At 39.3% G+C, this 121,896-nt stretch overlaps 2 protein-coding genes across 11 annotated transcripts; both read right to left on the bottom strand.

The window, feature by feature from the left end:
• Nucleotides 1-10,362: 10,362 nt before the first annotated feature.
• POC1B (POC1 centriolar protein B) lies at nt 10,363-112,473 on the bottom strand. 10 transcript variants are annotated; one of them, XM_045830418.1, is made up of 13 exons: nt 112,136-112,473; nt 111,414-111,498; nt 106,798-106,860; nt 87,298-87,469; nt 82,713-82,892; nt 62,887-62,994; nt 62,661-62,776; nt 61,489-61,622; nt 59,135-59,203; nt 58,304-58,456; nt 50,303-50,383; nt 14,378-14,599; nt 10,363-10,714 (listed from the first exon to the last, which is right to left on the bottom strand). In XM_045830418.1, the coding sequence occupies exons 1-13, from the start codon at nt 112,148-112,150 to the stop codon at nt 10,610-10,612; spliced, it is 1,503 nt and encodes a 500-aa protein (XP_045686374.1). In that variant the 5' UTR covers nt 112,151-112,473; the 3' UTR covers nt 10,363-10,609. The 10 variants fall into 10 exon arrangements, with proteins under 10 accessions (XP_045686374.1, XP_045686378.1, XP_045686379.1 ...); XM_045830422.1 differs by lacking the exon at nt 106,798-106,860 and having other exon boundaries at nt 112,136-112,469; XM_045830423.1 differs by lacking the exon at nt 106,798-106,860 and having other exon boundaries at nt 14,378-14,596; nt 112,136-112,465.
• LOC123813419 (polypeptide N-acetylgalactosaminyltransferase 4) lies at nt 105,972-111,116 on the bottom strand. The gene has a single exon (XM_045830415.1). It carries the CDS (start codon nt 110,805-110,807, stop codon nt 109,071-109,073), a length of 1,737 nt encoding a protein of 578 aa, XP_045686371.1. The 5' UTR covers nt 110,808-111,116; the 3' UTR covers nt 105,972-109,070.
• Nucleotides 112,474-121,896: the final 9,423 nt, after the last annotated feature.

Genomic DNA, 121,896 nt, shown 5'->3' on the forward strand with positions numbered 1-121,896 from the left:
ATTACTGAAAATTAATGTAACAAGTTGCCCCCTATAGCCACTCTCCTGTTGCCCTGCTGAAATCAGCAGCCATGAGGTTACTGCCTAATTTATTTGATAAATCACTGTGTGATAAGGCATCTCTCTCTCTTTCTCTCTCTCTCTCTCACACACACACACACACACACCCTCAAATAGCCATAAGAACTGAGAATCTCAGGCTTTCTCCTTATCATCAAGCGCTACTCTCTTACATCACCCAAGAGGAAAGATGAGTTGGACAGTGTTTAGGGTCGCTCTGGTGCACGAGAGACCCCTTAAAGACTGCTACTGACTGTCACATATATGCCTCATAGGAGAGTCAGAGCCTGATGATTCTGGGAGTTTCTTCAGGTTCAAAATTCCTCCCAAGGCCATCTTAGTCCGTGAGTCTGCTCAGGTCCCAGAACACCTTCTACCCTTACCCATTCAGCAGATATAAACCACAGGATCACAGAATCTTAGAGTAGAGGATGGTCTTAAATGTTCTATTCTGTATTTTAAGCTACAAATTCCTGCCAAGTAGTAAGCTAGCCTCCCCAAAACATCTGTAGGAATGAGCTACCCTCTACTTCTAAAAGAAGACCATTTTACTTTCAGATAGTACTAATTGTTTGAAAGTTTTCATTAGGTCTGGTTAAAGTCTACCTTTCTACAGTTTCTACCTCCTTCTACTTTTAGAATAACATAAAGAATGTCCAGAGCTCCTATGCAGTAGACTTTTAAATAGCCAGAGTCAGCTAGTTCCTACAGAGAAAACTTATGGTTGAGCAGGTGGACATGCCATGTCCACCATTCCCAGCTGAGAGGAGCAACATACTTCCTTGAGCCTGAGTGGCCTTGTGACAGCACCATCCTGGTCAACCTGTGGGCTGCTCTGTGACCTGTGAGTGGGCCTCACACAAACATTTGTCTGCTAGGGATGATGGTAATTAAATTCATCAATGAGATCCTTTCAATCAATACTTGCACTAGGAAAATGGGGCAAAGTCAGTAACATTTACAGAGCAGATACGGCAGGGAGGTTGTGTCACGGATGAAACACCAGGATCAGAGGCATGCTGCTGGGGGCACGGGACAGCAACCAGGTCGCCGGTAATGTTCATGGACTCTCTCAATAATTCTAATGATTTCCTGCTCTCGACCTAAATTATAGACTCAGCTAGGTCCAGCCAGATCACGATTCCTCCCTTCCCCAGAGGTTTAACTGTGAGCTCTTCCTGAGCTGTCATAATATCTGACATGTAATTGAGATTCTTGCCTTTTTTTATTTTCACATATATTCTTCCAAAAATTCCTGCATTGCTTGAAATAAACCAAATGAATCTCTAATTGTTGAAACGACAAACATTTATTTAACTGAGAGTTCTCACATATTACAAATGTGTTTTCCAGGCTACAGATCTCCAAACATTGAAATCATCATTATGAAATGGCTCCAGTCTCTTCAGCTTCTCTGTCTCCCTCTCTCCCCCACCTCCTATCTCTAAATCCCTCAGCCTCACCTTTTAACCCCCAATAACCAGCATCCACGTGATGCAATGGCAACCCATGCTAAGCACATGTTCTGTGTATTCAGCATAAGCAGAACACTTTTATGAAATCAAACATGTACTTCTTTCCATTTTTTGAATGCTCGGACCAAAGATTTCCCTGCCTGATCAGCCCCAGGGAACCCAAGAATTATGAGAATAAATGTGTGAAAATGAACTAAAGTGGATGATTATCTGGATGCTCTGGAAGCTAATATAGTGTGAAGTCTTCTATTGATCTCCTGACTACCTCCTTGTTCAATGAAATAATTAAAAGTATTGGTTCTCATTTCAATTTACTAGGTAGTATTAGGAAAATAAATATAAATAAAACTAAACTCCAAATGTGTTTAAGTTGATTATCAGAAAGAACACGTAAATGTTCTCACATGTAGCCATTTTTCTGGAGGCAAGTAAGAGAAAACCTAATTGTGTATAAAACCAGAAGATTATTTAATGAGGTTTTGAAAACTGGGTGCAAGGTCTATGTTTCTTGTGGAGTTTTTTTCCACTCAAAGTTAGAATCTGTGATTCTGCCTCCAGAATTTTGCTTGGCATTTTCAGATAAGTATGTTCAAGATGGAAAGTCCTAAAATCTTGAGCCACCAGACTTCCTCTTCCGTCTCCTTAGTCAGGATGGAGGAACATGGCCCAGCTGAGCCACAGAGGAAGGGAGGAAGGGAGTTTCTGGCAAAGGGAAGTGGGATTGTCATGATCAAGCAAAGTGTCTGCTGCAATGTGTTTAGAGTGTTTAAAAATAGGGTTTTATTTTATTACAAAAGTTAATAAATTATTATTAAAGAAGTTTGGAACATAGAAGAAAATCATTCCTTAGTGCCACTCCCAAAGTCTTTTCTCAATGCACTATTTTAACACTGTTTTAACCATATTATATGTAGTGTGATTTCCTTTTTTTCCATTTAACCTGTGATTAAGGCTCCAAGGTTTTTGAAATAGACTTACCACGTTGAGGTACGGGGTAAACTAAAGGATGCAGCATGGAAGGGTAGGAAGAGGGTGGGCTCACAGTGAAGAGGCTGTGCTTGTGGCGCAGGTTCTGGCACTAATCAATCGCTACATTTCTATTTCCTCAAAATAATGAGGTGTGTTTACCTTAGTTTTGCCATTTCCAAGGCTACAAAGTTATGGGAGCAGTGCCTTTGAGACACACCAGCCACACTGTTCAGACAACGATTCAACACAGCAGGTCCCAGCCACCAAGACAAGCAGACAGGTGAGCCGCCAGCTGCTGCCATGTGAAATGGACACCCATTATACAACAAAATAACGTACAATATGTAACAAGTAATAGACGGCAATAACGCATACTGGCTCTTCCAATTTTTCAACAGCAGTCAAAAAAATCTGGGGTTTTGTGTGAAACTGTTTGATTTTTATATACAGACACCTAATCTGAAAAGCAAAGTACTGTTGAGGCCAAACAGAACACGGGTGCTGAGTGCCAGTGTGCCTCTCCAGCTAAACCGGCAGCTCCCCGCTCACACCGGGAGCGGATGCAACGGAAGGGCCGGAAGAGCCGTCAGAAAGAGCTGCTGCCCTGGTGGGAGCGCAATGGGTTACACCGTCGTCAGAGATACACCAAGGCTGCAGGTTCCTTCCCGGGCAGGGCACATACAAGAATGGAGAAATTTATGCAGAAATATGCGAACCAACAAATTGGTGTTTTTTTTTCTCTTTTCCCTTCCTCTCTTTCTCAGATCAATAAAATAAAAAAATAAAAAAGCTGCTTATAAGACATTTTGGCTATAAAGCAACTGGGTTATTACAGTCTAAAACATCAAATGCTTATATTAATGGCGAGTAAATACAGTATAGAATTTTATCATCTCTGGTGGTTTACATTGACAGTATAATTACTTCCCATCAACGGTTCCAAACTGTGCTCCGTCTGAGCTGAGCTTTGATGTGCTCTCTTGAGTAAGCGCGTGCTGTATGGGAAACAGCAAAGTCCGGACCCTCCCAGGCCACAACTCCTTTTATATGTATTTTTTCATGAACCATCTGGTTCAAAGTGAAGTCCTGCATCTTTTGCCTTCATCATGCAATTTAAGGAAATAATGAAAATGAAAATGATGAAAGTGTTACACAGGTGTTCCGTTGAGTAAGAACTGCTACCTGGACCAGTTTATTTCCCTTCTGGCCCTGAATGTTGCGTCCTTACTCTCTCCTTCTCAGGGAAAGAGCAATCGAATCACTGGTCACCATGGTCTTTGCTCTTGGCAATTCTGACTCTCTAGAGCTGAAAGTGGTGCAAAATGAGAATTTAACAACTTGGGACTTTTAATGTGATTTTTGCCTTTGACACAGTCATTAAGAGTTCTAAAAAGCAACAGCCCCTACAAGAACATCAGGTTTCTAAATGATTCATCTCCTTGCAGACCTTGATATTCAATCCAGGTGTAGGAATAAACAGTATAGCCCTAGGGTTCCATCCTGCGGCCTTGGACGGGCTTCAGTGAAATTCTATAGCAAAAGGCCCGGGGCTTCCCGACTTTCTCTTTGTTCTGCTAACTTTTTATCTCGGAAAAGCAAAGGGATTTCCTTAGGGGATTACGCGGGGGAAACAACCTGAGGTAGTGATAGTGCTTCATTAGAACTATTAAGGAGCTCAAGGAGAAGCTCCTTTTCTGGATGTTCCAGGCGCCTGTCCAGCAGGGAGCCCCCAGTTCTCGCCCCTCCAAGGCCTCCTTCTTTCCTCTCCTGGCCCCGGGGATACCTGGGCAAATGGGAGTCAGAAGGAGAGGTGATGCAAAAGTGATCCGAAAGGGAAACAGCCCCCCTCCTTCTTTTTTTTTGTATTTTTCATAAATTTTTACAAGTATTATTTTGTCAACACTAAGTCATTTTGAAATAAACATTTCAAAATCAATAGGAGCCAGTCTCATCCTGCCAGGTCATGGTTTGGAGTCGCTGAGAGGAACAGGGGCAAAGAACAATACAGATGATAAATTTTCTTAGTGACAGGTCTGTACAAAAAAAACGAGATGAAAGTGAAGCTTCCTGTTCATGGAAGGCTAGTGTGCTACTTAGTCTACAAATCTGTCCTAGTCAGACTTTTTATTCCACACCGGAGTCTACAGAAGGACTAGGGTACGAGAAGGATTTGTGTCAAACAGCTGCAGCAATGCTCACCTGTCCACACAGGGCTGGATAAAAAAGTACTGCTTAGGAGCTAGTCAAGAGCCACTAAAAAAATCTTGAAATGAACAAGGACATAAATCACATTTCTATTACATTTGTTTCTCAAATGTTTACGTTCTGATTTGTGGCTGGGATTTACTTTAAGGATATTCAGTGGTAACCCAAATGACTGAATTCTATGTTAAGCAGGTTTTTTATTAATTACTCCTGAAGTAAAACAAGGTTTTTTGTTTTTTTTTTTAATTTGGTTAAATGTTAGCTTTAAAATTTTTGCCCTGGCCAGCAAGCTCAGTTGGTTGGAGCATCATCCTGAACGCCAAGATTGTGAGTTTGATCTCCAGTCAGGGCACATACAAGAAGCAACCAAACAATGCAACAAATCTGATTTCTCTCTCTCTCTTCCTTTATAAAATTAATATTGTAAAATTAAAAAAATAATTTTCGAAGAGGAATTATTTTTCATGTTTTTAAAAAATATTTTATTTATTTATTTTTAGAGAGGGAAGGGGGAGAGAGAGAAAGAGAGAGAGAGAGACAGACAGACAGACAGACAGACACATCAATGTGCGGTTGCTGAGGGTCATGGCCTGCAACCCAGGTATGTACCCTGACTGGGAATCGAACCTGCGACACTTTGGTTCGCAGCCTGCGCTCAGTCCACTGAGCTATGCCAGCCAGGGCTTTCATGTTTCTTATTTTAACTTTGCTGTCATTTTCTTTCCTTTACTGTTACCACACTTAATATTTTAAGGAAGATACTTGGTTTGTACTGTCATTGTTTTGGCTGTATCCCATTTAATTTGATACAGTCCATTTCTCTTTGTATTCAAAAATGCTCTTCCCTACATTTTGAGTGCTTGTCTCTGGCCCAAATATCATTTAGTAGATTTTAAGTTTTCTTTTCCATGTTTTCTATGTGATTGAGCATTTAATTTTGTTATTTTTAATTTTATTATTTACTCTCTGTACATAGGGAGTATAAACTTACGACATATTGTGTGGTCCAGAACATGGTAAATTTTTGTTTAAAATACACTCGGGCAAAAAAAGCATATTTGCTCACACATACGTTAAATCTGTTTTACTAATTTTGTGTACTTTTACATCATATGGATTAACTGGATTCTACTTCTAAACTTCTGATATTCTCAATTGTGTGTTGCATTTGTCAATTTTTTCTATTCAGGTACTTTGCTTTATAAATTTCAAAGTTTTAGATAATCAAGTTATTTCTCCTACTGCTTTTGTTGTGAAATCTACTTTAATATGAGAAAAATCTCAAATCATAGTCTTTATTTTTAACAGAATTAAGTTTGAGATTGGACCCAAAAGAAAATGCAACTGATGTACCATGCAGGGAAAACAATAGTTGTGCGCACCTTCCCTCCCCCATTAACCTTTGCTCTTGGCAAGCCACTGACCTATTTTACTAGTGAGTCCAGGCTGCCGTTGTGTGACCTGGCTGAGTCACAGTTGGGGCTTATAGAGGACATCCTGGCAATTACACTGTGTTCCTAGATTCAATGTACATTCATAAATCCTCTGGTGAATAACATTAAAACCTCGTGACTTGCTAAGGCAAAACATTGTAGAAACCATCAGGAGAAATGAAGCATGTAATGTATTGATGGTATAATTCCACTTGAATATTATGGATAGGCCCATCTGTTTTTATAATTAAATTTGTTATTGAGTTAGGCATGATTATTTGTCAATACTTCCAAATATTATAATATTTTTTTGCTCTAAGCCAACCTGGACAGATTTTCTCAGTCCTTTCAGATGCATAGAATTCACCTTGGGAATAATAAACTTCCAAGTTTGTTCTAAACATGAATGAAGAGTTAAGTGAGGATCTGGACTGCCTTGTTAGACCACACAGGAAACAAGTAAGACCCGTTCTCTGTGTGGTCAAAGAAGGATAGTATGAGTTCTAGGTTGGCTCACATTCCAGGCCTTTCTCCCACTTCCTGTTTTTGTCTCATATGTATTTGGATAATGATGGCACCTTCATTCTCAGGCTGAGTTCCCCTGGAGTCGCTCAATGGCTGGCATTTGGCCTGAACCTTGAGGTTTTCTGTGTATGAAAATCTAATCTCCTAAATATATTTCTTAGTATTGTTGAACTTTTAAAATATATGTTAACTTTGGATTAAATGTCACACTTTCATCTGTTACTACTGGTGGAGGTAAGAACTTTCCAAACTGGTAGAGAATTTTTATGAGTTTGAGTCAAAAGTGATGACGTGCCACGGAGGAAGGTCTCAAATGCTCTGCAGAATAAGTTTTTGCTGTTTCTTTGATGTATCTGAAATTAAGGAGGGAATGTAAGGAAGATTACATGAAGGTGGGAGAAAGCAAGACCAGCACTGGATTACAAGTGTTAAGTTCTTGAGGATGGGCACCTATTGGAAGGTGAGGTCTGAAAGGGAGCACTTCAATGCTGTGTTAACCTAGATGCACAGAAGCTAGGGACAGGGCTTAAGGCAAAAATAAACTTTGTTTCTTCAATTTTTATTTATTTTGAGAGCATGAGACAGACAGACATCAATTTGTTGTTCCATTTATTTCTGCATTCCAAGTGCCCTGACTGACCCACAACCTTGGCGAAATGGGATGACACTCTAACCAACTGAGCTGCTCGGCCAGGGCCAAGCAAAGAAGTTATGTGACTGTGGTGTGGCTACCCACCAAGACCTCCCAGTCCAGAACTTATGACTGGATCACCCTGCGAAGTTACTTTCCATAGGAACCCCCCTCTTTTTTTTGTCCATCCCATGTAGGATTAGTTTAGTTCCTCTTCCATAATAGTTATAGTGAAGTCATACTACTCAGAAATGCAGTTTACATAAAATCATTAAGAGTAATAGCTACATTTATTGAGTATTTAACTGTTCTAGATATTGTATTAATCATTTCACGAACATAATTCACATTACTATTTTCACCTTTTATAGTTAAGGAAACTTCAGCTTTGTGAGTACCTTTCCTAAGTCACACCACTAGAGAAAAGCAAAGCCAGAATTTGTACCCAAGTCTTTCTGGCTTTAAAGACTGTGCATATAACTACTGATCTGCACAACAAATAGCAGATCAGAGCAATGCATATTCAGTCCCAGATATCAAGCATTTAAAATTTATGTCTAAATTTAGATCTAAAGCATCTAAAATAGAAATGTTATTTCTTCTAGTCCATTCAATCTAGTTTTTCCTCCTTTTGTGTCTAAGTGAAGTGAATGGCAATGCTTTAAAGCCCCTTGAGTAGATGAAGATTTTCATTTACTGAACATCTGTTTAGCTCCTATGAATGAGGCAGTGCTAGGTGGGGAATCCACTGATGACAGTTCTTGCTTTTTTGAGAAGCCAGATCACAGTGGAAGAGGCAGAAATGCAACTGTACTGCACTCTGTGTTATATCAGACATGTAGGGAGTGGAAGGAGAGTTACTATTTCATACAGAGCCATTAAGGTGAGCCCCCCTGAAAAGGCAGCAGCATGTGAGCAGGGCTAGAATGTTATGAGGGATAGCTGGGGATAGAGCGTTCCAGGCAAAGGACATGGCAAGTACGAATGTCCTCAGGTGGAAGCCTATTCCCTTTGCTCCTTCAAAGGGAAGCAAAGAGGCTGCTGAGGCCAGAGGTCAGTGAGTGAGGGTGACTCAAGGGGAAGGGGTGCCAGGTCCAAGAGGAGTGGGAAGGTGAGCACCCACAGTGGGTGATGTAGGTGGTCAGAAGTAATGGGGGTACTTCATATGTTCAGACAAGATTTGCTGAAGGAATGGAATGTGGGGTGTGGGAGGAGAGAGTCAAGGATGACACTGAGGTCTTCAGCCTGAGCACTTGGAAGGGGAGTGGCTGTTTATTGAGATGGGAAGACTAGGGGAGGAACTGGTAGTGGCAGCGCTGCCAAGTTTAATTTTGGACGTACTCAGAGTTGTCCCCTAGTTTCCCAGTTGGAGATGTTGATTGGGCAGTTGCATATACAAGTTAGGAAAGATGAGAAACTGGAATCTGGTAAACACCAAGGAGAAGCTGCAAAAGCTTAAGAAAAAGTTGGGGCGGGGGGAGTGGGGGAAATTAAATGACTCTCTTAAAAAAGTTTAAAGGCATTTTAATTTATATCATCACTTATAAAGGTTTGTGATGCGTAAAAATATGCAGCAACATGAACTGTAAGCAGTGGGTAAAGCCAGACCAATGGTTTCTAAAGTGTGGGCCTCAGGCAACAAACATCAACCCCATCAGTGAGCTTCTTAGAGATGCAAGCTATTGGGCCCCATCAACCTAGTGAATCATAAACTCTGGGAATGGGTCCCAGGAAACCGTTTTGACAAGTTTTCCAGGAGGTTGTTATGCACATAAAAATTGAGTCAGCTAGATAATAACAAGTTTAGTATTTCCAGGTCTCTATCATTAAAAAAGAAAGAAAGAAAAGAAACAACCTTTTTAAATAGGTAAAATGTCTTTATTGTTTGAAGCATAAAAAGAAGTAAACAAAATAGTATGACATTTAATTTCTTATTTAGTCTTCTCAGTGAGGTTATAAAAATACAATGCCACTTAGTCTGTATAAAATCTTGAAAATGTCTAGAAGTTCATATTAATATAAGAAGGCACTTGAAACACAAAGAGATATAAAAAACAACCTCACGTATACAAAGCAATTTTTGAAACTGCTTTGAGAAAAATTTCTAGACTCCTACAGAAACAGGACTTCATCTTTCCTTTGCCCGTGTCACCTACAGATGTCACAGGTGTCCTCGTCTTCTCACACCCACACCTGCCTCGTCCTTGATGTAGGTTGGCAGAAAAGAAAGCTAAAATTAATGTTTCTCTTTAACTTAATCTCTTATTTTTCTTAAGATAAAACAAAATTCTTAACTCATAACTAAGATTTTTAGTATTCCTGGATCATTTTCATTTAGTTTCAAATCAAAACTCTATTAAAAAAATAGGAAGACAGTGATGTCAATGTTTTTCTTTAAGTGCCTATTATTCAGCTGCCAAAATCACCCTAAGCAGCATTTCTGAAGCATGCGAACACACAAGTGTGTATATTTAGAAATACTGTTGCTGCATTGTTCTGGCTTTGAGCATAATGAACTCAGAGTTAACATCATCTTTGTGAACTGGGACCACAGGTTAGAATACAACTCAAATCATTCAGCAGATTCATCGATGAAACAAAAGATGCATGTTTCGTGTATTCTTCATTTTCTTTCAGGTTGGTCACAGGGTAAACAGCATGCACCGTATGTTAAATGAAAACCCACTGGCCTCCGTCATACCTGTAATGTTGCTAATTAAAATAAGTATTCTGGCTGTGGAAGTTGTGTTTTGGGAATTTTTGTTAGGTCATCTTTTCAAGGCATTGGTAAGAAAGGATAAATGTTTTCTTTGAACTGAAAGAAATACAAGACAGATCAGTAACTCATTCTCTGCATATATGATGCTATTTTAGAGGTAAGTAAATTATTTCACCCCAAGGGTGTTCACTAAAAAAATTCATTAATTGCTTTAAGAAATTGCATGAACATGGTTAATTTGAAATGATTTAATAATGAAATTCAGAGATTCGGTCACTTTCCTGGTAGAATTTAGACTATAAATGAAAACTGACATTAAAATAATATGGGGAAATTATAGAGCCATTTGAATGTTTATCACTTTATTACTGCAATCATAAATGATAATGATTTGAATTAGTTCTTGACATCGATTTGTGTGTTTAAATTCATCAGTAATTATGCTTTTTTTCTGCCTTTTATTCTGTTGGTCATCCTTTTAAGAAATGCTATGATAACTGACATGTGGTTGGTTACACAGAGCCTCATGCCCTACCTTCCTCTGTATATGCGTATGTGCTCATTCATCACGCCTCTGCTCACACTCTTCTATTTAACTTTTCTGTTGGATGGCATTGCAAAGCTTTTGCTGATTTTCAAGGCAGTCTTTCAGTTTATCCTCTGTCAAAGTCAGTCGCTGCTCCAAGATTGAAACAGTCTGCAAAAAGGAGGACAAAATAATCAGTGGTTGGTGACCTGGTGGTGAGGATGATGATAATCTCTGCAGAGGAGATCCTTTTTACATTTGGAATGTCTTCCCTTTTGCCAGGAAGCTGGCTCAAAAGTGAGCCCCAGAACTTGCTCTACTTCTGGGCCCTACCACAGGGCAAAACACTGTAAATCAGTTTGACAAAAAGGAAAAAAAGAAAAACCCAAACTGATGCATTTGAGGAGAAACAGAATAAAATAACAGACCTCTGCAGATAATTCTTATGTCTCACCTTCGAAAACATCAACGCCAGGAAAGAGGCCATGAGCAGCAATGTTAAGTGGTGGTGCCACAAGCCACGTGGGCGTGTGGGGAGAGGGGAGAATGTCATATGCCCAGCCCTGGCACTACTTTAATGTCATCACTAGTCATTCTATCACAATCAGCCTACGACAGATCATACCTATAGTACCCCAGACAGCTGAATATTAGCTTACTTGTAAAATGTAAAAACTGCTTCCAGTTCTCACACCCGAAAGAGGATAATAGCACTTCTAAGGGTTGTTGGGAAGACTGGATGAAACGATGCATGGACAATGCTCCAGTTAGCTGGCACACAGGATACGATGAGTCTTAGCTAGTTCAACTCCTTCAGCTAATAAATGAGTACATGGCTACACAGATACATACATGGCTACCCTTAAATTTGGGAAATCTAATTTTATTTCTGACATTGGCTTCATCTTACATCTTTTATATCTTAATAAAACTTTTATTATAAAATAAAACAAATTCAAGAAGTTGCATAAAACATGTGCCACAATGAATTCTCATGAAAGACACACTCTTACGATCAGTACCCAGGTCGAGAACTAGCACTCTGCCAGCCACTGCACAGTGCCTGTCCTGACCATTTCTTGCGTTTATTATTTTACCTTTCAGGTGACATCCCTAGACACTATAATTTTGTCCTATCCATTTTCAAGATTTGATATACCATTTAAAGTCATTTTTTAATTGGCTCCTATCCCTTCCCTTTCTTTTCTTTACAAATTGTCTGCTGTCAGGCCCTGGCTATCTGAGTGCAGAGTCTGCACTGGTGTGGACCTGAGGAACGGCACGCGCAGGGTGCGGCGCAGTCTGTTCTTCTGCCCTCCTTGTTCTCTGCCAGGGGGCAGCTGGATTCAGGCTAATGAGATTTAGGTTAGAGCCCTTGGTAAGACTGTAAGTGGTGGTCTATTCTTCCATTAGAAGACACATTAATAAGGTTTGGTTGTTCTCTTTTCATGATGTTAGAAACTACTCAATGCCAAGATCTATTGATTCTTGGGGGCTGTAAACAATGATATTCTAGTTCCATCATTAAAAATATGTTAATTAGAATAATTTATAAATAAGAATCATTTCTCTCTGGGGATGAGAATGGGGCATCTGCATGCTTTGAACTGTTCAGGTGATAATGTACAGCCAGGGTTGAGAACAGAATTAGATGATTTTTATGCAAGAGCTATTTCAAATTGAAATGATATAAGAAATCATTTATTTCTTATAAATAAGAATCATAAGAATGATTCTTATTTATAAATAAGAATCATTCCACCCAGTGGAAGAGTTCATAGGGGAAAGGCTAAATAAATGTCTGGCTATTTTAGTCAGCAAGTTTCAAGATAATGCCCTATCAGCCTTGGAAGGAAACCAATTTTTTAAAACTGTCATTATTTAATAGCTTTTGCTTTCATATTTGATACTATAGATCATGACCATTTAAAAGTAAAGGTAATACTGGCAATATATTCTGCCATTTCTTTCTCTTTTTTGTTAATAACACATATTTTATTTATTTAATTTTAGAGGGGAAGAGAGAGAGAGAGAAACATCAATGTGTGGTTGCTTCTTGTGCACCCCCTACTTGGGACCTGGTCTGCAACCTAGGCATGTGCCCTGACTGGGAATTGAACTGGTGACCCTTTGGTTCATAGACCGGTGCTCAATCTACTGAGCCACGCCAGCCAGGGTTATTCTACCATTTCTGGAGCACCTGCTATGCACCAAGCACTTTGCCAAATACTTCACATACATTATCACAATTCTACATGCTAAAGCTGTTAAGAATATTATCAATACCTTTAACACTGGTAGACTCTGTTTATCTACCATCTAAAACATAATTTCACTTTAATTTATTTCTAATTATAGTTCAGTAAAGAGTTATAAACACCACCACTGAATTAGAGGTTCAGCCATTTGTAGTTAAAGTGAATCAGAGCATGTTCATCGTACTTAGTACTTGCCCACAGATTCGCTGTTCCCATTTTGCAAGTGTGCTGTGCGTGCTTTTAACCACTTTCATACGTAAAAGCCAGTTGGCTACTCAAAATTAACGAGAAAAGATCAGACACTCAGTAAAGCTTGCAGTGATTTATTTATCCACAACTTAGGTAAAAATAAGAGGAAATGGGTCATGAAGCTGAAAGTGTGAAGAATGGAAAGATTCACATGGGAGAGGTCCTCATAAGGACCCACCATCGCAGGCAATAGGTGAGCTGAGGAACTGATGGCAAGATAGGAAACAAGCCAACCCAAATTGAATGTGGCATGAAGCTGGACATTTCACCCTGTATTTAGTGGCTGCAAACCCTGGCTATCACACCGAATCATGTGGGGTGACTGGAAGACTGATGCCAGACTGATGTAAATGAATTCTCTGGGGATGAGAATGGGGCATCTGCATGCTTTGAACTGTTCAGGTGATAATGTACAGCCAGGGGTGAGAAGAGAATTAGATGATTTTTATGCAAGAGCTATTTCAAATTGAAATATTTAACTTGTTAAAGTAATCAATGCCTCTCTATATCACACTATAGCCTCTCTTTCTGTGTAACTGTGACATGTCTGCTCTGATGAATACTGGTGTTCTCAGTCTATATATCAAAGAGGAACAACAGAAAACTTCAAAAGAAACACAGAATCAGCAAAGCTGGAAGAGAAACCTTTGGTGTATCAATTTCAACCCACCACTTCCCCTAAATGCCATCTATCTCTCCTGACCAAGAGTTGGAAGACATCCATGGTATTCCCTCTTTGCAAAGGTAAACTGGCATGAAAAGTCGAAGTAAGACTCTAAAGTGCAAATGCAAAATCCATCCCTTTCAGAAGAACCCAGCATGAATGTAAGCAGCTTTGGCATGAGGGAAGTTACGTATCAGATAGTGAGAATATCTCCAGAATGAAGAACTGCAAACACTGCCATTCTAACCGGAAACAGTTAATCCCAGTACATTTGCTTTATGGCGCTAAATGTGCTGTTGATAACATCCCAATCTGGACACATTAAAAATTCTTAGGGCAAAACTTGACTGCCCAGAATCACACACATTCACTGCATGGAGAGCCGCGACCACTACTCTTCACAGTCTCTACTGCTCCCTCTGGTCCCTGGATGCACGACAGAGCACTGTGCCTGTGGGGGGGTGGGGCATGGAGGGGCTGTGACCCTATTTCCACAAGATCTTCCTAGACCAGCTCAGCAGAGCAGGCCTTGCTACACTGATTGCCTACCTTGAGCTTGCCTTTCTAAGAAAAACAATTCCCCTGCTCTGCTAGTTTTGCAGCCTGCTGTAACCAGGACTGCTCTGTGCGACCTCCCTCTCAGGGCACAGTGAGCCAGCTCACCTGTGTCAGAACGTTGAGCTGTTCCATGATATGCTCCAAGGCATCAGTCACGGCGAGTGGTATGCTTCTCTGACTCTCAGAAGGGAGATCGCTCATGTCTTCTGCTTTCTTTTTCAAGGTTGTTGGTGAACATTCTGATGGCATTAGAGAAGGATTCAAGAAATACCTGTCCATCTCTTCACCCTTGTGTGGGAGGGTTCTAACAATAGTTTCTGTTGTCTTCAACATCATAGAAAAGATAGAAAGCATTATATTTTCCAAACTTTAAAATAATACATATAAAAGTTTTCAATATTCTCCTTCTAAAAGCCCAGCTTTCCTTTGTTTATCCTCAACTATGACCAAGTATGGGAATTACAAGTATAACAAGAAAATAAAGCTAACAAAAAATACAGAAAATCCACAGTTTTCTTGACTTATTTTTTTTTCTATGAACTATACTTTGCATGTATCTGTCTGAGGGAGTAGCTGTTTGACCATGAAAAGATTGTTAGATACACTTTTCCTTCTTGATCTAAAAACAGCATCACACCCATTAAGGTGATTATTAATTTTAAAAAGTGGAAAATACCAAGTATTGGTGAGGATGTGGAGAAACTGAAACCCACATACATTGCTGGTAGGAGTATAAAATGCTGCAGCTTCTATAGAAGGTTTCACTGCTCCTCAAGCTAAACATAGAATGGCCATGTGATCATGCAATCCCATTCCTCAGTGTACAGCTAAAACAACTGAAAGCAGGGACGTGAAGAGATACTTGTACAGCAATGTTAATTGCTATTATTTCAAAACAGCCAAAAACTGGGAACAAACCAGGATCCACTGGCAGATAAATATATAAACCAAATGTATAAACAATGGACTATTACTTAGCCATAAAAATAAGTAGAGTTCTGATACATGCTACACATGGATGAACCTTGAAAACATTACACTAAGTGAAATAAGCCAAAAGAAAATACTGTATAATTTTCCATATACATGGTACCTAAAATGGGCAAATTCAGAGGCAGAAAGTGGAGCAGAGGTTACTGTGACCTGGGAGGAGGGGAACACAGAGTGTACCTATTGCTTAATGGGTACAGAGTTTCTATTTGGAATGATGAAAAAGTTCTTAAAATAGATACTGGGAATGGTTACACAGCATTGTGTATAGTTACATAATGCCAGTGAACTGTACACTTAATAATAATTAAAATGCTAAGTTTTATATTATATATATTTTACCATAATAAAATAAAAATCAAACAAAAACCTCCAAATATATGTCAGTGAGCACTCTGAAAATAAAATTAAGAGATAATTCTACTTACAACAGCATCAAAAAGAATAAAATACTTAGAAATAAATTTAACAAAAGAAGTGCAAGACTTGTACCCTGAAAACTACAAACCACCATTGAAAGAAACTGAAGAAGATCTACATAAATGGAAAGACTTCCTATATCCCATACTCATGAACCACAAGACTGCATACTGTTAAGATAGCGATACTCCACAAATTAATAGGTATGGTTCAATCCCCTCCCTATCAAAATCCCAGCTGTCTTTTTCAAAGAAATTGACAAGCCAATCTAAAAATTCACATGAAAATTCCAGGAACCCAGACAAGCCAAAATAGTCCTGAAGAACAAAGCTGGAGAGCTCATACTTCCTAATTTCAAAACTTACCAAACTCAAGTAGTTAAGACAGAGTGGCCCTGGCATAAAGAAAGACATACAGGCCAGTGAACACAATTCAGAGTCTAGAAATAAACCCTTCCACTTACAGTAGTTTGATTTTGACAAAGCTGCCAAGACAATTGAATAGGAAAAGCACTGTCTTTTCAACAAATGGTGCTGGGAAAACTGGATACCTTAAATCAAAACAATGGATTTGGGCCCCTACCTCACATCACATACAAAATTAACTCAAAAGGGATCACAGACTTTTATGTAAGAAAACTGTAACAATCTGCACTGGCTTGTATGGCTCAGTGGATTGAGTGCTGGCCTGCGAACCAAAGGGTTGCCAGTTCGATTGCCAATCAGGGCACATGCCTGGATTGTGGGCCAGGTCTCCAATAGGGGATAAATGAGAAGCAACCATACATTGATGTTTCTCCCCATTTCTTTCTCCCTCCCTTCCTGTTTCTCTAAAAATAAAAATAATGATAAATAAATAATCTTAAAAAAAAGAAAACTGTAAAAGTCTTAAAAGAAAACACAAAAGTAAATTTTCCAGATCCTGGATTAGACAGAGGCTTCTTCTATCTAACACCAAAGCACACACAGCAAAAATAAATAAATAAATAAATAAATAAATAAATAAATAAATAAATAAATAAATAAATAATTTGGACTTTATCAAAATTAAAAACTTTCGTGCTTCAAAATATACCAACAAGAAAATTGGGAAAATATCTACAGAATGGGAGAAAATATTTGGAAAATCATATACTTGATTAGAGACTTGCATGAAGAACATATAAAGAACACAATTCAAAGATAAAAAGATAAATAACCCAATTAAAAAATGGTCAAATGATTTGAATAGACACTTTCCCCAAAAAGTTACACAAATGGCCAACAGCACATAAAAAGATGCTCATCATCATTAGGATAATGCAAACCAAACTTAGGATGACTAAAATAAAAAGAACAGAATGGTAAAGATGTAGAGAAATTGCAACACTAATACACTGCTGGTGGGTCTATAATGGTGCAGTTTGGTAGTTCCTCAGAATGTTAAAAATAGAATTACCAGATGATCTTGCAATTCCAAGCCTTCGTGTATGCCCAAGAGAAATGAAAACATACACCCATGCAGAACTTGTACATAAATGTCACAGCAGCATTATTCCTAATAGCCCAGAAAATAGAAACAACCATGTGCATCCCAATGCTGTGATAATTAATGGATAAGCAAAATGTGGTGTTTGTACAATGGACGTTAGTGACTCACAAAGAGGACTGAAGTACGGATACACGCTACCATGTGGATGAATCTTGAAAACAGGCTGAGTTACAGAAGCCATACACAAAGGCCACATGTGGTGTGAGTCTATGCACATGAAATGGTCAGAACAGACATGTATAGGAAGACAGATTGAGATGAGCAATTATAGGGGCTGGGGAGAGGGAAGAATGGAGAGAGACTGGTAATAGGTATGGGGGTGATGAAAGTGCTCTAAAATTCTTTTTGGAGTGATGAAATACTCGAAAGTTAGACAGTGGTGATGGTTACACAGTTTTGTGAATGTACTAAAAACTATTGAATTGTATACTTTAAAAGGGTCAATTTTATATTGTGAGATATTATATCACATAATGTAAAAAATTTATATTATATCTCACTAAAGCTATTAAGAAAATCAACAAAAATCCAACTATATGCATTACAGAAGTTTGTGTTTTTTTAAATTTGTAATCAACTTGTCACTTCTGGAAAGGCCAGAACCTAATTAACAAATCAGTCATTGAACTTGGGGGGCCTGAAGACCGGGTGGTTAGTGAAGAAAGGGCCATCGGGCAGAGAAAAGATTTAAGACCATAGTCTAAGTTTCAATACACCATAGTGAGGGTTTTCTTGTTGTGACCAGCAACAGGTACAATGCCATGTGGAGATGTAAAAAGGGGAAAGGTGGAGGCAGAGAGAGGAAAAAGCACTAGATCTCCATCCCATAACATTAGCCGACTGACACATCTGTCCTTCTGTCTCTCAAAGGTTTTGGAATCTAGATAAAGGAGATTCCTTCTCACCAACCAGCCCTGCCTTTGCATCCTGTTTGTACAGGGAAAGAGTGAGATGCAGAACTTGGGGAAGTTTCAATGCACTCATTTATAAAAAACAACAACACAAAATGACTGAGAAGGGAAAAATATATTTAAGATTCTGGGCTATTATTAGGAATCTAGCAAATGAGGCTTCAGTACCTCCTGTTCCCAGTTCAGTGAGGTCTTCTCCTATTTCAAAGTTGCTAATATTCATTTTGGGGTGAATGCTTACTGAATACCAACATCATATGAAGCATTTACCAGCATTAAATGTGAACAAGACATGATGCCTGCTCTGGAGGATTCCCTGACCAAGGCTGAGATCCCTGGCAGTGCCTGGCATGCTGAATGAGCTGCTGAATGAACAAGAAACACAAGCAGACAAATGACTGAGAGACTGTGGAAAAAAACAAATGCCTCAGGAGTCCATAAAAGGAGGAAATCACACCATGCTCCCTTATCCATTACTTTTATTGCTCACACGTGAAGAGCAGTGGGGTAACAGTAATTCATTCACTGATTTATTCATCAAAGGCAGGCATTAAAGCTACAGCAAAGAACAAGTCAAATGTGGTAGCTTCCTTCATGAAACTTAAGAGTTCTCCAGGGACCTACTTCTTCCAAAAGGGTGGCAAGGCAGTCAGCACCCCTCAGTTCTTCTTAAGTAAGCCCATGGTTGACATCTCAAAGATGGAAAGTGGAGCTTCCCCAAATGCAGGAATGAATCTAAGGTTAAAAAGCTTCATTTTCCAACTGAACATATAAAATAGTATAAAAATACAGAGCTGACTGATGCAAACAACTCTGATGATCCTAAGAGCTAGGTATAAAACCTGTCATATTCTGTGGACAAATGACTCTTGACAAGTTTTTTAAATGCCAGGGTTAATTTTAATGTATAATTTTTCATATGTCACTTACATTAGAGAATAAATTCTTTTAAAGTACCATGAGAAAGTGAAAATTGCCCTGGCTAGTGTAGCTCAGTGGATTGAGCACTGACCTGTTAACCAAAGGGTCACCGGTTCAATTCCCAGTTGGGCACATGCCTGGGTTGCGAGCCAAGTTCTCTGGTGTGGTGTGTGCAATGTGCGAGAGTCAACCAAACATTGATGTTTCTCTCCCTCTCTTCTCCTTCCTTTCCCCTCTGTCTAAAAATAATTAATTTTTTAAAAAAGATAATTCCTTTAAAAACAAAAAGGAAGCGAAAATGTGGCATTTGAAAGCACATTTTTATTAGGACATTAACCATCCAACAATGTAACCAAGGTCCACACACGTAAACTATTACTATTTATATAATTAACAATGGACCATTCAAAATACTGTGGTGCTCAATTACATGTGAGTTCATAAATTACATTTATTTTCTTTCTTCCTGTCCTCTCCTCCTACTCCCCTTCCCACCCTCCCACTGTCTGGGCCTGCGTGTCAGAACTAATCACTGTTACCACTTCCCTCTCTGAAGTCTTTGTTTGTGCCACCAGTACAGCATTTGTAACTCCTTGTTATATTTGTGCTTACATGTCTATATTCCCTATTAGATTATAAGGTCCACTCTCTTATCTTACAGGGCATGAGCCAAAGCACTCAACGTTTGTTGAACTGGATTCAACTCACTGTTCTACATCAGCTGAACCATTCACAAAAATATAAATATTAGTAATTTGGCAGTATTTGGAGAGAAGTATAAACCCATGGTGAAACCAGTATCATTTTCTATTAAAAATTACTATCTTAAATGCCTCCACAGAGGTGCAATGGGGAAGCAATGAAAGGTTTATCATTGCAAGTCACTTCTTGGTTTTCACCCCCTAAAAGCATACTTGATGGTTTCTGACGAAAGAATGTAAGGATTTTCTGACACATGTAAATGCAAAAGTAGGCATTTCACATGTAAAGATAATCAGTGACTTAAGTTTCTGACATATCTTTAATAAATGGGTTTAAATAAGTCAGTGTTGGCTTATAACTAATATTTCTAGTTTTGGTTTATTTCTGTAAGTGGGGAACAAAACAGACAAAAGTCAGAAAAGTCTATCCAGAAGTGGTCTTGACCCCTCCAGCTAGAGTGACTTTCCCAGCATCAAATGCTCTAAAATAGACTTGGGATAGTCACTTGTCAGGGATATTGTGAGAAATACACAAACATTAGATCAAGAAATTCAACAGAATGCCCTTTAAAGTCCTTTCCATTCCTGACATTCTGAGATTTCTAAGTCACTACACACACAGACTTATAAATTGCCTGTCTGAAGTAGACTAGCATAACAAAAAATATTTTTTGCTTAGACAAAAATAAAAGCAAACATCATTTTTCAAAGGAAAAATGGATCATTTATTTTTAATGATAACATTTAAAAGGGATTAGAAACTTCAATAATCTCTACATGGAATTTAAAATAATGAAGACATAGCACTCTTCAAACAATAAGCATCCACATGCCAGAAAAATTCTAGGTGCCCAAGACACTGTAGTGTATGAGTTTCCTACTTCTGCTATAACAAAATACAAATCTAATGGCTCCAAACACCACAAATGTATTATCTTGAAGTTCTGAAGGTCAGAAATCCAAAATAGGTTTTATGGCTAAAATTAAGCTGCTGACAGAGCTGTACTCCTTCTGGAGGTTCTAGGAGAAATTTTTTTTCTTCACTTTTTCAGCTTTTAGAGGCTACCCACACTCTTTGGCTCATGGCTGTTATCACTTCAATCTCGGCTTCCTTGTCCTAGCTCCTCTACTTCCTACACCTCTCTATTTCCCCTATGAGGACACTTGTGATTGCACTGGGTCTACCTGGATAATCCAGGATAATCTCCCCAGCTCAAGGCCCTTGACTTTATTACATGTGCAAAGTCTCTTTTGCCATATAAGGAAGCATGCAGAGATTCTGGGGGATGATGACATGGACATCTTTACGGGACCGTTATTCTGCCTACTACAAGGAATGAATAAACAAAGAGATCCTGCTGACATAAGGTTATACTCCAGTGAATGAGTAGAAAAATAAATATATAAATATGTGATATAATGTTGTGTAGTGACAAAGGTTATAAAGAAAACTAAATCTGGATAAGGTATTACATTAAGATATAGGTCCACTGAAGATGGTTTTTTTAATGGGAGACAGAGAATAAGTTTTGGGCACGTTAAATCTGAGATGCCTATTTAGGCTTTAAGGGGCAAAGTCATGAGTGCATTTGTAAATACATGATTTGAGATTTCAGTGGTGAGGTTGTAGAGTTATTAGAATATATGCATTAGGTTTTACAAAAGATACACATGGATAATGAGATGAAGAGGTACACAGGGCAAGGTCTGGAAAGGTCCCAAGTACAAGAGTTGCTGTTCTGTTGGAGTTGGGGTGCTCAGCATATAAACATTTACAGCCATGGGTCTACGTCAGACAAGAGAAGAGCTGTGAACACTTTAGGAGGCAGGAAGAGAAGGAGCAGGAAAAGTGGCTAGTGCTTGTAAGATAGGAGGGGAAGTAGCCCAAGAACCACGTGAGAAAAGAGTTTCAAGAAGAAGGAGTAATTACCAGGCCCAAGTACTACAGAAAGGCTGATTTAGATGAATCACTGGAACCTTAGCATGAGTAGAATGGTGGGGACAAGAGCTTAATTGAAGTTAATTAGAAAAGTGGAAACAATAAATGAGGACTGAATATAGGCATCTCTGTGGGGGTTTTGGCTATAAAGGGGAGCAGAGCATCAGAGGAGCTAGAAAGGGATGAGGGCTCAAATGAAGCTTCCCTTTTTAAGGATGGGAAATACATTACAGATGTGTGCTGATGGGAAAGAGAGAGCAGAAGAAGAGCACTGATGTCACAAGACACGGAGGCGATGACTGCTACTGCAATAGGTAAATGGGCTGGCTAGGCAGTGCTGAGTGCCCTGAAGCATTGTGTAAATAAATGTAAGATGACATCAGTCAGTGTGGCTGTGTAGTCAAATTCAGTCATTTGGGCGTAGGCATAGACTAGGCAGAGAAACAGATTTACCAGACTGAAGTTTTACAATAGCAGAAGAAAGGGCAAAAGAATGGCTATACTAATGAACTAGAGAATCTAAGCCACAGAAAGGAGAGAGACACAAAGGAGGTGGGCAGTGAAATGGCAGGAAGCTCAATGAATTGCAAGCCTTTCTGGGTTGATGAATTACAAAAATTGGAGGACTAGAGGAAGTGGTGGCCAAAGAGTGGGAGGCTTTACACTGAGTTTACCATCACCACGAAGGATTCAGACAGTCACCGAGTTCATATGAAAATTTTGACAGAGGAAGGATGTCTGTCTTTCAGAAGTGACTCAGAGCCTTGCTCTATCTTTGGGTCTTTCCTTGAGATCAAAAGCCAGTGTTAACCAGGACGTGGATGGACCAATCAGGGAAGCAGAAAAAAGAGCTATAGAGTCACCCATATCAGGCTGTCACAGGCCCACAACACAGGATTAATCTCCAGTTCTAAAATGACCGTAGATCCTGAAGGAGAGAATCATATCTCTCCTATCTTGTATATCTCAGCATTGTAAGAACATACTCATCTGATGTGATTGATTTAAAAGTTTTCTAGGATAAAATCTGAGAATGTCATGTGAAATTTGCGTCTCTCAAACTAAGTCTGCTGAACCAAGAAACCCTTCTGTTTGTCCCTTGGGAGAAAACATGCATCTTTTTTTTTCACAGAGAGAGCCTTCGGGCTTCAGGAGTAAGGCTTTACAGAAAGCTTTGATTATTCTTCTTCAAACCAACTGGAAATTTCATTTTTGTCAGAGACTGAAAAACACACTCCTATGCAGCTATCAACAAGAATACCTAAATGATTAATTTGGTCCCCTTGGAAAAAGATGGGAGGTCACAAATCTACTGTCTATCTTTGTCTTTAATCTTTATTCTTATCTTTCAGAAGCTTATTAATTTCAAAGCCATGAATGGGTAGGATACAATAAGGACAAATAAAAACTGTAAAAAAATGCCTTTCTGTGTTTCACTTATTATTCAATTAAGCAAACATCAACTATAAATTCCTTAAAAGGAGATCTGTCTCCTAATGCCCTATGCTGAGTCTACAACAGCGTACTGCATCGGACAAATCTTAATTAGTGATAAAGTTCTGACCAGAATCACTGGGGGCTGAGTGGTAGACAGAGTAGGCAATCAGTGAGATAGAATTAGTGTTCTCTCTTTTGCGTTAATATTAAATTAAAGATGTTACAGATATATGTTATTTCCCATAGACTAGACAAATGTAACAAAATGTTCTGTAAATTCAAAAGGAAAAAACGAGCAGCCATTACTTCTTTTGTGAATCTGTTGTTACACTTCAACGAGCTATAGAATAAAGGATTCATTCTTATTATCTCTCATGTAGAATGCATCAAGGATAATTTATGCAACATGCTGAAATGACTAGGGTGGAAATAAACCACTATTTATAGTTATACTTCACTCTTTGTTCAAAAAAGGTGTGTGTGTGTGTCTAAATTCTGAGGCAGGTAATAATTTATATTATATACTGATCTATTTTTTAAATAATATTTGTATTCAAATAAGTATTATATCATGGGGAAAAATGAAAGTTTGGCTAGGAAAGCCACATTTGGTTTGCTTTCAGCCACACATGTCTCCACAGGGCTGTCCACGTCCCTCTCAGAAAGCTGCCCCTTCTTTGCACCCACAACAGCAACCAAGTGAGATTAGTAACACGAGTGAATGAGAAAAGCAACCTCACTCCAACACTTACCATTTTGAATGGATCAGTAACCCCTTTTTAAAAATCTAATAACAACTGATTTAAGTTTCAACTATACTTTTAAAAATTCAGTGAAAAAGTATAAAGCATAATAAAACAACCTGCTCTCCCGCCCTGAGATATAAAGTGTACCCTTTTCTGATCGATCTCCTATTCTTTCCCTTGTACAGGATACCACCATCTTAAACACAGTGCCTACCACCATGATCTGTGTCCCTTTACTTTCATCACACAAGTAGCTACCCCTAAACAGAAGTATTGTTTTTACATGCTTTACAACTTCACATAGAACAGTATTATATTAGATCCTTTGGGTTTTTTTTTTTTGGTTAATCAACACTTTTATACTTGTCTATAGTGATGCAGGTAATTCTAGTTCGTTTATTTTCACTGCCAAATAGTATTCCATTGACTGACTATTCCACAACTTATGTGTCCTTTCTGTTAAGTACTACTGAACGCTACTGTAAGCATTCTTGTATATCCCATCTACAGGTATGCGAGTTTCCCTAGAGTGGAACAGTTGTTAAGTTACAGTTATAGTAGATAGTGTACAATATGATAGAATCAACTTGTTCTTCTATAAGTAGAAGAAAACCTCCCTTTTTTAAAAAGTCAGCATTTGATTGTTAGACATTTTACATTTTAACAAAATTATGGACAGGAAATGACATCTCACAGTTTTAATTTCATTGTACATTTCCTTGATTTCTGGTAGCTTGAGCATATTTTATGTAAATATTGATAATTCTGTAAATCACCTGTTTAAATCTTTTGTCCACTTTTTAATTGGTCTACTTCCCTTTTTTTCTAATGTATATTAAGAATTGTTTACATATTCTGGATACCATTACTTCGTAATAACATCTCGTATTCTACGGTTTGTCTCCATTTCTATTTTATTTTTCATTACCGTAAGTTTTTGTTTTAAAGGTAGTCAAATTTGTAAACTTTTTCTTTATTATTTATACATTTCACATTTTGTTTAAGCAATCTGCTTATCAGAAAACATAAATATGTTCTTTCAGAACTTTAAAAGTATTGCTTTTCTTATTTAAGTTTTTAACCCATCTGGTATTGATTTTACTTGTGAGTAAAAGCAAGAACATAATTTTGTTTTTTTCCACAGAGCTGGCATGTTGTCCCAGCAACAGTTTCTGAACAGTTCATTCAGCGGCTCACACCCGCGGGTCTGCGAAGCCAGGCCTCTCCCACCCTGCCCATCTGCATCCGCGTGGGCCTGCTCGCGTGCGCTTCGTCCCGTCGTGGGCTCTTCGTGCATTGCTATACGGCTCTCACATTCAGAGTTTAGCAAGTCCTCAACCTTCAAATTTCTTAAAAATTGTCCTGGCTATTTTTGGCCCTTTGCTCTTCCATATAAGCTTTAGAATTAACTTTTTCATTTTGATTAAAACTCATTTTGGGATGTTAGTGGAAATGTCTTGAATCTGTAGATTTATTTGGGGAAAACAAATATCTTTACAACACTGAACTTCCCTATATACAAACAGGGAACCAAAAACCATGAAATATTTTATAAATTTCATGTTTTCCTCACATGGAGGCCCCTCTAGTATTCTCTGTGCCATTCAAATTTTAGTATATTTTAGTATAGTAAATTTTAGTTTGCTTCCAAAACAAACACACCACCGCTACTTTAGTATCATAGCCATGTATATAAACAGAGAATCAATCAAATCAACTAGTCAAATTATGTCTTCAAATAACTGTCCTTGCTCTTTTTATGAAACAAAAAATTATCACAGAATCAGAAGTACTATAGTTAACATTTCTGAAAAAGTATTTCCTGGGCTTGCTTATTCTCTGAGATAAATAATACCATTCTTTGGCCTTTCTTACAGACCCTATTTCTGTTGCTCAAAACTCTTCAAATGCCAAATTCAAATGAAGTAAGCTGAATGTTAAAAGTCAGGACATAATTCTTTTAAATTACACACACAAGTAAATCATGCTTTGCTTACATGAATAAGATTTTAGCTTCCTTACTGTATTTGCTTTAATGATATGAAGAAGCTATTTTAAGGCAAAAATTCAATCAATCATTTAACAAAGCTACATTCAGAAAACTAGCATACTTTATGAAACACCTTTTAGAGGGCATATATATTTATTGTTCTAGTCACCATCTGGAATAATGTGAATATTCTAGTAAGATTAATGATAACTGATTATAACAGTAATGTCTATTCATAGCTGCATAGTGAGAACCACCCTTCTATTTATTATTCATTAAATCATTCATAAAACAGAAAGTTTTTTATTTGAACTTGGTATACACAGTGTGCATTATATTGACTTTAATTTGCATTTTCAAAATAATGAAGTCTTTTTTCATCTTCCCCAAGTACATGTAATTTGCCACATTTAAATCTGTATAAAAATTCAATGTTGTTTCTTAAGGCAATTATCAATTTTTCATTGCATTTCTGCTATTTGTGATATCATTCAATTATTTATGCCACCATATAATATGGTGGTAATATGAAAGGCACACCAAGTCACACAACATGAGTTTAATTCTATCTCTTGCTTGTATTAACTGTGTGCCTTGGACAAATTACTTGCCTCTCTAAGTTTAATTTCCTCATCTATAAAATGAAGAAAATAATTCTAAGATACATTATAAGGTTGTTATAAGAATGTAGGTAAAGTGTTCAATCTACAGTTGCATTCAATTACCTGTCATCATCAGTATCATCATATTGTGTCCTACTCCGAGGCCACCAAAATATAAATTGCATCTTTCTAGAATGCAGAAGCCAAAGCTCACTTTCTTTCGGACAGTTGACAACATGCTGAGCAACTCCTATGTGTTAAGGCACTCAAAGTAATTAATAAAATATATTGAGTTAGATATTTCTCTATTCATAATATTCTAAGAATTTATTTATTTTTTAAAGATTTTATTTATTTATTTTTAGAGAGGGAAGGGAGGGAGAAAGAGAGAGAGAGAGAGAGAGAAACATCAATGTGAGGTTGCTGGGGGCCATGGCCTGCAACCCAGGCATGTACCCTGACTGGGAATCGAACCTGCGATGCTTTGGTTCACAGCCCACGCTCAATCCACTGAGCTACGCCAGCCAGGGTGATATTCTAAGAATTTTAAAAAATTTCCCCCACCTATATCTGATTTCTCAAATTAAATAATAAGCTATTTAAGGGCAAGTGGCAGCTCAATAAATAAATAAATCAGCCATATTAAACAAATGTTAACTAGTACACGAATATATATATGCTGACTATACATTTAAAATAAAAATAACTGTTGAACACATCCAAAACAGGTTCCTGTTTTCAGGCAACTGACTGAGAAATGTATATAATACTTTTTTAAAGTACTTAATAGACAAAAGCCCAATATCTATGTAAAAATTCTGGTTCTATCATTTTAATGGATGAAAAGTGGTATTCTAATAATCATATAGGTGCCAATCTAATATCAAGCACTTAAATCTATGAATCTCATCTAAATTATTCAACCCCTTGATAAAGATTATATAACTGGACATTTGAAAAATTATAGCATAGAATCTCCAGAAAGAATAGCTTATAAGTAGAAAATCAGTAACAGAGATTTAATTATAAGTAACTGAAAATAAGATACTAAGACAATAGTATACTATTTGATAGTGACTCTATATTTTCCTTTCCTACATTTTTGTGTGCAAAAAATGTAGATTTTTCCTTATTATTTTGCTGATTAAAGAAACTCAGAAACCAAAGACAATAAAAATAATGACTGTGTTTATAAAGATTGTTTTTTTAAACCAATTACCAGGTGGAAAAATGGTCCAGGAGAATTAAATTCAAATGCTATCATAAAATTCAACAGATACTGTGAGTCAAAGGGAATGAGAACTAGATTAATAGTTTTAAAAAGAGTGATTAAGAATCATGATAATTTATCTACATGGAAGTAAGCAGGAAGTTCTTAAAGAAGCATAACACGATGTCTGCTACGTACAGACATTAATGTAACCACTTAAAAATGTTTTTTAATCCTCACAGGACATTTTTTCATTGCTATTAGAGAGAGAGGGAGGCAAAGACCAGAGAAACATCCATTGGTTGTTTCCACAGATGCCCCAAATGGGGACTGAACACACAACCTTTCTGTTTATGGGGCAATGCTCCAACCTACTGAGTCACACCATCTAGGGCTAACTGTAACCATTTTTATTTGCTTCATATTTCAATCACAGTATTTACCAAGTACCCAGCATTATTCAAATAAACAATCTTCTAAACCTGATGAAAGAGATGAGATTAATGTTTATCTGTTTATCATAATCATTACTACATTTACAATGAGCTGCAGTTTAGAGGTTATCTCATGAAAACCCATGGCTTGATTGATCAATTAAAGATTCTCAAATCTTCATTTCTGGACTGGATGTTCCATACCTGAAGCCCTACGTCTTTCATATATAGGTAAACAGTGCCATTATCTACTCAGAAGCCCTAAATTTGAGAGATATTTTGGACTTCTCTCTCTCCTCCCATGTCCAATCAGTAAACAGAACTTTTTACACTTTCTCTTCAGCATCTCATGGACTGGCCTCCTCTGCATTTCCTATGCTACTGCTACTCTAGGCCAGGCACTCCTCACTTCCATCTGGATTACTACTGCAGCTGCCTCCTGATTTTCCATGCCTCCAGTCTCACCTCCTTCTAGCCCTGCCCCCCTCATCACATTTCCAGAGTAACTGCTCTGAAACTCAAACTTGCTCTTGTCACTCTCATCTCTAAAATCATTCACTGTTTCTCCTAAAATTCTCAAGGTGAATCCAAACACCTTCAAACAGCATTCAAAGTCATTTTTGATCCATCGTCATCTCTTCCCTCCTGCCTCATCTCTTGTGATCCCTCAATCCCACCTAATGCTGCAGCCAACCAGAAATGTCCGGGGCCCCCTGAACTCCCATCCCCTCTCAAGCTTTCTTGCCTTTGCCCATGCTAAGCTCTGTCATTGTTCTGTACATTATCAGGCATATTCTTAAAGAAGTAGTTTAAAGCTGCCCCTACTAGGCAGCTACTTCTGATCAAATTTCCTATATTCTGCCCTAGTTTTCTCACATACACATACATGCACACACACGTACATTCCTTATTTAACTACTCCACTGATGTACTCCCATAGCAACTTATGCACATATCACTATTATTGGGTTTCATCTTCATCTGTATACATTGTAATTGCTTGGCATATAAAGATACTCAGCAAATGTACTGAATAAAAGAAATAATAACCTATTTTAGCACCTCTCCCCCTCTACTCACGGTTCAACCCATTTCATATTGGCTTACATCTGCATTAGTCCATCAAAAAAACTTTTAACAGGTAACCAAAAATCTTTGCTAAATTCATCATTTTTCCACCTTTCTCTTGGCTCTCAGTAATGTTGACTATTCCCATCCTCCCATCCTCTTGAAACACTCCTTTCTTGGTTGCTATAATGCCATATTCTCTCCTCACCCAAATCCCTGGGCTCTAGACCTTTTCTGGGTCCCTAGCGCAAACCCTGGAAGACACAGTCTTTGCACACCCGCTCGCTCTGCCTAGGACCCTGCAGCACTCCTCATTCTCTCCCCTCAACTCCTACTGAGACTTTAGGTCAGCACTTCCCAAACTTCAGTGTGCACTCAAGTTCCCTGGTGAACTCATTAAAATGCAGAGTCTGACTCAATAGGTCTGGGGTAGCACGGGAGACTCTGCATCTCTAATAAGCTCTCAGGTGATGCCCAAATAAACCATTCACGGACCACATTTTGAAGAACAAGGTTTTAGATCTCAGCTCAAATGTTTTCTTTTTCAGAAAAACATTTTCTCTAATTGGACTTCACCCACACTCCCAATTTAGTCAAATGCCCCCAATTCACTCTTACTGTACCATGTAAATCTCCATGACGGCTTTGGTTTACCATTATAACCTATACACATATTTCCCCTCAACCTCCTGCTTCTACCTAGGGCTTGGCACGTTTGCATTTGAGAAATAAATGAACCATGTCTGTTGAGCCAGCCCCTGACTTAGGCTGAATCACTTCCTTCCATGCTATAGCACAAGGTTCACCACCCTGTCCTCAGCTTCTACAGAAATCGAGTTCATCTGTGGTTAGCAAGCCCTCTGAGATATTTTCTATTCCTGCCAAGATTCACTCATTTGGGGTCTGTAGAATCATGGTCAGAGAAAAACTGATTCCATATGCACTGGCCTTTCTGCTCTTAACAAGCTAGCTGCCCAGTCTCCATGTCCCACCCACCAGCACTGCAACTCCTCCTGTGCCAGGTAGATAAGAAGGAGAGGGGAAAGGACAAATCCTAGCAATCAGATCCAAGTCTCCCACCCTGTTGTGAGAAATGGCACCAGAAGGGGTAGAGGCAGGAGGAAAAGACTAGGACTTTCAGTATATTCTGATATTTTTCCATTCCAAATTCATTGCCAGAATTCTCGTAAAGTACATACTTCTATGTTTAGGAGAAGAATTTTGACTAACATACTGTAGGAAAAATTATATAAGTTAAGGACTGGATACCACAGCTAAAACATTTGCAAGAAATAAGCTGTGCTGCGGAATATAATGGAAGAAATTATTTGCTAAAACACCCCACGTCGCAGGCAGAATCAGTACTACTGCTGCCAAGAGCACTGTCTGAAACGAGAGCCAAAGCAAAAACTAAAACTAAACAAACACAAATCCATGAATGTCATTTTCCTCAACTAATAAATACATAAAAATAGTCATAGCACATAGTAGCAGAACTAAAACTTAACACTTGACTAAAATACTAGTAACATAATATCTTGGAGAAAACTGTAACAAGGAAAATGGGGACAGACTCATAGATGGAGAGCAGGATGGCAGCTACGGGGCTGCTAAGGGGTGGCGGGATCGAGCAAAGAGGAAAAAGGACTCCGGGACATAGACCACAGTGTGGTGACTGCAGCGGGAGGGGGTATAAGGAGGATACGTGGTAATGGAAAAAAACACAATAAGATTTAAAAAAAGAACACAGAATCTTCTAAAAGTACAAATCTGGAAGAGAACATTTTTAGTTAAACTGAACTTTTCAACAGATTTTCCAAGGCACACAACTGTCTTCACTTTATTGTAATAATATATCTCCAGTTCTATTTAAAATAATTATTTTAATTTTTACATCCTGAAATGTCATTAAATCATTATTATCCCCAACATGCATATTTCTGAATTTCGGATAACATATACTCAGCATGGTACTTTGCCTAATGCTATAGTCATTTAAAATGAATTTATTTTACACATAATGTCAGCCTTAGAGAATGAGGGCACAGACTCATTTTACTAAGCATGAAGCTTCAAAGAGAATAAACTGTCCAAGCGTACCATGAAGATTCTCTGGCAGTCCCACCAAGGGGCCAAAGTGTAACACTGGAACAGCGCTGTTGACATAATCACTCCTGAAGAGCCGGGACCTGAGTCTGGGGGCTGTGAACACGGAAGGACTGGATCCTCTGGGACTGTGGGTAGTTGTGATTTGAGGAATAATAATATCAAGAAACAAAGAAAGGTTGGAGGAGATAACTTTGGTTTCTGCAAATAGGCACATAGCCATAAAATTACCTCAAATCACCAGAAAAAAACCCCCCACCTAAATATTATGGGTTTGTTTTTGAACCTTTCCTACAAGATTTATAGCCCATTAAATTGAGGATATCTACCAATAAATTTATCCTCAATAAATTGAGGATATCTACCCCAAAAAGAAAGAAAAAAAAAAAACCCCCAGATAGCTCAGTTTAAAAATGAAAGCCAATGGAAAATAGAACTTACTTTATAAAAATCACGTGGTAACCAAATCTGATGGAAACTGATGTTATCATCTATTCCACAAAGAAAATAATGCCTGCACACACCAGAACTCATAGCTATAACACCACCAAAGAAAACCTATGAACACACATTTCTCACCACAAAGCATATCCTTTCTTAAAAACAAAAAACAAACAATGAAACTTAGTGACAGGGTGAGGCTGCAGGTCTGGGGCAGGGGGAGTAAGAGAAAAGTAATAACAAAGCCCTGCCAAGGTGGTAGATCCACTACATCATTATGAAACAGATGTACAGATATGACAGATCACATAACTATTTGTACCAGGAAGCCACAATTAGGCTTGAACAACCTATGACAAATGTACCATATGGCACACCTTCTGGACAACCAGTAAGAGACAAGTGTGTCTTAAACACAATTCTTTTGTGATGAGGATCCTAATACCATGTGCCTAATACTGGAGTGGTGAACACACAATATAACATACAGTTGATGTATGAAATTGTGCACCTGAAACCTATACAATTTTATTAACCAATGCTACCCCAATAAATTCAATTAAAAAAGTGAATTAAAAAAAAAGAGAATTTGTGCTTGCAGAAATCTGGTCCACGCCAAAGATCTGAGTACTTGGCAAGTGGAAACAGGCAATATATAAAATGTTAAAGCAGCTTCTACAATTGATTGCAAGCACTGACTCTAGGGTCTATGTCCCCACAGGCTCCCAAACTGGAACTGGCTAGAGCTGGAGGTCCTCAAAACATTCCTTTTTCTCTTTAAAGCAGAGATACTGATTGAGCCTTTTTGGTTACTATATTATACTATGGTGAAGAAATATTCACTTAGGCTAAGCCATTCTGGTAACAAGGAGGCTAAAAAATAGCATTCAAAGTGACAAGGCATGTGATGTGGGTATCCTAAGTATTTGGGGAGCAGTATGGTGCAGCGGTATACTAAATTCGGGCTCCGAACTTAGTCCAATCTGGGCCCTAACTTGCTTCTATCACTTCCTACCTGGTGTGACTCTGGACAAGTTACCTTACCTCTTTAAGGCTACTTTGTGGAGAGAATGTAAGTGCATCCATAGTAAGGGGATAAAACTCTTAGTAGCATATAAAAGATGGTGGCTATTTTATAGGCATGCTCCTAAATTTGATTCAGTGAAGCTTTAAAAGCAAATGCAAGATAGTAAAGTGGAAATTCTCTTCAGATGATTTTATAAATCTAATGCAATGCCAATTAACATTCCAATGTTTTTATAAAAGTGAAAAAATAATTCTGAAGTTCATGTGGTTAAATAATAGGCCAAGATAACCAAGAAACTTTTGAAGGAAAAATTATGTACTATATTTAAAAAATATTTTAGAGCTATAATAATTAACAAGGTATGATAATGGATCAAGAACAAACACATCAATAAGATAGAAGAGAAAGTCTCTGACACATATATAAAGACATAGAATTTAATGTTTTCTGAAGGTAAATAAGACAAAAAAACAACACAAATTGAGACACTTTGTTAACCATAAATCTGTAACTTATAACTAAAATTAGTTAATATAAAATTTAAGATTTAACTGTCAAAAATAAAACCTTAGGAAGAGTATCTGGAGATACATTTGGAAAGTAAAGAGAGACTTTTTTTGCATAGACTCCAATGAAGTCATCAAATTAATTATATTTTTTCAAGAAAGGAATGCAGCTAAACTGATCAACAATCAGAAATAATTCAAGGGGAAATGATAAATAAGAAAAATATATTTGTAGCACATGGCAAAGTGTGTCAACTGTCTAAATTATAATTACAATTTAAAATAAAAAAAATAGAAAAATGAGCAGGGTATACAAATAGGCAATTCATAGAAATATAAATAAACAGTAATCATAAGATAAAGTCAATGCTCCCAAGTCACTGTAACAATAGGTAATAAATATGTTAATTAGTTGGATTGTGGTATATATACACACATTACTTTGTACAACTTAAATAGATTCAATTTTTATTTGTCAAAAAGTTTAAAGCTCACAAGTCCTAAAAAATAGAATTTAACTTAACATTTCTTGCTTATTACATTTTTGAAGGCTATTTAAAAATTAAATAACTTAATAAATCTAACAGTATATATGTTGTAATGTAGAAAATAGGCATGCTCATATATTACCAGTAGGAATCCAAACTTGTATATATATTCTAGAGTGAATTTGCCTTAGAAAGCCTTTTTTTTTTTACATTCCTATCCTTTAATTCAATAATTCCTCTTACAGAATGTCTCTTGATTCTATCTCCACCTTCAAAGGCCTGCTCTGTGAAAATGAGACCAGGGCTCTGCACACTGCAGTTTTCTCGTGTCAGCTGGTTCTGTCCGTAGATGGCACAGAGAGGAGACCGGAGACCAGAGGCACAGAAGAGGCTTGCTCCAAATTCGCTTGCTGTTCCTGTCAGCTGCTGCCCAGAGACGGCTTTGAACCTCCTTAGATGCACTGGAACCAGCGGCTGGTGCCGTGCCTGGTTAGGGTGCAGCTCCATGAGGTCTGTTCTCTGAGGTCCAGTGGATAGAGGGCAGGGCCTCTTCTCTTAGGTTACAGGTTCTAATATCCGCAACCTCGTCCTGGGAGACTATACTTTAGCATGTTAACAATGGTTTTCTCCTCATTAATTTTTCTACTGACCCAGTGTTGTTAGTGGAAGTTAGGTTCTTCCACAGAATCACAAGGAAAGCATCCACGCACAGGAGACTGTGGTATGGCATGGTTTACTTGTGTGAAAACAGAAACTACGATCTGAGTTTCCACTGTCCCATTTTGTACAAATTGGGATCTGACCACATGGCACTCTTATACATGATGCAGTAATTTATGTTGAGGGAAACAGGTGTTTGTTTATTAATGGGGTTCTAACCTTGGGGGTGCCGAGAGCACTCCTGAGTACTTCTCTCCCATGAGACCCAGAACTTCCCTTACTCTCCAAAAGACTACAAGCCAAAACCATGCCCAGAAGTTCCCCATATCCTTATCTGTCCATCAGCTGGCCATGCGAAAAGATCTCTACCCTCTCTGGCATGTGCACTCCTGGGTTTCAGAGTTGCCCTCCTCTCACAGCAGCTCTCTGTTTCAGCATCTGCAGTGCGCTCTTCTCAGTCTCCAAGTAGTGATCCAGGAACTGTGTGCTGTACATAGTGTCTCAGAGACTGGAGCCCAGGGAGGCACATGTCCCAGCATCGAACCCTGCCTCCAGGAGTAGGCTCCCATCACCTGTGGGGTCTAAGCCCCTAGTGGGCTGGGCATCTGCCTGGTCCCATGAGTGCTTCTGCCCATGTGTAGAGTGGGGCCAGAGGCCCAAAACATATAAATGCCAAAAGCTCAGAGACAGAGAGAAAGCTTGCACCAAGCCCCAAAGCAAAAGAGTGACTTCTTCATACCTAGTGTGTGAGCAAGCAAGAGAGAGAGCGAGAGCAAGCCTTTCTGCCATTAAGTCCTGTCCCCTTTACAAACACCCAAACAGGAATGGACTTGCCTCCCTCTGACCAAGCCAGACCAGTTTCAGAATATGCCACTCAAAGTATTGTCCTGTAGAAACACAAGTCTGTAGCTCAGCATTCCCAGTCACAGTTCAGCTCCAAGCATCTTCAACAAGTCCGTGAGCAACCTGCCTGAGTCTTCACAGTACCCATTTCTCCCCTCCAGAGCTGCTTTTACTCCAGCCATCAGCTCATCAGTGTGTGCTTGGCCAAGCAGGTCTCCCTAGTGCCACCAGCCATCTTCTGTGTGGGAGGGACACTGAGGACATGTCCAAACCACGAGGTCTGTGGGAACATACCTAGTCTCTGGACCTAAGGTTCCCTGTGACTGACTGGGCTAGCTAGGGCGGGGGCAAAAAGCCCACATACCCACAGACCTCATGTTTCTCCACACTCTGAAATTTAAAGGTTTGGCTCAGAAATTTCTGTCTGACATTTTTGTCAGCTCCCCAGTGTTTTTGACCCTGTTTTGGCTGCCATTTTTTAGTAAGGGCAAAAGTTTCCCAGCCAGCTCAGTTGCACAAGCATTTGTTAGTCCAGGGTAGGGCATTTGGCCCCTGCAGCTCATGCAGGTGCTGTATTTGCTCCCCCCACCAACCCCAGCTGTGCCATGAGTGACTCTGCCAGCCCAGGTTCTCACAGTCAGGTTGTCTTTGTTTATAGTTTGCCCCTGGCAGCAGCCTCCTTCCCAGTCCCTCCTTTCCTGAAGGGCTGTTTCAATCTGCCTTTGTTATGCAAATATGCCCTAAGCACTGTGTCTTCTGCTCCATGGGCACTCTTTTCCACCCCCTGCCTTTTTGCTTTTCTGGGGGGAGGGGGGTCCCATGTTTTCCAGGGACTTCTGCTCGGACCTACCCCATTACAATTTCTGTTCATTCTGCTACAGGAAGAGTCAATCATGTCTTCAGCAAGGCCAAAACAAAAACCAATGTCCAGCGTTTCTGCTTCATATTAAAGCTTAGTCCTTTTGGAACCCACAAGCATCTGCTAAGCAATCTCAGGCTCAATCCAGGCAGCTTTGAGGCAGGAGATAATGAGGAAGAAGGATACTCAGGAGGTGCCCCAGGGCTAAGATAGAGGATACAATATAGGACAGAGACCCTGTTCTAAGACAGGTTGTCCCCGCTTCTGGAAAAGCATTGAATCATGGTGAATCACGAATGCACCTGCACAGAAGATGTTACATGACTCCTGCTTCATTATAATAACATTATAATAAATTAACATTGTGGGACCTGTTCCCCAGTGGCCAATCAAGAAAAATCATGACCGCATGCACAGTAGATTTAAAGTAACATAACTACTTGTACAGGTGCAATAAAAGCCCGCCAAAACTAGCCAGGAAATATCCATCCTGTAAGAACAGAATCCCTCAGGCCCTGAGGTCAATCTCTGCTCAGAGTTGGCCTGCTCCCATTTTCTGTGGAGTGTACTATTGCTTAATAAATCTGCTCTCTCTCTTTCTGCTATAAACCCTCTGTGTGTCTGGTTCAATTCTTTGTCTGTGATCACCAAGAACCTGGTTAGCTGTGACCACCTGTGACAGTTTAGCTTGTTTTTGGCTGCTCCAGTGGCACAGTCCACGTGGCTGCCAGCAATGCAGCTGCTTTGGCCACATGGCTATGGAGAAAGAATGTGCACCACACGGGGTGAGTACATTACCAGGTGGGCAAGAGAGTTTAGTCATTTTGGAGCCCATACCACCTGCTGCCAGCCCTGCAGCTGCTAGATGCACCTGGTTGTGTGTTCCTGGGTGAGAAGAGTGACAGAGAGTGAGAGGGAGTGAGGGAGCTTCTTTGTTCCCCAGATTATATTAGCCTGGGCTTGGGATGGACAAGGTGCTTTTTCAAAAGAACCAATCAACTTTCCAAACTTTTGCGGGCTTTGCATGGCCCCACCCTCTAGTTAGACAGGTCCCTGTAGTCCAGTGCTTCCTCCTGCACCCTCCAACCCCAACAATCTGGTACTAGAGGGGTGAAGGGAGGAGTATTAACCCCCTTGGCAGAGCAATACTGTAATGGAATATTCATAATATTTCATGTACTCATATACTATACTTTTGATTAAATTCTCTGTTTTAAAGGACATTTGATTCGTGTCCATTTTTTTGTTATTGTAAATGACGCTAGAATAAATATCCTTGAATAGAAGTCTTTGTCCATACGTCTTATTTCTTTAGAATAATTTAGAATCTTTAGGATGATCATTCAGTATCCAGCAGGAAAACTGAAACCATTTAACAGTTATTTTAACAATGAGAATTTATGTAGGAAACTGGTTAAATGGGGTAGAAAGTTTGTAAAGAAAGCTTGTAAAGCTAAAAGGGAGGTTGGAAGTGCAAACTGTAAATTCACGAAGCAACTACCTCTTTAGGTCTAGGGAAACAAAGAGATTGGATTATTAAAAACTAGACAGAGGCTCCTCACGGAGTTAAGATGGTTTGTTCATAGGAGGGGAAAGGAATGTTCATTAAAAAGACATTCTGAAAAGGAAGAGGAAATGCCTGGCATTCTTTCTTCAAGTCCCCTTCAGCTAAAAACAAACAACAAGTAATTCTTATGTGTTTTGGTAAAATAACCCAAACAAAAAGAATTTTGCCACCATAAACATTGAAACCTACCAAAATTCTGTAGAGATTTGGAAAGCAATTTAAAACGCACATGTGATATAGAAACTGGGCTTTGTAATGGCCATGATTATCTCAAGCAAAGGAAAAAGAAAATATTGTAGGAATTAGGAAAAAATAAGAGGTCAAATTATACCGGAACATTCATTAATTGTAAAAGTCAATTCAAGTTCATCTGAATTTTTAAATGATGGGGTTGGTGGAATTTAAGCAACAGAGCTTCATGTATTCTTGAGCACGTATGACTGTGTATACAGTATGCTAGTTTCTACTGATGCCCGACTATCTTAGAAAGTAAAAGCAAAGAAGTTGAAAACTACATAAAGAACTAGGCAAAGACCAACAGTAAGCCTTAATAGCCAGTTCACTCAGATGGTAAGGTTTTTAATCTCTCTGAAGTTTTAATATATTTTACATAACCTGAATTCATGAAGCACAAAGAACTGACTGAAAAATTCACTTTGGCAGACTTGCTGCCTACTTCCACCAAATCATTAGCTGACAAGTAGTGAAATAAAGCATAGGCAACTTAGCTCCACTGTATAAGCAGCGCCAAATAACTCCAAATCATATGGGCAGAGATGTATAGAACAACTGAAAGCTAAGTTCACTATTTTCCACAAAAATCCAAAAAAAAAAAAAAAAAAAAAGACCCACAAATGGCATTTAGCTCCACAGTTAACTGGCCTGTAGGTCAGCAGGAAGCTCGGTATAAGCTGACTGTTCAGGAGACAGCAGTTTTCAGAGTGCTCCCAAAGTAATTTCCTGTGTGAAAAGCTCACTGCTGTTCTTGCATTCCTCAGGGTGCATTTCTTATCATCCCAGAGGATGTTGCTCTTCCCCAGGAAGAGGAAGGAACCAGTTGTTACTGGATGTGTGGGCTGAGGGCTGTCAGGCATTTTCGGCATGCCTCTGTCTCAGCTGTGGGATCTCGGGATACAGCTTAGATTCCCCGTCCTGGGACCGTCAACAGATATTACTGCAACAGTTGGGGGTCACTGTTTAGAAATACAGTATCTCACGAAGTTGGAAGGCAGAAATAATACCTGGAGCTTCAACACCTCCAGTATCCAGAAATGTGCTAATTTTCTAAAGGAAATTCTAAAAAGTATTTACTCCGTTGGGCTCGCAGATAGCATGTTTTATAAAATCCTTTTGTAGAGTCCTAGTCTTTCTCTCTCTACCCCCTGCACATAAATACACGTACCCCTACAACTACCTACCTACCTACCTACTCATTTATATACACACACATACATTTCACACAGAAAAGTTTAAGTGGAGGGTGAGCAAAGTTTTGCAGGTTATTAAGAAACAAAAGACTAAGAAAGAACTTTTGACCTTCCCCCTTACCTGCATAAAGGAATTCAGAAAGAAAAACCTGCTTAAAGGAAGGGAACATTACACATGTTGGCATCGTAATATAAACTGAATGTGCCAGGCAGGGAGAAACTCAGCAGAGCTTGTTTGCTGAACTTCCCACTCTGCTCCACTGTCTCTTGCCCAACAAGAGTTTGCCGACCACATGTTTGCTCTTTCTCCTCTACCTGTGAGTTACCTGTTTTCTCTTTAAAACCCCAGGCCCTGCTTCCTTCTCCTTTTCCTAGAATGGCATATAAACCCCAACCGCCCAATGCATCCTTGGGTCTCAGGGTCTTATAGCACCCCTACATGTACATCTACAATAAACTTTGGACATTTTCTCCTGTTACTCTGTCTCATGTTAATTTGATTATTAACCCAGCTAGAGGCACTTAGAAGGTGGGAGGAAAATTATTTTTTGTGCCCCCACAAATCCTAAATCACTTTTGTCAACAGCAATAAGGACCAGTTTTACTACATAAAGTATTATTTAACTAGGGTTATCTTAAAAGCTTTAATTAGCTTAAATTTTTTAGTAAAAGAAATTAATGTAAGCTTTCTTTCCCTGTGATCTTGAAATTAGAAGGAATGAAGCTCAAATTAGTAAAATTTTCAGTTTGGCTAAACCAAACATGGAACTTCGTGACTATTATCATTTTTATTAAAAAGTGCATTTTATTTGGAGGAAGTAGGAAAGCCTCTAACCCACACTATTAATCTCTTTTTACTATCTCAGTACATTTTATAGATTTCCAGATCTTTATTTCTAAACAAAACAAAAAAACCCAGAACCAAAACAAACCAAAAATATCCTATATTCTTTTAACAGACTAAGAAGTTTTAGTTTTTTAAAACTAAAAAAACAAAAACAAAAACAAAAACCAACACAAAAAAAAAACTTACAACCCTAAAGCATTTTTTTTTTAAGTCAGCTATCACATTCACAACTGTTCGGACTTTTTATAATGTATAGTTCCTGATGTACTTCAAAAGCTAGGATACAACTCATTTGGAAATAGTCCCTTCCCATCTCTAGCATTAATACTTTCTCTCTTATCTCTAAAGTAACTTATATCTAAATACATATGTGTTGTATTTTCTATTTTTTAAGTGGTAAGAAATCTGTGAAAAATGTGTTTTTCATCCTTTACTTCTGTTAATTATCAGGTATGTCTTATTTTTAAAATATCTGACAATTTAATTCCCTTGTTTCTTACAATTTTAAAGGGCAATGGTGTGTTAAACTCAGATACTTAGTCATAGTCACCATGGCCGAAGGCCTTTTTAAAAGAAAGGGTTTATTAAGCCACGAAGGAACAGGTCCTGGGACCTGAGATCTACGCCAGCAGCAGCAGCTCTGGGTGGAAAGGCTGCCGCTGGGTGGCCACCCCCCTGGAGTTGAGGAGCGCTTTTCGACAACATCACATTTTGGGGATGGAAGATATGAGTTGTTTCGAAAGAATTTATATTGGCTACAGATAAAGGGATGATATAAAGTGAGGCGGGTGGTTCAGGGATAGGTGCAGAGTCCATGAGGAAGAAGTGTTTGCTTCTTTGGACTGGTTATTTGTAGGCAAGAGTCTGGGAAGTTCATGTGGAAGGAAGAAGCTGAGGCTTCTGGAGTTTGGCTGTGCCTGTCTATGTTTTTTTTTTGATAATTGTAGAAACAGCCACCTGGAAGTTAATGAAGAATTCCAACATAAACTCAGGGATGTGAGCAGTACCTGTCAGCTGGCCCCAGGTATAAAAGGCACGCTGCCTAACTGCTCTGTCTCTTTCTCTTCATGCTCTGGTCGCCATAATTTAGAACATCTTGGAATTTTTTTCTTGTCAGTTTTAAAATTATTTCCCAACTCTGATAAGAATTCTTTTTACTGCTACTAAGCATTTTAGAGGGACACTTAACTTTTGGGGTCACTGGATAAAAAAATTACTGTATCTGATCACTTGACAAAAAAGTCTTTAAATAAAGGAGGATAAATCGTGGAATGCACTAGCCAGTGAGTTCAGAGACAGATTTTGCAAATGCCTATGTTTACTTCCTTTCACATGCTTAGAGCAAGGGCAGGAGGCAGCTCTGAACCAATGCTTACAGATGAAATGTTTCCCAAAGCTTAGTAAACAAAGCTACACACAAACATACCTTGCTTCCGAAATCATGTGCACTAAACTTACAAATCAAGTGCCACCTTAAACTGTTGCAAAGTTTAGAAATTTAAAAGAGAACCTCACCTATCTCCAAATTTAGAGGCTGTTATATGCAAACCAAGGAATATTAGCATATAATAAGTAATAAAGGCAGAAGTTTTGTACAACATGATTTTTATTAATTTTCCTAGAAAAGGAAATGGAAATCTGGGGACAATAAATTGCATATTGCCATCTTATATTCTCAAAGTTATAAATTTTAGTTTTAAGACATTTAGGTTAGCATACACTATGTTCTTTCAAGTAACTCTTTCCAAATCTTTGCTTACATAAGCAGTTAGGAACTGGACTAACTGAACTAGTTACGCAATGTTGTTTAGCAACCAGGACAAACAGTTGCCACAACAGCCATGGAGATATTCTCTCTTTATGTGCAAGTTTACTCTTTATATGTCCATATATTTTGTCAATATATTAATATTTTTCACATAGCATATTCCATATGACACCTCCATGAAAGTACATAACCATTTTCTTCCTAAAAATAGTCTCATGCAAAAACCTTTCCAGAAGCAAAACGAATACACTTTGCTGAAAAATACCAATCTAAATGACATCTAAGGAGTGTGCTTTATCACTGCACTTCCCAAAGTCACAGCAACAGCAGAGGATCTCTTGCATTGGTTCAGCTGATCACTTTACTGATCCTAGAGAAGGTGACAGAAAACACCACAATTCTTTTTCTTTCAGCAACCCCACTGGCAAAACAATTTGAAGCCAGGAGATTAGGCCATCCTGAGATTACCCAGGGCTACACTTTACTGCCCGTCCCTGGGGAAAGGACAGAGGGAATACCACAGCTGACAGCCTGTCTATCAGGAAATCCTCTTGGCTCTGCCTTCAAAATACATCCAGAATCCCACTGCTTATCATCACCTCCTCTGCTGGCAATGCAGGTCAAGCAACCATCCTCTCCTGTTGGATTATTTCACTAGCTTTCTAATTCATCTCCTGGTTCCCCCTTCCAACGCCCTCCCCCACCCACCCAATTCTCAACACAGTAAGCACCCGAAGCCAACCTGTTAGAACAGGTCAGATCATGTCCCTCCTCTGAAGGAAACCCTCCGTGACTCCTGTCTCACTCTCCATCTGGCCTTATAGCATTGCTCCCATTGCCCGCTCTTTCCAGATACTCACATGACTTGTTCCCTTCATTCCTTCAGTTCTTTACTCAAATGTCACCAGTAATGTGATTCTGGTCAGGGCCATCCTATCTAAATTACACCCTCTTCCTATCTGCCTGCAGTGCTTTTTCACCTTTGCATTTTTTTTTGTCTACTATACTATATAGACTATTTTTTGAATTTGTGAATGGCTTGCCTCCCCTACTACAATGTAGAATGTAGACTTCTCTGGAACAGGTGTTTTTGTTTTGTTTACTTTTTCTAATGTCAAGAACAGTAAGTGGCACAGAACAGTTATTTAAAAATACTGAGAGCAAAAAATGTGAGTGGCTGTGTTCCCTGCCTTCTACATCTGCTATCTATTGAGTTAATCAACTTAAAGACCTCAAACTTGACTGATGGGCTTTTATTGCCGTGGTATGTATTGTATTTTAATTACTTCTGAGGGATCTACTTATACCTTGCTGTCCCCACTTGGAATGTCCCTATCAAAATTCTACCCATCTGTGGTCAGGCCAAGAACTGGCCAAAGGTTTTCTTCTAGAGGAGTCCTCTAGCCCATTAGTGATCCTTTCTGAATGCTCCCATTAACTACCTTCCATTTAACATCATGCACACTGGCATCAGGTGTACCGAAACTGCCATCTGTTTCTTACACTGTTATTTCTGCCTAGCTAGGCTGTAAGTCTCTTGAGGTAAGGTAGCCAGCTTGACACCTCCCCTCAGCTTCTAATGTAACATTTTCATGTAGTGTTGCTTAACTATTTTTGATTGATGAGCAGCAAAAGACTGTAGACACTGATATTTTTCTGTGATGTGATTGCAACTTCTCAGCTTATTGTAAAGAATTAAGTTGACCTGAAATACTGTCCCGTACTCTAAAGAAACGTACACATTACTTTCATGTTCTCTGCACAGCCGACAGAGTGAAGATGAGATACTGCTTCAGTTCCCTGAGAAGAGTGCAGTTTTCTGACACTCAGGGAAACACTGGCTACATTATCAACTTCATTTTCTTCATTTGTAGGACAAATAACAAAATTAATACTTCAAAACAGAAATACGGTTTATATATAAATAAAAAATTGTAATAATCCCCAAGTATTATAAATATATTTTGTTTAGTCAGTAGTTTTTATTTATTTATGAGTTTAAACATTTTTAGATTTTATTTATTTATTTTTACAGAGGAGAAGGGAGGGAGAAAGAGAGGGAGAGAAAGATCAATGTGTAGTTGTCTTTTGCATGCCCCCTACTGGGGACCTGGCCTGAAACCCAGGCATGTGCCCTGACTGGGAATTGAACTGGCAACCCTTTGGTTCGCAGGCTGGTGCTCAATCTTCTGAGCTACACCAACCAGGGATATAATCAGTATTAAAAAACAAAAAACCAAAAAGACATTTTATAGTAGGATACAGAAGAGAAATTCCTGTCTTGCTGCTAGCCTTTTGAGTGGGGTAGGGGAACTGGAACATCTTATGTGGCTATATCACATCAATGAAAATGTTAAATGCCTTTATACAAATTTGATGACAAAACCCTGGTCTCATTGTAACTGAATAAATGAAAACATTACAAGATTCAATGGAATCTTGACTTGAATGATTTTTTATGAAATCAGTATATAATAAGTGACAACATAATGAGAATAAAGATTCAAAAATTTGAGATCAATATTATTAAATATGTCTATAAGACAGACAGTATATGCCTTTACAAAAACACTATTTTACAACAACCCTTTAAAAATGTATATTGGTGACAGCTTATTTTAATCCCAAAGTATTGTATCAGATTTCTTGCCTGGTGTTAGAGACAAGTGCAAGCCACAAAGACACTGACTGTTACACTGAATGAGATCATTTCTGCTGTGTAGTAAGAAGGCATCGGAGCAGGGATATTAGAAACCCTCCTGCACATAAAGTAACTCAAGCCAAAGTTGAAATAGAAGCCAGCTACTTCCTACACCATAACAAACCTGCTTTTATCCTACAGAATTTGACAAATTAAGGTTTAAAGAGTAATCTTTTTATGCCTCATCTTGATGAAATAAATTTCTAAGGAAATTTTCTTCCCGTTTACAAAAACCAAACAAATAAATCCCCAAATAATCAGTAACCACAATAACAAAAACCAAACTCACCTTTAAATACTGCTTTTACTGAATTCCAGTATTTCTCTGGATTTTTAAATTATAATCACAGGCAAAGTTCACAGTACATATTTAAAGCAATGGTGCTTCATGTTAGACTAGAAACAAATCTCCTTCACAACTATGTCTCATTCGTTGTGCAGAAGCAAAAGGAAAACAGCCAAGGTATAGAGGAGACCACAGATTTAGAATTACCAGCTGGTTAATGGGAAGACAAATCGATAAAAGTGATTTCACTTTTGTTTTCTAATGAATTATCTATCAATGAACTAAAGAGATTATGTATACACACTAAAGATACAACCTACCGAATGAGAGAAGGTATTTGCAAACAGCCCTGGCTGGTGTAGCTTAATGGATTGAGTGCCTGCCTGTGAATCAAAGGGTTGCTGGTTCGAGTCCGAGTCCGAGTCAGGGCACATGCCTGGGTTGCGGGCCAGGTCCCCAGTAGGGGACACAGGAGAGGTAACCACACATTGATGTTTCTCTCCCTTTTCCAACCTTTCCCCTCTGTCTAAAAATAAATAAAATATTTTCAAAAATATTTGCAAATGATATATTCAGTAAGGGATTAATATAAAAAATATATAAAGAACTCATACAACTTAACACCAATAGATAATAAGTAAGTAAATAAATAAATCCAATTTTAAAATGGACAGAGGACCTGAAAAACATTTCTCCCAAGAGGAGATACAGATGAACAATTGACAAAGAAGAGATGCTCAACATTACTAATCATTAGGGAAATGCAAATTAAAGACACAATGAAATATCACCCCATACATGTCAGAATGGCTAATATCACTAAATCAACAAATAGCAAGTGCTGGTAAGGATGTGGAGAAAAGGGAAACCTGTGGGATTGGAAATTAGTGTGGTCACTGTAGAAAACAGTATGGAGGTTCCCCAAAATTCTAAAAGTAGAGCTGCCATATGATTCAGCAGTTTTACGTCTGGGTATTTATCCAAAGGAAACAAAAACTCTAATGTACCTTTATGTTTACTCTAGCATTACTGGTAACAGCCAAAACATAAAAGCAACGCAGATGTCTATGAATAAATGAATTAATAAGTAAGATTTGGTATACACACACACACACACACACACGAATATTATTCAGCAATGAAAAAGAATAAAATCTTGCCATTGTGACAACATGGATGGACTGAGAGGGTATTATGCTAAGTGAAATAAGTCAGATGAAGAAAGAAAGATACTCTTCATAGTATCACCTGTATGTGAAATCTAAAGGACACAAAATAAATGAATAAACAAAACAAAACAGAAACCTACCCACAGATATAGAGAACAACCTAATGGTTGCCAAAGGGGAGAAGGTGGGAGGGATGGAAAAGAAAAAAAAGTTTCAAGAAATAAAAAATAAAAGAAAAAACTCTTAAAAGCACTCAAAATCTATTCTTTTCTATTTAAGATTTTATTTATTTTTAGAGAGAGAGGAAGTTAGGGAGAAAGAGACAGTGACATTGATGTGACAGAGAAACATCAATAAGTTGCCTCTTACATGCACCCTGACCAGGGACACAACCCAAAACCTGGGGACAGGACCCACAACTCAGGCATGTGTCCTGACTGGGAACAGAACTGGCAACCTTTTGTTTCGCGAGAGATTCCAACTAACTGAGCCATACTGGTCAGAGCTAAAGACATTTCTTTTCTTTTCTTTTAAAGATTTTATTTATTTATTTTTAGAGAGGGAAGGGAGGGAGAGAGAGAGAGAGAGAAAATCATCAATGTGAGACTGCTGGAGGTCATGGCCTGCAACCCATGCATGTACCCTGACTGGGAATCGAACCTGCGACACTTTGGTTCGCAGCCCGCGCTCAATCCACTGAGCTACGCCAGCCAGGCCTGACATTTCTTTTGTAAAGAAATTATATTTTATTATAGTTGTCCCGATTTCCCCCCTTTGCCCCCTGACTCAGCGCCCCACTCTCCCTCAGGCAATTCCCACAATATTGTTCATGTCCATGGGTCATGAGTACAAGTTCTTTGGCTACTCCATTTCCTATACTGTACTTTACATCCCCATGGCTATTCTGTAACAACCTATCTGTACTTCTTACAAATCCCCTCACCTCTTCACCCACTCTCCCCCTCTCCCCTCCCATCTGGCAACCTTTCAGTAACTAACTTCTTTTCTCTTGCTTTTAAGAATGTCTCTTTATCTTTAATCTTTGGCCTTTTAATAATGACATGTTTTGGAGTGGGTCTCTTTGCACCCATCATAATTGGGACTCTCTGTGCTTCCTGGACTTGTATGTCTATTTTCTTCACCAAATTAGGCAAGTTTTCTCTCACTGTTTTTCCAGATAGATTTCAAATCTCTTGCTCTTTCTCTTCTCCTTCTGGCACCCCTATGATGTAAATGTTGGACCTCTTAAAGTTGTCCCAGAGGCTGTTTATACTATCTTCATTTTTTTCGATTCTTTTTTCTTCTTGTTCAGCATGATTGTTTTTTGTTTCCTTATGTTCCATGTCATTGATTTGATTCTCAGCTTCATCCACTCTACTGTTGTTTCCATGTAAATTGTTCTTTATTTTAATTAGTGTATCCTTCATTTCTGACTAGGTCTTTTTTATGCTGCTGAGATCCTCCCTAAGTTCCTTGAGCATCCTTATAAATAGTGTTTTGAACTCTGAATCTGATAGATTGCTTATCCCCATTTCATTTAGCTCTTTACCTGGAGTTTTGATGTGTTCTTTCATTTGGGCCATGTTTCTTTGTCTCTTCATTTTGGCATCCTCCCTGTGTTTGTTTGTATGTATTAGGAGAGCTGCTATGACTTCCTATATGGGTAACGTGGCCTAATGTAGTAGGTGTCCTGTAGTATATATAGTATATCACCCAAGCTGGACACTTGAAACATGCCCTTTGTGTAGGCTGAATACACCTTCCTCTTGTAGTTGGGCCTTGGTTGCTGTTGGCAGGTCAATGGGAGGGATTTACCCAGGCCAGTAAGTTGCAAAGATTGGCTGTGACCACTTACCACCAGCTTCCACCTTCTGTGGAGAATCAGCTGTGCAGGGGAAGGGTGGTGGTGCTCTGACGTGGTCTGTGGCTGTGCACTGGGTATGCACCACTGAAGTTTCCTGGGTGTTGCAGGCCAAGGTCAGCCCCCACCAGTGTTCTATCTAGGGCCACACTGCATGAACTATAAAGCAATCTGAGACGGCTGCTACTTGTACTGGGCTTGGAGGTTCCCAGGTGAAAACAAGCTGTGAACTTAAGCTGGCTGCTTTTAGTGCCAGGCTTTGGGCCACTTAGCAAGAGGTACAAGGGTTGGGGGTTCACCGAGGCAGCTGTTGCTTATTTGAGAGAATTGAGGAAGATGTGAAGCATGAGCCAGGACCAGCCATTCATATAAAAAAGCCATTGTTAACAACTTGGGTTGATCTGTAAGTTGGGTGGGATGGGGCCTTAGGTGATCTCCAAGGCTGGGCAAACATTTTTAGCCAGGTTGATGGAGTCTCAGATATGGCACCTGCCTGCCAATTCTGTGGCTCTGTGGGAGGAGGGTTCAGAAAAGGGACAAAGGCCTCTGCCTGCTTTTCTGTCTGGGAGAGAGCTGCCCCCCATTTCTCTCCTTGATGCCAGACACTTCAGTTCTTCCTGTATGCCACTGGTGACTTTCAAGCTGCTACCCTGGTGCTGGAGCTCAGAGGCAGTGAGTCTGAGTAAATCTGTGTGTGGGTTTTTTAAAAGAAACTGCTTGGGACTACAGAAGTTTCTTCTACTGACTCAATCCCAGCTGGTTTTTGCAGCAAAAAGTTATGGGAACTTTTCATCCTGACACTGGAACCCTGGGCTGTGGGGCCTGGTGTTGGGCTGACTCCTCATTCCCAAGATATCCCTCCCAAATTTTTATCATAAATGTCGGACCAGCCAGTTCTGCATCTCTGTCCCTCTTACCAGTCTGGATGGATGTGGTCTCTCTAATTCTGTCAGACTTCCATTCAACTCGATTTCTGACTGTTCTAAGTGATGGTTGTCTTATAGTTTAGTTGTAGTTTCAATGTGGTTGTGCGAGGAGGTGAGCTGTGTTTACCTATGCCTCCATCTTGACTGGAATTCTAAAAAGAATCTTTATAAAAGTCTAAATGCTTTATGAGAATCTACTCCTTCAGAAAATGCCCTAGTAAAATATCTAAAACCAAGAGTCTTCATACCTTGTCTGGAGGCAGTGATCTTCCAGGTTATAAAAGAATCTACTTAGATAGGACTTCATAAGCCTAGTCCCAAACTAGTTTATAGCAAACAAGTTTTTGTCTTCCTGTGCTTTCTTGTTTTGTTTTGTTTTTTTTATGTAGATCAAGCACACAATTCTATGTAACAGTGAAGTCTTCCTTTTAATGCTTATGTACTGGGTTGAACCATGGGAAATCCTGATATTAGACCATTTTACCTACAAAATGGCAATTTTATAAAATTTAACTTAATATTATCCTTATATGGATAATAATTATGCTCTTCAGTCTTATTATTCTGTTTCATATCATAACTGCAAACCTGTCATAAGTTTATTATACAGAATTGTCCTCTAGAAGTCGCACATACACTATATTCCTGAGTTAGCTTGCTATAACATAGACTAGCTGACTCTGGCACCTCTGGATTACCATCTAAGGCTGGACACCCTGCTATCAATGGCTAGGTGACAGTTAGCAACCTCCACAGCATACACTCTGTGGAGAGAACATCTGGACTCCTCGGGTCATGAAGCTTTGCAAAGCTTGAAGGTGTTGGGCAGGAAGAGTGAGTCTCAAAGTGTGGACCCAAGGTGTCTGAAGATGTGTGGTATCTCCAAGGTCAGGAACACCCAATTTTAACCTACCTCCTAAGAAGGCAGCACAACTAGTTTTTGCTCCTCTCACTAGAAGGGCCAAACCTGACTCTCCACAATTTGTGAACTTAAGCAGCATGCCTTTCTGTAGTGACAACGTCACAGCAGTGTCACCGCAGACCACGTATTCCTCTCATTTGTCCTAGGACTGACTAGCAGGACAGAGGGCAACAATGACCTGTCTTGCAAAGGTTAATGAATTCAAATCGAAAGGCTGAGTGCTCTCAATTTTTGAAGAATACTGGATATGCTGAGTAAATAAATTACCTGTATGGAATTTGTACAAACAAAATTGCAAATATTAGAAATATTTCTGAATGCCTGCATAATCCACCAGGAGGGATTAACAAAGGGAAACAACTGCTTTTAAGGAGAAGACCACAAGTACGTTTAACACCTCTAACAGGCAATCAACAGGCAATGAAGAAGAAAATCTGTTCTGTGACAACAAGTGAGATGTCACCTGGGTGGCACTGAGAGGAGAAGAAACAGTGAGTGTGGATTAGACTGAGCTCCAGGTCCTCAAAGTGAAGGCTTGTCTGGAAATTGTGCTGCTTCCCCTTGCGACTATTTAGCCACATTGTAAATACGACCTTGTATAAGGTTTTTTCTACACAAAAATGTTAGGCTATTTAGCTCACTTTTGACTTCGTGTCCCACACACTTTTTAAGGAAAACGGATTGTGAATGAAAATTAAATGGCGCTTAAATGTCAAAGAAAACTTACTGTGGTAGAATCAAAAGAAAGGACGTCCACAACAGGGGGCGTAGAGGTCTGCAGGTCCATTACCTCCAGTTTTGGATTAATCTGTATATATACATGAGGAAAATTAGTATTAGATCTTCATACCATAAGAAGCTGGATGCCATTTGTAAAACTTAGAGGATATTTTCTAATATATTCTAAAGTTAAAATATATTGGTATATAACATGAATGTTAAAGTTTTAAACAAAATTAGCCTACCAAATCTATCAAAGTATAAGACCAAGTTAAATTTATTTTGGAAATAAAAAGTTTTACATTAGCAAATCAATATAATTCACCTATAAGGGGATTTTAAAAACAAAATAAAATGACCCACCTCAAAAGATGCAGGAAAAAGTCCTAGCCAGTTATTAACACAGGAAAAAAAAAGGTATTAAGATATAAGGATTGGAACAAAAGAAATGAAATTGTCATTACATATAAGATAACTTTCTACAGAAAAACCCTCAAAGTGTCCAGTGCTACATCATTGGAGCTAGCTAATAAGAGTTTACTAAGTTGAAACTCAAAATACAAAATCAGTTGAATATGTCTGTACTTCAAGACAGTTAGAAATGTAAATTTAAAAAACCTATCATTTACAATACCATAAAAAACTTAAATGCCTCAGAATACAAGAATGGGTAGGACCTGTACAGGACAAAATAGCAAAACTCATGTAAAGACACTAAATAAAAACCTGTAACATAAGGAGCTTAGATGCAGAGCCCTGTATATATGTGGGAAATAAATATAAAGGGAAAATAGTACCTCAAATGAAGGAAAAGTAAAGATGGTTTATTCATAGTTGAGAAAACTGAACCACTCTATGGATCCCTGACTAATATTCTGCATTCAAAGGTGGAGAGCAGACAAACTAAAAACCTAAATATTAAGTAAAAATTATAAAGTTAATAAAGATAAATGTATAAAAACATCTTTGTGACCAAGGTTTGAGGACATCTTAAACAAAAGCTTCAAAAGCAAAACCATAAGGAAACATGCATTTGATTGTATCAAAATAAGAATTTCTACTTAACAATGAACACCACAAAGTTAATGATCAGATAATGGAATAGAAGGAGGAAGTGTGATATCTAAAACTAAAAAAGGAGGACAGATATCTAAATGCACAAGAAAACCCTACAAATCAATGTGAAAAAGAAATTCCAAGAAAAAAGTTGTAGAGAACCTGACAGTTAATCAGCATATAAAGAGATTTTCAAAACATTAGTAATTAGAAAAGATTAGAGCAAAATACCACTTCGTACATATTAAATTGCAAAAACTAGAAAGCTCAATGATGCCAACATTGTTTATATCAGCATTGTTTGTAATGGCTAAATAAATAAATAAAACTCACAACCAGAACTCCTCAAATATTTATCAACAGTAGGGTGGATACATACAGCATAGGAGTTACTGCTGTGGTAAATTCACTGGAATCCCATTCGACAGTGAAAAGAATGAAATACAACTTTGTGCAACAACATATGAATGCATGATTTCAGAGTGCATATATATGAATCTCAGAACTTTAATGTTAAATGAAAAGGCCAGTTACAGAAAGATATATTCAGTATGGTTTCATTTATATACAATTTAAAGCCATCAAAAACTAAATAATACCTAATTATAGATTCAAACATATATAGTAAAATTTTTAAAAGATTTTATTTATTTATTTTTAGAGAGAGAGGAAGGGAGGGAGAAAGGGGGAATGAAACATCAATGTGTGGTTGCTTCCTGCACACCCCCTACTGGGGGTCTGGCCAGCAACCCAAGCATGTGCCCTACCTGGGAATCAAACCAACAACACTTTAGTTCGCAGGCCAGTGGTCAACCCACTGAGCCACACCAGCCAGGGCCATATATAGTAAATTTTTTTTTAAAGGCAAAGGAATAATTAACTAGAATGGCAACTACTTCTGGGAGGCTATTTCTGAATTCAAGAAGACAAATAAAAAGAATAAACCACATCATCACCAAATATTTACTAAACACTGTGAATACAAAGAAGTGAGCAAAGGGCAAAAAGACAGCAGAACTTGTATGAAATGAATGACACCAACAGTAAGTGCACTGAAGAACCGCAAGGAAGAAAATGTTGACCAAGTATCTAGGGAGAAAGGCTTCCTGTGGAGGAAACAGAACTTAAGATGGCTTTTAAAGAAGGTTTCAAAAACAAACAAAAGCAAGACTTGGAGATGAGGTAAAAAGCATTCTGAGCAGAGAGGTGAATGCTGACACAACTTGCATGGGGTAGCAAAAGGGAGGTTGGCAAGGGTCAAACTGTGAAGTGTAAAGGGATTTGGGAAGGCACAGAAAAACTGGGGGCTAACACATGTTTTTGACAGATGATCAGAGAGGACAGAGACACGTAGAGTATCAAGAATAAGGCAGGGATACCACTGAGAGCAGGACTGTATCAGCCCTGGGCTGTAGGGATAAAGGCTGAGCCTGACGTTAGGGGAGTGGAACGATTTTAAAAGCACCTATCATGCTTGATGGGCATAGCTGTAGTTGTGGAAATAAGAAGAAGCTTTTATAATTATCCAGCCAAACTGTGTTAGGGGCAGAAGTATACGTGCCCAGTAAACCCCAGGCTACAGTAAAGAAGAGATTAGAACCTGCAGGGTGAAAAGGGGAGGGGGGCGCTATCCTCTCAGCCTGTCAACACCTGTGTTCCTTTCTGGCTGTTCCACCGAGTGGAACACACAGCCCCATCCTATGAGCTGTGAGGCCAGAGACAAAGCAAAGAATCCTGAGGATTACAACTTTCCTTTCAATCTCAGACTAGCTGCCCAAAGAGGTCGCTTGCAAACATTTTATTCTCTTTTATCTACTGCCACCTAGTGTAGATATGAAATTGTTAACCTGTGAAAAATACCATCTGGTTTTACCACCTGAAATTGGAACTGCTCAAAAATCTAAGTAACATGGAAATATATGCTCAGCATCTCTCACTGAAAAATTCTTGAGCTTCTATAACTTGGGAAACTGTTGCTATAACAGTACTTTTTAAAATATATATATTTTGTTGATTATGCTATTACAGTTGTCCCATTTTTTTTCTTCCTTTTATTCCCCTCTGCTCTGTACCCCCTCCCACCTACATTCTCCTACCTTAGTTCATATCCATGCATTGTACATATAATTTCTTTGGCTTCTCCATTTCCCATACTATTCTTAACCTCCCCCACCCCGAGTCTATTTTCTACCTACCAATTATGCTTCTTATTCTCTGTACCTTTCCCCCCTCTCTCCCCCTTCCCCCTTCCCACTGATGACCTTCCATGTGATCTCTATTTCTATGAATCTGTTCCTGTTCTACTTGTTTGCTTAGATTTTTTTTAAGTTTGGTTGTTGATAGTTGTGAGTTTGTTGTCATTTTACTGTTCATTTTTTTAATCTTTTTAAAGATTTTATTTATTTAGTTTTAGAGAGAAGGAAAGGGTGGGAGAAAGCAAGGGTGAGAAACATTTGTCAGTTGCCTCTTGTATGTGCCCCAACCTGGGACAGAACCCACAACACTAGTATGTGTTTTGAAACAAGCTGCTCTTACATACATTAAAGAGAGCAGGACATTCTTACCGAGTAAAAGTTTACAGCTTCTCCATAAAGAAAATATGCTGGGGATGGGGGCAGGAGTGACATAGTTAAGTTCTTTGCTGGCTAACTTCCAGAAATACTAATAGTACCTGCTAGCTTCCCGTTCTTATTAAAGGGAAGAAATCTTTAATAATTAGTTGCCTCAAAGTGAAGTGGGCTGCCTTATGAGAGGCTGAGTTCTCCGTCCCTGAAGAGGGCGTATAATCGAGGGATTCACGCATGAGGGAGAGGTTAGTCTGTATGACCTCACAGGAACCACCCTGCTCTGAGGTTCTCTGTATCCAACACATTTAGGAGTCCATGAACACAAACATTGTTACTAACAAATTCTGAAGAGCAAGGAATGTGCCCATTTTGTTCTGTTACATACCCTAAAGCTAGTGCAATGTCTAGCACTTAGGTACTTAATATGGTAACAGGATGAAATTTAATTTTGATTACACTGAGGCATTACATCAAAATGGTTAAAAGTACAGAATAGAACCAGAGTGCCTGGGATGAAATTCTGCTGTTCCCACTTATTAGCTTTATGATTTAACAGCAGGTGACTCAGTTTCTCATGGGATAAAAGTGGTACTACCTCACAGAGTTTTTAGAAAGATCAAATGACGTTATGTAAAGTAATTAAAATAATGTTGTATGTGTTAGACAGTATTATTAGTACTATTATCACCATGTAAACTCTGAAGAACAAATACTGAGGCCCAAAATAGTATAGTCATATACCACAGCCAGAACTAAAATACAAAACTGGTAGATAAGTGGTCATTTTTTATCATAAACTATAATGTTTTCAATCTTTATAGAAGATTGAGATAAAACCCAATCTCAGACTTGAAGACTTATATTGGTCACTTATAGTTTTCAATGAGTCATGGCCAGATTATTATACAAATATTTGGTTAAGTTAAAAGAAATTTTCCTTCTTAGTAAATATCATACAGAATTTCCTATCCAATTTATAGGTTAAGATGATCTTAAATAGCCATTTTAAAATTAAAAGCCATTAGAGCAATTATTTTATTATTGAATTCTTTTAAACTAATTAACCATGATCCCTTCCTACAATGTTCTTCTATTCCCCTGAAATAACTACTTTGATGCCTTGCTGTCACCAAGATCTAGCACCATCCCCCAGAATGACTCTATTGTCCTCCTATCAAAACACACACGAGTTGGGGGCTGCTCAGGATAAAGTGCCCCATACTCACAATCAAGCCTCTTCTCCAAGATGGAGGTTTGCTTTTGTTTGGGGCAGGGCAGTGCAGTTCAGCTCACAAAAGTCTGAAGGTAAAGTCAGCGTGACCTAGTGATGTGCCACAGCACATTGTGGGGAGGGCCAAGACAATTATTTAGAAATTATGCTTCTTTCCCACCAAAAAAAAAAAAAAAGAGAGAAAGAAGTTGTTCTGATGTTTTTAGTGAAGATGGCATGCGGAGGCCAGGAGTGCCACAGGGATCTGCAGTTACATCGATCAAAAGGACACAGGAGGGGTCTCTTTCACACAGCTGGGGAAGGATTTTCTGCTTCGTACCTTTTTCCTTCTGTCATCTGTTGTGAAAGCAACCTGCTGTCACCCTGTCTGCCCATGTGGGAAGGAGTCATTTACACATTTAGTCAGCTGGTGCCCCAGGTCTAAGGCTCTGCAGGATCTCCCACCTTCAAACAAGTGAAGCACTTAAGGCTTTTGCAAAAGGCCAATCTCACCCAGAAGACTGAAATTACACAATTTGAATGAGCTTCACAGAAAACACAATAAAATGCAAGTCACGGAAATGCTATGTTGCTTCAAACTCAGAAATGAAACACTCATGGTTACTACAAAAAGAGAAAGTTAGTAAAATTAACTAGGTCACAGATACCATTTATTCCACATCCTCTCATAATACATTTCTGTTCTTTTAATCATGAATTCCAACTTCAAAATAATTTTTTGGTAATTTTCAAACATTTCCAAAGTAACATATGTAAGGTGATTTTGCCTAAAGCTTTGAAAAATAATTCAATTTACAAAATTTAGTATTTCAAAGTAAAATTTACTTAATCTAAATGAATACACAGTACAAGAATTAATCTGACTTATAATATTATATTCTGGGTGATATTTGAAGTTTTAAAAAATAATTTGATAGTTAATAATTATTTATAATAATATCAAATATGTTCTTTGTCCAGAAAACTTACTTTATTATGAGAAATTGTTAAGAAAAAAAAATTAAAAATTGATTGTTCATATGCAGAATCCTACTTCTCTGGAATTTTATATTAAAGGATATGAAGGTATTTTACAAATGTGCCACACTGTGTACTTATTTTAAGCAACCAGCAGTGCTTACAGGTAATTTAAACTAGGTACACTCAGGATGACTTTCTTAAGGCCACAAACTTAATGCAGTCACAATGCTCAACATTCTGAGCAGTGTAATTGAACTCTAATTCCAAGACGCAAAGTCCGTTTTTAACAGGTTTTTTTAAGGATATGTGGGAAAATACAGTTGTGAATGCACTTCACATGGCCTGGGTCACCCTGACACCGCCACACAAAGTAGCTCCAGCTCACTGCTTTCTGGCTGCGGTCAGAACAGAGCTACTTGGACAACTTGTTGATGTTTTAAAGAAAGTTCAGCACTCTTAAATGGGCTGGGGCTGACAGAAAGCCACAGAGAAAACGGCCTGAACTGCAGCTCAGCCTCCTGTCCCTGTGGGAAGGTGGCTGAGCAGACAGCGGGGCAGCAACAGCACTGATGGTTAAGCTTGGCCGCCCCACAGTAACGCTAGAATGAAAAACACCGAGAGAGTTGGTAAAACCAGCTTGGGGCTCAACAAGGAAAGGAAACTCAAAATGTAGTTCACATATATGTGATCAAAAAGTACACCTATCATTGTATAAAATGAAACATATATCATGAACCACAAACAAATTACTTTACATTCTTTATTTTTTCAAAGAAATAAGCAGGGGGTGGAAATGATATAAGGAGAATGAAGGAAGTAGTAAAGCATAATGGTAAATGCTTTATTGAGAAGAACTGGAAAGATGGTCAAAGTTCTAAAGAACCAAATTTATGGCAAAGAACTGAAAATAAACATTACCAAAGAAAAACTAGACTAGAAATCCCAAAATGTGGCTAGATTAAACAAAATATATGAAATAGTCCAACAAAACTTAAAAGTTTTAAAAACTTAAACTTACACACTTACACACTTACACACACACACACACACACACACACAACCTGAGACTAACAGAAACAGCTGAGATCACAGAAAGACCGAGTCTGAGGAAACCGACATTACAGAAACTACCACGCTGGGGTCGGTGTGGGGCCCACACAGAGATGGCGGAAGGGGCATGGGAGCATAGCTGTGCACTGCCCCTCAGGAGTAAGTCTTAAGGACTCAAAATACCTTCTCTACAAGGAAAGAAAGGCTCTGTCCATGGTTAAAAATACTCAGATGAGCCTGGAGGAAATAATTTCACATTAACTCTTGAAAGAGGAGAGGGATTAAGGAGAGTCATGTAAAATGCAAAGTATGCGGCAAAGTTGTTTTTTTTTTTTTGAAGAGAGTAGAACATTTAAATCTATAGGACCTAAAGAAATTATCAACAAAAGCCTACCATTAAACAGATAATTATATACTTCAAAATATATGTAAGCAAAAAGTAAAATGATCTCTTACTAGGTTTAATGCTCAAATCTCTTCTTTTTGTTGTCCGTAAGATTTTCTTCTTTGCTATTAAAGGATTCCAAAACCCTCATTTCAGGAACTTATAAAAGTGCTTTCCCTTCAGCCCTGGTTCCATGACAGCCATCACATGAACTCACAGCATTTTTCGAACTATAAGACGCACCCCACCAAATTTGGGAGGAAAAGGGGGGCGCATCTTATAGTCCAAATGTAGCTTACTTGGCTCCCTGTGAAGGGGGGAGGACGCAGCAGCCTATGTTATTTATGTTATTAAATATTTTACCACACTTTTTGCTTCAAAATTTTTTTTTCCTATTTTCCTCCTCTAAAACCTCGATGCGTCTTACAGTCTGAAAAATTCAGTACTTCCTAAACACATCAGAGTCTGAGGCTTGCTCAGACTTCACAGTCACCAAAGACCTTAAATCTCTCCTCAATTCCATTACTATTAACACAATTTTTTTCTAAGCCTCAAGAAGCAAATATGACAGGCTTTATAACTATAACACACTACCATAGTTAAAGTTTCATTAGTGAAAATAATTATTTCTCAAAGTGCTACTGTTTTAAGGCACAACTAGGTTTTATATAATTAAGTATAATTTCAATCATCTAGTTGACCAGTAGCCCCAAAATGTACACTTACAAATAGTAGGACAGCTGTGTACAAAGTACTCACTTCAACAGTCTCAATTTTTTCCTCATGGGAATGTGGTATTCTTGGATGGATGTCTAAAAGATGTGGTGGTGAATCAAGATGTAATCTTTTGAGATTTCTTTTAATAACATCTTTGCAATTCAGTTCATCAAAGTTGGTCCTCCATAATAAAACCTGTTAAAAATTAATCACATTGACAATCACTGACTTGCATATACAAACAATAGAACTTTTTAAAAGACGAATATATAGAATTATCCTTCAAAATAGGAAGATTAGATATATATTTCAACATTACTATGCCTCAATACTTTTTTAAGGGTTGAAAGGAGAGATTTAGTCTTTTGAATTGCCTTCATGTCCAGTTTAAAAGTCATATTAAGAAAATAACTTATTACCTTAAAATCCCCTTTTCCCCCCAAAGCCCAAAACCATGTTTTCTACCTGGAATAAATCTGGTTATGAATGACTTTTGGCTATTTCAAGTAAATGAAAAATTGCTGCATAAACAGTTCACATTTACCATCCTTGGGAACCTTAACATTTGAAGCATAAGACATAAAAAATACTAGGCAACAATTCAAGTGAAAGTGCCACACCAATACTGGACATACAGTGTCAGTTACATGTATATTTAAGTGTAAAGACGAACAAAGGAAGTAACTGCTGTTTGAGTTCCAAAAATTATCAGAACTGGCACAATTCCGGTAGGAAATAACAGACTTCCTGGCATTAAGTTAAAATATAAACTCATTAAGACTCATCTTAACAGATACAAACTACCTGGTTGTAAAAATCTCTGCTGAGGTCTTGGATTCCTTCCCCTAAATGAATCAGAGGGAACTTACAAACCTGTGCATCTGCACCTCCTGATGAAAACAGCTCTCCACCTTTTGAAAATGAAACAGTAAAAACAGGACCCTAAGAAATAAATGAAGACAAAAGAAAAAGTACTTGGTGATGTTTTCTCATGGCCAAGAGTACTGGGAATATAATTTTTCTCTTCCTAATTTATGTAGACTGTACAGCATGTCTGAGAGAACATATCCAATTGCTAGCAGCTAATGTAGGCAGAGTACATATAAAGCTAATCAAAGAACCAACCCAATTATATTAAACACATATAAATGATATTAAAAGAAAAAGAAATTTGAATAAAAATTTTAAAATACACTTTTTTTTCCTTTAAAGAAAAGTTTGTACATGTGTGAATCAATAAGAATTTCTGTTAAGATTTTCTGGCTTTAGACTTTTCATTCAACAATCACAAGCAGAAACTGAATGGTAACTCAGAATGATGAGAATAAAGCTACATAAACAAAGGCCATTTTCTTACTACAATGCCCTTCATGTGGCAACAGTGAGCCACTAATAATTTTAAAAGCAGGAGATAGGAAGAGAGCTGTGGTGAAAATTGGTGTCACAAACACTTTGTAAAGTATATGACTATCTAAACTCTATGCTGTACACCCGAAACTAATACAAAATAATACTGAATAAAAATTGATGTCACAATTGTGAGAATGATGACTTGAAGTAAGAATGAATAGTTGGAGGCCAGTTAGGAGGTTACTGTAATCATCTGGGTGAGAGGTAATGAGAACTTGAAATTGAGCAACGACTGCGAAGTTGAACAAGACTACATTACACTTGGCACAGTTACAACCGGCATAGCCTCTAGGTCAATTTTTCAATCTAGATAAGAGTAATTACTTCTTATTTCAAAAATATCATTATATTCTGTTTTGTTAATATGTCCTTAATCTATACAAGAAAACTTCTGGGGGGAAATACCTTATATTTTTTAAATAGACTATCCACAGATTCAGGTTACTGTAACCTCATAAACATCTCCTCCACACTGTGAAAAATTCCATCTCTGTGTATAAATTTTTCTCCTAAATTTACCTTTCTTTTCTATTAGTCTATTTCCATGGATATGTTAATCCTTGGCTACTTTTATTGGCTGTTTATTCAGCTTCACTCTAACACAGCTGCAGAACAAATGACAAAGCAAAGCAGGAAGCCAGGCAGGATACATGAAGGTAGAAAAAGCACCTTCTCCCCAGACCACAAAGCCCATTCTATTTCTGGGCATAAACTGCTTATGCTTGGTAAAAAGGAAGTACCTAGTAGTTAAAAAAAGAGGATACATTCTAAAAAATTTAGAGAAGTTTGAATATTTACCTTGAAAGGAAGAATAGTCTACATACTTAATAAAGTTTTCCTTTAGCGTGTTATATGCCAGGATGTGTGTGTGTGTGTATGATTGTGTAGGCTTAATAGATAGGACCTCTCTTCCCCACTGAGTTCTAAACCAACTGAGAAATAAGACAAAGAAATAAGGCATAAGAGAGCCAATATATCATCTTTCTTACTGATAGAGGCTTGTAAAGAAAGAATGTGGCTTTATCTGTGGGCAAACGGGCTTTTTAGAACTGAATCCCAGAATGAGTCAGATTCAAGGGCCTAGTCACAGGCAAGACTGGAGAGGGCAGGCCTCCCCACCAGCAGTTTCAAAGGAAAAGTGAAGGCAGGTTCACTTCCAAGAGTAGAAGGCATTGAATTCTACTTGTTAAATTTCTCCTTTGAATTGCACCGGACTAGTGAAAGAAGTACCTGAGGGGTGTGAGAGGCTGAGTGTCAGAATTAGTGGGTCAGCCTCCACATGAGAAGAAAGATGAGAAGTAAAGAAAAAAATTTATCTACCACCACTTAAGCAATTAAACCTAAACTATATCCTGAAGGATATATCCTATATCCTTCATTACTAGACAGTAGTAATATTTGAATATTTACCTTGAAAGGAAGAATAGTCTACATACTTAATAAAGTTTTCCTTTAGCGTGTTATATGCCAGGATGTGTGTGTGTGTGTGTATGATTGTGTAGGCTTAATAGATAGGACCTAATAAAAGATACACATTGATATTGATAAAACTATAATAAATAATACTTCTAAGAGTTGCTTGCAGGGGACAAAAACATTGCTAATAAAAGATACACATTGATATTGATAAAACTATAATAAATAATACTTCTAAGAGTTGCTTGCAGGGGACAAAAACATTGCCTTGGAAGCAAAAATATTTCTTATGATAGCAGTAATGTGTCCTACACTTGGAAACATAATAAAGGCATATAACAAAATGGATCACAACCTTAAATATATATAATTATAAAAAACAAAAATCTTAGTGCTGGTACCGTATGTCCTTGGAGTGTATATATGAGCCTTCCTTCTAGTAGGTCCAGAATCTTAAGTGTAGCATCTGAAGAAGCAGTGATGAGATAGTTACCCGAAGGATGGAATGATACACAATTAACTCCACAGCTGTGAACTGATTTGTAGAAAATAAAGCAAAAATTTTAGAGAACAATTCTTAATTCTAAAGATACCACTCTGCCCTATTATCATACTAAGTTGAAAATAACAATCAGTTAGAGGTAATGTTTCCACAACACCAAAACAAATAAATAGTTGGGTACCACACAGTTAATGAAAGAGAATAGCTTTCAAAGTGAGAATGTGTCACGGAAATATGATCTTGTTCACCATACAACTAAAAAGTCTTCGGATACATTACCAATATAGCCAATAGTTGATTACCACCGACTCATGTAAAGTATACAACCTAGCTTAAGCTAAATTTAATAATCAATTAGTGGCTTGATGCTAAGGGGTGAAGAGTGTGAATATGTATTTGGAGGACACAGTCTTGCCAGTTTGAGAATTCATTTCTGGACACCATCCTACCAATAGGAGGCAGTATAACACAGTGATGAAAAGTTTGTAAACAGACCCAAGACAGTTCTGTCAATTCTTTTTAGCAAGTCACTTATCTTCTTTAAGCCTCAAATTCCTTATCTTTAAAATGGGGGTAATAATAATGCCACCTCTTAGGGCTTTTGTGAGGATTCAGCAGTGTCAGCTACATGGTTAATATTACAGTTATTAAGAGACAGGTGGATTTAACATAAATCTGATATAAACCAAGAAATTGATTCATTTCTCTTAACTTCAAAGTATAGGCACAGTAGGGTGTTGTTTTCTATCAGTTATAACAAGTATTTGTGCCAATTTCTATCCCAAATAACCAGAGTTTAAAAATCTCACAGTAATTACTTTTCTTTTTTTTCTTTCACTTTTTACAGTCCTGGCATCATTTTTAAGGTCTTTCTACCTTCCTCTCCATTCTGGCTTCTACCCCAGCTTCTCAGACCATGTTGTTGATGGAAGCTAACTGTTCTTTAGTCAGTTCAAAGGTAGCCCATGACTCTTATTAAGAGGGCCGAACCACACTGAGGACAGTCTATCAGTTTAAGAGTTTCCCGGAGGAGTCCACTCTACAACTGAATCCTTCTGTTATAAATTGTACCTTGATAATGCTGGAGTAATTTGTTCACTCTTATATCCCAGATTTTCACAGTATGATCGGATCCTGCTGAAGCTATGCAAGTACCATTAGGGTTAAAATCCACAAAATTTGCAAACCTAGGAGGAAAGATTAAGATGGTCTCATATTTTGATTTATTTAAACTGTAATAATTAAATGTATCCTTAGCAAACTACCTCATACAAATGCACAGATAGAATGGACTTACCCTACAGAATCTGTGAAGTTACTCACACACTGCTTACTTGTGGTATCCCAAATTTTAATAGTTTTATCCTCACTACATGATACAATCAGTCTTCCATCAGGTGAAAATCTGGAAATCACAAGAAAGACTGTTTTTGTGAAAGGTTCCTGATAATCATAATAATAGTCCCCCAACACAAGTCAGGACATGCATTTGAGTACCAGAGACCACTGCTACCACACCATGCAGCGAAGTCACAGACTGCAACCAACATCTTTTCAACTAAAAATAAGCACAACAAATGACATTGACAGGCCATCAAAAGATCAAAATATACTATGTACATTAACTGTCTTCTTCCTTTTATTCTTTTATTTAAATAACTTAGTTTTTTTAAGGTATCTGTTTTAGGTCTTTGATGCATCTCTGCACTTCTTCCAAGCCAAGTACCTTGCTTTTTTTTTTCAGTATATTTTATTGATTATGCTATTACAGTTGTCCCATTTCTTCCTTCCCCTTATCCCCCTCCACCTAGTACCCCCATTCCCTCCAGCATTCCTCCCTTTAGTTCATGTCCATGGGTCGTACATATAAGCTCTTTGGCTTCTACATTTCCTGTGCAACTCCCTCTGTCTATTTTGTACCAACTATTTATGCTTCTTATTCCTTGTACCTTTCCCCCAATTCTCCTCCCTCCCCCTCTCCGCTAATTACCCTCCATATGATCTCCATTTCTGTGATTCTGTTCCTGTTCTGGTTGTTTGCTTAGTTTGCTTTTGTTTTTTAGGTTCAGTTGTTGATAGTTGTGAGTTTGTTGTTCATTTTACTGTTCATAGTTGTGCTCTTCTTTTTCTTAGATAAGTCCCTTTAATATTTCATATAATAAGGGCTGGGTGATGCTGAACTCCTTCAACTTGACCTTATCTGGGAAGCACTTCAGCTGCCTTTCCATTCTAAATGATAGCTTTGCCAGATAGAATAATCTTGGCTGTAGGTCCTTGCTTTTCATGACTTTGAATACTTCTTTCTAGCCCCTTCTTGCCTGCAAGGCTTCTTTTGAGAAATCAGCTGATAGTCTTATGAGAACTCCTTTGTAGGTAACTTTCTTATTTTCTCTTGCTGCTTTTAAGATTCTCTCCTTATCTTTAATCTTTGGCAATTTAATTATGATGTCTTGGTGTGTTCCTCTTTGGGTCCAACTTATTTGGGATTCTCTGAGCTTCCTGGACTTGTGTGTCTATTTCCTTCACCAGCTTTTTAAAAAGTACTCTTTATTATCTTAATTTAAATAAGCCAGTCAGAGAAAGACAAATGTCATATGATCTTACTCTCACTCATCTAACGGAATCTAATAAACAACTAACAAAATAGAAACAGAGGCATGGATACAGGGAACAGGCGGACAGATCTCAGAGGGGAGGGGGATGGGGGAGTGACTGATGAAAGAAGGTGAAGGGAACCAAGGAACATTATGTATGGCCCATGGACACAGACAGTAGTGTGGTAAAGGGCAGGGTAGAAGTGGGCAAAGAAGGGTAAATGGGGGACATCTGTAATAGTGTCAACAATAAATTAAAAAAAAATAAACAAGATAAGAAAGAAAAAATGTACTCTTTATTTCTTTCTTCTACACCTGTCATTTTCCAGTGTTATTACCCATATGATCCAAAGCCTTTGTTATTCATACCAATCATATATTTAGCTTTTTGTAAAAAAAAAATGACTTGTGTATTTAGAATTAAAATGCAATGACATCACCAACATAAGAACCAACTCCCAAACCTGGAAGTTCCTGGACATGGGGAGGCCAGAGAGCTCCAATGGACTGAAAGTAAGCCAAGTCATTCCCACAGAACAGAAGTTCCTCCGTGGACACACCCATCATCCACATGCCCCATTAAAAAACAAATGACAAAATTCTCAGACAACTTGTCTACTGTTTTTATGATCTCTTTTCATTTTAAGATCCTGTCTAAGGTTCTTTTCCCCCCTAAGTGCCTTTTTAGGACAGAAAAGCAGAAGGAAAAAAGAGAAAAAGAAAAATTTTACACTACTAGGAAACTATGAATAGTATTTCTGTTATTAATATTTTAGTGATAACAAAAACCAAAAAAAGACAAAATTAGGTGATAGACTGATTATGCTTAAATTTTATTTGTATTTCCCTCTACACACAGATTACTATAAAAGTCATCAATTATGTGTGTATAGTATAATTAAAGACTTTTATTTTTATTCTCTTATTTTCTCCTCTCCTCCCTCTCTGTTCTTAACACTGACCTAAAAATAATTCTTCCTGACAAAAACTTTGAATCTGGCATTTATGGATTCACCATATTAAAAAAAAGAAAGGACAGAGAAGCACAATTAAGTTATACATAAACTAATCTAAAAATTCAAGAAAATAACCTTGCAAGAAAATCTCTTTCATGATGATAGTTCAGTGTGATTTTGTAATAACATATCTCTTTCACCAGAAAATGTGATGAAGATTCAAATATGAAGAACAGTATTATAGAAATGCTCCAAATACAAGAAATTTATTTTACACAGACCCTGGGGATTAAAAACCTACTCAGTGTCCCCATGAAAATAAACTTTACACAATAATGGAAACAACTACTACAATGAATCAAATTGTATCTCTTACTAAGCTACTATATTTTGCCATGTATAATGAGCACTTTTTTGCCTAAATTTTTGAGGGCGAACTAAGAATGCACATTATACATGGGTATAATGACTATATACCATGGGTAGAATAATCCCATGTATAATGCACACAAAAGCATGGGCACACAACAAAATACAGTACCTTTTTAAAAATTTATTAAATGTGAATATCTCAAATGGTAAGTATATTTCTAAGAGATGACTAGATTCTTATATTTTAGGAAAGCAATAATGAAAAAATAATAAAATAGAATGATCAGATTAAAAACAAAATAAAAAAAGACTCACCCTACAACATTATCGATGAAATCCTACCCACCACCATCATCACCACTATCCAGCTAACTCTAGAGAAACTCATTTAATCCTTAAGCAACCCTATAATACAGGTGCGACTGCTAGTCTCCATGAACAGATGCATAAACTGGGGCACATAAAAGATCGTTAACTGCCTGAGCCATACAACCAGGGAGATTTGAACCAGACACTTGGCTCTATAATAGCTAAATCTCTCAGTTACTCAGCTAAGTCTCTTCCTCTACTGGACAAAGTACTTAGAGCACAGAAGGTTCTGTGTGGCTTCTGAGTAACCACAGCAAATTCTAAAGCAGAGAACCACAGGCAGTACTCTTCAGATGCTAGGAGATGGGGCTCTGACTGACAGGCTAACCAGCAGACTATCATTTAACAAAAATCTGCAGGCACTACCATACACTGTCAGTGTTCTAGAAGAGTTCATAAGAAGGATATTCACTTATTTATTCGTTCGTTCGTTCATTCATTCATTCATTCATATATTCATTGAGCACCTGCCATAACCAGGCACTGGGCACTGTCCTGGGTAACAGGAATATAGTGGCAAATGAGACTAAGATCCCTGTCCTCATGAGGCTTTCGGTTTACAGAGGAGGAAGGAGGTGAGGGCACACAAATAATAGTTTTAGGCAATGATAAGACAAAAGGTATCAATTTATCATTAGACACTCCATAGAAGAAACATGATTTTAAAGAAACTTCTGAATAAGGAAAAGGAGGCATATTGGCCAGATCAAATTCAGACTGAGCAGGAGGGGCTATAGAATAAGAGAAATCTTTCATGCTAGAAATTTATCTTGAACAGGAAGGGTTTAGTCTGAGAGAAGCTTCCCCATGGTAAAGAAAGGAAGGGAATGGAAACAAAAGATAAATAGAGAATGGAGGACATGGCCAGGAAGAAGCTGGCACCAGAGAAGAGGTGGTTTCTATTCCACGTGACCAAAGAGGAATTCAGGGTAAGGCCCTACCCCTCCTCTGGACTCTGCATTATAGTCCCAGCATATGCGCGTGCTCTCTCGCTCTTGCTCTCTCTCTCTCTCTCTCTCCACACACACATACACAAACACATATTTTTGTCTTTGGAAGGGTTGAAAATGAAGACAGTGGTTTGTATCTTCTTGTCTCCCTTTTATTTTTAACTACATAGAGCAAAAATAATTAGCACCAATAAAACAGGCTTTTCTTTGTCCTGACTTTGATCAGGAGAGAAAAGTTCTTTTTTTGTCAGGGCTCACATAACATTTAACTGTGTTATTAATTTTAAGAATGTTGAGAAATACAATTTCTACAGATACAATAATAAATTCCTAATTCTCTAATTCAGTACCACCAACCAGCTTTTTAAATCTCTAGAGACTGTGTCACCAAGATGGACACTACATTAGTCCTCAGTGACTAATGGATCAGCAGATGTGAACTGTCTATGAGGCATATGGGAAGTTAACTGAACTACCACTCAATCCTTCAAAATGTATTGGTATTCATTTGAGAGAATGAGGAAATATTTGAACACTTTCCAGAAAACCTGGTTCACATATCTTTGAAAGTGGCCCAAGAGTTATATATAATAGGAGATCTTTAACTTGGAACCTATGGAGTTCTTAAAATTGTATGTACAATTTTATGTCTATATGCATAGAAATAGTTATTTATTTATTAGAGAGCCAAATGAGTCCATGAACCATGAGAAGTTTTAAAGTGCTTTCATAAGAAATACAAATTTTCATTGGGATATTTCTTATCATTAGAATAAATATTCTACAAAAACAATCTGCTAGACCTCAGGGCTCTGAGACCAGAGTGGGCACTGTCCATGGCCTTTGAGAAACAAATCATTACTAAGGGGTACTCTGAAGCCTGCAGTATTCAATGTGGGGAGAAGGGGAGCAGAGAAAGCAGTGAAAATAAGACTACGTAGTCTGTACAGAGACCTAAATTGTAACAGTCAATTTTGCAATTGCCCAGCTCTGTAACCTTGTGAAAATCATAAACCCCCTGGCCACCATTTTGTTTCGATAATGTGAGAGCTTAGACTGCATTCACCTAAAACTTTCACAGACTCATTTAAAAGAAGAAGAAAAAAGCAGTCTCAGTATTTACTTTGATGGGATTGTGTTTACATACTGAAGGTGAAATTCAAAACAATAAGCAAAACATTTATGTTATTTTAAGTGTTGGTCAGCATTGGAAGAGAAACCATCTGTTGACTGCAGTAACAGGATTCATTCCTGCAACTGCTGAGACAAAAAGCAGATGAAAGAGGTATAAAAGATTTAAGTATGATAATTATTTGTTGGGTCATCTACCATTTTTGTGCCCAGAGTTCTCTCCTGGGATCTCCACCCTTTAGGACAATTGTCTACGGGGTGTCTCCTCTTGGACAGCCTGTAGGCACCTCTCACTCTGAACTTGTCCAAATTGGAATTCACCTTCTTCCTCAAACAGCTCTTTCTCTACGGTTCCTTTTCTCGGTACGTGGTTTCTAAAGTCAGAAACCTAGTGGCCATGTCCAGTTCCTTTCTCCTCCACTCCTGACATTCCAATCCCCCACCCACAGCCCCATAACGGGACCTGCCATCTTCCATTCTCCACACGCAACACAAGTGCTCTTTAAATTGTACCTCAAACTTTTCAGATTAAAACCCTTTGGTGTTTTCATATTTCCCTTGGGAAAAAGTCAGACAATCTTACCACTGCCTACCAGGTCCTCCAGAATCCACCCTCCTGTGTCTTCATCTTCATCAGTCTCCTCTTTCTGACACCATACCCCTCTTCTCTCAGGTCCTTGCTCCTGCCTCAGGTGTTTCCTCACAAGTTTCTTCCCTGTGCCTCAAACACTGTCCCCTCCTCTTTACCTAGTTTAAGTTACCAAAAGAATATTACTCACCCTTCAGATTTCTGCTCTCCTACTTCAGGAAAAGCCTTTCTGAACTTCCCTGTCCTGTAGGTTAGCTCCCCAGGAGGAGTCTTAACATAGCTCATATTCACACACGGCCCTGACAATCATGTGTTCTGTTTGCTTCCCTAATGGAAAGCAAGCTCTGAGAAGAGAGAAACCACATCTGCCTTAGTCACACTTCTGTCCACACAGTGCCTGGTACTGAGCAGGTCCTTAGGAAACATTCAGGTCATAAGGAAAAAAACTTTTTAGGGGGACTGGGACTAACTTAATATTATAGACAATAAGAGCTATACTTAAAATCTTTGTAATTTGTCACTCAACATGAACACATTTAATGACAATGAGCTATATAGTTAAAGTAGTAAATTTTATATTATATATATTTTACCACAATAACAAAAATCTTTACAATTTAAATGGTCAAAGATCTCATGTAACACTACCAACAACTATAAATTAAAGGCAGCCCTAGCTGGTGTGGCTCAGTGGATTGAGCACTGGCCTGAGAACCAAAGGGTCACCCAATCAATTCCCAGTCAGGGCACATGCCTGGGTTGCAAGCCAGGTCTGCCATAAGGAGCACGTAAAAAGCAACCACATATTGATGTTTGTCTCCCTCTTGTTCTCCTTCCCTTCTCCTCTAAAAATAAATAAATAAAATCTTAAAAAAAAATTAAAGGCAGATATTCCCCCTAAAAATTGATGCTATAAAAACAATAATATTGGCAAAGTTGTCGCATTAGCCTCTCGTTATTTTTGACTAAGGATGCCATAAAGGAACAGAAGTTATCTCAAAGTATACATTATTTTTAAAAACACAGGGCTACAATAATTCTAACTTTTAGAAGAATTCTTTTGCCACTAAAATAGATATTTCTCACCTACAAATATGTATTTCAAATGATAAATGTTTTCTTCATTACTCATTAAAGAAAAATTACTTGTATAAAAAAACTAGGAAATACAGCAAGTTAAAAAATTCATAGACCCATCACCCAAACAAAATCACACCTAATATTTTTGGTGTAATGGGTACTTTATATTTTGTTCTCATATAGACATTTTTGTTATAATCATGAGTTCTGAATTTCGTCCTCCCTCTCCTCAACATAAACATGTTTTCACATAATTACTTGCATATATTCCCCTTTTAATGGCTACATAATCATCTAACTTTCCTTAACTGGTTTTCTTTATTTAGAAAAACTGCTTGTTTCCAAAGTTTCACCATTATAAATTATACTGAAAACACTATCTTGGAGTATAAAGCTTTTTTCCTTTGAACACAAACGGATATTTATTAAGAATAAATTTTCAGTTATGCACATTGATTTCTAATAGACTACACTAGTTCATATTTTAAAAGCATTAATATATTTCCCAGTGGCTGGCATATCTTAAAAATATTTCTATAAATCAAGATGCATAGTCATAAACAATGGTTAGTCCAGAGAACATAACAATTCATCTTTTTTTATACTAATGGGGACAATCTTTGTGCCCCATGGAGGAAATCTGGGCTTCAGGAATAAGCTCATAAGTACTGGGCACAGAGAAAGATACAGAATATTAACTTAAGTCCATGGCATATATTTAAACTTCAAGGACTAAAGGAAGAAACAATTATTCACTGGGCCTCTATATTCATTTAAATATACTATCCATGCATTTGGAGAAAGAACTTGGACTATTTTTAATATTAAGTTGTTGAATTCATCTACAGTGTTTATAAATGTATGCTGTACAATAAATATCCAACTTTATATTTTTCCAAGTAGGAATTCAATAGCCTTAACTAGATTATTAAATAGTCTATCCACTTCCCCACCAACTGGAAATGCCATTTTTATCACAAAATATACATGGGTCTGCTTCTGACCTTTCTATAACCTATTTTCCTAATCCTGTACCATTTATCACTATATTTTACTTTCGATCGTCTTATACTGTGTTCTGAGAGCTAGCTGGACAAGTTCTTTTTAATTTTTTTCTTGTCATTTTTTCCCTTGGCTATTCTTGTACATTTAACTCATCCATATGAATTTTGAATTAGCTTTCCACTAAATTCTTCTGGCAAAACTTCCAGTTCTGGACAGGGGGAGTAATGGTGTCCCACATATCCCTACCACAAACAATCATACAATGGGGAAAAATATATAAATCTACTGTTTTTAGACACTGTACAAAAACAGCACAGGATTATGAATCCTTACAGATGGAAACAAACAAGATGAGCACCAAATCCAAACCAATTTCTACCTGGGAGCAGTTTTCAGACCATGGTGCAAGGACATAATGCCCAAGGAGACAGCAGCTATAGTTCTGGGCAATGGAATCAGAAATTAGAATTCAAAACTGGTAAGAGGCTAGAATTTTGAGGGCATGGAGTAAGAGAGAAAGTATGAAAAGCAGAATCCCCCTAGAAAATCTACCTGTGAGTCCCATTGAGTCTTTGGTCAAATACAAAAATAACCACCTGCTTATATACAGGAAACAAGGTTTGACAGAAAACACTTACAGGAGACTGTGAGCTGAACTAAGATTACAGAGGTTACACAGTACTGAGAGATGTTCACATTCTGAGCAGACTTTGCTAAACACCCCAGGCATCTGGCTGAGAGCCTAGAAAGGCCACTGTTACCAAAGGCTAAGAGTAAAGGCTGCTCTAGATCCACCCTGTAAAGACTAATCTAAGCCCCAACAGACTCTAGCTGGGACAGCAGTAAGTTAACTGCTTACCAGAACAAAATTCAACTCATTTTAGAAGATGACGGAGTAATTAATAATCTCACTTAGCAATGATTGGGCATACAATAAAAAAATGAGACATATAAAGAAGCAAAAATAAATTGATCCAGATATGACACAGATGTTGGAATTAGCAGATAAAGCCTTTAAAGCAGTTACAGTAAATATGCCCAAGGAAATGATGGGCATAATGAGCAAACAAATGGGCAACCTCATCAGAGAAATGGATAAGCTTACAGTAGACTGGACGCTGCAGGAAATGGACAACACTGGTGAACTGGAGAACAGGTCAACGGAAACTAGGCACGTTGAAGCACACAGAGAAAAAAAGATTTGAGAAAATAAACAAAGCCTTAATAAACTGTAAAACAATATCGAGTGGTCAAACCTATGTAAATTTGGAGTCCCAGAAAGAGATGGGAGAAAAATTAGGGTACAAAAATACATGAAGAAATGACAGAATTTTCCCAAAAATCATGAAAATATGAACCTATCTATAGATCATACTGTTCAGTGAACCTCAAGAAAAATATATGAAACTATACCCAGGCTCATCATAATCAAATCCCTAAAAACAAAAGATTAAGAAAACAAACTTTAGAGCAGCAGGGGGAAAAAAGGAACATTATATATAGGGAAATAAAAATGAAAATGATCACTGCCTTCACATTAAAAATGCAAACCAGAAGACAGTGTAATGACATCTTTAAAGTGCTAAAAGGAAAATTATCCACTGAACTAGAATTCAACATCTCAACAAAAATATTCTTGTAAAAGGCTAAATAAAAAGGTGAGAGACTTTATCACCAGACCTGCACTATAAGAAATAGTAAGTGAAGTTTTTTAGGCTGAAGGGAAATGATACCAGATGGAAACGTGGATCTACACAAAAGAATAAAGAGTGCTAGAAGAGGAAAATAGAAGGTAAATACTGTGACAGACTTTGTTTCTTATTTCCTTTAAAAGAAAATGGTTGCTTAATGTTTTGTAGGCTTATATAATGTGTATATAAAAGAGGTGGATAAATGGAGATATATTTTTGTAAATTCCAACATTATAACTTTTAGAAGTTCTGACATTATATATAAAATGACAAATTTAAGAGTAGACTGTGATATGTTCAAGATGCATATTGCAGTCTCTAGAGATTGCCAACAAACAAAAACACAAAGAGTAAAGCCAAAGCCCCTACAGAGGAAATATAATGGGATACTAAGAAATACCTGATTACTTTAAAAGTATTAAAAAAATAAACAAATGGGACAATAGAAAACAAAGAGCAAAATGGTAGACCTAACCCTAATCATAGGACTAGTTACATAAATTTAAACAGACTAAACACTCCAATTAAAAAACAGAGATTTTCAGACCCAAGTACTTGAAGGTAAAGTTATCCTCTGATAGTTAAATATATGAAAAGCATTCAAAGGAGGACAGAGCTACCTGTATATAGTAGCAACTTCAAATACTATGTGCAAATATGTGAAATGACTTTGGGACACAACCTAAAGGTGACTCCAATATAATCCCAAGGAGAAAAAACTGGAATGTGAGGGTAATTAATAGCTAACATTACTTACATTCATTAACCTGTTTAATTTTCATGATGATTCTATGAAGAAGGTCCCTCTTTGTACACATTTTACAAAGGTGCAAAGGCCCAGAGAGGTTATGTCATGTTCCCAGGATCACATGCTAGTGAGCCCAGGCTCTCACCCTGTGCTGTCTCTCTGCTGAAACTAATCAACAACACGGTATTACCTAAAAGAAACTGTGTCAACAGATAGGACGTGCCCAGCAACCACAGCCGGCAAGAGCAGAAGTGGTCCTGGTGTCTCCTGCCTGGCCCAGGTAGACAGTCCCTGACCAGCAGGACTGACCATGCAGATTCCTTGGCAGGTGTGTGAATATGGCAAAGACAGGGCCATCTCACTATCCTAACCTGAGAAAACTACCCATCAAAATTCTTTTCAACCAACTCTTTTGCTTTAGTTCTAGGGCCCACTGACGTCTTACCGTGACTTCCTTGCCAAAGGAAGAAGACCCTGACTAAGGCACACGAATCTTCCAGGCCAAATGAAAGCTAGTGTCATCACTGTAAATAAGTACCTTGGTATTTGGTTTATGTTTCAAACTCTTCTAAATTTCCTAAGTGTGATTCAGTTCCCTCTGAGCACTCTCACCTCCGCGTAAAGAGTGGAAACAGGACACTGGTCCTTCAGACCTAGTCCAGGAAGAAAGTCTTGGACTAGGATGACCCCATCAAGGATGCGTTTTTACAGGGAGTTGTACAAACAGACTGAGAGGCTAAGCCTGAGTGGTTAATTGGGCCCTCTCAATTCTCTTGGTCTCTAGCTATAGCAAGTTGAGCCAAGAACAATGATTATAGTAAATGCATGAGAAGAAGCTCTAAACATATTGTAGAGCACAGTTATGCAAAGTTACCAAGAAGAATGAAATCTTTATTCATTAAATTTAACCCAATTATTTATCTAAGAACATTCTTCCAGAGACCTCTGCAGGATTTCATATGAATCCCTCCTTCCAAACGATTTAAAAAAAAATCCCCTGAGAACAACAAGGTACCAGCCAGATAAAGGCATTCCATTAAGACCAGTTGTGCTGAGCATAAAAATTATCAATCTGAACAGAGGTAGACCAAAACAAAAAAAGAAAGTACCGAAGCCACGTAAACATTCTCCATGCAAGATGCTCCTGCATTTGACAAAAAGAATCCACAAAAATGACTCCTGCCTGAAGGGAGGAAAACTTTCAGCAAATCTACTTGCATATTAGGGGTCATCTGTAGGAGACCACTCTGGGTGGCATGGGCCTAGCTTCCACTTGGAGACGCACAGGACCCATGCCCACGGACAGGTTCTCCCGTCGGGAATCAGGCCTGCACTATACCTAGACTGCTATGTGACTTGCTTTTGCTAAAACTCCCTCACCCTGAATTGAGACAGCAAGTGCTTACTGTAACTTCCTAAAATCCATGATAAAATTCCTCAGTATGGAGTGTAACCAGTTCAACCACTTTTCCCTTTGCATTTGCAAACATCCTTCTTCTGTGATGTGATTAGCAGCATCATCTCCTTTGTTTTCTGTAAAAGGTAACCACTTAAAGCAAACCTGTGAATAAGGACCATCATGTAATGTGCTCAAAAAAAGAAATAAAGGCCTGTCACAGAGAGGACTTCGGCTTTTGCTCCCCTTGAGAGGAAAGCCATGCTCGCCCTTTTCCTCCACAGGACTCGGTAGTCTGTGTGAATGTCTCATATCTCATCCACAATGTGGCGGACCCCACGACCCGGGGTCTGCATCAGTCATCCTTTCATTGTTCATTCAACCCACATTTCTGTACAACTCTGAGACTTCCTCAGTCTATAACTAACATTCTACAGTGCTTCTCACACTGTATCTGACTATCTCGAACACTCTTCCCAATACCTGGCTTACTAGCTACCTCACTTCAGTCAATGTCCCTATCACTCTCTACCTTATCACCCTACAGTATTTTTCTGCAGGGCACATATCACCAATAATTTGTTTACTGTCTGTCTCCCTTTGGTAGAAGGAGCTCCATGAGCATAGGAATTTTGTCTGTTTGGTATCCTGTGATATCTATAAAATTTAGAACAGTGACTGACAAGAGAATGCAACATAAATAAAATACCTGCAATTCAGTCTAAAAGAGGAGAGAGGCCTAAACTGACAGACCTCATAAATGAAGCAATGTGGCAGCAAAGTGGAATCGACAAGTTCAGACTGGGAAAGTCCAAAAACAATTCTTGGAGGAAGAGATGCAGAGCAGGATGGTGAAGGGAGGGTGGCCAGCAGCATTTGGAAAGGCACAGATCATAACAGAGCTCACGTGTGTGTGGCTGTAAGAAGGTGAATGGTGAGAGGGACAAAAGATTAGGTTGTACTAGAGCAACTTGTAGAGCAACTTGCCGGGGCCAGGAGTCACTGAGTGCTTTAACCCGAGGAGCAGCAGGATCAGAACTGCATTTCAGGGAGGTCTCTTTGGAGGCAGAAGACCAGTGGGGAGAAAGGATGAATGAAAGCATATCCATAGAGAGAACATTTAGGAGGTTATTGCAGAATTCTCTACAAGGGCCAGTGTTGCTAAAAATTAAGGCAGTGATGTTGGGAGGGAGATAAAGCAGGTGTCTTGAGTGCTTATGACTGCATGTGAGGATAACTCCCACTTCTACAAAACTCAGCTCCTCTATCACTTCTTATGGAAAGTGCCTTAAGAAAAAGCAAAAAGAAATTTTTTAAAGCTCATGTCTCTCCCCCACTCCTCACTCCCATACCTCCACATACGCATGTGCTAATAATTTCAGGTATAGCTGTATCCAGAAACTACGCCATGTAATTAGACAGCAGTTCATTCTGTGGTTACCTCACAGCTCTGTTCTCCTTCGAGTCAGCATCATTCTCGGGTCAGTTCTTTGCCCTCCATGGTGTCCCTCAGCAGCTAATAGGCTTAAATAAGCCTAAGGGGAGCACTTTCCACAGAGGAAAGTGCTGCAGTTCCAACAAGACTCACTAATTCCTGGAAAAGGAGATGTTCTGTTCCTGGTGGCAAGCCTGAGCTGAACACCTGCTGCTGGGACTGGAGACAGGGCCACCCCAGCACATGTACGGCACATGAAAAGGCTATGGGGGAGGGCTGGTTCCTCAGGGAAAGCTCGGGCAACACTGCCATAGAATGGAGAATGGGCACTAGGCAGATGGCAGACGGATGTGCAGAGTTCCACCGTTGCTTTCTTCTTGTGAAATGATAGGGAGACCAACATTCGCAGTGGGCTCCTGCCCTTTCCCGAGCTTCGCCCTAATAGTGCCCAGCTGAAAGAGTGGCAGGCAGACTTCCCGCATCACTCAGTCCCAAACACAGTCAACCTGTATTTCTCATCCTCACAACAGTCCACTTGGAGAAGCCTCACTTTCCACAAAGGCAGACAGCCATCAACTCTCTTGCCCAATGGTAATGAGGTAGTGCAGGTAGGCATGCAAACCCTGGCAAGGACTGTCTCATGCAAACCCTCTACCTGCAGAGTCATGCAGTTAAAAAGAAGAGCTCAGAAATTATCATGTTTCTTTCCAATTCCAAGCCTTCCAGTGTTTTCATATTACCTGCAGGATGAAGTCTAAAATCTTTTCACATCACCTAGTGACCCTGAGCATTCCCTGCCTTCTCCCCGACCTTGTCCCACTTTACCTCCTGTGTCTGGCTACAGCTAAATAATAAATGTTTCTAGAGCACAGGCTACTGTGCCTACTCCTGCTGATTCACTCCATGGAATGGTTTCCCAACTCTTCCCATCTGATAATACACTGCTGCTACCTCTTCCCCATCACGTTCTCCAGTTCTGGGCCTGCAGTGTCTTCCTTGACATTTCCTCACACAGGTAGTTCACTGTCCTACTCAGACACTCCCTTATTGTTTTGTGTATCATTTTCTCATAGGACACATCAATTTATAATTATTTGATTTTTTTCCCTTTGAACTATAAAAGCTCTTTGAGGCTAATACTTTTAGCTCTTCACCTATTGGGAACCACCCTGCCTAGTTTCAGAAGCTGTAACCCCCCCCATGGCTAAGGCTGAGTGAGAGAACTTGGGACCATAAGCCACTAAGGAGACAAAGCTTATCTCCCTGACAGGGGTGCCACCTCTGCCCCCTTTACTTTACCCTGCTTGGCCCTGGGTGGATGACCAGTTAGCTAATGATGAGTAAGATTCCTCAAGGGAGGAACAACCTAAGACAGGCATGGTCATAAAGGGGCCCTCAGGGAAGGACTTGGGGGGCTATAAAAAAGGGGGTGATGGACCCTCGCTCTTTGGCTTTGACATAGCCTGAGTCCTCATTCTGTCTGTGAGAAGTCTCCTAATCTCTTGGCTGCCTTACTTCCCCTGCTGGAGTTAAGCCTGAACAATGTGGGAAGTGGGTGTGGCCCTGTGCTAGAAAGGGCAGGTTCCCTGGGGCAATCAGGCTTAAGAAAGAATACAAAAAATCCTGTGAAACCTGCTTTGCTAAGAATGCCCTCAATTTTCTGATAAGGGTCCAAGCACAAACAAGTTTTTTTCCCTAAGTTTTATAGCCCTTTAGCTAACTGACCCTGACTCAGAATAAGCCCTCATAGTTCTTTGTATGTTATCTATTGTTTAATCCTTGCTGCCTGACAATGATTGAGCTTTACCTATATTCCTGTACAAACTGAACCCAATAAAAGCCCATTGAGGAAAAGGCTCCTGGCTTTTCTCCTTTGAGAGATTGGCCACCTTTCCTCCCCAAGTAGATCACATCTTGGTAGACTTATTCTCATCCGTGGCACCCGGTTGGGGGAGGCCCTGCAGGCAGAGCCCCCACCCCTACACTCACCTAACACAGGTAGATGGCAAAGAGGAACTATGCTTACTGAAGGAATACTTAGAAGACTAAAATTTTACTTCATTGGTGACCTTTCAACCTTTCCAAAATTCTTCTGTTTTTATTGTTATCTTTTCTTTACATTTATATTATATACAGATGATTCAATATAAGAGCAAGAAATAAAGTGCCTTCTAAAATTTATACCAGGAAAAATTTTCTCTTATCTGAACAACTTGATAGGATTCCTTTTTGCTAAAAAATGAAAACACGTCAGTCACTATCATTCCATTAACACCACAGCTGCAGGAAACAGGTTAAACATATGCCCAGTTTGTGCTAACCAAGGTGACATGTCTCCAGGTGAGACTGATATATATACAGGGATGACAATTATAAACCACCTTAAATTCTTCCTGGAAAGATATAGAGGCAGGTAAGACAAACTGGATAAATAGCAGCTATTTACATATTATTAGTCAGAGTGTTCAGGAAACATTCTGTCTTGATTAGTTAAACCAACATGCAATGTTTTTGTTTATGTTGAACTCTCTGATGAAGACAATAAAAATCAGTCTCTTTTCCAAACATACTCATAACTGACATACAGTGGGAGTTAAATAACTCTTCCCAGTACATGGCCCAGCCACCCATCTGTTCTCAGGGCTTGACCTAGTAGATGATAGAGCTCTGCCTCCTCTTCTTACTATTGATACATAAATAACAATGTATTTATTATTATAAAACAAATAACTGATTTGACCAGCCTCTTGGGACCTCCTTAGGTGGAAAACAAACTAGCAACTCTAATAACAAAGTGTCTTAAAAAATAAATACAAATATGTTCAATGATGACGAGGAAGAGGATAGTTAGGATTGAACATAGTGATTACTATGTACATGCTCTTTATATATTATTCATTTAATTAACTACCATGAAAACCTATGTGGCAGGTAACTATTATCATCATTCTTTTTTTTTTAGTAAGTTTTATTTTTTCTTTTTTTAATATATTTTATTGATTATGCTATTACATTTGTCCCATTTCCCCCCTTCCCTCCCCTCCACCCTGTACCCCCTTCTCCCACCCACGTTCCCCCCCTTTAGTTCATGTCCATGTGTCATTCTTATGAGTTCTTTAGCTTCTACCTTTCCTGTACTATTCTTGCCCTCCCCCTATCTATTTTCAACCTACATTCTATGCTACTTATTCTCTATACCTTTTTCCCCCCTCCCCTCCTCCCAGCCCCCTACTGCTAGCCCTCCATGTGCCCTCCATTTCTGTGGTTCTGTTTCTGTTCTAGTTGTTTACTTAGTTTCTTTTGGTTTTGCTTTAGGTGTGGTTGTTAATAATTGTGAGTTTGCTGTCCTTTTACTATACATGTCTTTTTCTTTATCTTCTTTTCTTAGATAAGTCCCTTTAGCATTTCATAAAATAAGGGCTTGGTGATGATGAACTCCTTTAATTTGACCTTATCTGAAAAGCACTTTATCTTCCCTTCCATTCTAAATGAGAGCTTTGCTGGATAGAGCAATCTGGGATGTAGGTCCTTGTCTTTCATGACTGGGAATATTTCTTTCCAGCCCCTTCTTGCCTGTAAGGTCTCTTTGGAGAAAGCAGCTGACAGTCTGATGGGAACTCCTTTGTAGGTTACTATCCCCTTATCTCTTGCTGCTTCTAGGATTCTCTCCTTCGTTTTTACCTTGGCTAATGTAATTATGATGTACCTTGGTGTGTTTCTTCTTGGGTCCAACTTCTTTGGGGCTCTCTGAGCTTCTTGGATTTCTTGGAAGACTGTTCCCTTTGCCAGATTGGGGAAGTTCTCCTTTATTATTTGTTCAAATAACTTTTCCACTTGTTGCTCCTCCCCTTCTGGTACCCCTATAATTCGAATGTTGGAATGTTTAAAGGTGTCCTGGATGCTCCCAAGGCTCTCCTCAATTTTTTGAATTCTTATTTCATCATGCTTTCCTGCTTGATTGATTCTATCTTCCTTCTGGTCCACTGTATTGTTTTGAGACTCAGATTCCTCCCTGTCTCTATTGGCTCTCCTCCGCGTATCTTCCTGCATCTCTTTTATGGTAACCTGCATCCTTTCATCTAAATTGCACCCAAAATCAACCAATTCCGTGAGCTTTCTGATCACCAGCGTTTTGAACTGTGCATCTGATAGATTGGCTATTTCTTGGTCGCTCAAAAGGATGAGTCCTGGGGGACTGATCTGCTCTGTTGTACACATGTCTTATGTCTTTCCCTGTCTCTCCTACTTTTTTTTTTTTCCGGTCTGGTCGCTCTTGTTACGGTGGGGGGCGGAGCCTTAGGTGTTCACCGGGGCTGGGCGCCCCAGTCGCTAGATTGTGATGTTATATGTGGGGGCGGGGGCGGGGGGGGAACAATGGCGGCAGTTCAGTTCTCCTGGGCCCAGACCCTTCCCCAGGCTCCTGGGCTGCGAGCTCTGCCCTGGTCCACAATCGCTGCCCCACTGGGTCCGGCAGCCGCAGCTTGCGTACTCAGGGATCACTGCTGCATTCTTGCGCCCCAGATGGCTGTCATGCCGGTTCCGCGCCAAACTTTCCCTAACCTCCGTGCGCCGCCGACCCGCGCCAGCCCTGCGTCCGCTCGGCTCGTCGTCTCCTACCCGTCTGGATGTACGGGTCTACTTCAACTTCTTGGCTGTCCGACTTCCATTCAGATAAATCCTCTATCAGTTCTGTGTTATACTGACTGTAATTTATTGTTCTAATCTTGGTTGTGCGAGGAGGTATGGTGCGTCCACCTATTCCTCCATCTTGCCAGAAGTCCTATTATCATCATTCTAACTTTACAGGTAAGAAAACTGAAACACTGAAAATTTAGGTAACTCTTCCAAAGGTCACACAGACGGTTAAGCAGTGCGACTAGGATTTTTACCTACATATTTAGGTTCCAGGTCCATGTTCTTCACCCCACTGCTATGTGGCATATATAGAAAAAGTAATGAGATGACCAAAGCCAAAATAGGCTGAAATCTTTAGAAGGAAAAAACTTCTGTCTAAAAGTACGGCCTTCTGTTCATCTTTTTTATTTTTCTCAGACCCATTACCGTAGATTATAATCAACAACCCCTAAGCCATAATGCCCCACTAAGGGAGCATAACAAGGGTTAAGAGTGTGGGTTATAAGGCAAGACAGGCAGAGCTGGGCTCACACTCCCCTTCTATCACTTCTCAGCTGCAGCCACCTCACATGTAGTTTCATACAGGGGGCACAAAACCAAGAGACTACAGGGCTCAGGTTTGTTTTTGCCCAGTGACCATGTCTGTACCAGCCCACTTCTAGTGAGAACTGTCCTCTCCCTCCACCACCAGAACCTGTGACTGGTATGACCCCGCCTCCTTGGTCAGGTTAACTGGTCTTGGTCAGGTGTCTGAACTGAAACAACCACAGTGTCTCACTGCCTGGCAAAGAGAGGGGCATAGGGTCTGAGCTGAGAGTCATCCCCTCGTACATTGTGTTCTAACTGGAGCTAGGAAAAGCTAAGAGAAGTCTGGTCACAAAGCTGTGAGGACTTCGGCATAGAGCTGATAGTGACCTCAGTACCAGAGTGTTTGAAAGAATGGAGCCAGCATGTAGAGAGGCCTAGTGAGGGACCTGAGAGTGCTGGAGTCCCTGGTGCTAGTTCTTTCCCTTCCCACTCCAAACTTATTAAACAGTCAGCCAAGTGACCACCTTGAGAGGAGAACAAGTGTTTCTTTCTGATTCTGTTACTTCATCTGCACAAGTTTAACTTGAACTCTGAATCTCAGTCTCCTCATCTGCACAGTGGAGACAATAAAACAACAGCCCTACCAGGGCAGTGCCGAGGAGGAATGAGATACGCACTGGCAGCATGTTGGTAGCGTGTCTTGGGAATAAAAAGGGCGCCATGGCTGTTAGCTGACAGTTGTTAACACCTATGAAGCAGGTGTTCATAGTGCTATGAAGCACTTTTCCCAGCAGAATGTTACCAGCGTTGTGGAGTCATTCTTGGTTCCTCTCTGTCACACCCAATGTGATATCAAGTACTGTCAGGTGTAACTTTAAACTACTACATCTAGAATCCAGCCACTTCTCAAAATCTCCAGTGCCCCCACCCCGGGCAGTCCAAGCCAGGATGGGAACTCCTGCAGCAGACTCCCAACACCTCCCTGCTTCATCCCTGACTTCTGACAGTTTTGTCTTCATGCAGCACTCCAAGTGATCCCATCAGAGTGTAAGTTAGAAAAGGCACGTGGTCCAGTGTACATCAGAGCTGCTCCTGACCTGGCCCGACCTCCCTGTGGGTGTCCCCCCTTCCCTCCCTGAGCTCTGTCTCCCACCAGCCTCCTCACTTTCCTTGATCAGCCACCAGGCGCTAGCCTCGGGGCTTTCACACTTGCTTCCCGTACGAAACTCCCTTCCCAAGTATCTTCAAGCCTCACTACTTCCCTTTAGGCCTCTGCTCAAAGGCCACCCTCTTTGTAAAGCTTGCTTAACAAACTATTTAAAATTGCAGCTCCCCTTCTAATCCAGCTGTTTTTTTCCTGAAAACTTACAACCCTCTGACCTACCATATCCATTTTCCTATTTGTTTATTGCCTTACTCCCTTCTCTAGAATGTAAGCTTCACGAGAGCAGGGATTTTGACTATTTTGTTTACCATTGTTCTCATCAAAGTTGTGTCGCCAGGCACACAGTAAATGTTTGCTGAATGAATGAATGAATGAATGAATGGAAAGATGAACAAAGTCCTTTTCTGAGAGTCGGAGGACAAATAGACTACAGCAGGGGAAAAATGTAAAACTCTCATTATGAAACTCTTTGTACTTACTTGGCACAGCGTACCCAGTGTGTATGTCGGTACAAGGAATATAAGAAGCGCTGACGATACATGTTCCATATTTTGATGGATTTGTCTTCAGAAGCTGTAGCTAGAAACTGGCCATCAGCTGAAAAGTCCACACTTCGAACTGGAGCTGTATGAGCTTTAAATTCAGAGGATTTTCCTCTCCTGGAAATAAACATTTATTATTTATAACATTTGTTATTTATAACATTGTAATATTTGTAACATTTGATTTAACAGCTAATCAGCATACAGACTCTGAAACATATAAAACAGCTTAACTTGTCCTGGCTGTTGTGGCTCAGTGGATTGAGTGCTGGCCTGAGAACCTAAGGGTCATTGGTTTGATTCCTAGTCAGGGCACATGCCTGGGTTGTGGGCCAGGTTACCATTAGGGGGTGTGTGAGAGGCAACCACACATTGATCTTTCTCTTCCTTTCTCTCTCACTTTCCCTGTCTAAAAATAATAAATAAAATATTTTTTAAAAAGAATAAAAAACAGCTTAACTCTTGTAAAACTAACAAAAGTGTGAAAACATTGTGTTGTATTGTACTCTTCATCAATACTGCTTCAAGCTGGTTTCATCAAAGTCACAACTGATACTTAATAAGATCCTGGTAGTCCTCACTGTGAAATGCATTTGCTGTTTATGTTCTAATTGGAAGCTAGGGAAATAATACTTCAAACACATCTCTACCGTGCATTTTAAGTTCCTGTTGCTCTGCTAGAAATAGCAATGTATAGTTTAAAGAACCTGCAACCTAGAAAAGCTAAGATTGATTAAATGAATAGTTCCAAGGCAATGTTTTTGAACTGGATTCACCTGCAAGTTGTATGGACTGGAAGTCTGGGTTGGGACGGAGGAAATGTCCCCTGAGCCATTTGCCTCTATACAGAATGTCTCTAGGTGATCTTGACTTTCCTATTTCCACCTGTAAGTAATGAGAACTGAGACCCCCAGGGTACAGTAAGGCTCTGCTCACTAGGCCCAATCTTACACTCACAAGCAAAACAAAGGATAAATGGTAACAACATAGTACTTTAGTTCTCAACACCTTGAAATTTCAGATGAAATGCTTTCGTGGCTAGAATGGGAGAAAGAGAATAGAAAAAACAGATGGGGAAAATAATATGTGGCATCTAAAGAAGCTGTCGAAAAAAGTGTTAAATAATTAGGGGCAGGCAAGTAGATACAGCTGGAGTTAAAAGGTGACACTTGGGAAACACTACTTTGGGTTGGCGTTCCCAAGTTCCCAAAGCACTCTCTCTATACTATGGCCACACTTAGCAATTTTTCTGCTCAGAAAGTCATATCTATACAGGTGATATCTTACAAGGAAAATCAATATAACTGTTTGAAAAAAGATCAGGCAACAGAATTTGCAGAAGTCTGGAAGTCACACTCAGCCACTCCTCCTGCCTCTCTTCCCACTCAATAGGTCAACACACCTACTGAGTGACGATGATATTGCTATCACTTCTTTCTAACCCAGCTACACTTGCATTAAGGTAGATATCCTCAATACCTTTCACCTAGATTATTGCAAAAGCCTCTTAGCTGGTCTCCCTGCTCTAATCTTTTATCCCCTTCTAGTCACCTACATACTGTGCTTAATGCCTTGTTAGATGTGTGACCAAAGCATGTAGAGTCCAGTGTAAACGTGTCACTGGATGTCCTCCAACAGACGGCACCACAAACATGCTCTGCCGCAGGGCGTCCTGCCACTTATGCTGAACTATGTACTCTGAGAACACTCAGGGTGCTTCAGATACATCTCTGGCTTTATACTGACTTTCTCAGTCTGAACTACTTCCCCCAGGCCCAGACCTCCTTCACCAGCCTAGACAGGCTGAACTGCTCCCTGTCTACTACATCTGTTTTGCTTATTTTTATTACACAGTACTTAAAAAAATTGACCTGTTTCTCTCCTATTAAAGAGTAACTTTTTTGAGGACAGTAATGATGATTTATTTATTGCTATAAGACCAAAATCTAGCATAATGTCAGCCATATAAAATGAACTCAATGCATTTGGTTGAATGCTACTGGGAAGAGGTAATACTTAAAGGTTCTTAGGTCTATCCTAGCTTACCCTTTCAGTGGCCTAGAGAAGGCTAAGGTGACTGTCATAAATCTTCATCACCCATCATTACCTGATGTGGTATTACACCAAGAATAACTAAAATCAATATTTAAAAACATAGGAGGAAGCATTTGGGGACTAGTTCTGTGAGGTTTCAAGGGAAAGTCCTGAGTAGATGTCAGAGTAGAGTTTGTCCTGAATTCTGGTATACAGCTTAGAGAAAGCAAAGAAAAGCATTGGTGTCTGCTATCACCAGGAAGCCAAGAGACAGTCAGTATCGTCAAAATCTGCCCTGCTCTTCAGTTCTACACTGCGCACTCCAGCAGGCTGTCCAGCTGGCCTTCCTGCTAAAAGGCCCTCCTCTGAGCTAGTGGCTGGCCTACCCACTGGATCCGGTCTCAACAGGAAGCATGTGTAAAAAAACCACACACACAGAGGGGAAAAAACAGGATAGGAGTTCCTAGTGTTTGCTGTGTCAGTGTTTAACTGGCGCCTAGTTCCTTACCCCACCCTAATGTAGACTCCGCCCCCGATGTGTTTACCTGTCCTTTCTGCTCGAATCCTCTTGACTAACCCCCATGACACAATCCCTGCCAGACCTGCTTCCACTATTCTTTCTTAGCCTTCCAGTCACCTGCTGAGGTGTCTGTCAGAAAATCTAACTGCCCACAGTTCCTCTCATCCCTGTACACACAATGCCACTCCTTCCCCCAGGAGGTGCAATCTGCCAATTTTTCCTCCCTTGAATCTGGGCTGCTGGTGTGAATTACTTTGACCCACAGAATGGGAGCAGAAGTGACACTGTGCAAGTTTCAGGCCTAGCCCTTAAAATATCCAGCAGCTTCTGCTTTTACTATCCCAGAACCCGCTGCTATGCTGTACAGAAGTCCCTGTCCTGCTGGAGGGATGGCACATAGAGTACCAAGCTGCCCCAGCTGACAGCCAGCACCAAAGCCTTAAGCATATGAAATAGGTTTTAGACCCATCAGCCTTGCTGTCAGCTTAAGGAAGTTGCATCAGTGATAGCCAACACCAAATGGGGCAGAAGAATCAGCCAAACAATGCACAAAATTGTGAGAAATGGTAGTTACCGTATCGGTACTCTGTTTCAAAGATTGTTACACAGCAACAGAGAACCTGATACATGAGTTTCCTTCCCATTGCCATGATCCACTATTGCCCTGGCCCTACTATATGATTTAAAAAGAGGAACAAGAGACATCTACACAAGCTTAATTGCTGTATTTAGATTAGCTGGTGCAGGTTAATGATGCAGTGTGCTTTTAGTGCAGGTATCCCTGTACAGTTTGTTCACTGAGGTTTTCTTGAATTAGAGATGGGTGACTAAGGCTGTGTGGTGCTGGTCCTAAAGTCCCAAAATTAAGGATTTTAGAAAATGCTTTCCCTTTTAAACTTGACACTAGTCTCTCTCCCTTACAATTCTCCTCTATATTATCATCCACAGGGTCATTATGACACGTCACTTCAATACTCTGTGCTACCATCAGGGTCATATCCAGATTTCTCAGCATAGAGTTTCTCTTGGGTGGTGGCGGGGCAATGCCCGGTGAACTTCCCTTCACTGGGAGCGCCTGTTCAGTCACACGAGACCAATCAAATCCTGACACAACAGAGTCATAGAAAACACTCAAATTCTTATTACCTGAAGTATTTACAGGGGGAAATGATATAATGTGTGGGACTTGTTCTAAAAATACTACAGCGAAAAAGGAGGGGGAATAGATGAAACAAGACTGATAAGAGTGATGATAACTACGGAGTCTGTTCAGTGCACGTGGGATGGGGGAATCTTTGTGCCATTCATTCTCTTTTCAAGTATGTTTTAAAAACTACACCATTAAGAGTTTAAAAACTTCAAATAAATTCACAGCTCAATAATTGCTTAAGATAGATGGACTATCAACTAGGGTTTGAAAAGCGTCTTAAAGAAAGATCTGTTATAATGGAATAGGACCTTTCAACAAATACAACAATTCACACTTTTGTCAGAAATTTTCTTTAACAAGAATGTTCTGGGGCCTAATAATGAATGATATGCCTCAAAGAATAGTTCTGGCACGGGGGTTTTTAATGGGGACCCAAAGGTCCCTGAAGATCCGTGAATGGGCTTTAAGAGATTAATGAACTGTACAACTTTTGGTTACACATGTCAATGTATATCTCACTGGGTAGACAGTCTAAAGCTTACATTGGATTTACTACGGGATTGATAACTATCACTCCTGCGCAATAACTTAAAACACGTTAAGCATATTTCCATGGTTAGAAATAAAAGACATAATTATGAGTTACAGATGAGAAAAAAGTGCTTTAAAATAGTTGACACCTGGTGAGTGACTCAGACTAAATGTAGTTCAGGTAACTGGGGTGTCTGGGTCTTCCTGAGAAGTACATCAGGAGCAGCCAGACTCCCATTTTTCTCCCCATTTCAAAATCCAGAGCATACCAGGAATTTGTTTCTTACTTATCAGGAGTCCAGAGTCTAACAGTTCTGTCTCGTGAAGCAGATGCCAGTAAGTTTCCAAGTGGAGAAAACTGCACGCTGGTTACAACATCCTTGTGACCCACGTATCTGAAAGCTCTAGTTTGTGGCCTGAAATTCCATAGCATAAGAAATGTATCCCAAGAAGCAGTAGCTATCAAGAAATGGAAAAAAAAACCACAGTTTGTTAAAACATGTAGAGATGTCTTGTTTTAATTAATAGGGTATGTGATAACAAGATGTCCATGTAATAGCGGCACTGAAGGTTGTACAACTGACCAGTAATGGCAAAAATATTTTTAAAAGAAACACAAAGCTACATCATGAATATGAAAGCTTGGCTGTGTCCTATGTAAGCAAGCAGTGGGATTACGGCCCCTGTGTTGGGCTAGAACTCAACGATCATTAGCTAGAAGGAGGCAGCGCAGTGCCACAGAGCACACAGGAGCAGGAGTCAGTTCTGTCTCTAACTCTCAGGGTGACTAGGGAAAGTTACTCTGTCATGAGGACTGAAGGGTTTTCCTGAGAGGGCTGGCTGAGACAATTTAAAAACAATGTTTTTGTGTAAATAATTTCACATTTATAAAAAAGCTACAGGAATAATATGAAGGACATTAAAACACACATTACCAGATCCACCTGTTGTTAAAACTTTGCCCCATGTGCCCTGGCTGGTGTGGCTCAGTGGATTGAGCACCAGCCTGCAAACCCATGTATAAGTTTGAAACTTTTAAAAGCGTTTTAACTGTTTTACATGGAAACAATGCATAGGCTAAGTTAGCCCAAATGAATTTTATCTAGGGCTAAAGAATTTACACATTTTTCAGTGACATTATATATCTCATCTATCTAGCAGTAATATTGATTGCATTTAAATTTTTAAAGTTACATTTTTTTCTAAGCATTCTACAGTTAACAATTCTCATTGACCTGGTTCCTATTATTTGGAGCTTTTTCGGGGGCTACATTAGATCGGGGGCTATGTTAAAACATGTTAAGTGTTAACATGGGGGCTGGGTTGTGGTTTGATTCCCAGTCAGGGCACATGCCTGGGTTGCAGGCCCCTACACATGCTTGCTCTTTCTTTCTGTGCGTGTGTATGCACACACACAGGATTTTTCCCGAACCATTTGGGAGTAAGTAAAATCATCACTATGGCACTTTGATTCCTAAATACTTCAGTGTGTTTTTCTAAGAAGAAGGATATTCTCTTACATAGCACGGTTATCAACTTCAGGAAATGTGTCATTGACAATGCTTTAGCCTATCAACTGTATTCCAATATTGTCAATTGACCCACTAAATCTATTTTATTGCTAGGCAAGGTACTCTTTAAAAAAAAAATTATTTATTTATTTTTAGAGAGGGAAGGGAGGGAGAAAGAGAGAGAAACATCAATGTGCGGTTGCTGGGGGCCATGGCCTGCAACCCAGGCATGTGCCCTGACTGGGAATTGAACCTGCAATACTTTGTTCGCAACCCGTGCTCAATCCACTGAGCTATGCCAGCCAGGGCACAAGGTAATCTTAAAAAGTCTCTTTCTGCCCTGTTTATGACACTCTACAATTAATAAAAGAATTATGTATGTCAGGCATTAGCTTAAGGCTTTAGGAAAAGGAAAACAAATGTAATCAATAAGGGAATTAAATGCCTTGGATGAAAAATGAACAAATAAATGAAAGTTTGGTCTAGCTCTTGCCTCCAAATCCAAATTTACATATGCACGTAGTCCCCCAAATAGCTCCAAATAATAGGAACCAGGTCAATGAGAATCATTGACTGTAGAATGCTTAGAAAAAAAATGTAACTTTAAAAATGTAAATGGAATCAGTGTTACTGCTAGATGAGATATGTATTATCACTGAAAAATGTGCAAACTCTTTAGCCCTAGATAAAATTCATTTGGGCTTACTTAGCCTATGCATTGTTTCCATGTAAAACAGTTAAAGCACGTTTGTAACTTTCAAACTATAATGCTGTATACTACTCTCTTTTTTAAAAGTACAAAGAGTTGATGTTCCACCACAGCTTATCAAATCATTAAATATTTATATCAGGATCTGAATTATCTGTGGCAAATATAGACAAAATAGGGAAAATAATGAATTATCATATGCTTTATACTTAGGGCTTGATTTGTGTTCTAATGTATTATGTTGTAAATAAGATCTACGAAAGGAAAATAGGACACAATCCTTTACCTGAGGGAATCACAATACCACAGGGGAGAAAGATCATTAGTAATGTCATACATGTTCAAAGGACTTTTACATATTATTAATTCTTAATGTTATATGGAGTGTGTAGTGGTACTTCCAAAGGACATTTCAGTAGACATTTGAGTAACATGAAGAGTGATGCAGGCTGAGATATGCAGAACGAGCACTCTGGGCAGAAGAAACCCCACAAGCAGGGGCCTGACACAATAAAGTATTTGATGACCAAGGAACAGTAAGGAGGCCAGGGTGTCCACAGTGGAAAGGAGAAAAGGGGACAGTGAGATGGAAGCAGAGAAACAAGCAGATGCCAGCCAAGAAGCCATGGTAATAGGTGTGTATTTATTCTAAAAGCAATGGGAAACCACTGAAGGATTTTAAGCAGGTGAATCTCAGGCTGATTTAAGAAAATTGCCTCTTTGACAACGAGAAAAAGATGGTCTTTTCAAAAATTGATGTCAGGTCAGCTGGATATTCATTTAAAACCTATTTGAAGAAATAATGGCTGAAAAATTCCCTAATCTGGTGAAGGAAAAAGACACACAAGTCCAGGAAGCTCAGAGTCTCCAACAAGTTTGACCCAAAGAGGCCTATACAGAGACACATCATAATTAAAATGACAAGGCTTAAAGACAAGGAGAGAATCCTAAAAGCTGCAAAAGAAAAGCAGATAGTCACATACAAGAGAGCATCAATTAGACTGTCATCAGGTTACTCCACAGAAACATTTCAGGCCAGAAGGGAGTGGTGTGAAATATTCAAGGTGATGAAAATCAAGGACCTACAACCAATGCTACTTTACCAAGCAAAACTGGGTAAAATCATTTCAAGTCAAAGGAGAAATAACATGCTTCTAAGACAAGAAATAGCTAAAGGAGTTTATTAAAACCAAACAAGTGCTGCAACAAATGTAAAAAGGCTTGCTTTAAAGAGAAGAAGAAAAATAGAAAGAAAAAAAGAGAAAATAGTCTAACAATTAAATGACATTAAATATGTGTCTATCAATAATCACCTTAAGTGTAAATGGCATAAATGCTACAACCAAAAGATATAGGGTAGCTGAATGGATAAGAAAATAAGACATATATATATACTGCCTCCAAGAGACCCATCTCAGACTGAAAGTTACATACAGACTAAAAGTAAAAAGATAGAAAAGGGCATTTCACGCAAATGGAAAGGGGAAAAAAAGCTGGGGTAGCAGTACTTACATCCAACAAAATAGACTTCAAAACCAAGGCTGTAGTAAGAGATGAAGAAGGACACTACACAATGTTAAAGGGAACAATCTAATAAGAGGATACAACCCTAGTAAACATTTACGCACCCAATATAGGAGCACCTAAATATGTGAAGCAAATCTTGATGAACATAAAGGGAGAGACTGACAGAAATACAGTCATAGTTGGGGATTTTAATATCCCATTGACTTCAATGGGTAGATCTTCCAGACAGAAAGTCAACAAGAAGACAGCAGCATTAAACAACACACAAGATCAAACAGATTTAATTGATATATTCAGAGCATTTCACCCCAAAACAGCAGAATATACTTTGCAAGTGGACATCAAACATATTCTAAGATAGACCACATGTTAGGACACAAAACACGTCTCAAGAAATTTAAGAAGACTGAAATCATATCAAGCATCTTCTCTGACCACAATGTAATGAACTAGAAATTAATCACAAGAAGAACACTGACAAACACATAATGACATGAAGGGTAAATAATATATTATTCAGCAATGATTGGATCAACAACAAGATCAAGGAAGAAATCAAAAGATACCTTGAAACAAATGAAAATGAGGACCTAACTGTCCCAAATCTGTGGGACAATGGGAAAGCAATCTTAAGAGGTAAATTCATGGCCTTACAGGCCTATCTCAAAAAAACAAGAGAAGGCTCAAAAACAATCTAACTTTACATGTAAAGGAACCTGAAAAAGAACAACAAAGTCCAAAGTAAGTAGTAGGAAGGAAATAATAAAGATCAGAGAAAAAACAAACAAAATAGAGTCTAAAAAATGATACAAAAGAGCAATGACACCATCCACAAGCTCGTTCTTGGAAAAGATATACAAGACTGACAAACCTTTAACCAGACTCATCAAGAAAAAGAAGAGAAAGGACCCAATTAAATAAAATCAGAAATGAAATAGAAGAAATAACAGCTGACACCAAAGAAATACAAAGGATTGTAAGAAAATATTACAGTTATATGCCAACAAACTGTACAACCTGGACGAAATGAATAAACTCCTAGAAACATACAATCTTTCAAAACTAAATCAGGAAGAATCGGAGAGTCTGAATAGACAGATTACATCCAGTGAAACTGAAGCTGTGATTAAAAAAAACTCCCAACAAACAAAAGCCCTGGACTGAATGGCTTCATAGGTGAATTTTACCAAACATTCCAAGAACTAACACCTCTCCTTCACAAACTATTTCATAAAATTCAAGAGGAGGAAAGGCTCCCAAACTCATTTTACAAGGCCAGCATAATCCTAATTACGAAACCAGATATAGACACTGCAAAGAGAAATTTATAGGCCAGTACCCCTGTTGAACATTGACACTAAAATCTTGAACAAAATATTGGCAAACTAAATACAGTAATGCATTAAAAAGATCATGCAGCATGATCAAGTGGAATTTATTCCAGGAATGCAATGTTGGTACAATATTCATACATCTATAAATATGATTCACCACATAAACAAAATAAAGGATAAAAACCCATGATCATATCAATATATGCAAAAAAGCATATGATAAAATCCAGCACCCCATTATGATAAAAACTCTCAGCAAAGTGTGATGAGAACATACCTAAACATAATAAAGGCTACACACAACAAACTCACTGCCAGCATCATACTCAATGGGCAAAAATTACAAGTGTTCTCCTTATGATCAGGAACAAGATAGGGATGTCCACTTTCACTTCCCTTATACTGAAAGTCCTAGCCACAGCATTCACACAAGAGGAAGAAATAAAGGGCATCCAAACTGGAAAGGAAGAAGTAAAATTGGCATTATTTGCAGATGACATTATATTGTACATAGGAAACCCCAAGATTCCACTAAGAAACTATTAGAAATGATAAATACATTCAGCAAAGTAGCAGGATACAAAATTAATATCAGGAAATCTGTTGAATTTTTATATGTCAATAATGAACTATCAGAAAGGGAAATTAAGAAAATAATACCATTCGTACCTGCTAAAGAAATAAAACACCTAGGAATAAACCTAACCAAGGATGTAAAGGACCTGTACTTACAAAATTATAAGACACTGAAGAAAGAAACTGAAGAAAGTACAACTAAGTGGAAGCACATACCGTGTTCATAGATAGGAAGAATTAACATCATTAAAATGTCCATATACCCAATGCAATCTATAAATTCAATACAATTCCAATCAAGATTCCAATGATGTACTTCAAAGAACTAGAACAAATATTTCAAAAGTTTATGTGGAACCACAAAAGGCGCCACATAACAACAGTGATTCTGAGAAAGAACAAAAAGTTGGAGGAATCATGCTGCTAATATGAAACTATACTATAAGGCCATAGTAATCAAAAGAGCATGGTACTGGCATAAAAACAGACACACAGATAAATGGAACAGAATAGAGAGACCAGAAATAAATACACACCACAATAGTCAATTAATATTCAACAGAGGAAGCAAGCATATGCAATGGGCTAAAGACATTTTATTTAATAAGTGGTACTGGAAAAATTGGACAGATATGTGCAGAAAAATGAAACTACTAGATCACCTTCTTATACACAGCAGAAAAAAGAAATTCCTACCTTTTGCAACAGCATGGACAGAACTGGAGACTATTATGCTAAGTGAAATAAGCTAGCTGGTGAAAAACAAGCACCCTGTGATCTCACTTATACATGGAATCTAATGAACAAAATTAACTAATGAGCAAAATGGAACCAGGGACATGGAAACATAGAAGAGACTGACGGCTCTAAGAAAGGAGGAGGGTGGGGGGAAATGGTGGAAGGAAGGGAAAAAAGGATTATCCAAAGGACAAACAGGAATGACACCTGGCCGTGGACAATGGAGTGGGGACTGACTGAGGGACTAAGGGGTGGGCTGAGTGTAGGAGGGCAAAGGTGCAAAAAATTGGGACAACTGTAAAAAACAAATAAAAGAAAAAAAGAAAGGAAAAACTTTAAAAAAGTAACTCGACTCTTACATTTTATGCTGTACACACATACAAAGTTCCATATGGATTGTAGGTCTAAATATGACAGGTAAAACAATAAGCTTTTAGATGAGAACATAGAAGAATATCTTCATGCCATAGGGATAGGCAAAGATTCCTTAAATGACATGAACATTACTAAATTACTAAAGGAAACAAGTAATAATTCTTACTACACTAAACTAACAAATTTTGCTCATAGAAGAAAACTACTAAGTAACTGAAAAGGCAAGCCAAAGCATGGAAAAAGATACTTAAAATACATATATCCAACGTATAACAAAGAATCTATAAAGATTCCTACAAATCAATTAGGAAGGGCAGGAAAGTAGGCAAAGTGCTTAAATAGGCACTTCATTAAACAGGATATCCAAATGACCCATAAACATGAAAAGGAACTCAATTCCATTAGTAACCAGAAAAATGCAAATTAAAATCATAGTGAGATATTACGAAACACTCATCAGAAAGGCTATAATTTAAAAGAGAAACCATATCAAATCTTGGTGAGGATGTGAACAACTGGAACTCTCAAATAATGCTGGTGGTTATAGCCACTTAGAAAAATTGTTTTTGAAATATCTACTAAAGCTGAATATACACTTGCCATCTGATTCAGCAATTCTACTCCTAGATACATATCTGACAGAAATTCTTATGTATGTTTAGCAAAATGTGTACAATAATGTTTGTGGCGGTACTATTAAAATAGACCGAAACTAGAAACCCAAATATCCATCAAAGTAAAATGGGTATTTAAATTGTGGTATACTGATACTATATACTACTGTGTAATTGAAGTTCATTTATATGAAGTGCAAGTAGTAAGCTTATCTATGGAGTCAGAAGTCGGCACAGAGAGGATCTGAGTGGCAGGGAGGGAGGACAGCAGCTGGAAGGGAGCACCAAGGGGGTACTGGTAACATTGTGTCTCTTGCTCTGGGCGTTGGTTATGCTGGACATATCGCACTGTTCCGATTCACCAAGTTGTCCAATTTTGGTATATATCTTATACTTCAATAAAGCATTTAGAAAAAAATATAATTCTGGCTGTTGTGTGGAGAAAGGTGTTGGGGAGGGGGGAAAAATTGAAAAAGGAAATCCATGAGGAGGCTATTGCCACAACGTAGTCAGGGGAAAGTGGTGGTCTGGACTAGCCTAGAGGCTGAGGAAGGGCAAGGTGTGTGGTAAAGGTGAAGCCTCAGGGGTGTGCTGATGGATTACACATGAGGGAGAGAAGAGACGAGGCAAAGCTGCTGGCTTTTGGCCTGGGCACCCAGGTGAATTTCAGCACCATTCAATGAAATTGGAAAGACCATAAGGGAAGAAGGGTACGAGTGAGGCAGAATGGGGTGGGAATTCAAGAGTCTTTTTAGAATATACAGTTTAAGATGCCCATTTGATGTACAAGTTAAAATGCCAAGCAGGGTGCTGGACATACTCACCTGGAGCTCAGGAAGCGGTTTTAACTGTATGGTGTAGTGGTTTACAAAGCAAAGTATAGAATTCAACTTCCTGATTGAAATCCTGGCTTGCCAGTTGTGTGCTCCTGGGTAAGTTACCCACCCTATGACTGGGGCTCCATCTGCATAATGAGGTATTTAAAGTAATAAGTGAAATTATACTTGTAATTCATGTCTGGCACATAGAAAACACTCCCATGTCACCATTATTGCTAGAGTTTCTGTTACTGTTAGCAGTAGCAGCAGTCTAGAGAATATTTTAAAGGCTGGGAGCAAATGTGAACACTCAGGAAGTAAGCACTCACCCTGGAGAGAAGAGCAAAGGAAAGGAGCCATAAATGAAGTAGGAGAGGGTGAGGACACTGTGGTGTCCAGAAGTTCAGGAAGTACTCCAACAGGGTGATGAGCTGTGTCAAATGTTTCGACTAGATTTAGTAAGATCAGGCCTGACCAGGACCCTCTATATAATGTGTGGGGCCTTAGGTAAAATGTAAATGTGGGGGTCCTTTGTCAGAAGAGGAAAAGGGCACTGGACCTAGAGTGGATATTCAGAACATAACTTTAGAATTGATCCATACTCACATTAAAGCAATACTTGCTATTACCAGCATCAGGCCTGCTGAGAAGTGAGAGAAAGCAGGATGAAGGACCAAGACAGCCTCACCTGAGGGTCAGGTGGCATTTCAGAGGCCTGCTAGTGATGAAACACCAGAAGCAGAGATGTCCCAATCAGAACTGTGCGGCCCAGGGTACACTCTACATTTTCTTGCAAATTTCAGGAAAAAAGACCAACAATCTAGAAAAACTCCATGAATGTATTTTTATTAAAACTGTTAAAACCAACAGTGAATTTTCCTCCTTACTTTCTTAGCTTCTGCCCATCAAACTCCAATGCCACAATGATGAAAGGTATTCAACTATCGCTGTCAGTGCTGTACAGTGTCAACTTGGAATTTGCTTTCATACATGCCCATTGAACCACACCTTCTATAAACACTGCTTCATAACTTAAAATGTCAAAGCCATACCATTGGTCATCTGACTGGTCTATTTTGAGATAAAATGTCATGGGGGAGGAGGGAAGTTAAGAGAAAAGATTAAGTGGTGTATTTACCCATTGGTATATTTACCCATTTCAAAAAACCATTTATTTTCTATAACAAATAATTCATTGTTTCGAGAAATCCACATTAGGACAAAAGAAAAGAACAGAGCCCATGCTCAACTAGAACAGTGCTTTGTCTCTGAAGGTAACACAGGGACATACTAATGGAAAACATGTTTACTCTCCACAACGGCCAAAAGGCCAGCAGTTACAATGTTGTCCTAAGTAGCAATAATGTTCTTTAGTCAACCTGAGCTCTCTCGTTAATTTAACCAAGATCAACTAACTACCTAGAGGTCTGCTCTGCCAGGAATACCTTTAATCTGGAAAAAAAAATGGTACTGCCTCCAGTTTTTGCATTTGTTGTTAAATTAACTTTTCAAATGTTAATGTACAGGATAGAATTCTGATATTACTAAAGAGTATTTACCAAAATCTCATTCCAGCCCTGGCCCCTGATTCCTTCCCTAGAGGCAACCAGTGTTAACCATTTTCTTGCAAATCCTCCTGTGTCCTTAAACAAGTGTGTCAATTGACTTGTATATTTTATACAGTGACATGCTACTCCCACCATTCTGGGTTTTGCAGCTCCATCCTCCTCTTGCCCAGTCCACTTAGCATATAATAGATTGAAAATCATGCTTTATTAGTGCATAGAGCTGCCTTATTTCCCCCCTAATTTTGATAAATTTTTATTCTGACAATACAATTGTCAGAATACAGTACAATTTACAATGTAGTACAAGAAATTTATATAATTTATTGACCAATGTATCCCAATAATAAAAAATGCCCTTATATTCTCTACTTTAGTTTGCTCTTGTTGACATTTTGTCCATTTGTTTTATCACTCTCTCTATATAATATGCATATGCATATTATATGCATATCTTTTCATATGCATATGCATATGCATATTCATATGCATATGTTTACATATGCATATCTTTTCTTATCTAATTGAAACATTAGAAACATGTCTTTTAACTACCAAATACTTCAGTATGTATTTAACCAAGGATATTCACTGACATAAACCACAGTAAAGTTAACAAAGTCAGGAAATTAAGTACTATTTAATGTATTCTTATTATCTACAGTTCATACATGGATTTTGTCAATTACAGCTATTTTCCCCAGTCCATGAGAAGAGCCAGAATATGCATTGCACTAATTGCTATGTATGTGTAGTCTCCTGTGAACTAGAAAGATCTCCTAGGTTATTCTTTCTCTTTACTGACCTTGATATTTTTGAAGATTGCTGGCCTGTTATTTCTGCAGTATGTGTAACAATCCCCCTCCCCCCATATTACCTTGGGTGTTAGATTCAGGGTATAATTTTATAAGAAATCCATCAAATTTATGTTGTGTTCCTATCAGTGCATCATATTAGGATGCATGTAAAGCCTGTCTGTCCCAGTATTGGTGAGGTTCACTTTGACCACTTGGTTTAGGTGGGTTTTGCCTTGTAAAGTTTGTCTATTTCCCCTTTGTAATTATAGTAAGTAGTTTGTGGGGAGATGCTTTATACTATATCAATATCCTTTTCCTTAAGAAACTATCACACACTAGTTTTTAGAATCCTCTAATGATTTTCCAACTCATCCTTATTTCTATAATTTACTAATTAGAAATTACATTAATTAGTAATTAAATTATTTAATGAACTAACATTAAATTTTTTAAAAAAATATTTTATTTATTTATTTTTAGACAGAGGGGAATGGAAGGAGAAAGAGGGAGAGAAACATCAATGTGTGGTTGCCTCCTGTACACCCCCTACTGGGGACCTGGCCCACAACCCAGGCATGTGTACTGATTGGGAATCGAACTGGTGACCCTTTGGTTTACAACCCGAGCTCAATCCGTTGAGCTACACCAGCCAGGGCAAATTTCTTAATTTATTATTATAAAAATAAAACTTTCCCTTTTCCTCCATTTATCTTTTATTCATTTACTTATTTATATCAGTGTGGACTTATAAATTATTTTACTCGGGTTGTAATCCAGTTACCATTATTTATTTTGACTCAAATAGTTCCATATTTGCCTAGGAAGAGCTCTTAAAGCTGACCTTCTGATATGTGTCCATCGCTCTTTGAGTACTTTCTTACTTCTGGAATTAAAAAATGTTCCAAGATGTATTTTCCCTGCCTCAGCCCTGGAACTGGCCTCTCCCCGAAAGAATCTCTGATTTCTGTTAGTGGGGAATGGCATTCAAAAACCAAGATCTGGGGACTATGCTCATTACTACTGGTGCATCAGAGAACAGAACTAATAAATAAGATATAAACAGAAATTTCAGTGCACAGAACTAAGAAATTAGATATAAATAGAAGGCTGTTATAGATATAGATATATAGACAAAGATATAAAGATATGAAAAACCATAAGTTCATTCTGATAACTCAAAGTCCACTCTAACACTATAGAATACATATAAGGTCTTCCTCTTTTCATGTTTATACCTCTCCCTCCATGCAAAAACTTGGCTCCCATTATGCTCGATATATTCTTGTTCAAACCTAGAATATATACAAATAGTAGAACTGTAGGGTCATAATCATTAACCCACACCCCTGCAAACAGCAATCCTACTAACCAGAGTTCAGGATTCAGTTTTGCTCCCTTGTCAGACTTGGTTTTATTCTTAACTTATTTTTGAAATTAGGTTAGGGCATGCCCTTTATACCAGGTGTGGCCCTGACTCCTAAAGCCTGGCCGTCCTGGTGTCTCGACGGCATGCCTGTGGTGCTCGGCCAGATTTCCCCACTCTGTCTCAGAGAGACACAGGAACATCTGGCCCTGTACAGTCGCTGGGATCACCATTCTGCTTCCAGCCCAGGATTAAGCTATCTCTGCTAGACTTCACAGATTCTCAAAGTGCCTATGTGTCACTGGTCTCTTTTCCAAAATTACAACCCCCTACAGACTTCTGTGGCTGCTTACTCCACTCAGCAAAAGCGTCTCAGGAATCCTGCTATGGCAATTTGCCACCCCATCACTGCCAGAACTAGGACCTCGGAGGCCTCAGTGCAGCCAGGCTGTCACTCTGTTAGGCTCCACCTTTCTGCTGTGGAGCAGGTCCAGTGCCCCTAGGAAGAAAGCCCAGGTGAGGAGGGCTCGCCTTGTGTTTCCCTTCTTGAAATGATCACAGCTTTGCACTCTCTGTTGATCGGTACCTGAAAACTACTATCTCATATATTCTGTTTTGTTTTCCAGTTGATTCAGCTGGAAGGCAAGTTAGGTTATCAATTACTGTCATGACTGGAGGCAAGTCTGCCTTATTCTTTTTAGTAGCTACATGTACTCTATTGTGTACCTTAATTTACTGAACCAGTCTACCCTACTTAGATTGTATACAGAGCTTTTACAAAGGGTGCTATAATGTACATGTCATTTCTGACATGTACAAATATATCACTATGATACATTCCCAAAAGAATTACTGATGAATCAGAGAGTAAACATTTTTGAATTTACTAAAAAGGTCTGTGTTCACAATATGGTATTTTTCACAACTTTATAAATTTGGATTATATCTCTCTCAAGCTTTTTTATTCCATATTCGAGAGAGTCCTAATAATTCAATCAACTTCATATAGAAATTCTTGAATTTTTCAATCATTTCAGAAGTCCCTCATGATGCCCTACTTTAGAAGCCACCAACCAGAAGTAATCTCAGCTGTCTAGTTTGACGGCACCCTGATTCTGTACTGTCTGTTCCATTTCCAGGCTCAGGCTAGTCTTTGGGTCACGAAAGAAAACACTGCCTGCCTTCTTCAGGGAAAAATAAACAAGGCAATCTGCTAAGGAAATCTATGAGAAGGAGTTCTTTATAAATATTTTTTAAATGAAAAAATAAAATGTAATCTCCAGGCATACACATCTATAAGCCAAGACAGAAGAGGGTTACACAATAAAAAATATTCTAATCATAACTAGATAAACTTTAATACCCTACCTAATATTTTGACAATTAGTTTATACTGTCCTAGCATGGTATAACAGTATAATTAAGTGACAGCACAAACTTAAAATTTCTTTGCCCTGAATGAGGGAATAATTAAGCATGTTTTCCTACTAGCTGGACACTAATCAGCTTGCTAGCCTAAGTGTGGTCTAAAACAAGCTGTAGGAGCTTAAAAAATAATCTTTGGTAATGACAATCTGGAAAAATTTAATTTAACTCATTCAAATTCCACATCTCTGTGAAGACTGATAATGGTAACATCACAAACCTTTACTGAGTTGTTGACCAAGTACCTTTCAGCATTCTTTTATTTAATCCTCACAAGGCAGGTGGATGTCATTATCCCTTTTACAAATGAGAAAACCAGTCTTAGTGAGGTTAAGTAACTTGTCCAAGGTCACACAGATAGAAAGTAGTAGATCTCTATTTTAAACCAAGTTCTATCAGACTCCAAAGGTTGGTCACTTATCTATAACCCAGTGCTTCTCAGAAAGGATTTATGGATTTATGGGGATTTATGGATTGTCTCCACTAAAACTACTGTGGGGCTTAAAATGTATCTTTTTAGTAGGTTACATTCTTTGGAGTGAGACCCAGGGATCTGAATTTTTCATCACTTTCTTAGTTAAATCTCATATATGTAGAAATGTGAGAATTATTGCACTCTGCTACTCCTCTCAGTGAGTACACTACATTACTTTAGCACTTGGGAGCAGGTTTTAAAACTGTAACAGGAGAAACTTCAACAAAAGCTACTACACAGGTTGCCATCAAGAACCATACTGGAAAAAGAATTTCTGGCGAACTTTTAGTATGGTTTCACTGTGAAGAAATAACTTAAAAACTCCAATTTTAATTCTCCTCTATTCAGTTAGAGAAAGGAAAAATTAACTTGCTTTTTACAATCATGCATTCTACAAACACCCACACACATTAAATGGGGACTGAGTCAATGACAGGGTAAACTTTGGGGAGGGGGGGAAGAACTTCAATGTTAAAATTTTATAATTTTAAATGGAAACTTCTAAATTGCAGCTCGGATTCTATGTGAAAATACTTCTAAGCTCTTCTAATGTTCTGTATAAACTTGAGTGTGGCCCTCTGGGAAAGAGACTGATGAATCTAATGAAGAAGACAATGGCTCGAGAGTCCGACTCCAAACCAGGCGTAGCCAGGCGCTGCTGCTCATTTGCTGTATGGCTTCAGGAGAGTTACTGAACTTTCAGTTTCTGCACCCACAAAAAGGGACGACAACAATTCACAAGTTATTGTTTTTTCCCATCATCTCTCCTCTCTCCTCTGATCACCTCTCAACCTGCCCTGTGAAACCCAAGAGCCCACCACCTTCCAAGAGGCTATAAAGAATAAATTCATCATGTAAAATACAGTACAGGGATTACAGTCAATTAATATTGTAATACTATGTATGGTGTCAGATGGGCACTAGATGTATTCAAGTGATCACTTTGTAAGGTACATAAATGTCTAATCACTATGTTGTATACCTGAAACTAACATAATATTGTGTATGAGCCCTAGTTTTAAAAAAAAGTTAAAAAAATAAAGCCATCAAGCTTCATGTTCTTTTTCCTCTAATCATGACTGGATGTTTAGCCTGAGCCCCTCTGGTCACCAGTACATCATGTACTCTCCACCAATCATCATGTCCTCTCACTCCTATGATGCCCTAGAGAGCCCCTTAGCTGAACCTGACACCCATGCCCTCTCTCCTCCCCAACAGTTACCACTCGGCCAGAGGAGCACCACCAGACGATCTTATTTATATCCACGTCTTCCTCTGGAAGTCCCTCCTTGTCCTTAACTACTTAAACCTTGATCCTGCTTGGGGACACCAAGATTGCTGAAACCCTTTCAAGAAACAATCATTTTCTCTTTCACACTTCACCTACTTCAGGACAGACTTTCTCTCCATTCCCACTCCTGGTATTAGTTCATTCAACAGATACCTCACTTGCTGGACTGGTAAGCCCTTGTGGGTGGGGCAGGGGAAATACTAAGTAACAAAGTAGGCAAAATCTTTAAATGGGAGCTTATATTCAAGTGGAGAAAAGGGAAACAAGCACCACATGAAAGATAAAGCAGGAAGTCATAATGAGAATTTTGTGTGGCGGCAGAATATTTCAAATGGAGTGACCAGAAGCATTTTTAAGGGGAGGCATGAAGGACAAGAAAGAGCCAGACAAGCAAAGAGTGAGGTGAAGAACATTTCAGACCAAGGGGCACAAGACCCCTCTCAGTACTTTTCTCCCATGCTTCCTCTGAAGCCCATTCTGTGGTCACACCCTGGGTATCAACAAAAGAACCCGAGCACTTCCCACATCACTAAATAAAACTCACCATCCTCTGGCAACTTGCTTCCTTGGTGCTCGCTTGTTCAGTGGCTTCCACTGCATCCAGAAGTCAAATCCTCTGACCTATGACCCCTTAAGGCTCTTTTCACCAACTTCTTTTAACTATTCAATTTATAATTCCCCTCCTACACGTATATACAATCCCTTGACTCTCCTTCCTTCCTTCAGGCTAGCCTGGCAAAATCCCAATCATTCTGCTTTTTCTGAGACTATCTCTGTGCCAGTGAGAATTGTCAAACACAATCCCCAGAGTGGGAACACTGTAAATTCATGATCACTCATTTCACATGGATCTCCCACGCTGCCCAGCAGTGCTCAGTTCAGTAATAGTTCCCTCCACCACTGTCTCTAATGACTATTTGATATCTTCTCCTCTCTTCAATATTTTTACCCTACTCTAGGCTGTGGCTTTTGTGATACCCTACTATAATGGCTTTCCTTCCTATCTTTCTGACTATTCCCTCTTCATTTCTCTTGGCATTTCCTCTTCTGATTTAAAGGTTAGATACCTTTAGCACTCAGACATGGGCTATCTGCCTTCATTGTTCTAAGTTCTTCCCAGGTGATCTATTCCCATGACTTTAAATACCATCCTATGTTAGTAACCCCCAAATTTCTCTCTGTCCCGGCCACTTCCTAACTTTAAAGATCACCATCCTAGTCTGAACCACCATCACCTCCTGCTGATATATATTACTGTAATATTTCTTGATTTCTCTACTGATAGTTCTATCTCCCATGGTAGCCACAGTAATCTTTTTGAGGTATAAATAAGACCATGTCATTCCCTTATTTAAAACCCTTCAGCAACTTCCCATACTTTTCTGAAAAAAATCCTAAAATATGGCCTCTTAGTTTCCAATGGCTGCCATAACAAATTACCAAAAACTTGGAGACTTAAAACAGAAATTTACTCTCTGACAGTTCTAGAGACTGGAAGTCTAAAATCAGGGTGTTGGCAGTGCCACACTCCCTTCAAAGGCTCTAAAAGAGATTTAATTCCTTGCCTCTTCCAGCTTCTGGTGCCTTCAGGAGCTCCTTGGCTTGTGCCTAGATCACTCCAATTCTCTGCCTCCGGCTTCACATTGCTTTCTCTTATCTACTTTGTGTATATCTTATAAGAACACCCATCATTAAATTTATCACCCAGATAATCCTAGACAATTTATTCTCAAGATCCTTAATTACATTTGCAAAGATCTGTATTTACAAATACTGTCACACTTACACGTTCAGGGGATTAGGACATGGGCATATCTTTTGGAGGGTCACCATTTAACCCACTATAACCTCCTTACCTCCAAGGCCTTCCCCAAGCTGCCTCTGCTTCCCCCTGCAATTTCATCTCCCGAAGTTCTCTTTCTGCATGTACATGCTCTACCCATCCTGGCTGCCTTTTACTTCCTTGCTTGAGGACGGGCTCTTTCCCATCCTTTTTACATATGCTATTCTCTACATATACTATTCTCTCTCTAGTCTTTGTCTACCTAACTCCTCCTTCAAGTCTTGAATTAAATCCAACTTCCACAAAGAAGTGTTCTTTGACCCCATAAACTTAAGTGTGTTGGCACAGTTATTCCTCAAAGCGCCTTGTTTCTTATCTTCACAGCATTCAATTATTTTCCTGTTTCAAGTTGTGCCTATGTAAAATGTGTGTGTTCTTGTCATTATCTGTCTCTATCAATGGTCTGTGAATTCTTCATACCATCTCTGGCACACCTGTTTTGTTAACTTCCGTTTGTACACATAAGTATCTGGCACACATTAGCAATAACTAAATAAAGGAGTACTGAATAAAAAGAGTACCTCCCATTCCCTTTCTGAATAGGATTAGGCTCAGTGCAAATAAAAAGGTTTGGAGGGTAACCAGACCGCAGAGCACACTGCAGGCCTGCAGCAGACATCTCTCCCAAGCCAGCCTGAGAAAGTGGCCAAAGTGGATGTAAAATGGAAAGTAGTACCTGATTTTAGCAAGTCGTATGGACTTCTCTACTCTTCAGTTCTGCCATGAACAAACTATATACCTCAGGAACTCATTCACCTTTTATAATAATCTCTACCTCCTGTTCGAAAAGATTAATTGAAGTTTTTCTGAATTGCAGGAAAAACTCCCAATACAAACTGATTTCCACTGGCAGCCTAATACTAAGCTGGGAGATTCACATTATATCTAACTTTCTTATTCTACTGAATTACACAATGACTCAAATACTAATAATAAATATTGCTGGCCTGTTTTGAAATCTAGTATGCATACATGGACATAGAAAAGAAAATCTTTTCTAAGACACATGGAATTCTCCACCCTGTTTCTTATCCTGAAGTTTTTTTTTAATTGAAATATAGTTCACATACTATAAATTCCCCCTTCTCAAGTTTACCATTCAGTGTTTTGTCCGATTTGTATCATCACTGTTGCTAAAATGTCACTAATTCCAGAACATTCTCATCACCACCACACCTCCACCCCAAAAAAACCCATTCTTGTTAGCAGTCATATACTGTTCCTCCTTTCCCCAGGCTCTGGAAGCCACTCATGTACTGTCTCTATAGATTTTACAGTTTTCTTTTTTATATTCATTAAACTAACAGAGACATGAAATGATTTGCACAAGGTTGCAGCAACCAGTAAGAAAGACTTTAACACACATTCATAGCAACTTTTTAAATTGTAAGAAAAACAAGATCAGTGAAAATATGTTTAGCTCAAGTATACATATCTTAAATGTGGCTGTAAGACATCTGACGTATAAAACAGAGTCCTCACACTAGTAATTCTCAGGCAGTGTGTCAGGCTGGGGGAAGGCAGGTGTGTAAGGTGTTAGGCAGGAATCATTAAAGAGGAATAGAGATGCTACTGGTGAACAGGAATTGCACTGAGGGTCAGTGATGCAGACAGGTTGAAAGAGTGTGAGGCTACAGGGTTTATAGGACAGACATATTTTCTTTTCAGCCCAGGATTGTGAAATGAGTGCTAATGTGTCCAGATGCCCCCTTGCTTTCTTTTATAGTGCTCTTAATGGGTCCCAGAGATCCCTTATTCATCTCGGGGATCTGAGATTTGTTTGAGTAGTTAGCGCAAAACAGTGCTAATACCACTTCAGAATACTTGCTGGTTAATGACACCTTGCAAAATAATATAGAAAACTTGACTTTTCTATATTCTACTGTCTGCATTCTCAAATAAGTTGAAGAATTAAAAGCTTAATTCACTTCTGTTACTACCAATAAATGTATACACAGGAAAAGTGATCCTATAGACTAAAATAATCAGAACCATTTGCATAAATAATTAGGCACACATTTTATTTTTTGTCTTAATTAGTATTGCAAATACCATTAACAAAAGAAAAACATGATGGAAATCGCTCGTCACACAGAAGAAAATTCATCATTCAAAAGAGATTAATCCAAACCTCAACATTCTTTGTGCTTATTTAAAAATATTATTAAAACAGCAATTCAAAAAGACAAGTCAAAACTAACCATTTTATCATTTCAAACTGAGATCATAAATCAGCTAGGACTATACAACTTAAAAATAACCTTTTGTTTTCAACCTAGAAAAGTCTGATTTGCCAACATATAATGAATACAAGTTTTCTTTTACAAAACAAATTATTTTGAGTTATAGAGATCCTGCAGATGACTAGCTTATTTTTTTTTTACAAAAATGACTTTTAAAAATGCCTATTTAGCTAGTCAAACTATTCATAGCCTTGGATACTAGATAATACAGTGACGGATGATTTTAAGTTGAAATGTCTTTTTTACCAAATATTTTACTAAAACTGTTATTGATCATGTAAATTAACTTAAAAGGTTAACTCTTAATTGTGCACCACAAAAGAGAGCTTTGGTAGCAATAAATTAGAAGTAAGGCATCTAAATGTATTTAGTTTGCAGTTTTATAGTGTGTTTTCGGAATTAAATTGGAAATGCCTATGAATGAAAATATTAAGGTCTAATTCATCTCTTACCTACAGTATTGTGAGGAATGAACAGCCTAATTGTTCCAAATTATTGATATAAATAAAGCACTAGCCTAAAATTTCTTCCAAAAAGATTAATGGGTTACACCCTGAAATTCAGAATAAAAGTAAATACTTACTAGAATTAAGTACTACTTTACTTTTCAATGCTCCCTTTCCCTCTGGACATGAGTAGCAAGGTACTAGAATGAAAATAATTCCAGTAAGTACTTTAAGAATATGTTACTTTTAGTTCTCCCATTTTATAGGGGGCTAAGTAGAACAAAAAAATAATAAATTAAAAAAGAGCTAATTTAATAATTTAAAAAAGGCAGACTGAGCTAGGGGAGAGGGTGGCTTTAGGTAAATGTCCGTTGTTAGTCATCCCTTTAGCAAAATTCAGACACTGTTATAAACCTTCCTTCAATTACAGCCAGGGCCATGTACCTTGCACATGGAATCTGGACAATGTTTGATAAACTGAAAGGTTGCCAGGTAAGTTATAGAAAGTTAATAACACATTTTCATTTTAAGAAACAAACAAACAAAAAAAACTATTCAAGATACTGAGCAATTTTATGTTTTGAAATGGCCATCCCAGAGCCACTACTTTTTAGGTCATTAAGAAGACACTGAAAACAACTTTTCATGAGTACTGTGAACTAATTCTTGGTGGAGCATGCGTTTTTTATAAACTCAGACCCAAGTGAACTAATTGCGATTTAATTCTAAATTTAGCCTGTGATTTCTGGCTATAACATTGGAATATAACCAGTAATAACACTTTTGTTTAAGTATGTTTACTTTTCAAATTATTCAGTTTGGGAAATATTTATATCCTTAGCCCAAATGATTACTTACAGTTTGAAAGATGAAAGATAAAAATAAAAATTGATTCAACAACTGCCAAATGAAATTAATACAAACACTGACCACAACAACTTTACACTCAATCCATAATAAACCACTGCAGGGTGAGCTCAGCTCACTTAAGTATTAAAACCATTTCTCTTTTCCAGCTTCATAACTGGACCGAATGTTGCTCGACAACATTACCTATGTTAAGAGTGAAGAGATAAAAAGTGTTGTAAAGATTGCACAGTAACTGAATTTGAGATGGGTGTAATGTATAATCATAACATTACAGAACTGGATGGGAACTGCAAGAGCTAATCAGGCACCCATATGTTACAGATGAGGACACTGAGGCCCAGACTGAGTCATCTGATCTAAGGAGTTGACGGGAAGTCACATTCCTGGGCTGAGCCATTCATTCATTTAGTCCTTCTCCTACTTCCTGAAAGCTACCTAAGTGCTAGGCTCAGTGGTGGGTGCTGAAAACAGGCTGGGAGGCAGCATTCACCAATGCAGAGACAGGCCTTTTTCCTAATCTTCTTAAGATAAATCCTGAAATGCCCTCATCACCAAGAACTCACAGAAGAGTTCCTCTGCCTTTGCAAAACCAGGCCCACTTTCAGTTTCACACATTTCAGTAAACAAAGTTGGTTTAACTTCAGAGAGGCCTCAATTGTATTTACTTTAAGTGATTAAGCATTAACAACGGGAAGGAAATGCAGTATCCTGAACGAATCCTTTTCTAATACATTCATAACTCAAGGAAGTGCAATGAGAAAATGCTCTAACACACAGAAAGCTTCACAGACAGGACAGGTTATGAAATAAACTCGATTAGAGGTATCAGTATAGATCATTAAGTCCAACAGTTCAAGTTTACAAAGTGTGGAATGTAAAGGACACCCCATTTTATTCAGATGTAAGTATATATTTTTAAGATGTCTACATGTTAACGAGACCTCCAAATTCACATTCAAACTGATGCTCTCTTCTAATTAGACACATATCTAAACCAGGCCTTTCTCCTTAAAATTCACTTTCTTTGATTTCCATTTGATTTTTTTAAAAATTAGAATAAAAAATAAACAAAACCTAAAATTTAATGTGCTGGCTAAAGAAATTCAAATCCTATGTACAATCAAAAGAGTTACAGCTCAAACTGCACATTTATGAGTTTTGTTAAACAATGAGATGTGCAGTGAACTTACCCACCAACATGAATTATCTTATTTTACTTGGACTTTTACATTCTTTAATATCAAGTCTGGCACTTAAATATTTTGTGTGTATCTCAATTCACAGTCAACTTCTTTAAGAAGAAGAAACCATATTGACAGAGCTCTGAAATAAAACAACCCATAAGTAAGGCACTTTCAATTGTTCAACAGCAGCTCTGTGTGTGTCAGTTTCAGTGTTCTACACCAAAACGAACCACAGGTCACGCAGAGCCCTCGCAGATGAACACTGGGTGATTTTTGATAAAACACAATCTTCGCTGAGGCTCTTTGACTTTCCTGAATGTATCGTCAGCTCGGGACCAAAGTGCTGTTGTGCTCTTTTAGTTCTCAAACTTCCAGATTTGATTTTTATCTACAGCATCACAAGTTCTCATTTGAACATCAGCTCGGCCCTCAGGTGTCCTATAAGCACTAAGACACAGTCCTGAGAACGGATGAAAAATGGTTCCATCTTCTTTAAAATGCCAAATAATGTTTGTTGGCACAGGGAACCCATCTTTCGGACAATTTTGCATTCCTACATGATTTTTTTGCTCAGGAACCTCTGCACATAACTCTGTCACAGAATTAAACCTGATTTCTTTGTTTGAAGTATATTCAAAGAACTGATTGCCTCCTTGACCATGGCATCCAAATAGTGAAAGGTTAGCACCTGTGGGGTTGTTGTCAGGAGAATTATAATCTAAACATTCAGAAGAGATGCCCATACTGCGAATAGCTCCGTGCCAGCCTGGCCTATCCTCTGGAACATGTAAATTCGAAAACACATGTTTCAAATACCAGTCAAAGCTCTTGCAATTCAGCCGTTCTCGAAGTAATTTTCTTTCAGAGATATCACCATAAGCTTCTTTCCTTGCTGGAGGGTTTCGATTGTAAAAATGCTCTTTGTACTCATCCATCCACACTTCTGCTGCCCGAGCAGTGTTCTGCAGGAAATTGGGCCGAGCATAGGGAGCCCGCTTAGGGAATACGTGGCCCACGTGGGAACACGGGTGGATCTCCAGTTTACCTCCACACTGCCACACCCTGAAAGACAGTTCCAGGTTTTCACCTCCCCACACTTCCATTCCAGTGTCGTATGTTCCAAGGTACTCAAAATATTTCTTGCTGACAGCAAACAGTCCTCCAGCCATGGTGGGTGATCTGATTGGGTCAATTCTAGATTTTCGCCTATCCCTTTCATGCTTGGGAACAGAGTGCCACTGGAACGTTAAACGCCAGTCAAACCCGCCAATCATGGGTTCCCCAGTCTGCATATAAAATTCAAAAGTATTCCAATCTATGGTATCTATAACAGGACAAATAATTACTGTTTCATCCTCACCAATTCTTTCCAAAAGTGGTTCCAACCAACCAGAATTACACTCACAGTGACAATCCAGGAAAGTGAGAACATCCCCAGTAGCAAACGTGGCCCCAATCAGGCGGGCCCTAACCAGTCCCTCCCGCTTATTTGTTCTAATCAAGCGTACTCTATCCAGATTGCTGACATACGTTTCAAGTTGTGTCTTCAAATAAACTCTGTCACTCAAGTCATCAACCAAGATGATCTCCTTCAGAAGGACTGCAGGAGAAGTTTCTAAAACACTGTGGATGGTGCGGAGCAAAGTCGACCACGCTTCATTATAGAAAGCAATGATAACAGAGGTGGTGGGAAGTCGCCTATAGTTAAACGTCTTGGATTTACACTCGTACATTCTTTTATCCTCTATGTGGCGGTGCAGGGAAATTTTGTCACTGAGGTAAATATTAATGGCATATCTCTCAATGAGTTCTTCTTGCTGCTTCAGTTCAGCCTCGTTGAGCTGGAGTCTGCTGGCTTTCCCCCACTCCCCGAGTGCATGAGAATCTGCAGGGGGCTTCTCATACAGCGGTCTGGACAAATCCTCTGCCTTTTTCTGGAGATCTGGGAGCTGCCCTGGCCCCCGCTCCCAGGCAAGGCCAGTTCCAGAGGAGGCATGGAAAGTGGAGACTGAGAGTTCCACCAAGACATAGGCCACAGTTAAAAGCGCCAGCAGCAAGCAGCTTTTGCCTGCCCAGGTCCACCTCACGGCCATTCGGATCCTCACAGCTAGGGCGCAGACGCGGCCACCAGAGTCACCACGCGGGGGAAGAACTGCGGGATCAGACACTTGAGTCCCCGACTCAGGTAGGAGCGAACTTCCCAGCCGGTCCCTCCTTTTCTGCAGGCCCTCGACTCCTTTCCCGCCACAGAGGTTTCCCGGGGGTCACCTTAGACTTCTCTGTCATCCGCCTCCGGCGCAGCCCCAGCTCCTCTCTCCCCACTTCCTCCTGCACGTCTCTCAACTTTTCACAAACTCTCTCACCGACACCCCACCCTCCCGGCCGAAGACAAAGCCCTCCCCTTCCCACTCGCTCCTCCTGGTGGTTAGTTCGTGAAACTCTCCAGCCAGGCCCCAGCCTGCAAGCGACTGTGCGGGGTGGATGGGCTGGGTACCGTACTGACCGGGGGCCAGGTTCCTGCCCGCTGGGGCTCAGACCAAACCATCGCTCCGGGCTCCGCGAGTCCCCGGGCGCCCCCACCCCCACCCCCACACAAGTCCTCAGTGGTTCTCCCGGAGGCCCAGCGTGGACAGAGACAAGGTTACCGACTGGCTGAGCATTTGCCCCATCACAAAAAGAGAAAAAATAATAAAACTTACCAAGTTGTTTGCCGTTGGGACTAAAATCCACGGAGGTTATTGCAGCTTTATGGCCCTTAAAGTAACGCTCCAGAACAGGATCCTCCTGGGAAGGAAAGTTACCAGGTTTTGAAAGCAGGTGCAGACCTCGAATCCGGGGGGTCGGGGACACACGCTGTCCTTTCCTACGGGGTGCGGCTTGGGAACGGCCACAGACGTGGTGGGTCTGCTGGCAGGACGCCCCGCACGAGCGCACGCGGGCAGCCCAACAGGGAGGCGCAGGGCGCCCGCTTCCCCTGCACAGCCCGCCAAATCCTCGGTTCGCTCTTCCAAGAATCCAGCGCCCTGGAGAAACCACCAGGGGCGACTCTTTGAAATGCAGGTTCCCAGGCCCCGCCCGTCGGCTGGCAGTCAGTGGCCAGACTCGAGCACTTTTTAAAAACCTCCCAGGTGATTCTGACGCAGACGCTCTACGGAAACCCTCCGAGAATTCTGGGGGCCATGCGACTGCACGGGCTTGGTCTCCAACTCCAAGATGCGGGGAGCAGCGCCCGGGAGCCGGGCCAGGGCTGGGCGCCCCCGACACCCCAGTGAGACGCGGGAGCCGGGGGCGAGGGGCGCGGAGGTAGGGGTTCTGGACCGGGCAGCAGACACTTGTCTCCACCTCCCTCCAGGTGTGGGCGCGGCCCGGATCTGGGCCCGCGGCACCGGCTCTGAGGAGTCGCTCCCCAGCCCATCCTTACCGGGGCGGAGGCCATGGGGGGAGCGGTGAGCGCCCGGTTCCTGCCGGTGGGGGAAACCGGGGAAAGGAAGGGGATGGGGTGGGATGGGGGACCGTGCGGCGCCCGGAACCGTCTGCCCGCAGCCGTGGCGCCTCCCGGTCACTACAACAACGGCGGCCCAGTCAAACCCCGCGCTCCAGGCATGGCCAGCGGAACCCCGAGGCTCCGCCGGCGCCGGGGAAAGCCCGGAGTCCTCCAGCCGGTCGGCTGGGTGACCTTGTCTCGGGTGCGACCACCCACTGAGGGAGAAGTTTATTAACACTCGCGCTCCTCTCGGCTAGAAGCCCAGAAAGAGAGTAGTCACCGGGGCAGGGATGAGACCGACGGGAGGGCAAGGGTAGTGAGTCTGTGATCGATGCAATCAGAGCTCCATTACTCGTTAAAGAGACAGTGCCTGGGACTTTCGAGCGGGTGCCGCAGAGTTTATTGAGACGGGGGAGGCAGATTTGCTGTGAAGTGGGGCAGCTTGGTAGATATTAATGTACGTAGAGGAACTAAACCTCTGGGTAACAGATTTGAATTTATTTAAGTACTGTTTTTCACACATACTGAGTGATATAAATATAGATAGTGGGTAAATGGAATGAATGAATGTTGGGCATCCACTTAATGTTTTTCTGTTTCTATTCTAATCTGTTCTTCGTATGTTTTAGAACAGCCAGTTTATGCAACAGCCTGTCTAAAGTCTTTAGGAATACTTAGAAATAAACATTTTATTTGTTTTATCTGAACTACTAAGCCACATAGTAACTACAGCCATCTCTACAACAGCCTTTCTTACACGTAATATCACTGAGTTCAGCAACACTATAAAGGTGATAGAGTTATAAAATGTTACCAACGTTTACAAATTATAAACTTGATTATTAAATATTTTATATAAAATTGTCGAAGATCACACAGAGACAGCTCTTCCAAGTCCATATCCTTTTGTACCCTGCCTCAAAGCATGAAGGACTCAGTTGAAAATTACGTATAGAATAAGAATTCTTGCCTGTGTAAGATGGCATAATAGATCACAGCTGGTGAAATACATGTTCTGTGCAAAAGTGAAAGGTATACTACACACCTTAGTTAGTTTCTCTAACTGTTGTCTAGTGGTAGAATTTAGTTTTAGAGAACACTGTTGTTAGTGATTAGGCAGATAGGAAATAGCTTTAGATTGCAGTATTAGTTTAATTCGAGTATATGTTTGTTAAATACTTGCCCTCTGGCTCTGAGGGATACAAAGGTGACATATTTTGTCTGCCCTTAAGAACTCAGCAATCTAGGTTTCTGTTTGAGATGATAAAGTTCTGGAAATAGGTAATGGTGGTGATTGCAAAACATTGTGAATGTACCTAATGGCCGTGAACTGTACACTTAAAAAGAGTTAAAATGGTAAAGTTTGTTATATGTTTTTGACTACAATAAAGATAATTGTGGAAACTGAGGAATAACCAAGACCTCCAAGTTTCTCATAGTCAAGATATGTCTAATATTAGGTACAATAGAGTAACAGGAAAAAAAAAAACCAGTTGGAGATGTAGCTCAAAAGAAAGCAAAATATTATGTACAGATTGTTCTATGACTTTCAGTAAAAAAATTGAAACTTCCAATCATCAGAAAACATAGAGTTTTTAATTAAACAGGAAAAAAATCACCCATTGTCCCATCACCTAAAAGTTGACTTTTTAAAAATTTATAATCTAACTTATGCTCACTACATGCTAGGTACTCTTCTAAGTACCTTACAAATTCTGACATTTAATCCTCATAAGAATCTTATTAGAGAGATGCTGTTATTGCCATTTTCATTTTACAGGTATGGAAATTGATATTCAGAGACATTAAGTTACTTTGCCGGGTACACAGCTGGGAAGTGGCAGAGCCTGAGATTTCAGTGGGTGCCTCCAGACTCCACTGACTCGATCACTAAGTCATGATGCCTTTTGCATGATTGCAAGCAGATTTTAAAGATGTAAAATACTGTATCCTAGTGTAACCATAAATTTTACAAAAATAAAAGTGACCCTTGATTTTTTTCCATTCCACTGTCCTCATTTATTACTCCGAACTGCCCTTCCTAGGGTTCTTTTCCATATTTGATGTTATTCCTTTTGTTACTCCTCACCTTTGCAAACAACAAAAGCTCAGATGGACATTTGGAAATATGGCCAAAGTTTGGGATATTTTTCCTAACCTCATGTCTTCTTGAGTTCATGTTATTTTATTTGCTGCAGTAAATATCCTGGACCTTCCCTAACCTGGATGGGAGCTACAATATTTCACAATATTTGAAAATCTACGCGGTATCATTGAAAGCCAAGTACTAGGTAGGACAAACTGACCCTTTAATTATCCCTCCTTTCACAGAACCCCCTCAAGTCAGAAACTGAACTTATCTACTTGAGCACTATAAAGGGTTGTTTCTATTTTAGCTCCAATCATTCCTAGGTTATTTCACTTCAAAAGTTCAAAATTCGAGCAGAGCACAAAAGCGCCATCTGCTGTCCGCGTTCCTGCGTGGCACTGCAGCGAAAATATTTTGTAGCCTCTTTCTGGCAGTGCAACTCTCAGACACAGCTGCTCCAAAGTATGGGGAGTATATAGAAAGGAAAGTCCCAGGTATGTTTGATCATTAAAGCATCAACCTTGTTTTTGAAAACTGTCAATGATTTATTTCAATCAACATTCATTCTCCACATTCTATCAATTACATGCTCACAATTGATTTTATCTTCCCATCTTTCTGTGCCCATGGCTCCTGGCTCTTGGCAGGCCGTCTTCCTCCAACTCCTAGGGCAGGGCGTCTGACCTTTTGGTGTCTCTGGGCCACACTGGAAGAAGCATTGTCTTGGGCCACACATCAAATACACAAACACTAGTGAAAGCTGATGAGCAAAAAAAGGGTCCATGCATAATTTTCATATCGGCCACCACAGATAAGCAAAAAAGTCCTCAGATAATAACCCTAATTATGTAGCAGCCCTTTCAATAATCTTTTAAAATCATGGAGCAGGTTCCAAGTTTGTGATCACTAATATAGCAAATGTACATATCTAAATAATAAAACTTAGTATAAAACTTAGTAATAAAACTATGTAATGTTTTAAGTAAACTTAGGATTTTGTGTTCGGCCGCATTCATAGCCATCCTGGGTCGCAGGTTAGACACCCCTGTCCTTTCAGTAACCCCTAACTTTCTGACCTGATGACTCACCTCTGTCTTTCTATCCTGCATGTGCCAAGAAATATACCAGAGTAGCTTGCTCAAAGTGCTGATTATTGGGCCCCACCCCAGAGATTTGATTTAGACCATCTGGTGTGGATACTAGGAATCTGCGTGTTCTCAAACAAGGTTTCCGACTGATTGTAATGTGCATCAATATTTGGAAGTCATTGGGAAATCATACCAGGCCTTCTTTAAAATGCACTTTGTCACTTTATGGCCTGAGCCTTAAACTCCTATTTCAGGCTGATACTTAAGCCTTTACATCCACATATTGGAGCCTTTTCTGGAACTATTCCTCCCAGCTCCAACTTCTATGCAAAGAAACCTATTTCAGGACCTGGGAAAATACCATAATTTTGTGAAATTGCCTTTCTCAGAAACTATTGCCTCTGTCCTTATAAAAATATACCATTTCTCCTGTGGTCCCTTGCAGGGTGCTACTTAGAGCTCTACTTTGCAGTATTTTATGTTGCTACATTTTACTTATGTTTATGTGTCTCACAGTTCTCATTGTAGTGAAAGGCCTGTAAGACAAGGACTGTGATGTAATTCACCTTGGTATTCTGTGGCCACCACAATCCCTAACACAGAGCAGAGACTCAGTAAATGTTTTCTGTATTGGTTGTAGACCTACAGTCTGGTTGGCCCGCTCCATATTCACTTAAAAGGCCAACTGAAGAAAAATAACATTCTCATTGTCCTCAAACAGTTTAAAATCTAATTGAGAAGATAAGACTTCCTGCATGAAACAATTAGTGAGACCAGTAAAAAAAAAAACTGTTATGTGAGGCAGTTAGTCCCTAATGACCATAAATAAAAATGCTACAAAATATCTGTGCTGTGTCCCTAATGATTGTATTTTTATAGTGCCAGATAATACATGTGAAAGGTATTTGGAGATGATGTTTTTGTACCAGGAAAGGTTATAGGAAAAGATGTGCAATGTTATAGAGAAAGATGGGCATTTTTAAAAATGGTCGGTTTAGGCTAAATCGGTGATTTTCAAAGTTTAGTGGGCATTAAACTCAGCTGAAGGGCTTGTTAAAGTGAAGGGAGCTGGGTCCCTCCCAGCGTTTCTGTTTCAGGGGCCCCAGAATTTGCATTTATAAAACGTTCCTAGGTGTGATGCTCATGCTATCAACAAACCATTCTATGGCAATTGTGACATTAAAGAAAAAGTAAGAGGGTGAGAGAGGAGGGAAGCACCATGGTGTCAGCCAGGGGCTGACGGGTGGGGGACATGGGGGGATGCTGGTCAACGGTAAAGATGTTCAGTCCCAAGCCCTGGGGACCTGACGTGCAGCACAGGGCTGCAGTTAACAGTGCAGTGCTGCATACTTGAGGGTTGCTCCAAGAGTAAAGCTTTAGTGTTCTCTCCACCACCACTGCCACCACCACCACCGCAGAGTGGTAATTATGTGAGAAAAAGGATGCGTTAATCTTCTCGTGGTAAACATTTTGCTGTATATCCATATATCGACCATCACAATGTACCCTTTACACTTACACAGTGCTATACGTCAATTATATCTCAGTAAAGCTGGACACAAACAGATGGATAATAACGAGTGTTGATAAGAACGTGGAGAAAGTGAAACTCTCACAAGTGTGTGTGACAATGTAAAATGATGCAGCTACTTTATACCTAGAAGTGGATTCTCCTCAAAAAGTTAAACACACAGTTACCACATCACCCAGAAATTCCACTCAGTTATCATGTACCCATGAGAATTGAAAACATATCCACATAAAAACGAACACGAATGTTCACAGCAGCAGTACTCACAATGGCCAAAAGTAGAAACCCAAATGTCCATCAGCTGATTAATGGGTAAACAAAATGTGATACATCCATACAATGAAATATTACCCAGCAATAAAAACAAATGAAATACTAATTCATGCTACAACATGGGAGAAACTTGAAAATATTATGCAAGTGAAAGAAGCCAAATATTTTGTTCCATCCAAACAAAATGTTCAGAATAAACAAATCCATGGAGACAGAAAGTGGACTAGTGGTTGGCAGGGACGGGGGAACAGGGGAGGAATGCAGAGTGACTTCTAATGAGAAAGGGGTCTCTTTGAGAGGTAACAGAAATGTTCTGGTATTAAACAGTTTCACCACTTGAGGAATATACTAAAAACCACTGCTTTTTATACTTAAAAATAAAGTATTTTTTCTCTAAACAAATGTAAATGACCACCCTGTTTCACCAGAAGGTAAACTCTGTGGCAGTCATCCTCGTGGGATCGGAGTGGAAACATTCCAAGACAAAATTGATTAGTAAAGGACTCAACTACATTTACACGGGTGAAAAGTTAAGTACCAGTGCATTTTAAACTCAAGATGAGTAAGTAATTTGGAAAAGAAGAGTGACCTGGAAATTCCCATTCGCTTACATAAAGTAAATGAGTCATTCATTTTGGAATTTAGCAACACAGAGGTAATACAGGTATTAGTACCATCTGCTGCCTGGCAAATAATAAGTGTTTCATAGGAACTGTATTGTTATCCCCCTGTCTCCCGACCCTCCTAATGTTTGAGTAAACACTCTCTTATCAGAGAAGGGAGAAGGGATGTGGGTCAGAGGGCAGTGCTGCGGGCAGTCCCTAGCCCCGTGGACTCAGTCTGTGACTCTTGGAGAGAGGGGACCCGGGAAGCAAGCAGAAGAAGCTGGTTTCCAGTGGAGTCGGCTGAGACACTGGCACAGACTGCACTTGGGTGCCCTGGAGGCTAAGTGGAAACCAGAGTGACGAACAAGGAGGCTCCCTCCCAAGTCTGCATCGACCGCAGCATGGACTTGGCACCGTGAAGACTGCAGAGACACTACCTTGCTGGGTTGTTGTGAATTATTCAATTCAGTTGGGTAATTTAAGTCTGTGGTTCTTCACCGGGACAGTTTCCCGCCCCCTGGGGACATTCAGCAATGTCTACGGACGTTTATGGCTGTCACAACCCAGAGTGTTGGTGCTACTGGTGTCTGGTGGGTGGAGATCAGGGATGGTGCTAACACCCTACAGTGCACAGGACAGCCCTGCCCAACCACTCTGCAGCCCCCCATGGCAACCAGTGCCAAGGCAGAAAACGCTTCGTGTAAATAAGAGCCCTTAGCACAGTGCCTGGCACTTACAGATGCTCAATGAACATTGACCCACCCCTGTGCACTGATCTCCTGCTGGTGCTCATAGCATTTCAAATAATCAGCAATCCTCAGAACTCCCCATGTATGCTAAAGTCTTTTTGTTATAGGGCATAATTTAAAAAAAAAAAACCACCGTTGTTTTTTGAATTGGCATGACATACAATTTACATGTATTTTCCACTAAGTAACTGTTATTGAATCATGGTGGGTGTCTGTTAATGGTATCCTAAACTTTTGCAAAAGTATACTGTATACACTTCTAAGGTTCTAGGCTTCTACTTCCTGCATTAAATTAGGAGTTCTTTAAGTAGACTGGGGTCATAAAAAAAGTAACCTAGCTCATTTTTATCATGAATTCCAGTCATTAGATTTTTCTCCTTCTTCTGCTGATGAGAAATACTGTTGTCAAATTCTGCAGGATCTAATCTTTTTCTGTGATGAATGTGCAGAGCAGCAAGGAAACCCAAAACACCAATTTGGAAGAGGTCCTGAAGAGCAAGTTCTTCAATTCCTTCCCTTTAGAGACGGGGAAGCAGGGGCCCAGCAGGGGCCCAGCGAGGCCCAGCGGCATTCAGCCCGACAGTGACAGCCTCCCGCCCGCAAGGCGATGCTCTTGATTCCAGTTCAGGGCTGTCCCTCAAATAAGCACAGATGTGTACATTACTCAAAATGAGCTCAGCAAAAGGTTACAACTTCTTATTCATTTTGTGTGACTTAGTGGCACTTGCTAATGGACATAATTTTGGTTCTCAGGCTATTTTGTTATATTTATTCCACAAACATTATTGAGCACACTAGTAGGAGCCAGGCAGTGTGTTAGGTACTAGACATATAAAAATTTAAAAAAATGGGTACAAGGGTAGAAAAATCGCCTTCTAGGCCCCAGCAGGCAACAAAAACGAGTGAGGCAGTCAGAAGAATATGAAAACACTAATTTGAAAGGATATATGCACCCCAGGTTCACTGTAGCATTATTTACAATAGCCAAGACATGGGGGCACCCTAGCTGTCCATGGATAACCGAATGGATAAAGAAGCTGTGATACATATACTCAATGGAATGTTTACTTGGCAATAAAAAAGAACCAAATCTTACCACTTGTGACAACATAAATGGACCTAGAGGATATTATGCTAAATGAAATGAACTGGTCAGAGAAAGACAAATTCATATGATTTTACTTAAATGTGGAATCTAAAGAAGAACACAAAACATAAACAGACTAATAGATACTGAGAACAAACTGCTGGTTGCCAGAGAGGAGGAGAAGTTGGGGGACTGGGTGAAAAGGTGACAGGGGAATAAGAGGTACAAACTTTCAGCTATAAAATGAGTAATCCATGGGGGTGCAGTGTACAGCACAGGGAATATAGTCAATAATACAATAGCTTTGCATGGTGATAGATGGCTACTTAACTTACTGTGGTGATCACATCATAAAGTATGTAAATGTCAAGTCACTATGTTGTGCACATGAAACTAATATCGCATGTCAACTATCCTTCAATAAAAAAATGAGTGAGGCAGGCTAGACTGTAAGGTTGCCAGCTGCAAAGCACAAGGTGCCCTAACTGAATTGCATGAATTGCTTTGGGACACACACATGCCAAACCACTGAAGTTACCATGATAAGCTGTAAATCCAGAATTTTAGTTAAAATCTCTCTAATTTTAAAAGTTCTAAACTTATTTGAAAAATTTTGAAGCCTATGTAGGCCATAAAACAAAAATCATGTCTGTGGCTTCTGATGATGTCTAAGGAAGCCCTAAAACAAGTCCTCTCTTTCCCACCCCAATGGAGAAGCAGTTGAGCCCCCCACATTTCAGACAGACAAAGGTGGAACGTCAGCCTTGATACCAGTGATATAACACTAAGGACTTGACTCAGCTGTACAACCAAACAGGCTTGCGAGCGGGCCATGGAACTGAACTAAACCTCCCCTACCCTAATCCAGCCCTTTACCCCAGCAAAGCAGAGATCGTGCCACAGCCAAGAGAGCAAACCAGAACATTCCCTCTTTTCAGACAGAGCACACGAAGAGAGGGGAGAGTGGCAGAGGCTGAGCTGAGTGTGCTGCCTCTTCTTCCCAACTCCCTGCCACCCCTCCCCTCCCCCTGCTCCCCCCTCCCCCACCAGGACCAGAAAGCAAAACGGAGGAGACCAACGTGTTCCTCCAGGCCAGTCCCTCCCTATGGAAACAAAAGCTGCAGAATAAGCTCCCTCAGCCCTCAACCAGGTGGATTTGGCCCAGGAGTCTCCAGTTTTGCTCACCCGACTTTCCAAGTTTATATAGTTCAGTAGAGAGCTAATACAATTAGGTGCACCAGGGTGCTCCCAGTACTTTAATGAACATCTCTACAGGATCCATGCCCACAGCAGTGAATTCTGCCTGTGGTACAGTGTATATGTGGGTTAGGATGTTACAGAGGCATACTTCCTGCCCTTTCTGTCTCAATTTCTGCTGAGGCTTCAGGACAATAGGCCGTAAGCTTTCCACATTCTAACGGGCAGGGCTGGACTACCTATGCAGGACTTGTAAGGAGGGGGCAAAAAACCAGATTGTATTTCCAAACTCAACTTCTCAAGGTTGAGAATTTTTTTGAGAGTGTGTCAGTGTGTTTATGTCTCAGTCCCCTTGCCACGCCCATGGGGCAAAAGGAGGGGCTAACTTCCTCTCCCCTCAAGTCTGCTAAGAGATTAGACTGTCTCTCAGATACGAATCTCTGGGTGTTTACTGAGCACGGTGGCTGTGATGTGACTCACGCCTATGAAATCAAGAAGATGTGGTTGGCTGGCTGCTCTGAGGGCAGAGAGAGCAGAAACCAGACTGTGCTGGGAGCAGACTGCTCCCCAATGCAGGCTGGGGCAAGGATGCGGGACTGTCTCTCCAGGACCATGTAGGAGGGGCATGGGGAGAGAGAGCGGGCCTGCGGCCTGAAAGAGCCCAAAGGGATGCCATAAACCCATAGGGGAAGAAATAAGAGTGGCATGCAAAGACAAATGCATTGTTCACATCCCATCTTCAATGCTGGTGAATCCATTGGTTACATTAAACTGGAAGTCAGTGGGCAAGGGAGCTCACGGAGCCCAGAGCTGAGTGGGTGGAGTGGAGAATAGATCCAGAGGGATACACAGAAAACACCCACCACAGAAAAAGGGACACACACCTGGGGGAACAAATAGAAAATAACAGAAAACATCCTGCTGATCCTGAGTCCTTGAAGCTTTCAAAGTTATGAGCACCACTGGCCTCTAGAGAGAGCTCAAGGATTTCTCTCCTTTCACTCACTCCAAGGAGAACATCCGTGGAGGTCACAGATCAAGTAGACCCCAAGCAAAGAGCCTTCTGCTAGGGGATGGAA

This window comes from Phyllostomus hastatus, unplaced genomic scaffold (genome assembly GCF_019186645.2).
Source record: "Phyllostomus hastatus isolate PE091 unplaced genomic scaffold, TTU_PhHast_1.1 phas_contig_152, whole genome shotgun sequence".
Classification (NCBI taxonomy): Eukaryota; Metazoa; Chordata; class Mammalia; order Chiroptera; family Phyllostomidae; genus Phyllostomus; species Phyllostomus hastatus.

What these genes read in the sequence shown, in the direction of transcription:
- LOC123813419 (XM_045830415.1), bottom strand. Translation starts at nt 110,807, where the DNA reads ATGGCCGTGAGGTGGACCTGGGCAGGCAAAAGCTGCTTGCTGCTGGCG.
- POC1B (XM_045830418.1), bottom strand. An exon ending in ATTACTCCAGCATTATCAAG is followed by an intron (nt 61,623 to 62,660) that starts GTACAATTTATA and finishes TCTACAAATCAG; the next exon opens with TTCACAGCTGTGGAGTTAAT. An exon ending in TTTCTTTTGATTCTACCACA is followed by an intron (nt 14,600 to 50,302) that starts GTAAGTTTTCTT and finishes TCTATGATGTTG; the next exon opens with AAGACAACAGAAACTATTGT.